At 44.6% G+C, this 144179-nt stretch overlaps 3 protein-coding genes across 7 annotated transcripts; 1 reads left to right on the top strand and 2 right to left on the bottom strand.

The window, feature by feature from the left end:
• The first annotated feature begins 45686 nt into the window (after positions 1-45686).
• Positions 45687-56145, top strand: GPR37L1 (G protein-coupled receptor 37 like 1). The gene is made up of 2 exons (XM_081010413.1): positions 45687-46862; positions 54865-56145. Exons 1-2 carry the CDS (start codon positions 46083-46085, stop codon positions 55672-55674), a joined length of 1590 nt encoding a protein of 529 aa, XP_080866539.1. The 5' UTR covers positions 45687-46082; the 3' UTR covers positions 55675-56145.
• Positions 56146-65950: 9805 nt separating this feature from the next.
• ARL8A (ARF like GTPase 8A) lies at positions 65951-104620 on the bottom strand. The gene is made up of 7 exons (XM_081010339.1): positions 103172-104620; positions 79131-79211; positions 77737-77810; positions 74549-74642; positions 73630-73697; positions 68629-68699; positions 65951-68061 (listed from the first exon to the last, which is right to left on the bottom strand). The coding sequence occupies exons 1-7, from the start codon at positions 103292-103294 to the stop codon at positions 68012-68014; spliced, it is 561 nt and encodes a 186-aa protein (XP_080866465.1). The 5' UTR covers positions 103295-104620; the 3' UTR covers positions 65951-68011.
• Positions 104621-110558: 5938 nt separating this feature from the next.
• Positions 110559-131054, bottom strand: PTPN7 (protein tyrosine phosphatase non-receptor type 7). Of its 5 annotated transcripts, none has more exons than XM_081009886.1 (10): positions 130919-131054; positions 129747-129975; positions 127046-127229; positions 125838-125922; positions 124228-124304; positions 124001-124138; positions 118059-118169; positions 113404-113561; positions 112748-112861; positions 110559-110944 (listed from the first exon to the last, which is right to left on the bottom strand). In XM_081009886.1, exons 2-10 carry the CDS (start codon positions 129863-129865, stop codon positions 110851-110853), a joined length of 1080 nt encoding a protein of 359 aa, XP_080866012.1. In that variant the 5' UTR covers positions 129866-129975; positions 130919-131054; the 3' UTR covers positions 110559-110850. The 5 variants fall into 5 exon arrangements, with proteins under 5 accessions (XP_080866012.1, XP_080866016.1, XP_080866013.1 ...); XM_081009890.1 differs by having other exon boundaries at positions 112748-112856; XM_081009887.1 differs by lacking the exon at positions 130919-131054 and adding an exon at positions 130884-130902.
• Positions 131055-144179: the final 13125 nt, after the last annotated feature.

The following is a 144179-nucleotide window of genomic DNA, read 5'->3' as shown; positions in this document are numbered from 1 at the left end:
CAGGCTGCGCCCTGACCAAAGGCCTGGTGGAACAGCTCTGTCTTGCAGGCCCTGCGGAAAGATGTCAGGTCCCGCAGGGCCCTAGTCTCTTGTGACAGAGCGTTCCACCAGATTGGAGCTGCAGCCGAGAAAGCCCTGGCTCTAGCTGAGGCCAGCCTAACCTCTCTGTGGCCTGGGACCTTCAGGATGTTTTTATTTGCAGACCGTAAGCTCCTCTGTGGGACATACCAGGAGAGGCGGTCCCGTAGGTACGAGGGTCCTAGGCCATATAGGGCTTTAAAGGTTAAAACCAGCACCTTAAACCTGATCCTGTACTCCACCGGGAGCCAGTGCAGCTGGTATAGTACCGGATGAATGTATAGACTCCATAAGGAGTCTCGCCGCGGCATTCTGCACCCGCTGGAGTTTCTGGGTCAGTCTCAAGGGCAGCCCCATGTAGAGCGAGTTACAATAATCCAGTCTGGAGGTGACCATCACATGGATCACAGTGGCTAGGTCAGGGCAAGAGAGGTAAGGAGCCAACTGCTTAGCTTGGCGGAGATGAAAAAATGCCGCCTTTGTTATAGCTGTAATCTGCGCCTCCATAGAGAGGGAGGTATCGAAGATTACACCCAAACTCTTAACAGACGGTGCTGGCACTAATTGCACCCCCGCAAGAGATGGGAGTTGCCCCCAAAACAAAATGCTCTAAACTAAACCATGCAAGCCATACATATCACCCACACAAACAAAGCACAGATGCCCTTACCCAGCAGGCAACATAGATTCTGTTATATAATTCATGCACACAATTCTGTTGTGTAATTTATCACATAGTGTACCCATAGTAAACGCAAAATACCTTGACACAGGGTGGAACTGTTTTCTTTTGCCCTCCCCATCCCTTTTTCCTTCTGTGCTGCCTGTCTTTTAGCTTGGAAGCCCCCTGTGTAAAACTGGCAGGGGTTAAAGAAGACGATGTAAACAGGTTGCCTTTTACAGTCCTGATGCTTGCTTGGTTCTGATGATTCAAAGAAGGAAACACAGAGAACATGTGTATTTGTTCACAGAGGAACTGTGATCAGTGACGCCACAATGTTAATAATGCTCTCTCTTTTGAAAGCCCTGCGCCAGATATTGACAGTTTCTCATAACAAGATTATGGCAGTGAGGAGGAAGAAATTGCTTTTCAAAAATAACGTTCTCCACCTTCCAGGCTGAGCGTGGGCCAAAAGATTCAGTTGCCTCCAGGCCAGCCAAGTTACTCTAAACAACCATCTAGGGCAGGGGCCAGCAAACTTTTTCAGCAAGGGGCTGGCCCACTGTCCCTCAGACTTTGTGCGGGGCTGGACTATATTTGGGGGGGGGGGGGATAATGAATTCCTATGCCCCACAAATAACCCAGAGATGCATTTTAAATAAAAGCACACATTCTACACATGTAAAAACACCAGGCAGCCCCCACAAATAACACAGAGATGCATTTTAAATAAAAGGACACATTCTACTCATGTAAATACATGCTGATTCCCAGACCATCTGCGGGCCAGATTTAGAAGGTGATTGGGCCGGATCTGGCCCCCGGGCCTTGGTTTGCCTGGGGCCAATTGTGGGAGGCAACTGTTTTGCTGTAGCAACTGATGAAGGCCTCCCTTCCCCTTCCCAGGTGCCCCCAGGGATGTACAAGGGAAAGCAAGATTGTTACGGCAAGCACACCTGACCTATGGAACTCAGGACCACAAGGGTGAGAAAGCTTTCTTCAGCCCGAGGGTCAGATTCCCCTCTGGGCAGCTTTCAGAGGACCACATGTCAGTGGTGGCAAGGGCCAAAGACCTAAGTGAGTGAGCCAATGAATGCAAATTTACATCTGTACAGTAGGCAAGATTTTATGTCTCTCTATCTTCCATCCAGACAAGCATTATCAGAGTTCAATGACATATTCCAGCCAGGCAAAAACAGGTGTGAACTAGAGCTAGTGAGGGTTGTGGGCTGTGGAGAGGAGGTGCGGCCCAGGGATTGTTCAAAGGACTAGAAAGAGAGAGGCTTGGAAGCCCGCTTTTGCCCCCTAAGCCTCAGGTTTCTCACCCTTGCATTGCTGTGAGAGGTGGTGGCAAGTCACTAGCTTAGACGGCTTTTCAAAAATATCAGTCAAATTCATAGAATTATCAGTCAATGGTTATTAAGTATAATAGCTAAGCAGAACCTCCAGGTACAGAAGCAGTAAGTCTTTAGATATCAACTGTTGAGGACAAACAATAGGGAATAGCCATCACTTCCATATTGATTTATTTGCCAAAGAATGCTTTTTATACTTCAGGAAACCTTTGTGCAAGCCTGTGCAAGCCTTGTTGTATGTGGATTGCACCACTTTGACTACATAAGGATCCACACTTTTAAAAAGAGCCTAACTTCAAGAGGCCTCTGCAAGCTATCAGCTCAAACTTATCCCTCTCCTTACAGCCCACCGGATGAGGAGGAAGAGAAAGAGAGGAAGCCGGGTGTCAGAAAGAGGAAAAAAAGCCTAAGCCACCCACAGCTGACTTAGGAATAACCCACTACCAACATGTGGCCCCCAAGAGATCACCCCCAAAGGAATGCAGCCCTAGAATTGATAGACAAAAGGTTGTCCGGGTCTGGTATGATGCAGTTCTGAATACACTCACAGTCCCACCACGTTATTTAGTTACAGAAACATTGCCGACCTTAATATGCAGTGGCGTAGCGTGGGTTGTCAGCACCCGGGGCAAGGCAAGTAATTTGCACCCCCTAACCCGTGGATTTGCGCCCCCTAACCCTTGGATTTGTGCCCCCTAACCCTAACCTCCAGATGTTGCGCCCGGTGCGGCCGGCCCCCCCCTGCACCCCCCACGCTACGCCACTGTTAATATGGACTAGCCTGCTGATGGTGTTGATGGGAATTACAATAAAAAAAAAAATTGGAGGGTGCCAGTTTGGGGAAAACTAAATAGACACTGCTCACTTCCGCTCTCTTCTCCAAAGCACAGGTGACCTTGCAGAAACCCTATGAGATGAGGGCAGAGAACGGAGACCTCAGATGACCTTTCATAATAGCTCTAATGAGCAGTTGCTTCCAGACTCTCCAGGATCCACTGTGCTGTGTTTGTGATCCAGCCCTTGCCAAACAAAAAGGAAGGGGCGAGTGGGTTGTTGATTCTTCTCCACTCACCATGTGCTGCAAACACTGTCCTCATGCTGGGGAGGGCAGAAGGGTCATTGCCCTATCCAACCCAACTGTAGATGCACACACTTCTCCCGGAGGTCACTGAGAGGTGAGGGAGAAATCTGGCATTCCCTGGAGCAACCTCTCACTCTCTAACCCCCTTCTCCCAACCCCCTTCAGCAATGCCTGCCTGGTTGCCATTCCCAAATGCAAGGTTACATGGAAGGCACAAATTGTTTGCTAACAGACAGATCTGCTGCTGGCTGCAAAGGGAAGCTGGGGTGTTATTCCATTCCGGTGTTTGCAATGGCAGGAGTTGCCGGAGATGGGGTGGGGTGGGGTGTATGGGTTTTCTTGTTTGTCAACTCTTGGGTAGAGCCAGGGGTCTTGAGTAAAAGTTTACACAACCAGGCAAGGATTCACAAACACTGCAGGAAGGAAGGGTCAACTCAAGTTAGCATGTGCTGCCCATGAGAGAAGAGTTTTGTTTTGTTTTGTCAACCTGGGAAGGTAGCCCATATAGAAGAAGGAAAACTCTGGTCCTAAACCTCTGCTGTCTTGTGGGATAATAAGAAAAAGCTAAGGAGGAAACCCGACACAAATCCCTCCTTCCAGCAACCTCCTTCCGGCAACTCCTGCAGCCAAGCTGGTGCCAAACTTATTGCACTGACCACATCAATGAAGCCGAGAGCAGGGTCTTGTCATCTGGGCAGCCCAGCTCCTCCATACACATTGCCCAGGCTTGCATCCTGAGGACGTCCCACTTCGGTGCTGTTAACACAGCAGTTTGACTTCACTCCTGGAGACAAAATCCATTGTCTCTCGAGGCAGAAGGATGCCAATAACTCTGAGTCGGACATAGCTGAATACAATCTTTAGCTCTCACTGAGGCAGTAAACCTGAATCTATGCCGTACCACTGCAGAATGAAGGTGGTGACTGCAAGGGGGGGGGGGGGAGATGATCAGTCCATGTAACATGTAAACTATATCTCAGGGAGAAAACTAGGTTAGATTCCTTTCCCCTGACATCTAGTTTTCTATGCAAAGGATGTGGGTGGGTATTAAAGCATTCAGTCTGTTGAGTTCCCACCTGCGGTCTGAAATGGTACAGGTGAGGCACAGGTTGTTCACCTCAGTGAGAACTCCACCTTGGCCTCCTCCTTCAGTAGAAGTGACTAGAGCTGAGCTAAAGACAGGCTGGGTTTGCTAAGCAAATGAAAGCACTTTTAGTCACTAGGTCAGTCGAGTCACTGATAAACAACTATCGATTTCTATATATATAAATCAGCAGCTGATTAAAAATAAAAAAGCCAGTCTAAGAACATTGAAGCAGTAAGGCAATGTAGAGTGAAAGCATCCTCTGGTGTCAAGGAGAAAAAGGGAGAGGTTGTGGGGCAGGGGATTTTTCTACTGTTTTTGCAAACAGGTGTATGAAAAACAAAGATGCCTTCATATCCTCCCTGTGGCTTGTTCTGCCTGTCCCCGATTTACCTGGAGTGACTACGTGCACCCAAAAAGTTTTTGCATTCTTGCCAGCAGAATTTGGCCCAACAGAAAGTGTCGCATTACCTACTTTGCCTCCCTCATTCCCCGAGATCAACGCAGAAACAATGGCCTACATAGCAAAAACATTGACAGTTACCGAGAGAAACAAGCCAAGTGTCAAGGGCTGTGAAACTCATAATTAGTCTGAAACAGAAGACTGTCTGTTTTCTACACCAGCCAACGAACACATTTGTGCAAGAGCTGGTGCTGTATTGGGGAGAAGATCAACTCTTGCATCGGGCATGAAAGCAAGAGCTACACAGGACTGCCTCTCCCCATGTGAACCAACCAAGACCCTAAAATCATCCTCTAAGGACCTTCTTCATGTGCCTCCTCCATGAGAGATCCAGAGGGTGGCAACATGAGAAAGGGCCTTTTTTGTAGTGTCTCCCCATTTGTGGAATGCTTTCCCCAGAATCAACGTCATCTAACATCCCCACATACTTAATAAACAGGTCATCTGGAAGCAGCCACAGCAACCAATAGATGGGAGGGGGATTCTCTTGCAAGGAAACCTCACCACAGCACTGTTTTCCTTGTGTGATCTTCAGGGATGTCCACACCAATAGAAATGCAAAGAAATTTCATTGTATAGGGAAATTACCACCTGAATGATCCAACAAGGACGAGATCAACAACAGAGAAGAAACATCTAACTCCTACCCAGAAGAATAAGCCTGAACACAACCTGCTTTTGTTGCTAAGATAGGCAACTCAGTAAAGGCCAGAATGCTGGTTTATCTCCTGTTTTATACTGTACACCTGCAATGTTAGCTGTTTAATCAATACTGTACTCTGTGACTGCACCCTAGCTGCTCCCCCCGTCCCTGTCACAGCATGTTCTTAATTTGCATCTTGTCCTTTTTTGCCCTCTCAACCTTGCAAGCCAAACTCAGAGCTAAATATTGAAACCTGACCTGTAAAATATATTTTTTTGTAGGTGTTTCTTTGCTATTCTCTGGTGAGAACAAGGAGGATACCCTCATTATTCACCCCTATGTCAAAAAATTTGACTGTCCCCAAAGCTGCTGGTTGATGACTTTATGAAAACTATCCTCAAGCCAACAGTTCTGTTTTAGAAGGATCTTTCTCTCTTCTGATTAGGTGTGGGTAGCCCTGCCCATCTATCAGAAATGAGCCAGATGCTGCGACAGATCAAATTCTCAACCCTGCTAGCGCTAGTGCAGGAGGGGAGGAAAGCAAGCACCACAAAGACTCTTATAAATACATTTGGTTTTTCAATTATATCGTTGATCATATCCAAGAGTAGATCTGTGGATCTTAATCCTCCTCTCCCTTACCTGCTCCCCATCCCCAAATGCAAAATTCTATTTTTTATCTTAATTTATTTAATAAAAAACTATGCACCACTTGATTGTAAAAAAACAACAACCCTCAAAGTGGCCTATGTAAATTACACAACAATAAAATTATGAGTACAAACAAGTAAAAACAACTACAGTGGTACCTCTAGTTAAGAACTTAATTAGTTCCGGAGGTCCGTTCTTAACCTGAAACTGTTCTTAACTAGAGGCGTGCTTTCGCTAATGGGGCCTCTTGCTGCTGCTGCTGCGCCGCCGGCACACGATTTCCATTCTCATCCTGGGGCAAAGTTCTCAACTCGAGGTAACTCTTCCAGGTTAGCAGAGTTAGTGACCTAATGCATTTGTAACCTGAGGCGTTTGTAACTCGAGGTACCACTGTATTTAAAACATTCAAAAAATTAAAACCAGCGAGAAACTAAAAACATATTCAAGCAGACTTCAACAATCTACTTATGTGGGTAGGCTTGTCTAAGCAAAAATGTTTTCAGTAGGTACCGAAAAGAGTACCAGCAGCAGGTGTCAACAGGAGGGGAGTTCCACAGTGGCATACTAAAAAATAATGCCTCTGCCATCCACATCAAGGGACAAACTAATATAATGTGGGAGATCTATGATCAGTTTTCCAAACAACGTTTCATTTAGCTAAAAGCAGCATGCTGGGCAGACAGGTACCTAACCCACCATAACCCTCCACAGTAAATAGTATTGGAGTGGGGTTCAGTTTGAAAAACAGCATGGAGGAAGTGGTTAAAATTTACCACTTTTAATGAAAACAAATATCTCTACTCTGGCTTTAAGGTTATGCCTATCATGAGGCCATTCACTGTGGACGCTGCCAGAAGATCTGCTTATTGGTTGCAAGGAGATTAGATGATGTTGGCCATTTCATTCTGCTTGGCTTGCAAGGAGGTTAGATGATATTGCATAAAAGAAAGTTCTGATCTACACTTTCTGGGCATTTTCCTGTCCCTTCCTTCTTGTGAAGGTAATCAGCTATAATGGTACAACTTGAATTTGTTGGTACTTGATTGAATCTGAGAGGAATTCTACATTCAGTTTCTCTGTTTTAACACCTAGCCTGTGTGTTCCTTAATTGGCTTGGGAAATCTCTCTCAGCTCCATCAACACCCTTAGAGGGGATCTGAGGGATGTCTTCCCCATCTCCATCCACATCCCACTGCCACCACAAATGCACCAACAGCCATGGGAAGGCTTCTGAAAGGTCTAGGGGCCAGCCCTAGCTATATCCCTCACAATAGGAGGCACTTGAGTCTGTGTTTTTGTCTTATTGTTTGCAGGGATCAGCTGGTCCTGGGAACATGGTTGCCATGAAGTATCTGCAAAGTCATGATAAATGCCACCGTGTCTGAGGAGCTGTTTACTGAGCACTTCTGGGAGTAGTTGGTGTTAATGAGGTACCAAAGAGGAGGCCTGCCAGGAGTTTAACAAAGTGCCAAAGAGCCTGGGTAAAGAGAGAGAGAGAGAGGAATTTCTAAATCTTTGCCTGGAAACAATGAGGCCCAATTTGCATGCTCTGCATTGAAAGAGGCCAGCAGGCAAACAGTGGGAACACCTTCCCTGCCTGGAGGGACCAAGCAATTCCTGAGAAACAGTTTCCCAAAGGACAGGGCTGACCTCCCCTCTCGCCCCCCCATCTCATCCATGCTGCAAGGAACCAGAGTGGGATGTGCTGGAAAGCAGATGCCTATCAGTTGGAATCACAGTTGCCAAAGGGTCTCTAGGACTCTGTTGCATGCTGCCAAAAGAAAGGCTGCCTGTTTATCTAGAGCCCATGTTTGAATAACTACTTGCCTTTATACTTTCGAAGGGAGAACAGTCATTGTACACTTTGGTGCAGCTAGTGAGGCTATGAACTGGGCAGGAATCAAATCTAATGTCTGCACTCTAGAGTAACCTGAATCACCCTTCAGAGACTGTAACACTGTGTCCTCCTGCAGGAATGACGTTCACTCCCTTCGTTGTTTAACGTTGGGTTGGAAGAAGAGTTCTGTGAAACTCAGAAGCTAGCTCTCTCTTTGTGGTTTTTGTTGTTGTTGTTTAGTCGTTTAGTTGTGACCGACTCTTCGTGACCCCATGGACCAGAGCACGCCAGGCACCTCTGTCCTCCACTGCCTCCCGCAGTTTGGTCAAACTCATGCTGGTAACCTTGAAAACACTATCCAACCATCTCGTCCTCTGTCGCCCCCTTCTCCTTGTGCCCTCCATCTTTCCCAACATCAGGGTCTTCTCCAGGGAGTCTTCTCTCCTCATGAGGTGGCCAAAGTATTGGAGCCTCAGCTTCAGGATCTGTCCTTCCAGTGAGCACTCAGGGCTGATTTCCTTCAGAATGGATAGGTTTGATCTTCTTGCAGTCCATGGGACTCTCAAGAGTCTCCTCCAGCACCATAATTCAAAAGCATCAATTCTTTGGCGATCAGCCTTCTTTATGGTCCAGCTCTCACTTCCATACATCACTACTGGGAAAACCATAGCTTTAACTATACGGACCTTTGTTGGCAAGGTGACATCTCTACTTCTCAAGATGCTGTCTAGGCCTGTCAATGCCCTTCTCCCAAGAAGCAGGCGTCTTTTAATTTCGTGGCTGCTGTCACCATCTGCAGTGATCATGGAGCCCAAGAAAGTAAAATCTCTCACTGCCTCCATTTCTTCCCCTTCTATTTGCCAGGAGGTGATGGGAACAGTGGCCATGATCTTCGTTTTTTTTGATGTTGAGCTTCAGACCATATTTTGCGCTCTCCTCTTTCACCCTCATTAAAAGGTTCTTTAATTCCTCCTCACTTTCTGCCATCAAGGTTGTGTCATCTGCATATCTGAGGTTGTTGATATTTCTTCCGGCAATCTTAATTCCGGCTTGGGATTCATCCAGCCCAGCCTTTCACATGATGAATTCTGCATATAAGTTAAATAAGCAGGGAGACAAAATACAGCCTTGTCGTACTCCTTTCCCAGTTTTGAACCAATCAGTTGTTCCATATCCAATTCTAACTGTAGCTTCTTGTCCCACATAGAGATTTCTCAGGAGACAGATGAGGTGATCAGGCACTCCCATTTCTTTAAGAACTTGCCATAGTTTGCTGTGGTCGACACAGTCAAAGGCTTTTGCATAGTCAATGAAGCAGAAGTAGATGTCTTTCTGGAACTCTCTAGCTTTCTCCATAATCCAGCGCATGTTTGCAATTTGGTCTCTGGTTCCTCTGCCTCTTCTAAATCCAGCTTGCACTTCTGGGAGTTCTCGGTCCACATACTGCTTGAGCCTTCCATTTAGAATTTTAAGCATAACCTTGCTAGCGTGTGAAATGAGTGCAATTGTGAGGTAGTTGGAGCATTCTTTGGCACTGCCCTTCTTTGGGATTGGGATGTAGACTGATCTTCTCCAATCCTCTGGCCACTGCTGAGTTTTCCAAACTTGCTGGCATATTGAGTGTAGCACCTTAACAGCATCATCTTTTAAAATTTTGAATAGTTCAGCTGGAATACCATCACTTCCACTGGCCTTGTTATTTGCAGTGCTTTCTAAGGCCCATTTAACTTCACTCTCCAGGATGTCTGGCTCAAGGTCAGCAACCACACTACCTGGGGTATACGAGACATCTATATCTTTCTGGTATAATTCCTCTGTGTATTCTTGCCACCTCTTCTTGATGTCTTCTGCTTCTGTTAGGTCCTTTCCACTTTTGTCCTTTATTATGGTAATCTTTGTACAAAATGTTCCTTTCATATCTCCAATTTTCTTGAACAGATCTCTGGTTCTTCCCATTCTATTGCTTTCCTCTATTTCTTTGCATTGCTCGTTTAGGAAGGCCTTCTTGTCTCTCCTTGCTATTCTTTGGAAATCTGCATTCAATTTCCTGTATCTTTCACTATCTCCCTCGCATTTTGCTTGCCTTCTCTCCCCTGCTATTTGTAAGGCCTCATCGGACAGCCACTTTGCTTTCTTGCATTTCCTTTTCATTGGGATGGTTTTCGTTGCTGCCTCCTGTATAATGTTGCGAGCCTCCATCCATAGTTCTTCAGGCACTCTGTCCAGCAAATCTAAATCCTTAAACCTGTTCATCACTTCCACTGTGTATTCATAAGGGATTTGATTTAGATTGTATCTTACCGGCCCAGTGGTTTTTCCTACTTTCTTCAGTTTAAGCTTGAATTTTGCTATAAGAAGCTGATGATCTGAGCCACAGTCAGCTCCAGGTCTTGTTTTTGCTGACTGTATAAAGCTTCTCCATCTTTGGCTGCAGAGAATATAATCAATCTGATTTCGATGCTGCCCATCTGGTGATGTCCATGTGTAGAGTCGTCTCTTGTGTTGTTGGAAAAGCGTGTTTGTGATGACCAGCTTGTTCTCTTGACAGAACTCTACAGTGGTGCCTCGCAAGACGAAATTAATTCGTTCCTCGAGTTTTGTCGTCTTGCGAATTTTTTCGTCTTGCGAAGCACGGTGTCGGGAAAGTTTTGGAAAAGCTTCAAAAATCACCAAAGTCTTTAAAAACCTCAAAAAAGGCTACCACACCGCGTTCTATGAGTTGCTCCTCGAAGTCAAGTCGCAACTGTATTAACAGTGTTAAGAAAAAGGAAACAAACTTGCAAGACGTTTCCGTCTTGCGAAGCAAGCCCATAGGGAAAATTGTCTTGCGGAGCAACTCAAAAAACAAAAAACCCTTTCGTCTAGCGAGTTTTTCGTCTTGCGAGGCATTCGTCTTGCAGGGCACCACTGTATTAGCCTTTGCCTTTTTGAGATTGCATCCCAGTACAGCTTTCGCCACTCTCTTGTTGACTATGAGGGCCACTCCATTTCTTTTACGGGTTTCTTGCCCACAGTAGTAGATATGATGGTCATCCGAACTGAATTCGCCCATTCCCGTCCATTTTAGTTCACTGATGCCCAGGATGTCAATATTTATTCTTGACATCGCATTTTTGACCACCTCCAACTTACCCAGGTTCATGGTTCTTACATTCCAGGTTCCTATGCAATATTTTTCTTTACAGCATTGGACTTTCCTTTCGCTTCCAGGCATATCCGCAACTGAGCGTCTTTGTGGTTTTAGTTGAGCCTAATATAAATGTGGTGATATTGGTTCTGTTTAGATCTTGTCGGATCTATCTATCTATCTATCTATCTGTATCCCTCCACAAATATTTTCAACAAACATGGAGCAGATTCAATAAATGTACTGAACTGCATCTTCACTTGGGAGAAGCATGTAGTTTTAGCATAGGGTCAATACCACAGTATAATAGTTTTGCATGCATAAAGTCCAGACGCCATCTCAGACTTCCCCAGTTATTGTTATTATTACTGCTGTATTTTGATCATCATCACCATCAGATGTATACCCATCCTTCAGCAGCAAGTCCTAGGGTGGGTTACAACAATTTAAAATTAAAAGTTAAAATCAGATTGCAACCACAGAAATAGGGTGGGTCCTGAAAACCCACGTTAGGTGTCAAAGGGAAGGGGTTAAGAGGTTCATCTTCAGTAGTCACTGAAAGCTGTACAGTGGTACCTCTGGTTACGAACTTAATTCATTCCAGAGGTCCGTTCTTAACCTGAAACAGTTCTAAACCTGAGGTACCACTTTAGCTAATGGGGCCTCCCACTGTTGCTGTGCCGCCACCATGTGATTTCTGTTCTCATCCTGGGGCAAAGTTCTTAACCCAAGGTACTACTTCCGGATTAGCGGAGTCTGTAACCCGAAGTATTTGTAACCCAAGGTACCACTGTATAGTGAAGGTGCCAGATGTACCTCTGTGGAAAAGAAATTCCATAACTTAGGGACTGCCACAGAGAAAGCCCTCTCCTGGGCCATCCCCACCCTGAACATCTGAGGGTGCGGGAACTGCCAAGAGGGGCCTCTGATGAACTTAAAACTCAGGAGAGTGTGTAGGGAAAGAGGCAGTATTTTGCATATTTAGAGCCTAAGTTTTTTCAGGTTTTAAACACTAAAATGAGCACCTTGAATTGGGCTCAGAAACAAACCATCAGCTAAAAGACGTTCATGCATCAGGGCTTTTAAAAAAGGCATTGGAGACTTACTGCCCCCTTGTGTAAACAATTCAGAATCCGAGGTCACTATAAGACAACTGGATATGTTCAGTGTAACTATGTAACTCCCATGGATGAGAATTTTTCAAGACAATTTTGAATTGGGAAATTTTCCAGAATATTTTCCTCTGCAAATCAGGGTTATTTGCATCAGAAAATATTCTGACTCCCTCCAGAGTAATGTTTATTTTGCTTGTATTTAGTGAACAAATCAAAACACTTTGCCAAGCTTGCCTAAAATTGTATTTGCAGTTGGCATCCATTAATTATCGATGAACTTATTAAGCAGAAGAATATCATGGACAAATAAAACACTGGGAATGTTTCTGGAAAATTTCTCACTCCCACATCACTAGTGGCAACTGTGAAAAAACAGGTGAAAATGCTTCATTCCTAAGAACAGAAGAAGAATCCCGCCAAAGGCCTAGCCCATCATTCTACTCTCGACCACCAGATGCCCCTGGGAAGCTCACAAGCCGGTCATGAGCTCAACAGCACTTTCTCGCTATTACTACTTTAGCATGTTTAAATGCAGGTATTAAGTGTGAAAGAATAATATTCCTGACCTGTCACACCAACCTTATCTTATTTGTCCAATGTAGATTGCAAACGCTCTGGACAACTGCCACCCCTCGTTGTCCTTTAGTGCTGAGTACACAGTTCAGTCACTGTTGTACCAGATTCATAACAGTTGTGCTAAGAATAGCAGCAGGGAAAAATGCCGGGTGGGGAGAAGGAATTGGGATTCCCCTTTCACAACTGTATGATGTCATTCTTCCATGTGAAAATGATGTCTCAGTGGGCACGGTGGTAGTGGCTAAACAGGACCCTAGAGGCTCAAAGGTTTGGAAATATTTATTTCAGGCACACCAGCAAAAGACCAGTGAATGCATTACTTTTCTGCCTTTCTGCCAGACATTCAGGCTTGCTTAAACCATTAGCCAGAGTCCTCTTGATCAAAGTTTGCTTTCACTCCCCAGCCTCTAGGGATGATGGCACACAGATTCGCCCCAGAAACTGAGCTCAGTAGCTCACTGTTCTTACAGTGGCCAACCAGATTCCTTGTGGGAAACCCGGAAGCAGAATCTGAGCACAACAGCACTCTGCCCATCTGCAGTTTCTAGCAACTAGTGTTCAGAGGCAAACTATAAGGAGGAGACCTCAGAGGCAAACTGTGGAGGCAAAGCCAAACCACCATGGTTAGCAGCCTTCGATAGACATGAATTTTGTTTAATCCTCTGTTAAAGCCATCTAGATTGGTGGCCATCACTAGCTCTTGTGGCAGTGAGTTCCATAGTTTAACTAAGAGAAATTGCCGAATAAGAAGAAGAAGAGGAGGAGGAGGAGGAGGAGGAGGAAAGTATTCTCTTTTATCTGCCCTGAATCTTCCAAAATTCAGCTGTACAACGCTGAAGAGATCAGCATTCCATCGCAGAGGCCTTCTGCTGCAGCCAGTGAGCTCCAAATAGCTGCTCTTGGCAAAGATGAGATATGCCTAGCAATCAAGCCATCCCTTCCCTGGGGCTCCCCACCCACGCAAACCTTTGGTAGTGCCTCATTGCCCTGCTTACACAACACCACCTGCAGTGATCAAAGACAGCCACTCTCTGTGTTCTTGCAATGCACCATGTTTCCCAGAAGGACAAGTAGGGCTGAGACCCTCAGGGGGGAGGATTTGGGCAGCCTCTCATTCTTACTCAATGTTAAAAATAGGTAACTGGCCCCAAGGGCACAAATTTCAAGTTTCTGGAGAAGAAAAAATAAAGAGAGCTGCACAACAGCAGATTTCGACATCCAGCACAGAGACTGCACTGGTTTGGAGGAGTTTAGACGGGTCCCTTACGGCACAGCTGGTTCCTTCTGAGAAATACTGAAGGGCCTGTAAGTACAATATAGAACAGGAGCAGTGGCACCCAGAGGCTGCTGGACCCAGTGGGCAGTTTGTGGCCAAGGAGGGGCATAGGAGCTCACATGACTAGGGCCAGTTTGTTCTGGTTTTCTTCCCATACTCCTCCCTGGCACAAGTGTGGACACAAAAGCATTGAGGTTGTATAAATACTTAGCCTCTGCAAAGTGTCTAGCCTTGGTTTAGGAAGGGTCCCTGATGTCACAATTTCTAGCATGGATTAATGTCACAATAACCATGCATTACTCGGAAGTAAGCCCCTTAGGGATGGCTTCCAGATAGGACTGGAGCCTGATTTGTTAGGGTTAATAATAATAATAATAATAATAATAATAATAATTTATTTATTTATTTATTTATTTATTTAAACCGCGCCCATCTGGCTGGGTTTCCCCAGCCACTCTGGGCGGCTTCCAACAAAATATTAAAATACAATAGTCTGTTAAACATTAAAAGCTTCCCTAAACAGGGCTGCCTTCGGATGTCTTCTAAAAGTTGCCATGTGTCCTCTTTTCCAAGGGTAAATTATGAAACAAAATGCATTCATTTGCTTTGAATGTCCACCATGGTGTCATAGCATCCTCTTTTTCGCTCTTCAAAATATGGCGACCCTAGATTTGGTTAGTCTGAAAGGTGCCACACAGAGCAGCTAACAAGGTTCCACCAAAACTTTCAGTCCTATGGGGCCTTTCTTTTGTTTGTCCTGAATCTTCCGATGTTCAACTTTGTTGGATGTCCACAACTTCTAGTGTTTTGAGAAAGAAAAACTGTTTGTTTTAATTCAGTCCAATGTCATTGCATATGCAAGCTTGTGAAAGAAGGACCTTATTCAATTCAGAAAAACTTCGTAATTGGAATTTCTATAGTGTAGGTAGGGTTTGGGGTGTGGGGGTGCTAGGAGAGGGGTAGTACCTCTGGTGGGGGACACATCATACAACATCTGGGGTAGTTTATCCACCTTTGGTCCCCACACTGCATTCAGCACTCACTTGTGGCTCCTAGAAGCTGGCAGCATGTGACTGCAGACACACCCTGGGAATAATAATAATAATAATAATAATAATTTATACCCCGCCCTCCCCAGTCAAGGCCGGGCTTCAACTGGCTGGCTAAACCAGGTGAGGGTAGCCGATGGGTCTCAAACCCTTGGTGACTTAAGGACTTCTTCTGTATGCAAAGACAGGTTTCAGTGGATTGAGTAGACAAGACCAATGGTGAGTCCAATGGTCAAGAAGGTGGTTTCTGCACATGTTTTAGAGAGAAGCGAGGGGCAGATGGGGCTCATCAACCTGGGAAGGAATCCCATCTAGGAGAAGGGAAACTCTGATCCTAAACCTCTGCTGCCTTGCAGGATAACTTCAGGTGAAGAAAAGGCTAAGGAGTAAATCTGGAATGCAGCCCATGAGACAGTAGGATGGAGTGTTATATATGCCTCTTTCTGGCAACTCCTACAGCCAAACTGGTGCTAACATATTGCTGTGCTTTCCTTTGGTCTTCTCCTCCAGGCAGCCCAGGGGCTCCATACATACTGCCCAGGCTTGCTCACTGTGAAAGGTCACCCCTGGAGGCGCACTCCATTGTCTCTTAAGACAAACTGATGCCAACAGCATGTCGGGTTTCCTGTCTCCCTCCAGCTCCCAGGTCCTCCCCCAGGCAGTGAATGTTGTGATACGATCACAACTGATAATCAGAGCTAGGTCAGCTAGGTACAATATGAACCCAAAGCCATTTCTCTTACAAATCTAATGGCACCAAATATGGCAAACTTACAACAATAATGCATTTGAGGAGGGAGGACGACGCAAATCAACATTTGAAATGGATGTGTTTTTGACTGGGTACTTCTAGGTTATTGAGCCTTCATTGTGATTTGTTTGCAAGGAGGTTAGATGACATTGCATCAAAACAAGTGCTATCCCACCCTGTCCCAATCACTTTTGTCATCGCAAGTGCCTTGGGGGAAAGCAAGTTTTTGCGCAAGACCTTCCAGCAAACTAGAATTGTGCAACCTGATTTTGCTGGCATGTGGCTGAATCCCACTTGGGAAAAGTGACAATATGTAAGATGCACCCTGTACACCAGAGATTTCAAAACTTTTCATGTTAGTGGCACACTTTTTAGACATGCATCATTTTGCGACTCGTGACACACCTACATGCTGCAGCTGACATACTAACATGTCGCGACACACAGTTTGGAAAGCTCTGCTGTATATCTCACATAAAACAACATGGACCTTTGCTAATTTTATGGAAGCTAATGCTCCATGTTAACTAACAATTTGTAACATCCTGGATATAAATATGTGTTAAGAGCAATGGTTGCTGCTCTGGATTAAGTACTTTCTGAACTGCACTGAAAGATTAAAAAGAATCACCCCTGGGCTTAGCTAGCTCTGGTGGCAAGCAATAGTGATTGTCAGACTGAAGAAAAGGTGATAAAATATTGATTGCTGTTTGCTAAAGGGTTGCAACAATTGCAAAATGGTAATAACCCCATGCAAAAATTATGCTGACTCAGTTATTGTTCCTACTGGAAAGAGAAACACGTTATCTAAAAGTTAAGATCGAGGAAAGTCCAGACACAACAAGCTGAATTTACTAGCAATAAGGCTGCTTTTAGCCTAGTTAATGTTTGCTGGCAGCTTTGAAGATGTGAAAGTCTTTTTAAATAAATGATTGCTACTTCTACTGTACGTACTGACTGCAACACCAGGAAACACATTTCCAAGGAAATTCACTGGCTATGGGTGAGGTCCTGATAAAGTTTTCATAGTACCTGGAATTCTGCAAGCTCTTGCAAAAACCATTTCTTGTACAGAATGGTGACAGAAGGCAATATGACTCACAAAGTGATGGAGACACAGAGGGTCCAAGTGTAAAGGTGTACAGGTCTAAAAAGAGAAGTATCTACCTATTGCTACTCTTCTGGGAGAGGAAGGGGCAGGGTATGAATGGCTCAGCAATATCACGAAATGTGGGTCAGCTTGTAAGTAATAAAGTTGGGTGAAATTATAGCATCGCCTCAGTAGTTCAATCAACACAGTGGAACAATACCAAAAAATTAAGATGCTGAGCCTCTTGTCATTTTACTCTACTTTTGGTCTTATTTTATTTGTTTATTTATTTGTCTAAAGCATTTCTACCCTTCTCTTAGGCAAAATGGCTTCCACAGGAGTGCACAAAAATCATTTGTAAGATAGTCTCTGCCTTAAAAGGCATGACGGACAAGGCAAAAGAAGTGAGGATGGAGGAGGAAGAAAAGCAAACACAGGCACCAGTTCTTAAAATTTTTGTTGTTTAGTCATTTAGTCGTGACCAACTCTTCATGACCCCATGGACCAGAGCACGCCAGGCACTCCTGTCTTCCACTGCCTCCCGCAGTTTGGTCAAACTCATGCTGGTAGCTTCGAGAACACTGTCCAACCATCTCGTCCTCTGTCGTTCCCTTCTCCTTGTGCCCTCCATCTTTTCCAACATCAGGGTCTTTTCCAGGGTGTCTTCTCTTCTCATGAGGTGGCCAAAGTATTGGAGCCTCAGCTTCACGATCTGTCCTTTCAGTGAGCACTCAGGGCTGATTTCCTTCAGAATGGATAGGTTTGATCTTCTTGCAGTCCATGGGACTCTCAAGAGTCTCCTCCAGCACCATAATTCAAAAGCATCAATTCTTAAAATTACTGTCTTTGTAATGACCTGCTGGAACTGAAACAGTTAGGCAGCCTGGTGGAGTGGCTGTCAAACAACAACAACAACAACAACAACAACAACAACAACAACACTAATAATAATTTATTATTTGTACCCCGCCCATCTGGCTGGGCTTCCCCAGCCACTCTGGGTGACTTCCAACAAAGATTAAAAATACATTAAAATATCATACATTAAAAACTTCCCTGAACAGGGCTGCCTAAATGTTTTCTAAATGTCAGGTAGCTGTTTATCTCTTTGACATCTGATGGGAGGGCGTTCCACAGGGCGGGCACCACTACTGAGAAGGCCCTCTGCCTAGTTCCCTGTAACCTCACTTGTCGCAGTGAGGGAAACACCAGAAGGCCCTTGGAGCTGGACCTCAGTGTCCGGGCAGAACGATGGAGGTGGAGACGCTCCTTCAGGTATACTGGACCGAGGCCGTTTAGGGCTTTAGATGACAGCTGGGGAAGGGCCAAAGGCAGCTGATGTCTCTGCAGGCAATGGAATTATCCAGTTTTGCTTCTCTCCAAACCACTCTGAGGAATGGTGGGAACTTTAAAGGGGGAGCTAGACCCAGCTGCCCAATACTTCTCAGGGCATTTCCAACACAGGCTGGTAAACCTGCCATGGAAGGTCATGAACAGAGGTGGAGGGGAGGACCAGTAGAGAACAGTTTGTGCAGGGCCCTCTCAAACCTAGGGTTACTACCCCATAAGTAATCATGACATTTGCCTTTTGAGATCTTCATGCTACCATGGTTGTGGAATCTAAGGCTCTCCTGGGCTCCAAGCGTTGTACACTTTACTGCTGGCTGAGCAGCTAACAGTATCCAATTATAGCTGAAATAAAAAAATTCCTTCCTGTAGCACCTTAAAGACCAACTAAGTTAGTTCTTGGTATAAGCTTTCGTGTGCATGCACACTTCTTCAGATACACTGAAACAGAAGTTGCCAGATCCTTCTATATATTGAGAAGGTGGGGAGGGGTATTACTTAGAAGGGTGGTGGGAATCGGAGATTGGCAGATAGCTGAGATGAGCCTGTTGACGACTCTTAACGACTGTAATAGGTCTTACAGGAAAAGGCAAGGGGTGAGAAGGTGAGAAATGGCTTAGTCATGTATAATGAGATAAGAATCCGATGTCTCTGTTCAGACCAGGTCTCTCCATTGTTTTAAGTTTGGTAATGAGTTGTAATTCAGCAGCTTCTCTTTCCAGTCTATTTCTGAAATTCCTTTGTAGTAAAACAGCTACTTTGAGATCTTGTATAGAATGTCCTGGGAGATTGAAGTGTTCTCCTACTGGTTTCTCTATTTTGTGATTCTTGATGTCAGATTTATGTCCGTTTATTCTTTGGCGTAAGGTTTGGCCTGTTTGTCCAATATAGAGAGCTGAAGGACACTGTTGGCATTTGATGGCATACACAATGTTAGACGATGAGCAATTAAATAGTCCCGAGATGGTATGTGTGATGTTGTTGGGGCCAGTCATGGTGTTGTCCGGGTGTATGTGGCAGCAAAGTTGGCATCTGGGTTTATTGCAGGCTCTGGTGCCAGTGTCCGTGTTAAGTCTGGTTGTAGTATTATTGTGGGTTAGGAGTTGTTTAAGATTGGGTGGCTGTCTGTAGGCAATGAAAGGTCTTCCTCCCAGAGCTTGAGAAAGAGAACTGTCATTGTCCAGGAGAGGTTGTAGATCTCTGATGATGCGTTGAACTGTTTTAACTTGGGAGCTGTATGTGATGACTAGTGGTGTTCTGTTATTTTCTTTTTTGGGTCTGTCTTGCAGCAAGTTCTCTCTGGGTATCAGTCTGGCATCCCACACAACGATGGTTTACAAGCTATAAGGAACACCATTTCAGATAAAACCACAGCGGACCTTGCCACCAAACTCTGCCAATTTGTCCTTACCCACAACAACTTCAAATTCGGTGATGACCTGTTCCTTCAGATCAGCGGCACAGCAATGGGCACCCGCATGGCCCCACAGTATGCCAACATCTTCATGGCAGATTTAGAACAACGTTTCCTAAACTCCTACCCACTCAAACCTCTCTTGTACCTGCGATACATTGACGATATTTTTATCATCTGGACACATGGTCAACAGACCCTGGACACCTTTCACCAGAAATTCAATGGTTTTCACCCCACAATCAACCTTACAATGAATCAATCTATGCAAGAAATACATTTTTTGGACACTACTATAAAAATACAGGATGGACGCATAGACACCACCTTATACCGTAAACCAACTGACCGACAAACATATCTACATGCCTCTAGCTACCATCCCAAACATACCAAACAGTCCATTGTATATAGCCAGGCACTACGTTACAGCCGCATCTGTTCCAATTCTACAGACAGAGACTCTCACCTAAGAGATCTACAGCAAACCTTCTCAGAACTAAAATACCCAGCAGATGAAGTTAGACAACAGATCAACAGAGCCAGACTGATACCCAGAGAGAACTTGCTGCAAGACAGACCCAAAAAAGAAAATAACAGAACACCACTAGTCATCACATACAGCTCCCAAGTTAAAACAGTTCAACGCATCATCAGAGATCTACAACCTCTCCTGGACAATGACAGTTCTCTTTCTCAAGCTCTGGGAGGAAGACCTTTCATTGCCTACAGACAGCCACCCAATCTTAAACAACTCCTAACCCACAATAATACTACAACCAGACTTAACACGGACACTGGCACCAGAGCCTGCAATAAACCCAGATGCCAACTTTGCTGCCACATACACCCGGACAACACCATGACTGGCCCCAACAACATCACACATACCATCTCGGGACTATTTAATTGCTCATCGTCTAACATTGTGTATGCCATCAAATGCCAACAGTGTCCTTCAGCTCTCTATATTGGACAAACAGGCCAAACCTTACGCCAAAGAATAAACGGACATAAATCTGACATCAAGAATCACAAAACAGAGAAACCAGTAGGAGAACACTTCAATCTCCCAGGACATTCTATACAAGATCTCAAAGTAGCTGTTTTACTACAAAGGAATTTCAGAAATAGACTGGAAAGAGAAGCTGCTGAATTACAACTCATTACCAAACTTAAAACAATGGAGAGACCTGGTCTGAACAGAGACATCGGATTCTTATCTCATTATACATGACTAAGCCATTTCTCACCTTCTCACCCCTTGCCTTTTCCTGTAAGACCTATTACAGTCGTTAAGAGTCGTCAACAGGCTCATCTCAGCTATCTGCCAATCTCCGATTCCCACCACCCTTCTAAGTAATACCCCTCCCCACCTTCTCAATATATAGAAGGATCTGGCAACTTCTGTTTCAGTGTATCTGAAGAAGTGTGCATGCACACGAAAGCTTATACCAAGAACTAACTTAGTTGGTCTTTAAGGTGCTACAGGAAGGAATTTTTTTATTTCGACTATGGCAGACCAACACGGCTACCCATCTGCAATTATAGCTGGGTCTCCTTCTACGTGCCAGTCTGAGCTGTGTCTCTTCAGCATTCTTTTCCCTATAGAAGTATTAGACGGTTGCCCTCAGTCTGCCCCCAGTGCTCAGCCGCAAACACACAGTCAGACGCTTCTTACAGCACATGATGCTCACATACCTGGGTGTGAACTTCTGGTCTTTGTCGCTAGGTGCCAAGGTCTAAATGGGAGGGGAAAAGGAAGTGGGGCGTTTCATTTCAAATGTTGCCACATTACCTCTCTTGAAAAGAAAGGGATGGTTTTCATTCCACCTGGAAAATGCGGTGTTTCTGGACACTAATAGGAGAAATCCACCAACGGACTAGCTTAGAAGGGGTTCTTTAGGTAGTACTCTGTTTCTGAGAGCATGCAAACTGTCTAAAGTCTCTTTTATCTTGGAAAACCCATTGCCTAATCCTAGGACAAACCTTTCCCAACCTGGTACCCTCAAGATCCTTTGGGTCACAACTCCCCTATTCCTGACCATTGACCATGCTGACTGTAGCTGATGGGAGTTGTAGTTCATGACATGTGGAGGACACCTGGTTGGAAAATGCTAGCCTAGAGAATTGCCTGTGATTACTTATGAGAACCGTGGGAATTGCTTTATATCAAGTCACACCTTTGGTCCATCTTGTTCAAGTCACACCGTTGGTCCATCTTGTTCAAGTCACACCGTTGGTCCATCTTGTATCATCTACACTCAGCAGGAACAGTTCTCCAGCCTTACCTGGAGATGCCAGGGACCTTTTGCACACACATGTGCAAAGGGTACTGCAGTTGTGTCCTGCACTGTAGACCTTGCATTGAGCAGTGGGGTTGGACTACTTGACCACGAAGGTTCCTTGCAATCCTATAATTCTACATGTTATAGCCCTTCAACTTACTCCGTGGTTAGAGACACGTACCCTGCATACACTCAACTGCAATTCCGGTTATAGGGATGGCCCTAAGTAAGATGACAGGGACAATAAATCTGCATTTGCTTGTCCTAGTCTCACAAGATGCAATTAGAGGGTTACACAAGATGTGACAGGCTCTGAAGGATCTAATATAAAAAAGGTATTGTCAAATTGTTTATTGCCATTATTATTATTATTATTATTATTATTATTATTATTAGTTCAGTGCCGGATCAAGGGCAGCAACCACTTCTAGCACGATGTAGCGATAAGACATTTCCTGAGTAATGTTTGCAAACCCACAGGAAGATTAAATTCCTTGGGTCAGAAGTTCAACCACACAGTGACCCGGTTCACACGTTACATTAAGCCACAGTTAAAAACAAACTATGCTTCAATGCAACCATGCAGCATGCTGGTGCGCATGGCTGAAGAGGCTGTAGTACAGTGGTTAGCAGTGGTTTGCATGCAGAAGGTCCCAGGTTCAACCTGATCAGATCCCGGCCTCGCAAAGCGGCACAGGGCTGGCCCAAAGAGGGTGGCGTGAGCAGCATGCCCCCCAGAAAAGTGTGCCCAGGGCAATCGCCCCAGCAGCCCTCCCCTGCTATGCCCCTGCTTAGCTCCCAGCAGTGCAGCCCGCACGTGGGAGGAGTGAAACGCCTGCAAGTTCAGCCCTGTGCACAATTCAAGTAGGATCTAAAGTGACATGATGCAGATCATGCCTATATGCATGGGAGGGGAACTCGTCTCTGGTCCCCATTTACTGACTGGCAGGCAAACAGCTTGAGGTCGTTCATACAGGCTCTGTTAAACATTGCTTTGTTTGTTGTGCAAACAAATGCCTACCACATCTTAGTCACAGCTTCACCAAACTGGTTTGGATGGAGGCAGCTGGAGGTACAGGGTAAGAGGCATAAGAGAAGCGGAAGAATAAACTTTACATCATCTTGTCAAGCACAGCTCACGTAGGCAGAAATTCCCATCGGTTCATGTAAGAGCGAGATTGTTTTGACATTTCTTTCCGGACCCTGCTTTATTATCGAGAAGGTGTGGCACTTTCTAGAAGGGACGATCCTGAAGGATAAAGCAATGCTGGAGATTTCCCATGAATTTCAGCTACAGATTGCACCTCTCTGAACTATCCTGCACCACCCACCTGTCAGCCTCTCTCCTTCACTTTGGTTTGTGCTGTTTTGTCAGAGATTAACACTGTTTTAGATCAAGGATCCTCTCAATATGCCATCTGTGGGCACCATGTTGTTAGCATCTATCTACAGGGTTGTGTTATTGCCCCAACTCTATGCATTATTTTCATTGCCATGATCCTACACTTTGTCGAAGGGGAACTCCCCACTGGAGTAGAAATCATATATCGGACAGATGGAAAGCTCTTCAATCTGAGCAGGCTGAAAGCAAAGAGTAAGGTTACCGTAACTTCCACCATAGCACTTCAGTATGCTGATGACAACGTAGTGTGTGCACACTCAGAGGATGACCTCCAAACCATCCTAAATATCTTTGCAGAAGCTTACGAAAAGCTTGGCCTATCACTCAACATCCAAAAAACCAAAGTGCTGCACCAACAAGTACAAAATAACCCCTCTGCAGCACCACAAATCCAACTCAATGGTGTAACATTGGAAAATGTTGATCACTTCTCCTACCTAGGCAGTTATCTTTCCACAAGGGGCAACATTGATGCTGAAATCCAGCATCACCTGATCTCTGCGAGTGCGGCTTTCTCCCAATTGAAGTGTAGAGTGTTTGAGGACTGGGATATCCACAGGGAAACCAAAATGCTTGTTTACAAAGCTATTGTACTACCATATGCTTGTGAAACATGGACCACTTATAAACGCCATCTCCAACTCCTCGAAAGATTCCATTAACGGTGTCTCCGAAAAATTTTACACATCACTTGGGAAGACAGGCGAACTAATATCAGTGTACTGAAAGAAGCAAAGATCACCAGTGTCGAAGCAATGATTCTTCAACATCAACTTTGTTGGACTGGTCATGTTGTGCGAATGCCTGTTGATCATCTTCCAAAGCGACTACTCTTTCCGAACTTAAAAATGGAAAGCGTAATGCTGGTGCTCAACAAAAGGCAAATCTAAAAAAATGTCTCAAGGCAAATCCAAAAAAATGTAGTATAAACACTGCCAATGGGAAACATTGGCCTGCGAATGCTCCGGTTGGAGAACAGCCTTTACCAAAGGTGTCATGGGCTTTGAAGACACTCGAACTCAGGGCGCAAGGGAGAAACATGCTAAGAGGAAGGCACGCTTGGCAAATCCACACCATGATCAGCTTCCGCCCGGAAACCAATGTCCCCACTGTGGAAGGACGTGTGGATCCAGAATTGGCGTCCACAGTCACTTATGGACTCATTGTTAAAACCATGTTAATGGAAGACAATCTTACTCGGCTACGAGTGATCGCCAAAGAAGAAGAAGAGTCTTGAGAGAGAATGGAGGGAACCATTTGCAGCCCCTAAGTGAACACTCTGGGGAGCAAGCCTGAGTGGTGTGTATGGAGGTCCTGGGCAGCCCAGACGACAAGACCTATCCCATCTCTCCTACCTTAGTTGTCTGGCCCAGGGCACTGCCTCAGGCCTAGCATTCTGTTTTTCTAGATTATCAATTTAGCACTCTCTGGCTCTCATAGAGGGGGGACGGAAACAAAATAATGCTGTGTTCTTCACTCCTAGCATACACAGTTTCCCCTGCTCCTCTTCATTTTAACTTCACAACAACCCTGAGAAGTAGGTGAGGCTGAGAGATGATGGCTCACCACCAGGTGTGCTTGATGGCTGAATGAGGATTTGAGCCCTAGCCTCTGAGGTCCCAGTTCCACACTCTAACCACTATCCTGCACTGGCAAAAACAACAGATTGCCCACTGGCACCTTAAAGACAAACAGGTTCATTCTCACACATGCTTTGTGTTAAGTTGTGGGTGAACATATCAGACGACACAGCGATTCTTCAAACAGCTCTTGTTTATTCACAGGCCAGAACAGAACTGAACTGAAGGGTTTAGTCAGCCTGCTTATATAGAGCTCCAGTACAACATAACTGTAACAATTTTCTAAAACTATCCAATCACTGAACATCACTTTCGATCCCTTATTTGCATAACTATCTACAGTATCCCCCTGCTGGCCCAGGGTGAGAACTTCAGTACATAACACTTTGTGTCACAGCTTCCAGAGGAACGTTTGTCACACTCCTTTAATTTTACTTTGCCAGAATTTGCACCTGCTACAGGGTTTAGTCCACTCAGTTGTTCTCTGAATGCCCAATAGGACAATTACTTTATTCAGTTGCAACCCCATGGGACAAGTGCAATAGCTGAGTTTTAATTCAGATATCTAACTTAAGCCAACAGAGTGGAGACAAAGTAGGAGAACAGAGTTAGGGTTGCCCAGATTTTGTTTTCCTCCAACCACTGCTCCTTTTTCCTTTAAATTATGAGCCAGTAGTGCTCATCTCCATGCTGAAAGAAGATTCGCTGACTATTTTTTCTACAATTCAAGCTGCTATGAAGCTCACCAGGTGACCTTGGGCCAGTCGTAGCTTAATCTACCTCACAGGGTTGTTGTGGGGCTCAAATGACAAGGGGGAGAACTGTGGGCCACCACCTTTAACTCCTTGGAGAAAAGGTGGGATATCTATCATCTATCTATCTATCATCTATCTATCTATCTATCTATCTATCTATCTATCTATCTATCCATCCCTGGTTCAGCAAGAAGCCTGGCCAGATTTGCTGCTCAGTTTGCAACCCCTCGTCCACAAGGATCAAGTAAACCCCTGAGCAACAATGGTCCTCAATTTGAGATGTTGGTCCATGCGGTCTGCGTCATATTTTCAGGTTAACAGCTCCCATTGGAAAAACAACAAAGAGCCTTGCGGCAGCTTAAAGATTAACAAATTTATTATGGCATAACCTTTTGTGGACCAGGGTAGGAGCAACTTTCATAACTAGTGGGAGACTTAATGCCACCAGCAACATTCAGGGACAGCTTTACAGCCCTGTACCTTGTTGGCCATGTAAATAAGACTGCTGCTTTGGCCTTAATGTTTCTAGTTATCATGCAGACGGGGAGGTCAGGGAGCAAGACTGCTCTGTCTGGAGGGAGAGTCACACATTTAACAGTTGAAATCGAGAGGGCAAGGGTTTCTTATTACTTCGGAGCAGTCAATTTGCCTGGAAAGCTGGTTAATGTTTGGCCAAAGTCCTGAAGATGAAAAGGCACCCCCGCATGCAATTAATCTTAACCATTTGTGTTTGGGGGGAGTCAAAGAAGATGAAGAGTGTCTGCAAAGGAAAGGCATTGGAGCCCTGGATTTCATAAGGCTATGCTGGAGAATTATTGTCTCTGTGAAGTTTGACTGGGCCAGCTTATATCAGGGAACAGTACACGAACAGTCTACCCACACAGAGGAGCAAGCCAATTATCTTCCCCCTGATCTCAGCCAGGGAAGGAATTGCTCCATATCTCAGGTCGCCAACCTTTTTGGAGTCAGTGGGCACACTTGGAATTTTGAGAAAGCTGTGGGTGCCAGTCACAAAATGGCTGCCGTGAGGGCCTGGCACAACACAAAATGGCTGCCTCGGGGACACAGCATGATAATGGCCACTTCTAAAAGTGCAGAAAAAGAGACAACTGCCCCATCAGTCAGGTGAAAAACACCTACATATGCCAATGTCATGTTCACTCAGAGAGAAAAGTTTTTGCATTTTTCCTCTTTTCAGAACAGAAAGGAGGGTGGTTGTCCAATTCTGGCATCCAGTGAAATGTGGGCATGTTTAAAGGTGTGTGTTCAATGTGTAGGAGAGGCCAAGCAAGTGCAAACAAGAGCAAGAAGAGCAAACAGTCTCTTGTGCAGTGTGAATTTTTCAGAGGATATTTACTGAGACCTTTCACGGGTGCCAAGGGACGTGGGTGGTGCTGTGGGTTAAACCACAGAGCCTAGGACTTGCCGATCAGAAGGTTGGCGGTTCGAATCCCCGCGACGGGATGAGCTCCCGTTGCTCAGTCCCTGCTCCTGCCAACCTAGCAGTTCGAAAGCATGAAGTGCAAGTAGATAAATAGGTACCGCTCCAGCGGGAAGGTAAATGGCATTTCCGTGCGCTGCTCTAGTTCGCCAGAAGCGGCTAAGTCATGCTGGCCACATGACCCGGAAGCTGTATGCCGGCTCCCTCAGCCAATAAAGCGAGATGAGCGCCGCAACCCCAGAGTCGGTCACGACTGGACCTAATGGTCAGGGGTTCCCTTTACCTTTACCTTCACGGGTGCCATAGGTGGTACTGGTGGGCACACGTGGGCACCACATTGGCATTCCGCATTTAGGCAATTAGACTTACCCTTTTAGAAGGGTAAGGACTTCAGAATGACTCTTCCTCTCACTCCTTGTTGTAATTTGAAGCAGGGTTTTCCAAGGGTAAACTAGCAATGGAAAGGATAAACAAGGGCTGTGTACACACAACATTTTAGTCTAGAATCATGGAGACTGATTACTACACACAATCGAAACCTACCGCATATTTTCAGCCCCTGAAAAGCGCTTCTTGAGAAAGTGGTTTCATTCCAAAGATGAACCCCATTGGAGAGTGATTCTGCATTGACCCACAGCGTGTTCACAGGACGGCAAATGTAGGCGGCCCCGGCAGTTGGGGGGGCTGTGACTCAGTGCGTGGGCGAATGCCAAGATCGCAATCACCGCTTACCTTTTCAGTCACCTTCAGAATAAACTTTTTCACATATGCTTTTTCTACAGTTGAAGCCTATTGCATATTTTTTGTCATTGAAAAGCACTTCTTGAGAAATCGGTTTCATTCTGAAAATAAACGCCTATTGCAGATTGATTCTGCTTTGTCCTGTAGTGTGTCCATTTGGAAACATCTGTAGGCCATTCCCAGCAAAGCAGTGTGTGTGTGTGTGTGTGTGTGTGTGTGTGTGTGTGTGTCTCCACATCTGCCCAATGAAACTGTGGGCGTAGACCAAGCTTGCAATTACCACTTCCTTCTTTATTCACCTGGGGCAAGTGCAAGGCAGAAAAGGCATGGATAACCCATAGAAGGAACATTTGTGGATGGCAGGATCTAGAAACAATGTAGATTGAAAGCAGCATGTTGAGGGTGATCATGAATGATTCCAGCTTGAGAAAACACTTCCATTTCAGTGCTATAGATGGGTTATAATGGTAAATTATTATTATTTGCCCTGTGGAACGCCCTCCCACCAGATGTCAAAGAGAAAAACAACTACCAGACTTTTAGAAGACAGCTGAAGGGAAGTTCACGGAAGCTTTTAATGTTTAATAGGTTTTTGTATTTTCATATTCTGTTGGAAGCCGCCCAGAGTGGCTGGGGAGACCCAGCCGACTGGGCGGGGTATAAATGGTAAATTATTACTATTATTATTACTATTATTATTATTATTATTATTATTATTAGACAGTGTGTGACTTCCAACACACAACTCTGTGCCTTCCTGGAACAGATGGCCAAGCATGCAAAAGGAAGGGAGATAGTAGTAATGGGGGACTTCAATTACCTGGATATTTGTTGGATGTCAAACTCAGCCAAGAGCATAAGGTCAAACAGATTCCTCACTGGCCTTGCAGACAACTTCATTGTCCAGAAAGTGGGAGAAGCAACAAGAGGAACAGCCATTTTAGATCTGGTCCTAACCAATGTTGATGACCTGGTTAGTGGGGTAGAAGTGGAAGGATCATTAGGCGCGAGTGATCATGCTCTTCTGAAGTTTACTATACAGCGGAAAGGAGCAGCCAAGCATACTAGGACTCAATTTCTTGACTTTAAGAAAGCCGACTTCATGGACTTCTGGGGTGGCGCAATCGGTAATGGCGGATTCCCTCTGATTCGGAGGGACAGGCTCCACGGAAAACGGGTCTTTCCCGCTACGGCGAAGCAGGGACCCTTTGGAAAATCACAGGCAGATGAAGCCTGTGACCGTGGGACTCGGCGGGCACCTTTCGCGCCCCCCCAACTCGTAAAGGAACCCAGTCACGGGCTCCGGAGCGAAGAGGGGCAAGTGGCACGGTGCTGAGAGTCAACTGCTTCTTCCGTGGAGCGAAGCCGCACAGCCGTTGCTGGAGAGCGCTGCCTTTTTCCTGGGACAATTTGGCTATTAAAACAACTACCCGTGAGTAGCTTAATTTTGGACAATTGGACTTTAAACAACGACCTGTGAGTAGAAAGGAAAATTGGACTAAGAAATTCCTTTCAATTTGGCACTGAAACGGGAAGGTCTAAACAGGAAGTCAGCCTTCCGTTTCTTGTAGATAGATTAAAGCAAAGACATGGTAAACCAGAGTTCAGAAAATCGTCTGTAAAGGATTAACTTTCATCATCTAAAATTGTTGAACCCCTCTCGGAAGCAGGAGAAGAGGGGGGATTTTTTCCGGACTGTTTAAACCTGCAGAAGAGAGTGTAAAGAAAAGTAATTTTCCACCGTCTTGATCCTGGGAGCGGGGTGTCAAGACTGACGTTTTTTGGGAAGCTCATTGACTATAGACAAACGTCTTTGACAGACAGTTAAAAGAAGAGAAACATAATGACTCCATTGTTCTCCTTCGCATTTTAAAGGAACAAATATTGATAAAATATCTGAAAAAGGAAACTTTGTTGTTAGATCTGCCTTTAAAGGAAAAGAAAAAAAAGAAAAGATGGATACAAATAGAAGTTCTTCCCCTAGAGGGAGCCGGTGAAACTGTTACTAAATCTGAAACGGGGAGCTCTGCAGCTGCAACAGATTAAGATCATGGGAATAGACTTCTGACCTTCATAACAATGTATTCAGAAACTTTGGTGCGTGCTTTCTGTAAAACAAGTGCCCTATTGGAACAGTTACATGAGAAGACAGACTTGATGACTGTTGCGATCAGAAATTTTGGACAGGTTGTGGGTAATTATATAGAATCCACCCAGGAATCAACTCAGGAGTGTGCTCTGACAGACCAGAGGAGGGAAGAGGATGTTGTTGGACCTCGGGTGGCAGAGATGGAGGGAGTTGTGGCCCAGCAGGAACATGAGTTGTTGGATTTGACAAATGAACTAGGAAAAAGCCAGATTTGGAGAGATACAGTTTTGCTTGGTTTGGAAATGGGGGGTTGGATAGACCCCCCTATGCAGGGATGTTTTGACTCTTCAAGTCTGGCAATGGGCCGTGAGATGTTTGGGGATGTGGTGGTTCTTAATTCTGGAGGGACTTTGAAATATGTTCTTAAATACCACATGGAGTTTAGTGTGGAATATGGAAAAGGGGCTGATTTGTCGAGAAGGGACAAAAATATTGTCAAGTTGGAGTTTCCACGAGTAAAAGGAGCAGGAGACAAAGCAAAGTACAGGTATAAATATGAAGAAGAGCTGCGGAAGGGACATGGAAGAGACTTAAGGGCCTCGGACATAAGATTACCAGGTTAATGAGCTAGATTGATGGGATAGAAAGGACTGACAAAACCTGGGACCAGGAGGAAGAGAAGTTGGATGAAGATTGGAAGAAAGTTTTTTAAAAAAATTTATTAGGATTGTTTTATAAAATTGATGAATGTTAGAAAAATGTTGGAACAAAATTATTTGACTTTAGCAGAAATGTTAAAAGAATTATGTAAGAATATGTTATGGTTATGAGAAATTGGTATAAATAAGATCTAAGTTTTAAGTTTTAGGGTCTTTTATAGTAAGATAAGGTTAAAATAGATTAAGGTAATTTAAGGACAGAATACTATGAAAAAGGGAAAGGATTTGCTGTGATAATTAACAATTAGAATACAAAAAAAGGGAGGAGTGAGGAGGTCGATGAAATAAGGTAATGACAGTTAAGGATTTGGGAATATTGGATTTGTTTTTAAATTTTTGTGGCTTATTTTTGCTTTTTGATTGTGTTGTGTTATGTGTTTTGTTGTTATTTTTTGATTTTGATCTTTATTAATTCGTATTGTTTAATTGTGGATTGTGGCTTGGTTTTTTTGTTTTTTGTTTTTTACTTCTTTTTCTCTTTGTCTTTTCTGTAACTTTAAAATTCTTAATAAATATAATTTTTTTAAAAAAGAAAGAAAGCCGACTTCATAAAACTTAGGGAAGTGCTGGGTGAGATCCCATGGACAGTAATACTAAAAAGAAAGGGAGTTCATGATGGCTGGGAGTTTGTTAAGAGGGAGATAGTAAAAGCACAACTTCAGGCAATACCAATGAGACGGAAACATGGAAGGTGCCTAAAGAAGCCAGGGTGGCTATCTAAAGAACTTTTAACTGAGTTAAGATTAAAAAAGGATGTGTACAAAAAATGGAAAAGGGGGGAAACCACCAAAGAGGAATTCAAACAAATAGCCAGCACGTGTAGACACAAAGTCAGAAAAGCTAAAGCACAGAATGAACTCAGGCTTGCTAGAGAGGTTAAAAGCAACAAAAAAGGCTTTTATGGGTATGTTCGTAGCAAAAGGAAGAACAAAGAAACAGTGGGGTCACTCAGAGGAGAAGACGGTGAAATGCAAACAGGGGACACAGAAAGGGCTGAACTCCTCAATGCCTTCTTTGCCTCAGTCTTCTCCGATAAAGAAAACAATGCCCGACCTGAAGAATTTGGAGCAAATGATTCAGCAGAGGAAACACAGCCCAGAATAACTAAGGAGATAGTACAAGAATACTTGGCTAGTTTAGATGTATTCAAGTCTCCAGGGCCAGATGAACTGCATCCAAGAGTATTAAAAGAACTGGCAGATGTGATCTCAGAACCACTGGCAGTCATCTTTGAGAATTCCTGGAGAACAGGCGAAGTCCCGGCAGACTGGAGGAGGGCAAATGTTGTCCCTATTTTCAAAAAGGGGAAAAGAGAGGACCCAAATAATTACCGCCCAGTCAGTCTGACATCAATACCAGGGAAGATTCTGGAGCAGATCATTAAGCAAACAGTCTGTGAGCACCTAGAAAGGAATGCTGTGATCACCAATAGTCAGCATGGATTTCTGAAAAATAAGTCATGTCAGACTAACCTGATCTCGTTTTTTGACAGAATTACAAGCCTGGTAGATGAAGGGAATGCAGTGGATGTAGCCTACCTTGATTTCAGCAAGGCATTTGACAAGGTGCCCCATGATATTCTTGTAAAGAAGCTGGTAAAATGCGGTCTTGACTATACTACCACTCAGTGGATTTGTAACTGGCTGACTGACCGAACCCAAAGGGTGCTCATCAATGGTTCCTCTTCATCCTGGAGAAGAGTGACTAGTGGGGTGCCACAGGGTTCTGTCTTGGGCCCGGTCTTATTCAACATCTTTATCAACGACTTGGATGATGGACTCAAGGGCATCCTGATCAAATTTGCAGATGACACCAAACTGGGAGGGGTGGCTAACACCCCAGAGGACAGGATCACACTTCAAAACGACCTTGACAGATTAGAGAACTGGGCCAAAACAAACAAGATGAATTTTAACAGGGAGAAATGTAAAGTATTGCACTTGGGCAAAAAAAATGAGAGGCACAAATACAAGATGGGTGACACCTGGCTTGAGAGCAGTACATGTGAAAAGGATCTAGGAGTCTTGGTTGACCACAAACTTGACATGAGCCAACAGTGTGATGCGGCAGCTAAAAAAGCCAATGCAATTCTGGGCTGCATCAATAGGAGTATAGCATCTAGATCAAGGGAAGTAATAGTGCCACTGTATTCTGCTCTGGTCAGACCTCACCTGGAGTACTGTGTCCAGTTCTGGGCACCACAGTTCAAGAAGGACACTGACAAACTGGAACGTGTCCAGAGGAGGGCAACCAAAATGGTCAAAGGCCTGGAAACGATGCCTTATGAGGAACGGCTAAGGGAGCTGGGCATGTTTAGCCTGGAGAAGAGGAGGTTAAGGGGAGATATGATAGCCATGTTCAAATATATAAAAGGATGTCACATAGAGGAGGGAGAAAGGTTGTTTTCTGCTGCTCCAGAGAAGCGGACACGGAGCAATGGATCCAAACTACAAGAAAGAAGATTCCACCTAAACATTAGGAAGAACTTCCTGACAGTAAGAGCTGTTCGACAGTGGAATTTGCTGCCAAGGAGTGTGGTGGAGTCTCCTTCTTTGGAGGTCTTTAAGCAGAGGCTTGACAACCATATGTCAGGAGTGCTCTGATGGTGTTTCCTGCTTGGCAGGGGGTTGGACTCGATGGCCCTTGTGGTCTCTTCCAACTCTATGATTCTATGATTCTACTAGCTTATAAGTCCCATGCGATGGACAGAAACTCAGAAGCTTTCAGATCCTTAATTTCTGCAGCTCTTCTAAATTTACAGAGTTCTATGTCACACTTCTTTATAGCAATGCAGAGCAGGCTCAGAGTTAAGATTTGCCCAAGCCCAACACCAGCATTTCAGAGACAAGTGCTAAATCGAGGTGCTCCAAAGTTCATCCTCTTATAAGGACACATGTTCTAGATAAGGTATGTAACACAGAGCACCTGATCAATTGCATAGTTGCTGCCATTATTATCATGCACATTTACCGTATTTTTTGCACCATAACACTCACTTTTTTCCTCCTAGAAAGTAAGGGGAAATGTCTGTGCGTGTTATGGAGGGAATGCTTACGGGTGGGGATCTCCTGCAGTCGTGAGCAGAGGATCCATGGTTCCCCTTCCTTCCCTCCTCCGTGGCTCGCTTTGAAACAGCAAAGCGGGAGAAGAGCCACTGAGTGGGGAGGAGAGAGGGACAGAGAGCCTGCTTGCTTTAAAGGAGCAAAGCGGGAGAGGAGAGGTTGGCTCCTTTAAAGCAAGCAGGCTCTCTGTCCCTCTCTCCTCCCCACTCAGCTCGCTACATAGCAGCAAAGTTTTTCAGTTTGCTAAGCCGGGGATGAGCGGGGAGGAGGGAGAAAAGCAGAGCCTGCTTGCTTTAAAGGAGCAAAGTGGGAGAGGAGAGGAGCCTTCTCCCCTTAAACCCCTCTTCTGTATTATTAGCAGCATCCTTCTCCACCCACCCCATGCGTGTTCCTTCTCCCCTTAAACCCCTCTTCTGCATTATTAGCAGCATCCTTCTCCACACACCCCACGTGTGCTTCTTCTCCCCTTAAACCCCTCTTCTGCATTATTAGCAGCATCCTTCTCCACACACCCCACACGTGCTCCTTGAGTGCTTTTCCTTCCCTCCCCACTTAAAACGTGGTTACAAAGCACGGATCCACATGGATCCTCAGGATTTTTGCATTGGGCTACTCCAAACTCACTGTCAGATCACATGTCTGTGGCCACAGCATGAACCACAAAAATCATACATCCACTGTTTCGTTTAGAATTTTCCGGTTTTTTCTTGTTTTCCTCCTCTAAAAACTACGTGCGTGTTATGGTTGGGTGCATGTTATAGAGCAAAAAATACGGTACTTTAGGAGGAAGGCAGACCTTTTGTGTAGCTAGGATGAAGCTCTGGGGGCTCACTGCAGTCTCCAGGAAGGACCATCTCTGTGGAGCATGTTCTGCAGATGGAACCTATCTCTCTGCTCCCACCTAGTGGGGGCAAATGCTATTGCAAAAGCAATGTACAATGCAGATTCTCCATGACAAAGTTCAAACCCAGCTCAGTCTACAGGAACCTCATTGTATACACCCTTTGGGGATTTTGTGGTTGACCTTTAGCATTGCAACCTATGAATTTGGGTCTTTCCTACTGAAGTATTATTTTAGTGGTGGGGTATCGAATTTGCTTACAGGCAGAAGATCCCTGGTTCCCACCTCCAGCATCTCTAGGTAGGACTGGGAAGATCCCTGTCTGAAACCCTGCCTGAAACCCCGGAGAGCCTCTTCCAAACCACATAGACAGTGCTGATCAAGGTCGGCCAATGGTCTCATTCAGTACAGTGCAGTTTTCTATGTTCCAGTTAGAAGCATTTAAAAAAATTGGCTTTGCCTGAGTTGCTGGAATATGATGTACGGAAGACCATACTCCAAGTTCACAATCTGGGTAGGGAGTTTGAAAGCCTACACAAACACTTTTTTAAAAAAACAACTTTTATTATAACTGAGGGAAGGAATAACTTTTCTCCAGCATACACTAACCTTGCAAGGCTCTGTTCCTATTCCTGGTAAAATGAGCCTACCTTTTAGTCAGTTGATGTAGAATGCTATGGTGTTGCCCGGGTGTTCCTGTGAGGCAACACTCTCATGCAGCTCCTTGGCCTTGACTTCCCTCAAACAAATTCTCTCCCCATTATCTCCTTTTTAAAAACAAACAATCACAAAAACAAGATTCCTGTACAGTGGTACCTCGGGTTACAGACGCTTCAGGTTACAGACACTCCGGGTTACAGACTCCGCTAACCCAGAAATAGTACCTCAGGTTAAGAACTTTGCTTCAGGATGAGAACAGAAATCGCGCTCCGGTGGCACGGCGGCAGCAAGAGCCCCCATTAGCTAAAGTGGTACGTCAGGTTAAGAACAGTTTCAGGTTAAGAACGGACCTCCAGAACAAATTAAGTTCTTAACCTGAGGTACCACTGTAGATTTCTTTCTATTAGCTTTTTCAAAAAGGCAAAGTGATTTCAGAAGTAAACAATAAATCTGTGTAAATTTACAGCAGGATCACCTATGACTTTTAGACCTGAATTACAGACAGGATTTCCGTAGCTAAAACTTTCCCCATCTTGATACCAGGGGGAAAAAACCAACTGCAGCTAATGCAATTCCCAGCTGTAATGCAACTATGAGAGACACAAGAGCCCTGCCTGGAAAAAAGTTGGCAATTCTAAACTTTACTCCACCTTATTTTTTCTCCTGCTCCCTTCATCCTCATTTGTCATTTTATTGTTATAAAAAGCAGCCCTCTTTAGGGAAGCTTTTAATGTTTGATGTATCATAGTATTTTAATATTCTTTTGGAAGCCGCCCAGAGTGGCTGGGGAAACCCAGCCAGATGGGCGGGGTATAAATAATAAATTATTATTATTATTATTATTATTATAAAGTGTCCCTCTATAAATGAACTCACATCTCAATCTGCCAAGCAAACGGAGCCAGCAGTATTTGCTCATGTAAAGACCTCTACAGGCAAAATGTTAGTAACCTTATTACAATTATTTGCCTTGTTCAAGTTGAAACCTGTAAGAGGTGCTACAGAATCAGCTACATTGAAGCTAGATCATGGGCACACTGGAGTCCTCCACTGAACATGACAATTGCCACCTGCTTACAGGCAGGGAGAAGACGCAAAGGAAGCCAAGCGGAGGGAGGGGAGGATGAGGACACCAAGGAACCAAAGAGAGAAAGGTAGATAAAGTAACAGCAAGACTAGAGAAGATGTATAAAATGTGGGAGAATGTAGCCAAGCCTAACAATGCTAGTTAGTATGTGAAGGGGTTAAGTACCACAGAGTTCTAAATGACTAGACTCTGCGATGTCACATCCCCTCTTCTCCAAGGAGGGAGGAAGTAACACTTGTTTCCTGTTCCTCTCTTTCTGCTCAGGATAGAGGCAGACATGCCTTAACTGAGCTCTCTGCATCAGATATGTCTCTGAGGCTGCTTTGCTGTATTTTTACAACTAAGAACATTTACCGGCATTTTATCATTGCTGCTAAGGCAAATGCAAATATGAGACCTAGAAACTGTAAGTAAAGCATTTAAACTTACCTTGCAGTCTGTGGTCTGTTTTATTGAAAAAGTGGGGAAAGGGGCCAGCTGCCTTAAGGAGCTTTATTCAGGCTCTGCACTCCTAGTAGGGGTGAGGGCCACAAACAGACAGGTCTCCATCCACAATAAGACCCAAGTCGTGCAGTTGCCTCTTTGGTCCCTCCCCTTCAGCAGAACTGCCTGCATCTACTCCTATGCACATTCCACCTTTTCTCCATGACTGTGGTACGGTGGCAACACTGTGGCAAGGAAACAGGCAGGCTGTGTGCTCATAAGAGCCTGTGAAGGTACTGTGAAGGAATGAACTTTTTATGCCAAGAGAAATCAACAGAGCCTTATAGTACATCTTTTGAAAGATCCTAATTCTATCTCATGGGATAGCAATCCCCAAATTTGTCTGGAATCTGACTTACTGTACTGGAAATTAAGTGCTGCACCCCAGCGATCTAGTACATGCTCAGTATAGCTGGCTCTTTTGGAGAGACAAAAGAGGTTGTTATGCAACGGATTTCGATGATGGACATGTCAATTTGGAAGGGATCCAGCATAGCCTCCTTGGGTGCCCAAGTAGGGAGTGCTGCCTTCTTGCAAAGCAGCTAGTCAGCCTGCAGTACACAAGAATTGGGCACACTGGGAGAGTCATTGGCACATGGAATCCAGTGCCAATAAAGTGCATGGTCATGTTGTGCTAAGGCATTCAACTTCCTGTTGGGAATGCATGCCCCCGGGTTTACTTTTGATGATGGGAGATGAAAAGCATAACTAAGCCCTAGAACCAGCTTTTCTTCCAGATCCTGTTGCTAAGGTCTTGGATGATGTCACCTCTCAAAGGTCTCGTGGTGCTGGGTGTGTTTTCTTAAGCACATATTACAGGCAAATCACGAGACACTTGCTTTAAAGAGGTCATTCAAAGGGGGTCAAATCAGAAGTGATAAGCTTGCAACCAGAACCTCATATCTTACAATCAGACATTGTAAACATGGATGCCTGGATCCAATGGGAAAGAAATTGGTACACAAAGAGGCATTCCATGTGCATGTCCCTCAGATGCAATGCCTGAACCCAGGAGCAATGCACTGCCCCAGTCTGCCTGCCTTTAAAAGTATTAATCATTTGCAGGGAAGCAGAGAATGGGCTGGATTCAGGCCTCTGCTAGCCCTCCATGCTCCCCTTGAGCAGATGATCAGCACTCCTGAAGGCAATTTGAGTGTGGTTGCAGGCATGTGTGTTTCTTCTGAGTGCACAGCTCCTGTTTGCACGAGTTTTTCCTCCTATTGATTCAGGATAAAATCTGAAAGCAGGCGATTTGCTTTTCCCATGCGAAGGAAGGAGCTGCAGGTGCCCCCTTCCATTGTGAAAGGGTCACACACCCAAACACCCAAACACATGTACTGCGAGAAATGTCATTATTCTTCAAAGGAGTGAGTTTAATTGAGCTTCATTACTTTACTGCCCCTCACTTCCCTCTACAGCACGTGAAAAAAACTGCCTTCTTGAGTGTTGGGTCAACCATTGGTCTCATCCGCTCAATCTATGGGAGCCTGTCTTTGCATGCAGGGGAAGTCCCTAACTCACCAAGGGTTTGAGTCCTGTTTGGTACCGTCACCTGGTTTAGGTGCCCGTTGAAGCCATTTCCCAGAGAGTGGCTGCTGTTGCATACTGGCAGCTTCTAGGAGCCGCAGGTGAGAACTGAATGTGGACCAAAGGTGGACAAACCACCCCAGAAGGAGCCCGACGTGTCCCCCACCAGAGGTTGTTGTTGTTTAGTCGTGTCCGACTCTTCGTGACCCCATGGACCAAGGCACGCCAGGCACCAGAGGTACTACCCCCCAACACCCACCAGAGGTACTACCCCCCAACACCCCATATACCCCTTAAATAAAGCAGTAGCAAACAATCTGCTCCTTCTTTCCATGGAGGGAGTGACTGTGCACTGTTCCTCCATGTGTTCTATCTCTGATGTTGGAAAAAAAAGAACAGAGAAATAATCTGAGGCATGGACGTTTCATCAGCAGACCAATGCGTAGAAGAGGTGCCCTGGTGTTCACCTACAGAGAGGGTGGGATTTCCCCCCAGAGAATCCTGGGAATCCTGGGTAGTTTGTTAAAGATCTGGGGATTGTATCTCAGTTCCCAGGATGCTTTGGGGGAACCAATGTGTTTTAAATGTATGGTGTGTGTGCAGCCACAGCCTTCCTGGGTGGGATTTATGAACCAGTGATGGCGTACCGTGACTGGGTGTGGATGGGGTGATCATAACTGGGAGTGGGGAGCTGCTTTTTAATTGACTCCCCCCACATTGAACTCACTATGGAGACAGATGTGGTTTAACATTGTGCCATCACTGTGGGTGTGGCCAGTGCTTGAGGGAGAAACTAATCTTCAGATAAAACCTTGGAATCAAGGTTTGCCTGTGGTAGAGTTTCTAGATTGACTTCTTCCCCCTCCCCTCCTTGTTACCGTACCAGAAATGTCAATCAGCAGCCCTGCAATCTCTCCTTTGTACAATAGGCTGTTGTTGTCACTACAGAAATTCCATGACACATCAGCTTGTTGTGCAACCTCTCAGAAGCAGAGCTTTAAAAAGCTCCCTTGATTATAGGAAATTGCCCACGTGAAATTGCCCAACATCTTTGTCCTTATCAAAGGACTACGTCCCATAAAGAGGCCAAATGCCAATAAGAGGAGTTGAGAGTGCTACTTAAGCTTCCTTGCAACTTCAGCAGCCTCCATGGCAAGCAAATAAGAAGGCTTGGCAGGTATATTATGCTTTGGGAATTTTCCAAATGCTTTGAGGGGAGGGGCTGTGCCTCAGTGGCGGAGCATGTGATCTGGAACAGAAGGTCTCTCGTGCAATCCCTGGCATCGCCGTGAAAAAAGAATCGGGCAGCAGGTGCTCAGAAAGACTTTTACCCGAGACCCTGGAGAGCTGCTGCCAGCCAGAGTAGGTAACACTAAGCCAGAAGAACAAAGAGTATGACCTACATTGCAGCTTCCAGCTACAGCAGGGGTGGAACAGAGGAAGCTGCTTTATACTGAGTCAGACAGTTGGTCCATCTACCTCAGTATAGTTTATGCTGAGCGAAAACAGCTCTCCAGGATTCCAGACAGGAAGTGAAATATACTCGGAGTCAAGTGTGAATTTCATGCTCTTTATTCAGCTCATAGTAGCAATGAATGAAGCTTTCCCCAAAACGTCTAGCTATCTATTTACACAATGAGCCCTGCATGATTGGCTAATTCCGGGCTGCTCCTGTAGGCCAATCAGGTCACTGATTCACTTCCACCTGGAGCTGGATTGGGTGGCTCCTGCGGACCAATCAGACCGCTGCATTCTGGATCCTATTGTTCTAGGATTCAGCTCAGTACATAACAGGAAGCATTCCCAGCCTTACCTGGGGATGCCAGGGATTGAACATGGGGGCTTCTGCATGCACAGGGAGTGCTCTCCTACTAAGCTGTAGCCCTTCCCTCAACTGCAACTCCCATCCTCCCTGACCACTGAGCATGCTAGCTGGGCGTAAAGCAACAACACTTGCAATAAGCTACTTGAACTGGGGGCGGGGGGGACACAATACATTGGCACCTCAGGTTAAGAACTTAATTTGTTCCGGAGGTCCGTTCTTAACCTGAAACTGTTCTTAACCTGAAGCACCACTTTAGCTAATCGGGCCTCCTGCTGCTGCCGCACCGCCGCTGCACGCTTTCTGTTCTCATCCTGAAGCAAAGTTCTTAACCCAAGGTACTATTTCTGGGTTAGTGGAGTCTGTAACCTGAAGCGTATGTAACCTGAAGTGTATGTAACTCGAGGTACCACTGTAGATGTAAATGCAACTTCTTCACTGATTCTTTCCCTTTCAGAAACTACTTGTTGGTAAAGCAGATCATTACCTTTCAAGCTTTACTTCATGTTCAGTCAGTATCAGTATGAGTTAGCACATGCTAGTGCTAAATGTTTTGGCTTCCTCTCTTGGCTACATGGAAAACCCATAAGCATTGTACAGCCTTTATTATTATTTACCCATATGAAGATATGTTCATGTTAGGGACTTAAACATGAGCTATTTTGCCTCAAGTCTTTACCCCAGGTGACATAAGGAGTGGGCCTCTGGCTCATCCCTGCAGGTGGACAGCAGTGAGTGAAGTGGGACACCCTGTGCTAAAATAAAGATGGGACAGTTGGTTCATCCACGAACCTCCGCCTGCGATAAGGACAACAGGAAAGAGATCAAGGCCTGCTTCTGCCTCACTCAGGTGGAATGCCAGGGCAAAGTAACATCTAAACTCAGCATTACTGACATTCCAAAGATTTCTTTTTTTCTAATCCGCATGACTTTGTATCATTCGTCTGCATTAAAGCTTTCGTTTCCATCTCTGGCGTTTGCTTAGAGTAGGGTGTGTTTGTGGCTTTGGCTGAGAGAATATCAAGGTTTTTAATCATCTGAAAATTGAGCAACGGCAGAGATCGGCCTATATCTGTTCCTGTCCCAGGGTACAGTCTGTTCTGTCCCAAGGCACAAGAGGCGGCACCTTTGCTGAAGCAAAGCAGGTCTGGGTCTGGTCAGTATATGGGTGGATGAACCTTGGGAGCAGCATGTATATGTCCTTGGGATCCATGAAAGAAGAAAGGAGGTATATAGAAATTTAGGGAAATAAATATATTATATGGCTGTCATTGCCACAATCAAGAAGGGACAGTGTCTGAAAAACTTTCATAAACAGTTTGGATTACACCGCCTAACATTTTTGCTGCTTGTTTCTTCTGAAGGTTTATTTTAATGATTAAATGACCCAGAGAGTTTTATAACGAAAGCTTAAGAGTTAAGCCAAAATTTCATGATATGTTTATTATGATGTCTGCATTTATCTATTCCATAGTTTCAATCCACAAACGGAACAAAGCCATTTGGATTTGTGCGTGCATACGTGTCTTTGTGTGTGCGCATGAAGGCCCTTCCTGATTTTTTTATGGCGAGCACAGGAATGGGAGATATGTTATGACTTGGGTTGTTTACAGAGCTTAAAGCAAAACCTCCGCCTGGTTCTCCGTTTGGTTCTCAAACTTAATCTGTTCCAGAAGTCCATTCCAAAACATTAGACTAATCATATCACATGTTTTACTGTAGCATTGCTTTGAGAACTCATGAGCAAATTGCTGTTTAGTACAGTGGTACCTCTAGATACGAACGGGATCCGTTCCGGAGTCCCGTTCGCATCTAGAGGTAAACGTATCTAGCAATGGCATGTCTGCGCACGCATGCGTCGCGTTTCACCGCTTCTGCGCATGCGTGTGACATCGTTTTGCACGTCTGCGCATGCGCAAGCAGCGAAACCCGGAAGTAACGCGCTCCGTTACTTCTGGGTTGCCACGGAGCGCAACTCGAACGTGCTCAACTCGAAGCGTATTTAACCCGAGGTATGACTGTAAATGGCCAATCACTTAAATCATGCCTGAGCTTTCATTTCGCTGTAGAGAAATGCATTTTTAATGCAACCCCTTTATGAAATAGATACTGTCTACAACAGCATAATTTCATTTTCCTTTTGTTTATCAGCCAGCATTTTTTATGTGTGTCCATCAATGTCAGACTTCAAGACAGGTCGGCTGCTGGGTACTGAGACTGTCTGTCTCCCCTTGGACTTCTTGCTTTCTGCTGATTTCCAGCAGAGGCTAGTAACTCATTCCAAAGGGTATTTAGGGGCACAAGGCACTGGGACATTCTGTTGTCTTAACATCTACAGAGCTGTGATCTTTGCACATCACCCAGCCCTGGGCTTTTCTGAAGGGCAGGGGAATGATGGGTGCATAAAATGCCTGTTACTGGCATATTGACGTTATGAAATGAAGTTCATTAACATTTATCAGCTGCATGGTTAATTTCCAGGAAAGTAGATTTATGGTAATAAAACTATTAAAATACACGAGATAACATTGTTATGAGTGCTGTTAACATGCTCCCTTTCTCAGTCTAAAAAGTTAATGAGCAGCCTTATTGAGACAGACTGGAAGGTCTTCACTTCCACCGTGACTCCTGTTCCTGTACAGTGGTACCTTGGTTCTTAAACTTAATCTGTTCTGGAAGTCCATTCCAAAACTAAAGCGTTCCAAAACCAAGGCAAGCTTTCCCATAGAAAAGAATGCAAAATGGATTAATCTGTTCCAGAACTTTAAAACAACCCCTACAATAGAATTCAACATGATTTTTACTATCTAATGAGACCATTTATCTATAAAATGAAAGCAATAATCAATGTACTGTACTATAAAATAAATAAGACAATATTGTAGATGATAAAAATTAAATTATTTTTTTTCTTACCTGCACCATTGTTTTGATGGGGGGGCTTTTATCCATTTCTGCAGTCGCGCAATCAATCAATCAATCAATCAATCAGTAGCTGAACTGGGTTCCACACAGTCACAAAAACAAATAAACCGAAAAAGCCTCAAAAACACAAAATAAATAGTAAAAACAAAAGTGCCAAATATAGTGGTACCTTGGTTCTCAAACTTAATCCATTCCGGAAGTCCGTTTGACTTCCAAAATGTTCAAAAACCAAGGCGCGGCTTCTGATTGGTGCAGGCCCCCTGGAAACAATAGCCGACAGCCACATCAGATGTTCGGCTTTTGAAAAATGTCCGAAAGCCGAAACACTTACTTCCGGGTTTCCGGCATTTGGGAACCAAGGTGTTTGAGTACCAAGGTGTTTGAGAACCAAGGCAACACTGTATTGCCTTGGTTTGGTTAGATCGGGGCACATAAGTTGTGCCTCTCTGACTCTGTGCTACACTATTACTATTGTGTTTTAAGAACAGGTAAAACCATTTGAGGCACTCTGGTGTGTTTTTTTACAAGACTCTCTGGATTTGGAAAACACAGGGCAAAATGTCAGACTGGTGAAATCAAATGCCCAAACGTTTATTTTGTCTAAGCTTGGATTTGGGGGCTTTGCTCAGCCTTGAGATAATAAAGCAGCAGGTTCCTACAGCTTGGGCAGATCCTTAGCATACATCAGGGATGTCCAACTCCCAAGAGACTCCGATCTACTCACAGTATAAAAAAACTGGTCATGAGCTACCCATTGTCGTTGGATGGATCAAAGTTGTTGAGCTGTTTTTTAGGGAGCCAATGAATGAATGAGACTGAATGAGCATTATACACAGAACATAATCAAAAGTCGATTATATAAAACACAGCTTAGGGCCTTGAGTTCACAGTCCGATAGTGGAACTTAATCTGATGGCCCACTTTTTTACTAGGAAGCAAAAGTTGCAGAGCTTTTTTAGGAAACCAAAGTTGTTCAACTTTTCTTAGGAAGCCAGAGTGGTTGAGCACTTTTTTTTTTAGGATGCAGTAGTTGTTGAGCTTTTTTTATTCTATTTTTTAATTTTTTATTTTGGGGAAGGAGATCCCTGAGGGACCAGAGATCAACCAGGATCTACCAGGAACACCCCGTGATCTACCAGTGGATTGTGATCTACCTGTTGGACGTGCCTGGCATACATTTAAAGTGTGTTCAATGGACTTTTGAAGGAAATGACTTCACCCAAAGAATCCCAAGAATTGTATTTTTCTCCTGCAGACCTACAATTTCCCATACCCTTAACAAACGATAGCTCCAAGAATTCTTTGGGGGAAGTCAGTGCTGGTCAGAGATCCAACCAGAGGGGAGTCAACCCAGAACGTAACCTTGAATGGTGCTCTGTTCCTGGTGGGAGATGCAAGTGTTGAGTCAATTGGGGGCACCACTCAAGGTTATGTTCTGGGTTGACTCCCCTCTGGTTGGGTCTATGACCAGGCATTTACAGTACTGTATCTAGGAATTTTACCTCTTTGCCATGACTGGAACTTGTAGGTAGCCAGTCTACGCCAATGTAGTTAAAGTCACCCATTACTATGACATTTTCTCTTTGGGGTGCTTGCTTGATTTCATTCCTTCAAATATACTCAGAGTCCTGCAGTGAGTTCATGCTCTTTATTGCAGCTTGTAAAGCAGTGATTGCATTCCCCCCCCCCCAAACCTCAGGCCTTTATATACATTATTTGCACAATGAGTCCCGTCTGATTGGCTGATTCTGCTTCCCTCCTGGAGCCTGATTGGTCTTCTCCTGCAGGCCAATCAGTTGTTGCATCCTACGATCCTACCAGTCTAATATGCTGATTAACTTCCTCCTTGAGCCTCATTGGTCTTCTCCTGCAAGCCAATCAGTTGTTGCATTCTAGGATCCTACCTACTTATTGTTCTAGGATCCAAACTTAGTACATAACACCCCTCATCTCAAGATCTTCCTGAGCATTATGATGAGGAGGACAACAGCGCATCCCCAGCTCTAAATTACTCTAAGGGCCCGGTATCACCATCCACCATGATTTCTGAAGGAATCTTCCCCCTTGAAGTTTTCCGGTTTGCTGGACTGACATACAGACAACGCCATCTACAGTACGTCCTTCCTGTATAATTTACAGTGGTATCTCGGTTTACATATGCTTCAGGTTACATATGCTTCAGGTTACAGACTCTACTGTAAGCTAGCATTAGCTTATAAACACTTGTATGCTGTCTGTCTCTTCAAGTGTCTTGCTCTTGCCTTTTGACTTGTGCTGCTTTGGCCTTTCTGAATTGCTTTCCTGTGCCCTGTACTCACAATGCCTAGTTCTATGCTTTCCCCATTTAATATTTCACCAGTTTTTTCATCTTCAACGCAGAGGATTCATTCTGAATTGGACCCTCCCCAGCTCTTGTCGGCTTCCCTCCCTCCCCACAATCAGCTTAAAAGCTGCTCTGCCACCTTTTTCAAGTGCCAACAGAATCCTCTTTTAACATATACTAATGAATACATAGCCCTCTGAATTGTACTGTGACCTTTCTAGTTTGGCTCAAGGGGATTCACTCAGCAAGAGGTTTCTTATTTCTGATGTAAATCACCCTTGCTTCCCACAAGGCTCTACCACACAAACCCTCCAAGGTCTCTTACTGAGGCAGGTGGTTTCTTTCTGCTATTCTCCTCTCGCTGCCTCAAGCAATGCTGGGCTCTTTTCACAGCAGCCTTTAGCCATTGTGGTTTGGCCACCAGGGGGCCTACAGTTCAATAAAGGATGATTGGAGCGAATTACTGGGGGAAACGGTTTTTATTCTGGCCCAAGATCTGAGGGAATGCAGAACGGCAGTGAGGCTGGTCGAGGCAGACTGAAGACTTTCTCCGTCTTGGCTCAATCCGGGCTGAAGCACCAGGGTCGCCTCCCCCTGCTCCCTGCCCTCTTAATACCTCGAGTCAAAGCGTGGGAATTTTCTCCCTCATTTCCTCCTAGTTTGCTGTGCCATCTCTGCTGGCTCTTTTTGTAAGTTGCCTTCTGTGTGCATCATCCTCCCCATCTGTGCAGAAGGAAGGATGCCTTTGCCTTGGACAATGATGCTTTTGCTTCCTTTCCTGCAGCCTCTGGAGACCAGGGGGAAGGAAGGTGCTGCCCCGCTTCTTCAAGAGTCTTCTATATCCTCCAGGAGGGAGCAGAGGGCTGGAGAGGGTCATTTAACAAGGCACTTTGTCTCTCCAGAGGCGCTGCTGGAGATGCCTGGAAGACCGGGCAGGCTGAGATGGCCAGGATCCCTTGGCAATCAGAGGGGGTGGCAGCTGTCGGAAGAGCAACTGAGATGGAGAAGGACTCGCCGGGGAACTGAGGATGAAGAGCCCAAGCCAGTTCAGCAGTACGTTCCGGGAGTAAAAGTGGAGTTTCCTCGGCCCGTGCTCCCTGGCAGCTTACGGCCCACCAAGGCCCTGGTGCCGTCCAGCACATATCCCTCTGAGCAGCGCCAGCGGAGTCCGGCGGTCCACGGGGCCACAGAACTCCAGGACAATACGACTGTGGCATCAGGGAAGCGCCCTCAGATCCAAAACCCTCTGTACCCAGTGACCGAGAGCTCTTACAGCGCCTACGCTGTCATGTTCCTGTCCCTCATTGTCTTTGCCGTGGGCATCATTGGGAACCTCTCCGTGATGTGCATCGTCTGGCACAACTACTACATGAAAAGTGCCTGGAACTCCATCTTGGCCAGCCTTGCCTTCTGGGACTTCCTCATCCTCTTCTTCTGCCTGCCAGTGGTTATCTTCAATGAGATTACCAAGAAGAGGCTGCTGGGGAGCATCTCCTGCCGCGTGGTGCCTTTCATGGAGGTAAGAGATTCCACTGCAGTCCTCCCTGGTTTCTCATCAGCAATTTTGTGCGTCTTCTTTGGGGGGTAATGTTTGAGCATGTGCCCGGCTACATATTGCAAGCTTGGACATACCCCTCTCCAATGTAACTCAGTGCCTTCTATGCTATATATTCTAACCTCATATGAAAGGCTGGAGCAGGCATAGGCAACCTCAGCCCTCCAGATGTTTTGGGACTACAATTCCCATCATCCCTGACCACTGGTCCTGTTAGCTAGGGATCATGGGAGTTGTAGTCCCAAAACATCGGGAGGGCTGAGGTTGCCCATGCCTTGGCTGGAGGCTACACCAGCCTTCTTCCCAACCAGGCAACAGGTGTGTCCCAGATCACTGAGATGCCTTTCAGAAAGTGGAGATAAGTATGCTTGTTGGATGAGGAAAGTATTGCCACAGATGGTATTTTTAAAGCCTGATTACCATGGACATTCATCTGAACTGTGCTTAGGCCATTTGAAAACTGCTGAGGGTCTTGGTGGACCACTTCATGGTTTTTCTGCCTCTTGTAGCAATTGCCACTGTGCTAGATGCTCTCTGGTTTCTATTTGTATTTTATTGCTTCTTTTATTTCTTATAGTTATTTCATTGTATTACACTTTGAATTCCATAGAAGCGATAGCAATGCAATTAAAAATCAGTATGGCTATTTAACATGGGCATGCCATGGACCACCTGAATGAAGCTAGCCGACCACTGGTGGTCCGTGGAGCATAGTTTGGGAACTCCTTGCATAATGATTTGTTGCTTCATTGACTCCAGATACTCTGAGCTACAGAACAAACATGGGGAAGTTGTGCATTATTTGTCTAGGAGAAAACAATATAGGATGGAAATACAGCTAATTTACGGAGCAAGGTTATAAATGCAAATACTTTTAAGTCCCCTCAGGAAGATAACGCCCCAATTAAAAATAATAAACATATCAAACAGTTGCACTGACTCCATTAACCAGCAGGGCTTCAGGCTGCTATAACAATCTAAGCCAATTCAAAGAGCTGTATTCATACCATTGCAAAGTTTTATTCACAACTTTTAAAGGTTCGGAGCAGGTTTCTTGCAAGACAAGCACAGAGAAGGCAGAGCTGAAGTGGCCATTCTTGGAAAAATTCTCTCCCATTGGGGACCAAAGAGCATTCTTCTTTAGGGTACCACTGCCTTTAACAGTCATGTGACAGGGATACTACATCATGCTGGGAAAGGCTCTACCTGTTGAATTTCTACCTGTTGTGCCTGCTTTTAAAAGAACAGAAAGAGACAGTAGTTGCAGCCCTAACTTTAAGACTTCATCCAGGTACTTATCACTTAGAGATATATGCAGCTGTGTCGTAAGAACGTAAGAATAACCTCTTGGATCAGGCCAATGGCCCATCTAGTTCAACATCCTATTCTCACAGTGGCAGGAAACCCATTAGAAGTGTGCCACATTTCTAAACTGCATAGAAGTTCCCCTCTACTTGGGTTGTGTACGCTTGTGCATGTGATGGCACATGTTGATAATACTTCTGGTGTGTCTTAAGCTTTCGTACCTGGGGATAACCTTATCTTTTTTTATAGACTGGGCAGTTAGTCTGACGTACACAAAGGCTAAGTACCTCACTTCAGGTCCCAGGGGAAATCTGTGGCAAAGGAAGGAACTGAACCAGGGATTCAGCTAGTATTTGAGGAGAGCCTGTACTTACCATTATGGGCATGTGGATCCTCTTTTGAAATAACTAGCAGAAGAAGGAAGAGCAACCAAGTGACAAATCCCTCTTCTACACAACTGTTGAAGGCGCAATAATTCTGCCCTCTTTTTCATCTGCTCATGCTATCAATATATTTGCTTTTGCACATGAACCTCAAGCATCCCTGTGTGCAGGCAACTGCATCGGTCCTGATAATGTATTTGTTTAGTGTTTCGGCATATCCAAAATACATTTTATTTTCAACTGCATTGGTTTCTAAGGCAGTGGGGTGAGGGCAGATCCTGCACTCCTGTGAGTGCTCAAAACGTTGCACCTTTGAAAACAGGGAGGCTTACTTTTGAGTAAACATGGATAAGATTGCACTGCACACGCAACATTTGTGCAGAGTACCCTGCCCCCTTCCATGCCTTGCCAGAGTGTGCCTAAAAGACAAGTCTGAATAATCAACCACTGTCAATGAAGATGGTTGACAAATGCTCAGTATGGTGGATCTCTGTGAAACTCACTCTGCACTTAAAGACATGAAAACTAGGCTGTCAGGTGGAAGGATGGCAAAGACATGGTGGACCTGTACATTTGCCATGTAATTCTGCCATTAGAATATCGTTCCATCTTCTGCCCCAAGGCACTTGGGCTTCAGAGGGTTCCTATCCAAGGAAAGCATCCTGGTGTGAGGCCAGATTCACACAATCCTTTATCTCCAGTCAGATGTGGGAAAATAAATTAACATGGCCATGTGGTGGAGCAGTTGTCTGGTTGTCCAGGATTCTTTGGGAGAAACCATTATGTTTGAACTGGCACAAAACGGATGTGAGTTAGAGCCAACCAACGATCAGGATCTAAACTACTAGCTCATGCCAGCTTCATTCCAGTTTGACCATAATGGCTTCTCCAAAGAACATTGGGGATTATGGGGCCAAACTAGACATTAATTACATGCTTGGGATTGGCTACATCTTTCTTTTTGCCCCAATTTTCAAATATTATGTAGAATTTTAAAAATCAAGGCAAATAGCAGCTGGTGTAAAACTCAATTTCCAGTGGGAAGACAGTGCAAGGAAAATGATTTTCCAATTTTAAAAATCTCGCATTCCAGATCAGGATATGGGGCTTTGAAGCTGCTTTTTGTAAATGAAGAGACATTGCTGGTCCCAAATGCAGGATGCAAAAACATGGTTAAAGTCATGTCTAGTTTGGCTGCTAAATTTGGTAAAGGTGCTAAGAATTCTCTGTTACTGATCCCTTGTCTCCCCATCAAATTACATTTCCCTGAGGCCCAACCCTCACCCCCAAGAAAACAGGTGATCAATGACTGCTAGCCATGACGGCTATATGCTACCTTCAAGATCAAAGGCAAAATGCCTCTGAATGCCAGTTGCTGGGGAACAAGAGTGGGAAATAAGAATGCTATTGTGCTCACGACCTGCATGTCAGCTTCCCATAGGCATCTGGTTGGCCCCCGTGGGAAGCAGGACATTGGATTGGATCAGCCTTTGGTCTGATCCAGCAGGGCTTTTCTTACAACAGAACCATCAAGACCATTGTGTCAGCTCATGGCCAAGGCTGCATTAGAGTTCATTCGACCCACAATTGGCCCTGCGAATTTGTGTGGCTGGCTTTGTCTCATATAGGGCAAAGCACATAGGAAAGCTCCATAGAACGTAGGCACCTTTCCTCTCAAATAGCTCTGACTGAAGCTGGAGTGTTCTCATTTGCAGTGAATTGGAACTGCCCAGGTTTATGGTAGTGCTCTTGCACACATCTCAATCATTTCAACAGGGTTTGTACCGGGGAATATCCCAGTAGTTTATGCCTAGGACTGAGAAGACAGGTGATTTATTGAAAGGACAAACGCCGGCTCCCTCGGCCTATAGAGCGAGATGAGCACGCAACCCCAGAGTCATCCACAACATGTTTAAATTCCAATTAAATGATGCATGTTTAAATTCCAACTGGAACGGAAATGAAATTTTGTGCAGATTAAAGTCTTTGCGATTTCTTACAACCCAATTGTTTACTTTCTGAATGATGAATGTTTACAAATGTGGGGCTAGGCTGGTAAGTGGGGGAGACCAATGGGACCATGTGTCGGTGGTCCTAAAAGTGCTACACCATCTGCCAATGAGCTACTGGGCCAATTCAAGGGGTTAGTATTAGCATGGGACCCAAGTACCTAAAAGAGTGCCTTCCCCAATATCAGTCATCTTGGTCTTTATGATCAGCAGGTGAGGACTTGCTGGTGATGCTGCCGCTGGAGGCTGTCCAGTTCGCATTGACCCATAACAGGGTCTTTACAGTAGTGGTTCCCCATTTGTGGAACCATCTTCCCTAGAGAAGTGAACCTGTCTCTTGTCCTGCATTATTGACTTTTCAGGATAAATTCAGACACATTTCTGTTTACCAAGGCATTTGGTAGCTGAAAGACAATGTTTCTGGCAACCCTGAGATCACTGGTTGAGAAAATGTTTTAAAATTGCTTTTGGAATGTTCTGAACTATTTAGTCCCCACCCCACCCCAAAAAATAATGTTTTAACATTGCTGTGTCTACCACCCTGGGCTCCTTCTGGAGTAAGGACGGGATATAAACCAAATGAATAAATAAAAAATGATGACGATGATATTCAGACTTGACCCTTGGCATGTAGGTTAGTTTTTATATAATATATACAAGTTCCTTCTTCTCTCCTGTCCTTCCTTGCGAGAGAACGTGCCACGCAGGCTGCTTACTCTGTAGCTTCTCTGGTCGGTTCCTAACTCGAAGCAAGATGAGAGCGATGCAGGTGGTGGAACATCTGTGAATGATTCAGTGCTTCGCTATGGGAACAGCTCCATGCATGGGTGAGGCAGGGAAGACAATGCAGCCTTGGTATTGTTTGGCAGGATCACAGGCAGTAAGGAAAATAGGGAAATGCAGTCACGGGTCAAGGACTTATTCATGCAGTCCACACATCCCAACACTGTCAGAGGCCGCTTCTGCTTGCTCTGGAGAAATATTTGCCAACATCTGAAAGTCCAAAACAGGCTGATGGTGCTTGCAGACATTTACTACCCTCCATCCTAGAAGCTGCATACCCAGTGCCACTCTGAAAGGAAAGCAACTGAAACCAGGACAGGAATCTTAGTATCTGCAGTCTTTCGGGGGGGAAATCCTGTTAAATGCTAGAATGTTAACATGCTTGAAACTGCTGACTATGAAAGCAGCATAGTACATATTCTTTATTCCGCTCCGTTTGTCAGACTTAAGTAGTTTGCAAATTGCCCTTTAATAAAACTTGCAGAGCAGCTGTGCCTTTGGAAGACATTCTGGTTTAACCCAGCAGCTCAGCTTTTGCAAAAGTTACCCTGTGCCTTTGAGTTTCCCTTTCAGAACAAATGTCAAGCACACGGCAGCTAGCATTTGTCTGGCTGCCTCTTCTCTACCTCAAAGCATCTCAGAGAGCAGAAGAGTTGTGGCAGGAAAGACGATGCTGAACCCATCCTTCACCTTCCACTTTCTCCCAAAACTCCCCATGCAAGCTACTCCTCCCCTCCCAAGTTTTCTACCTTAAAAGCCCTTTTAAGGCTTTGCTTATACAGTAGTACCTCGGGTTACATATGCTTCAGGTTACATACGCTTCAGGTTACATACGCTTCAGGTTACATACGCTTCAGGTTACAGACTCCGCTAACCCAGAAATATTACCTTGGGTTAAGAACTTTGCTTCAGGATGAGAACAGAAATTGTGCTCCAGCGGCACGGCAGCAGCAGGAGGCCCCATTAGCTAAAGTGGGCATCAGGTTAAGAACAGTTTCAGGTTAAGGACAGACCTCCAGAACGAATTAAGTTCTTAACCCGAGGTACCACTGTAACTGTTTTTCCTGGGACTGTAGTACCACTCCATACTGCAGATGGAGGGTGGCATGTTTGAATGATTCTTCAGTTTTTTTAAAAAAAACTATGTCAAGAAAAAGATAATGCGCTGTGGTTTGGTGAGGTGCAGAGATCTGCGATGAGGCTTCACCTGTGACTGTAAGGCCCAAGATGGGCCTTATTGGGGAGGCATTCTTTTAGGTACATGGGTTCCAAGCCATTTAAGGATTTGTTTTCTAGTACTAACACCATGAATTTGGCCCGGTAACTCACCGGCAGGCTATACAGTGTGTTTAGGCCCGGTGACACATGGTCCCATTGAAGGCATCACATGCGTACAGAGCAACTGCTTGGAGAAGCAAAATGAAACACTTGGGCTGGGCCTACAGTGTTCAAGGCAGCCCCTTGCTCCAGTCTCCCACCAGTTTCTTGGAGAGAAACAAGGGCATTGTCAGCATCGTGGGGTGTGTGTGTGTGTGTATCTTTAGATTAAGAGGGAACCTGTGGGTACCCATTCTCATGTCTTTAAAAAGCACTGTGAGAAGCAGCCCTCAGAAGCGCAGGCTGTGGCCTGGAAGCGTTCTGTTGTGTACCGGTTTGGCTGCACTTAAAAGGAGACGGAGGGTTTCTGAGGATTTCTTCCCAATTTCCAATGCTTCCTGCACTCAATGAATGTCCCTTGTTCCCCTCAGAAGTGAGCGGGTGCCTGCAATTAGGGCCCTGGAACTCTCGCGCAGTCTATGGACAACTGTTCAAATGGGGCGTTGTGTTTCCTGAGCCCAAGGAAAGCACAGTGTTTGTAATGGAGAGGGCAGCGTGAGGGGGAGGGCAGCCCTGGCTGCTATTTATTCATGCTCTTCATTGTCTTTCAAACCCACCCAGAGTTTGGCATTTTCTCCTCCACGCTTTGCCCTCTTCCCTTTTGGCAGAGGGGGATGTTTTCCTGGGCTTCTGAATGCAGCGGAAATTAGCTGGGACTGGCTGGGGACACCAACAAACTTATTTGAACTCGCTTATCCCTCTGAGAGCGGATGTGTTTAGGTAGTAAGAACCAGAAGGGAAGCAGGGTTGGGAGGGGATTTCAATGACCAGCGCTGATTTTGTCAAGAGCTTGCTAGTGGCCTGGGAAGGATTCACAAGGAGGTCTCTCCCACCCAAGCCGGACGCTCTTGCTTTTAGTTGCTAATTGCAATCTGTAAATATATGAAAAGGTGCAGCAAAATAAGAGTCCCAAGGAGGTAGAATGGATTGTACCGCTTCTGGGTGTTCCCCAACACAATAATTTCCTTGCAGTTAGAAGTGTAGTGCATCACAGAGAAAAGGTTCTGGTCCCAACCCTTCGCCTGCCCTGCTGGCTTTCTGTTTGCATGAAATGATTAAGATGGGGAGCATTTGTGACTGGGATCTCTCCACCTGTAGGCTGATGTGATACAGTCCATGTAGCCCCTGTCTTCTGTTGAATGAGTAGAGCCTGCCCAAGTCTGGTTTCCTGGGGAGGGATAGCTAGTAAATAAGAAGTGCAGCTATAGGAAAGTTTCTAGCCATACCACAGATGCATGTTTCGAATGATATATATATACACAAACCACAATGAGCCCCCTGACTTCCTACTGTGCATCCCTATGCTGTCACCAACTGATATAAAAATATAGGCAAAAATGGTAAAGGTATAAAATACAAACACTGAGGTATAAGGAACCAAAAAAGAGTGGTAAGGGGGAAGAATGAATAAGAGAATGCTGCTTAGCTGAGCCTTTGAGCATTTTTATTTCAGATACAGCTTTTGGAGAGTCCACCAGATTGCTTTACCAGTATTGACCGTACAAACTTACACTAGTGTTAAAGCAAAATAGCAGCCAAGGGGGGAGTATGAGTAGGCTGTGAGCCTTTCTTCCAGAGCTGATCCCCTCAGTTGCCTTGATATATCTGCCTCAAGTTTTCAAAGCAATGGGGGGTCATTCTGGTAATAGGGCTCATTTAGCACTCTGGATTTGCCTCATTTTTAATCCTTCGGGCTTCCAAAGGTTACTGTCTCTCTTTGCTTAGGCCTACATTGGAGGAACCTTTTCCAAAGCATCTTTCACCTATAATCCATTATGTCTTTTCACAAACTTTTGGCCTTAACCAACAACAGTGCTCTTGGGAACATATAAAAAAGCTGTTGGGGATTTGGGTGACCTTACCTGGTTTTACAAAAGGCATGTATATAAAAATAGCAAGGTATAAATTGGGGTCTGCATCTATCCTTATACAGTAGGCCCATTTCTTGTACTCAGAAAGAGGCTTTTTGCACTCAAAAGAAATAGAGAAACTTATTTTGCAGCTCATCCATTGAGGTCAACATCCCCTTCTCTCTTTAAAGCAAACTGCCCCTTTTGGTCAGTTCACTTACCCTGAACAACAGTCTGTCTCTGTTCTTTGTGATCCTAGGTGTCTTCATTGGGCGTAACCACCTTCAGTCTCTGCGCTCTGGGCATTGACAGATTCCATGCGGCCACCAGTCCGCAAGCCAAGCTGCGACCCATTGAGCACTGCCATTCCATCATTGCCAAGCTGGCTGTCATCTGGGTGGGTTCCATGACTCTTTCCGTCCCAGAGATCCTCCTCTGGCAGCTGGCACAAGACACCTCACCAGTCTCTGGCATCGTGACTGACTACTGCACCATGAAGCCTTCCCAGGACCTGCCAGAATCTATTTACTCTCTGGTTCTTACTTACCAGAACGCCAGGATGTGGTGGTACTTCGGATGCTACTTCTGCCTGCCCATCCTCTTCACTGTCAGCTGCCAACTGGTCACTAGAAGAGTCAGCAGCCCAGACAAGACTGACTGCCGTGGCAGTAAGCACGGGCAGTGCGAGAGCCAACTCAACTGCACCGTGATCGGCCTGACAGTGATCTATGGTCTCTGCACAATTCCAGAGAACGTCAGCAATATCGTTGTGGCTTACCTATCTCCTGACATGGCCAAGCAGACCCTGGACTTGCTAAGTCTTGTCAACCAGTTCTTCTTGTTCTTCAAGTGCTCAGTGACTCCGGTGCTGCTGCTGTGCCTCTGCAAGCCGCTGGGCCAGGCTTTCATGGACTGCTGCTGCTGCTGCTGCGACGAGTGTGGTCAGGAAGCTGCCTCCAGCGACGGCGGCTCCGACGGCAAGCTGAAAACCGAGATGTCTTCTTCCATCTTCTTTGACAAGCCCCGGGAATCGCCTACCCCTGTGGGGGCGGTTGGCACTCCATGCTAAGCTCAACCAGCTAAGCGGGGAGCATTAGCAGTTCTTCCACCAGCTTCTTCCCAAGACCAAAAGTTGTTTTTCTCTTTAGTTACCAGCTGGTGAAGTGGCTGGATGGTGGAAATGGAGCAGGGCTTGTTCCAACACCAGCTCCGATCAGAGTGACTTAGTTATGAGGCCTCAACAGGCAGCTCTCTCTCCTCTGCTGAACTATTACCTAGGGTGTGAGCGCCCCCAAATCGCAGGCACGAGCAGAGAAGGCTGCTGCCATGAAGGAGGGGGGTGCTGAGGAAAGCTCCGCCTGCAGCCCCTCAAGGACTGAAGAGACCCCAAGTGTCTTAGAGAGGACATAGTACAAATTAACCCATCTTGCAGTCGTGCAGGATCTCACTGTCCCCTTCTCTGCTCCAGGCCCAGAGACAGCCTCCTATACAAAATAAGCACTACCCTAGCCTCAATAAACCAATACTCTAGATAGTGAAACATGTTTCCTGAGATGACATTTTTAAAAACAAAAGATGTGCTGTAGAGCTGCTAATTGTTGTGTGTCTTCTAAAGTGAATCTACCTATATAGTGCCTTACCAGATTTCCTCCCTGACCAAGAAAGCACATAAATTTTCTCAAGGAACAGCATAGTTTTCCAGGAAGGTATATATACTTTTTTTTAATGTGATAAGGGAAAGCACGGGAAAGGTATTCTGATTTATCACAAGTCTCCAGGTGAGTACTACTCACTGAACTTTGATGCTCCTAACTAAGTTTATATTTGCACTCATGGTGGTGCCTGCGTGGTTTTTGTCAGCACAGCCTCCCAGGAGGAAAGAGTTCAAGTCTTTCCCTGCACACCATGGCCCAGATCATAACCAGGATGCCAACAGGTGCTGTTAATGGTTTTATAAGTATTCAGATAACTACATGTGACACATAAGGTGTGATTCACTCCGTGTATTTCCTATTTGTGAGCCAAACGTCACAAGTTCGCCTCCTTCGGTGAGGTCAAGCAGAGAACATAAGGGCTCACCAAACCCATCCTGAAGATCAGGAATCCTGCTACTTAATCCCCCCTGAGTTTATTTAACCCGAGTTTAAGGATATTTAATGTCTCCCTTGTGGAAACATACTTCTGTATTTAGGCATCCCTCCAGTATCTAAAGTATTTTGCTGCCATGGACTTTGCAATGCCCTCCAAAAGGAAGCAAGTCTCTCGCATTAACACACACAGACAGGCTCAGAGTCCTGTGCGCATGCTGGCGACGACCTCCCTTGGCAACAACGTTCATCGGGGCACAATGAGCTCTCTCTGCTGGGTTCAAGCAGCACCTGTGGCTGCATACTTTGAAGAGGGGGAAGCAATGGCTTGCCCACAAAGCCAGAATGCAGCGCTTCATGAAACCCGCATATAGCACAGTCATAGATGGAGAAAAGTCAAATAGGCATCTATGCAGACCTTGAGCCAGGAAAACCCATCTGTTTATCCCAGGGCTCTGGGTCTCCCTTTAAATCCTGAGTAAGGAAGTCTCCACCTTCATGCCACCAATGAAAAGCGAGTGACTTGAGGAAACACTAACTGCAAGGACCTTCTTTCAGGCTAGACATCCCTTTGGGAATTTGTAGGTCACTAAATCCTCAAGGGACGCAGGTGGCGCTGTGGGTTAAACACAGAGCCTAGGACTTGCTGATCAGAAGGTCGGCGGTTCGAATCCCCGCAATGGGGTGAGCTCCCGTTGCTCAGTCCCTGCTCCTGCCCACCTAGCAGTTCGAAAGCACGTCAAAGTGCATGTAGATAAATAGGTACTGTTACAGTGGAAAGGTAAATGGCGTTTCCGTGCGCCAGAAGCTGCTTAGTCATGCTGGCCACGTGACCCGGAAGCTGTACACCGGCTCCCTCAGCCAATAAAGCGAGATGAGCGCCACAACCCCAGAGTCATCCGTGACTGGACCTAACAGTCAGGGGTTCCTTTACCTTTAAATCCTCAAGGGGCTCTTACATTCCCTGCCAATGTGGTGGTCGAGCTGTATATGTCGCCACAGGATATGTTGCACTCTTTTTCCTCCCCAATTGTACATTAGGCAAATTCATGTAGAAAACATTTAGTTTTAGCTAATAACAGTGATAGCCTGAAGCAGAAGCTCCTTGTTCAGTGGAAGTAAAACCCTGCTTTCTGGATGAGTATCTCCAAATGCTCTGTGCCCCTAGTCTGTATTAGGGACATCTGGAATTCTATTCAGGTGTTACACAGGTATGGGGAGGTGGGCATGCTTGCATACTGCCTCTGCTCCCAGTGTCTCTGTATGCACTGACCTACCCACCCACCCTGTGCTCCATCTCAACCTTTGTGAATTGGATGGGAAGGTCTGAAGAGAGCATCTAAGCACATTTGACTGACCGTGCTTAAAAGCCTCTGCCTGATCAGAAACCCTGCCTTATCAGGGTCCCAGCTGTGCAGAGGCCTCTAAACCCATTCAGCAAGATGCACTTTTCAGACCTGCATGTATGTTGCATACACTCCTTACTTGTGGTTACATTCCCTATTCAGGCAGAACACTTCAATACAGCTGGCCACTGGAACAGGCATAATAAACATGAGCCATGCTTGGTTGAGGCTCTCAGGAATGCACTTGTAGCTTCAGCACAGCGGCATGCAAGGGACAAACAGAAGCTCATGTTTCCCTTTTCATGTGAAGTCACTGCCAGAAAAATGCTTCTGTAGCTCCAGGTAGCACTGCACTAGCATTTCCTGTGTGACTCCCAAGATAGAAGGAATCCATTCAAACATTCACTACCACAGCGATTCCTCCACATCTCTCTTCCCTTTCCTTCTCTCACCGCACCAGCAAAGCTTCCGAGGTGAATGACGTTAGGCCCATGAGAATCTCATTGTGCTTCTTCGCTCTTGCAGAGAATAGCTTGGGAGTACGGCCCGCGTGTGACCTGCTTCAAATCCACAAGACGACAGAAGGAACCAACCGTTTATTGATTTGGCCTTCTTTAAAGGTTAGACTTAGTAGTTTGGTTGATGCAAAGGCTCCTTAGGTATGAGCCTGCTGTGAATAGATTCACTCAGCAAGACTGAAAGTTCTAAAAAAACCTCCCAGGCCTAAGATTCTTTGCATCCTTCAGGACGCTGGCAGACTTTGGGCTTTAAAGTTTCAGGGGCACACACCTTCCATTGCTCACTGTTGCGGCAGCACCCCCTGCGACACTCAGTGCTGGCGAACTGGTCACACTCCCCTAAATCTGCCTCTGCTCAGTAGATTCAAGGGCATAGGTCTTCAAAAGCTGCTGGATCACCAGAGAGAGAAAGAGACCAATGGTGTGATCTCAAATGGAAAAGATCCTAAAGTAGTTCTGAGGCAATGATGATGTTGGTGGGCTATTCCTGTCAACCAAGGTGGGGTGGACACCTACAGCAGTGTTTGCCCTCAGGCATATTCAACCACACCCTACTGGTAATCAGGAAAACCCACACTATGGACCCAGCTCCTGTCAATGGTCAGGGGCAATGGGAGTTGTAGTCAACTTCTGGAGGACAAATGGCTCTCACCTCTGTGCAAGAGACACACTGGCAGTCTGGCACAGCAGAAAAAGGCCTCTTCACCTATCGTCCACCCGTACCCATTCTAGCAGTTTGCAGCAGCCCCTGCATTCAGGCCTCTCCCGCATTTCCCTGTTAGTGAGGCTCCCAGCTCTGTTTGTGCAGAACTGTTAAAGGGCCTTGTTCTCTGCTGTCTTTGGATTGCACCCTCAGGAACAGTAATCGCCACTGCGAGAGGGAGGCAGTTGCTAGGGGATGGGCTGCAACGCAGGGGATCAGTGAGGGCTTTGTATAGGGAATGACACCCACAGTTCCTTCTTGGGACTGCTGCCATGGAGACAAAGCTCCTGTCTTTGTACAAAGAAAGTGATGTTTGGATTGCTGCCCCCATTAGCAAACAAGAGCAGTCTTGGGGTAGGCACACTTGGTATGTATCCCAAGGGCTGCTCTCTCTCGTCAGCAGACTAGGCCGCAGCTCATGTCTGTGTGCACAGGCATGGGGGAAGCCCTTTTGCTCTGAAACTGTTTACCATTTTGCCGGAGACAGGATTAATCTCGGGGGGGGGGGGGGGGGAGGGAGAGCAGGGAGCTGTAGGCTCAGCACCACCAGAGCCAGCCAAAGTCCTCACCCACAATCCCTGGCTCATATGCAGGAAACGGCAAGGCCAAAGAGGGTGAGAAGATCACAGAGGAGGAAACTGCAGTGGTGACCGGGGTAGAAAAGGAATGCAAAGAGACCACTTTCTCAGAGTGCATTTCTGTTTGCTACGAAACAATGGTTTTCTAGCATCACAGTCCTTTCGACATGAACGTCTGCCGCAGAATGTCACCCAGTGCCTACAGACCCTCCCACCCGCTGCAGCAAATTCTGGGAAGCATTCGAGGGTTCACACTCCACTCACAAAGGACACTTGCCAGACCTACTGAGATTCACATTCACTGTGAGCACAACCTAGAGCACACTCACAACTCTGTTTGGACACTACGGAGGAAAAGTCGCAATGGTATGGGATCACAAGGTTCTGCCCAACTATACAAAAGCCAAGATGACCGTAGGGGTTTTCTTTTTTTAATATAGTAATTTTATTAAATTTTCAAATTTTACATTTCAAATTAAAACATCTATTATAACCATACGTTCATTGACTTCCCTCCCTCCCCTTCCAAGGTTCATTTAACTTACTCACCATTCCTGCATATTTTGATATATCCATCGAATTCAATTTTCCTATCTTACAACACTTCAAAATTTATTATACTGTTGAATTACTTTAATACTATCAGCATTTTAAACTGTGCAATCATTTTCAATATACTCAACAACAAAATTCCACTCCTCTTTAAATACCTGCTCTTCTTGTTCTCTTATTCTGCTTGTTAGACCTGCTAACTCTGCATATTCTATCATCTTAAGTTGCCAATCCTCCTTGCTAGGGACCTCTCTCACTTTCCATTTTTGGGCTAAAAAACCCCTAAGCCGCTGTTGTTGCATACATATTTTTTTCTGACTCCTGGGAACCTCTGTCTGAACAATTCCTAGCAGAAATGCCTCAGGTTTTTGGGGGGAAGTTGTTATAAACACTTTTTTATCTCATTATATATCATTTCCCAATATTCTTTAACTTTTTTGCATGCCCATCATATATGAAAAATGGTTCCTTCTACTTCTTTACATTTCCAACACAGATCCAATTCCATATTATACATCTTAGCCTATCTACTTGGAGTTAAATACCATCTACGAATCATTTTCCTATATTTCTCTTTCTGTGTGTAGCATGCAGTAAATTTCAGCTTGTTCTCCCAAAGTTTCAAATCAATAAAGACTACCATAGGGATTTCAGTGTCCTTACTTTCAGGTTTTATCAACAAAGGAAAACTAAATAGCTGCAGGAATTTGTCTTCCTTTATGGTGAACATTTATTTTGGCGGCTGATCTCATTTGAGCCCCATTCTGGAGTGACATCTATTAGGGACACGTTCTAGCACTTATGGTCTTCCCTGTCTGAAATACCTATGTAAGTTCCTTTCCTCGGTTTGCTGTGGTTTCTGGAGCGAGATGACACACTGCCATTTGTGGCTATTGGCGGATCTTCTGCCTTTACCTGCTATTGTCTTTTATGGCTGCTGAGGACGCACTCCTTGCTTCTTTCAGCTTCGTTAGTTCCTTCATTCGCCAAAAACATTTGATTTGATTTGCTCAAACTGCTGCTTTCTACCATCACACTCTTGCTTACAAATTTACACTAGTGTTAAAGCAGACACACTCATCTCTCTCGAGGTTTCACTGCTCACAGCAAAATCTGCTTGCAATCTCAAGGGCTGCAGTGTGGCACTTCCACTCAACTCCCACCCCCCAGAATTGATCGAAAGGACAGAATATGAGAAAATCTTTGGACTAAACAGTCTACCTTTGGGTCAGTTTGCATAGAAGGCAAAAGACTATCTATTCTGAAGATAGCCTCTGCCTTTTGCTAGCAGGGGGTCCTGTCCTATTAAGAGGATTAGAAATAGTCCCAACAAAGTGAAGCAACCTAGAGCAATTATGAGACAGAGAGTAAGAGGAGGCCACTGTCTTGATCCTCGCCCTGCCAGGGAGGGTGAGGGGGTTTGTGCATAGCCTAAGTGGTGATGTGACCTGAATATGTAACAAGACAGCAGAGAATGGATGGGAGCTGCTATTCATGCAGTGCTTTCCCTGCTGGCTTACCCTGAGCAAGGGCCAAGTGAGAACAATGATGGGCTTGTTGCAAAGGGTTCTGGTTGGTCAGGGAGCTGGGGGTGGGGAAGGGAGAAGAGAAAACGAGAAAGAAAAGAGATCGAGCCTGGCTAGAATGCAGTTTGGGGGGAGGAAAGGAGCATGTCTAACATTTCAAAGATGCTGGGGCCATAAAGGGTTGCCCCCTTCAGTCAAGTGTTCAAGACACAGCATCAAGCGCATTATGATGCCATTTCCAATAGGGACTAGAGCCCAGGCAGCTGCTGCTGGAGCAGAGATGATCTGGGGCAATCCCAGTAGGCAGGGGCCAGATGGCCGAATCAGCATCATGCAGCCTAAGAATGGACAGTGAATGAAAGAATGACAAGACAGGGATGTTTGGGTATGGTGGCTGCGTACACACCAGTTTTAATACACATGAGGGTTGCACAGCCCTGATTTTTCCATGCGTACTTTTGATGCACATTTGCCCACATGAATGCTTTCAATTGAACTCTCTGCGTTTCCCATTCATACTAGCGAGAGCTGCTTCATGCTATGATTTGCACTGTGCGTTGAGCCATCCTCTCATTCAGTACTTCCCCACTTTTGCAGAGTTCCCTGAGGTCCATTGTAGGCATGCATACAGGTAATTGTTTACCTGTGAATGCAGTCATTTTCAATTTATCTTTGATAGTTTTCTGATATACCAGACCTGTACAAAACAGGTCCTAACAACAACAAAATGTTGTGTGGTGCCCAGCAGCCCACCAAGGACTACCTCACCAATGGAAATAGTGGGTGTGGTGATAGAAGGGACCCAGCAAAAGGTCACCACCTGCATAAAATAAATATGCCCACACAGTAAATATTAGCATGCAATTTCATTTTGTTGTTTTCCTTACTGCATGCTATGCAGATCCGAAAAATCCAAATCAAATGGAGGGAAAGTATAGACTGCCACGAGGATGAAGACATCACAGGGACATGAAATCCAATTTAAACTGTTCTGTGTATGCAGCTGGTGCACACCTTATGCGGTTTACATAAGGACAAAGAGAAGGCAGCTGAATTGTGTTTGGAGTTTTGTACTTTACAGGAGCAACCCAGCCAGATGGGTGGGGTATCAATAATAAAATTATTATTTACAATACCAAACCAAAATGGGCTTTGAAAACCACCAGCCCAATCACCCTCAAATTACCGTATTTTTCGCTCTATAAGACGCACCAGACCACAAGACGCACCTAGTTTTTGGAGGAGGAAAACAAGAAAAATAATATTCTGAATCTCAGAAGCCAGAACAGCAAGAGGGATCGCTGCGCAGTGAAAGCAGCAATCCCTCTTGCTGTTCTGGCTTCTGGGATAGCTGCGCAGCCTGCATTCGCTCCATAAGACGCACACACATTTCCCCTTACTTTTTAGGAGGGAAAAAGTGAGTCTTATAGAGCAAAAAATACGGTACTTATGAAACTTCGCCACACAAGACCAAGATTCCTTTGCCCATCACTGCACTCCACAACCACTGGGGAGCACTGGACATTTTTATAAGCATATAGACTCAAGGGATACAAGAGTCCTGGCCACTGCTCACACATATGACCAAGAAAGTGTGTCATAATTTTAAGCAGCAAGCAGAGCTACCATTGTGAATGGTTCCCCAGCATACAAACAATGTGGAAACAATTTCTGAGTATCAAAAGCCTGAAAACCACTGGATAAAGAAAACAGGATGGAAAATAGGTCTGTCATTAGACGATCACCTGCACACGAGAGGCCATATACCTGTAAACTGCCAACAAAGGGATGGATGGTTGAGTTTCCCAGGGACATCAGGCAGGCCACCGTTAGAGACAGTGTTAGGTTATGGGGATCTTTGGCCTGGTGCAGAACAGTAATTCTTATATTTCATTCTGAAGTTACCATGGACCGAAAACTGAACTCAAATAAAAGGCACACAAGTTAAATGTCAAATGATTGGTCCTCACTAGAATTTTCAAGTCTGCTTGGTATACAAGAAAGAAGTTACTGAGATAATCAAAATTCCAGAAAGGCAGCAGTATTAGCCTGCAGCAACATGAACATGTTTTTGGCAAAGTGCAATGCACCTTAGAGACTAATACAATTGCACTGTCTTCACTTCCAGAAAAATGCCATCAGCTCATTCACTCCAGAGTTCTCTTGTTGTCCCTGCTGAATGACACTCACCCCTTCTTGGCCATAACTTCATCTCCAGTATTAATGATACTGGCCGGCTACTCTGCCTGCAGCAATAGTGGGCACAAGGTTGACAAGGCACACCAGGCACATGTGTGATGCTACTTGCAGATGTTTTTCTCCATTCGGTCTAGCAGACAGGCCTGCCTACTCCTTTACTACTAGGACAAAAGTGGTTGTGTCAAAATGATATGCTTGTACCGAGAAATGTAAGCAAGAAAAAAAGCTGGACAGAAACTGCTGATGCATGTAATCCTGAATTCATAGTTTGTGATGTGTAGGTGGTACATATTTCTCCACCTCCCCTTCAGGCCATATTGGCACATTGCATTTAAAGAGAGGCAGTTATGTTCACATGCTATTCCTGTTCCATCAAGCCACTCTCTCCCCTAGATTTACTGTAGCTTGGATAGGTTTAACTGCAAGGAAATACTGTCACAGCACTGGTATTCCCAAAAGATGGAAAGTAAAGACGTAAGTGCTGTGAAAACAAGCCTGTCTTATGTTCCCTTAAGGAATATAAAAGCCACTTGCCGTCTTCCCCATGTGAAAAAGCTACACAATTAAGTCTGCAAGTGGGGAAATTGCAACAGCAATTAGGAGATACACAGAGATATGAAATAGCAGACTGAGGTCCCAGCTAGTTCAGGATTATGCTTCCAAGTACAAATACATCCACAAAAGTCACAAGGGAGGTTCTACTGCACTATCATGAAAAACTGTTGATAGACCTACTCTTGTATTAATTTGTGTACAGCTTTAAGCTACTGGCCAGACAGCTGTTGGCAGTGAATTCCACAAGTTAAACTAAGGCATTATATGAAATACTGCCTCCTTTGGTCTAGTCTGTTCCTAGCTACTGCTAGCCAATTTCATTGAGTGAGCCCATGTTCTAACTCAGGCATCCCCAACCTGCGGCCTTCCAGATGTTTTGGCCTACAACTCCCACGATCCCTAGCTAACAGGACCAGTGGTCAGGGATGCTGGGAATTGTAGTCCAAAACATCTGGAGGGCTGAAGGTTGGGGATGCCTGGTCTAACTCCCTATATCAGGGTTAGTTAGCATGGTGTCCTCAAGACACCTGCTGGACTTCAAGTCCCATTACTGCTGACCATTGGTCACACTGGCAGGGGCTGAAGGGTGCCAGAGGGCATACTGGCCACCCCTGCTCCACATCATTTATAAAGCTCCCTTGTGGACTTGTTTAGTTACTATATTTTAAAAAACCAAAAACCAAGGTGCCTTACATTAGCTTTTGTTCCCAAGCAGCATAACGCAGCCCCAATAGTTATGCTTGTTCTTTTCTGGTGCTGCAATGTCCTTCTTAAGATGCGGTGACAATAATTGTTCGCAATACTCTAAATGCAACTACACCACAGATTTATCTAATCTAGCTAAAGATTTCTGTTAGCGACGGCTTTGTTTCCATTTCCTTGCCTAGTAATTCTCAACTACGCTTGTCTTTTTCATTGCTGTTACACAATGTACTGACTTCTCCTGTAAGGTGTCCGCTGTCACCCCAAGATGGGCAAGCCCTAGCCAGTTCAGTCCCCATCAGCGGGTGTACACGTGGGTGTGGCAGGCAATTTGCCAAACATGAATCCTGGCAGGTGAACACATCTAAACATACAAGAATTACATTTGCAAGCCTCCAAAGATAAACTCCCGATTTCCTTGGTTTGCTGCCGTCATCCTGTAGAAGCTGTGCCCCAAGGCCATGAAGGTGCCGCTGGGAAAAGAAGGCTGATCAGCTGAGTTTGAAGCAGAGCAGGCTCCAATAAAGTGAGTGAGACGATGAACCAGTTAAGAGGAAATAAGTTCACAATGCAACCACCACCAACACAAAATTGTTAATTTATTGTTATTTAGGAGGCAAAAATGTACTGTTACAAGATTCATTTCCCAACAGAGAAGGTCAAAAAATGAGCCAAAAATATATTTTAAAAAAGGAATAATGACACTTTACAATTCATTAAATTAAAAAAAAGTAAAATATCTCCTTGTGCAATTCTGTGAAAATGAGAAAAGAGGAGGGGGAAAGATGCAGTTAGAAAGCCCCCCTCCCGCCCTGAAGGGAGCAGCTCCGTGCAGGATAGGGCCAGGCAAGGGCAGGAAGGGCCCTGCAGTCTCACACCTGTCCAAAGCTTAAGTGGGACGGGGAAGACACGGCCACATGCAGCCTGCTGCCCTTCACAGGGAGACAAGGGGGCTGGCATACAAAGCCTTTTAATGATCCTCCCCATGACCCCCTTCCTGGACCCTGTTGAGGCTGCTGTAGATTCCAGGGTGAGCAAACACCAACACAGGACAATTGCCAACTCTGCTAGGCTGGATTAATACCCCTGACCAGGAATAGCTCCTCCTTGCTACCACAGCCCTTTACCTATAAACTCAAGCACCCTATTGCCCAGTAGGGTGTGAAGCAAAGCGTCTCCCACACAGCCTCGTGTGCGCTTGAGAGAACAAGAACGCCCTCCTCCTACTCCACTGGTTTAACCCACGACCAAAGCCTCACACCCTAACTTGAGGGACAGGCAAGTGTGCACGCTCAAGCCCTGGGCTCAAGGAGGGGGACACGCTCAAGCTTAGGAAACTGAGGGACAGCCCTTGCTCCTAAGGACTAGGCTGCGGCCTGCAGAAACACCTCCAAACTGGGCAGAGCACAATTCCTACCCGCTATGTCCTCCACTGTGAAATTTGCAGCAGTGGGATATAGGATTTGAGGGAAGCGCCTTATGCCTTGTCCAAAGGGCTTTGAAGGGAACTCTTGCATAGATGTCTCCTCCCACTGTCCCTCACGAGCTGAACAGGCCGCAAGCGTTTGGCGTGAGTGGGAGGCCCAGGAACAGGGTCATGAGAAACCCAGACCACTCCAGATCTGTTATCTTGCTGTGGCAGCGCACAGAAGCCTGGGCCCTTATTCTGCCTTCACACAGTCAAGGGATGTGCATCATCCACTGCCTACTTCTGTTCAGGTGCTGACTGAGAGAAAGACACCAGACCGAGAAGGAAGGTGAGCACAAAGGCTGCAAAGCGTGAGTGCCCAGCATCCACCAGGCATGCAAGTTCATCAGGCAGGGCGCAGAGGGAGATGATACTGGGGGGGTTTGGGGAGCAAGCTGAGTAGGAGCCAAAGCTCATGTAGAGGATTCAACATTTGGCCACTGGGAAGCATTTGCTCCCCAGGGCTCAGTGGACACTGGGCAGGAGGAAGAGATGGCACCAACTCTCCTCTATAATCTCAGACCATGAACAATACTGCTCTATGAACCTTTCCCAGAGGCTCATCCCCTAACCATAGTGCTGAGCAGCTTGGGGCAGCAGAGAGGGGAGAGACCTCTGGATCCTGTTGCAGAAGGAGAAGGGAGGGGCTTGAGGTGGAAAAGAAGGAGGTCTCTAGGGGGAAGATACTGCCCAAAGCCAGGGTCCCCTTCAGCAAGATTCCTACTGCCCCCGACTGCTCGTAACATTCCCAATACTGCGTTTGGTACTTTCCCTACCCCATCCATTTGCTGCTGCCCCACCCGCACCACCCCCTGCGACAGCTCACAGGCCCCATTTAATAACAGCAAAATTGCTTAAATTAAAAAATTAAAATATATATACATATATATATATATACTGTACACACACCGACGACAACAGAACAGTGCCAAAACCAGAGTAAGGAGCAAGGGGGAGGGGGAGGGGGAGGAGGCAGACAGTTTCTTTACAATAAAAACAGGAGTTCAATCTCAGCAGAAGAGGAATCTGGGGTCCCCTAAAAATACCCATCTAGGGAGAGGGAGGTGGGCGAGAGGGTTGGAAAGAGCAGGAGATGGGGGAAGAGAAAGGAGGAGGTGCGTTTGGGCTTTTACAATGGCATCTTCCCGATCCAAGACCTGGCCAAAGGGCTCTCAGCTTCGCCGGGATTTTGAGTGCTGAATAAGCCACTGTAGGGTGATGTCTGTCAAACACAAGATACGGTTAATGACCATCACGAAAAATAGAAGTTGTAGTGAGCTGCTTAGCTAGAAGTAAGGGAAACACACAGGGGCCTGTACGAGCCGAGCTCATGATACACTTCTGTAACCCTACTGCCAGCAGCCCAACATGCTGTCCTGAAGGGAATGACCTTTGCATGTGAGTGAACTTTTTCTCAACCATGGCTTTCAACAGGGGTGGGGAACCTGTGGTCCTCCAGGTGTTACTGGACTCCAATCCCAACCAGCCTGAGCCAGCATGGCCAATGGGCAGCTGCAATTCACCAATAGACAGAGGGCCACAGCTTCTCCATGCCTGGGCCTACACAAACCTTTCTTGCCCCCCTGATTATGTATGGAGGGGGCCAGACCCCAGGGGCATTCAATGTCATCACAGAATCAGTCCCACAGTGCTCACAACACAGAAGAGCATAAGGAGAGATCTCCCCATGGGCAGTCTAGGTGTCACTGTGCATTCAAGCCCCAACCGTTCCCCTTAAAATTGTCAGGCACTCTGACCCTGCAACCTCCACCTTCCCTTCTACACTCACCAATGTTGTCCTTTTCTTTGCAAGAGATTGAATAGCAACAGATCTCACGGTCCTGGATGGCAGACAGGTTCCTGCAGGAAAAACAGAAGCACAAGAATATCAGGCTTCCTTGGGGAAAGCACTGCATACAGAGAAAGGTATCCACAATGAAATGGGCAAAACATGCCTCCCTCCCTGCAGCAGTGACTCCTGTACCTTCTCCTGCCAGTCCCATGTATAATATCCCACTTACAATCCAACGGGGGCCAATACATGTGGATTCCATGCATACAACATCCAGTCATGGATATCTGGAGGGTCTGGAAGGCATTACTTTATTCTCTCAGAAGACAGTCTGAGCTCGCCCAAATAGACAGCTACCATCAACCTATTATTTCTAGGTTATCCAACATTTCCACAAGATGTCAGGGAAATCTATTCCTCACAAAACCAACATTTCCTGTCACCTGTATTGATTCCCCTTTAATTCCTTCGTGAACTCCAGTGCTATTGCATTGCAATTTTCTTTATTTAGTTACAGTAGTAAAGGTAAAAGCTGGCCCTTTTCTATAAAACTAAACAAAATCCACACTTCCTCTGCATATCTCTATCCTATTTAGCCATCCACTTGGGTTTCTATTCAGAGTTTCTTTAGCAATATATTTCAGACAGTCAGATGCTTTCCTTTCCCCTCCAATAATAGCTGAAATTCAGTTTTTTCATTTTTTATTCTCCCCACTCCAATGCCGCCCCAGGGCATTGGGTAACAGCGCCCACTCCTCGGGAAAGGTGCTGCTGTGCAAAAGCACCCAACAGCATGTGACAATGTGTATACATTGTCAGGAAAGACAATGGAAAGGGGCTTGACAGGAGGGGAGCTGGTGACTCCAGTTTTTGGTTTAGCCAGCAAAGCTAGCCCCAAACAGCAGCCCCATGTGGACAAAGCACCTCAGCTCGATCTCCTCAGTGATGAACAGGGGGGTTATTACTGCTGGATGCAAGTTATCAAAATGTTAACCCTGGTAGACAAATAGCATGGGAGAAGGATAGCACAACTCCTGTCTAGGTCTTATACACATAACACATTTGAGAATTTTCTTTTTCCTCTCTCCAGTTCCCTTCTAATCTTCCAAGATGCTCGCCTTGAACCAAGCTTTGTTTTCTTGAATTGCGCCATTTTAGCACGTGACAATCATGAAATTCCTGGACCTCCGTTCAATCACATTATCCAGCCAGTACCATAAAAAGGAAAGATGAAAACACTGGCCTGCCTTTGGCGCCACCCTGTGGTACATCACAAGGCTCCAAGGTATTTTTTATTTTTTTAAAAAGAAAAACAACAACAACCTGATATCAAGTCCAAGATTTCCTCGGCTCTTTGCATTTCCACTAAAACTTAAACAAATTCTGAAGCTCCATATCAATCATCGATCCAACAGAAATGGTAATATGTCCTATGGCACCTAAGAGACAGGCAAATCACTAGGCATGGCTTAAGCTTTCACAGCTTAAGCCTGTCAGACACATAAGTTCTTCCTTGCAGTGCACCCTATGTACAGAGGAAAAAGCACTATAAACCACAAGGCATATTGTACACCTCTGACATTCCTATGTAAAATGCACAGTACTGAAGTTTGTGGCCAGACCTGCTGTGTTGCCAAGAGGGGAAATATTCCTGAAGGCTTGTACACTTCTATACCACTTGGGCACATTCTGCATCCATGATTGCCAGGATGTTCACTGGTGGATTTGTCATGGGCTGTAATTAACTCAAGAAGCAATAGGGCTGGGCAATATGGAGATATATTGTCCAAAACTGGTTTGTAGTCAACATCGTGATAACCGTTTCATAGTATCTGATCTGGCAATATATCACAAATCATGAAAAACTGTGAAGCTGGTCATCGCTTTTCTCATGATTCCTGTCACCCCGTTGTAACAATATGTTAAAAAGGTAAAGGTACCCCTGCCCGTATGGGACAGTCGTGTCCGACTCTAGGGTTGTGCGCCCATCTCACTCTAGAGGCCGGGGGCCAGCGCTGTCCGCAGACACTTCCGGGTCACGTGGCCAGCGTGACGAAGCTGCTCTGGCGAACCGGCACCAGAGCAGCACACGGAAACGCCGTTTACCTTCCTGCTAGTAAGCGGTCCCTATTTATCTACTTGCACCCGGGGGTGCTTTCGAACTGCTGGGTTGGCAGGCGCTGGGACCGAGCAATGGGAGCGCACCCCGCTGCGGTGATTCGAACCGCCAACCTGACGATTGGCAAGTCCTAGGCGTTGAGGTTTTACCCACAGCGCCACCCGCGTCCCTAACAATATGTTAAAGGGAAGTAAAAATGTACTTAAGTACTCCTAAGTAGTAGCAGTTGCCAAGACATCACTCGGTTCGCCTCTACATAGTTTCATCCTTATGTCAGGCATCATGATATTTCGGTATATCGTGATGTTTAGCTGGTGATATATTGCAATGTTGAAAACCAGATATTGCCCAGCCCTAGAAGGAAATAACACTCCCCAAATAACATAATATGGAGCCCAAGAATGAGACACAGCCAGACAACTTGCCAGTGCCAAGACAACAGGGTGCCAAGCACATCCAGTCACCAGGGTTTGCTACTTTGTGCTCACCCACAATTATTTTAGATTTTTAGACTTCCTGGCCCTTCAGGTCAGTGGCAATGCTGTGAGTACACACATAATTCCATATTATGCCAACACATTCATGGCCCACTTTGAGCAATGCTATCTCTTGTGCCCAAATGCCTCACCTCTCCCTGAGAAACAATGGCACCATTATCATCTGGACCCATGAGAAAAAAGGCCCACTAAAGAAAGCGACAGAACATCAACTGCTGCACCTACAACTACAAGTGAGACCCTCTCCAACACGTTTTATCAATGAACTATAGGACATCATGGGCAACTGTATTCCTTGTGTGGTAGTTATGTCATCATTAGAAGACATCACCCCAATCTTAAATACCTATCCGCCAGAAAGAAAGAAAAAATGGGACTATGCCTTACGACAAACACAGGTGCCAAGTGCACTCAAGCAACACTATTACCAAACCTAATATTATCAACCATACTGTTGGATGTTTATTCAACTGCTCAACTTCCAGTGCAACATATACCCACAGTCCAGAAATAAGGTGCCTTCTAGATAATGTTGGAATCCACCTCCTATCAGCCCCAGACAGCATGGTCAATGGTTGGGGTGATGGGACTTGTAGGCTAGCAATATCTGGAGGGTACCACATTGGCTATCATTGCTATGACCTCTTGATAATGCCCTTCTGCTGCCCACATAAGATAAACAGATCTGGCTCTATATTTTTTTAAAAAATATTTTATTAAGGATTTTCTTGTTTTACAGAAGTAAATGTAATGCCTCGTATTTTTTCCCCCCATGTAACATTTTTACAAATCCGTTTCATTTGTTGAGGCATTAGGGGGAGAAGAAAAAAAAGAAAAAAGAAAGGGGGGTGGAGAGAGGGAAGATGGATGGGGGTGGGGTCGGGTGGCGGTGTTTCTATTATGTTTAATGTATGTAGAGTTTGGTGTCAGCGTTGATCTGGCTCTATATATGAAAATGCACAGACATAATTCGGACACAGAAATGATTAGCACTCGGAAACCTAAGGGAGAACTCTCTCAGAACACACTGAGAGAAAGTCAATATGTCTACAAAGCTACTTCAAAGTGCTCTAATATGAAACACCAGGACTAGAATTTGGTAAGTGAGTTTGATTATATTGCATCTGTGGAGCTGTGGATTTCTTTTCTCCAAAACAAGAGTTGAATTGGCATAGCTAGAAAGGTAGGTGATAATACTATGACAACCGGTGTGTGTGTGTTATTTCTACACACTCTCTACTGACAAAAACATTTCATGCAGTTGGCAAAGCTGGCTCTAGTCCACAAAAGCTCGTGCCACAATAAATATGAAAGGCTTTAAAGGGGCAACACAAGACTCCATGCTGTTTTTCCTGAAGCAGACTGTAACAGCTACCCTTCTGGAATTTATGCCATAACCTTGTGAAAGGAATTAAGGATCTGCATAGCCCAGCCGTGGGGGTGGGGGGGGACCAGACCTATGAGTTCAAAGCAGCCTTAAAAAACAAGCAGATGTCTCCCCATTGTCGTAACAGCAAATTTCCCCTTTAAGGAATGCAGCAAGAGATCCAAATTACTGAAGATTTTTACAGCTGGAGAAATAGATGCCTTGGCCTAGTTCTTTTTCAGTCACTTGGTAGCAGCCTCTCATCTGTTGGAAACATGTGCATGTCTGAGGGAAATAAGTGAGCAGTCAAAAATGCAGCAGCACTGAAGCAATCCTACAGCAGCCTTGCCAGTGTTGACAGAGCATGAGGTCATACCTGCCCCTTAAGAGAGCTGCATACAAGCACTAGCTCTCTTCCAGTAATTTATGTTATTGGTTATTTGCAGATTTATAAACCACTTCTGATTCTGATATGGCAAAAGATGGAGATGGGGGCAGTGATGCAGGTTTTCTGGAAAATTTTTGAATTCAAAGTAGGGTGATTTGCACTGGAATTTTTTCTGAAGCCCAAGACATCTAATACAGCATGCTTCTTTTACCTGCATTCAGCAAATAAAACTAGAAACTTGCTTGCCTAATATCACATTTGCAATTGCCATGCATTCATTGTTATTAATGAACTTATGGAACAATTTTCTGCAGAAAAGCAGTGCAGAAAATTTCACTTTCCACACCACTGAGGGAGACACGTGCAGATTCGGCAATGGGCGACAAAATGTACAGGACTTCTGATTCATTCAAGAATGCTGCTGTGATCTAGGATTATGATCTTTCAACCACACCAAACATAACCAGATCCAATTTCCCAAACTCTTAAACCGACTTGTGTGTATGAAAACCAATTAATCAGTGCAATGTGAATGCCTCAGTCAAGCTCAACAATGGTTCATTTTGAGATGCAAAAGCCCACAGTAGGCAAATACCTGTAACTCCAAGTCCTAATAGCAAATACTTACATCTTCTCAATGAGCTCCTTCTCATCCAAGGCACCAGGCAGATCTCGCTTGTTCCCAAGAACAAGGACCTGAGAAAGAGAAGAGGGCAGATCTCTCAGTCCACGACTCACATAGGCAGCTCGCATCTACCACTGGATCAGCCAAGGGTGGCTCCATTGGTTATGATAAATAAACCCTATATAGCCATGTTTTTAATAGAACTGACACCCTTGAAGCAAAGAATTTCTTTATAATCCAGGGGAACTTCTTCTAAGCATGGAATCAGAAAAGCCAGGTCTACATCACAGTGACAACAGACGTAACACAAGAGCTTCAAACTACACGGCCAGTTCCTGAATACAAGGAAAACACTGGTGAAATTAAGATCAGCAGGGTTTCAAAAAACAATAACCTAGCCAAATATGTCAATTACATATTTTCCTATTCTCTAATAAGCTTTTTTTGTTGAGCTCAGATGCAACGTATGCTGAAAAGGACTTCAGATTCTCTGGTGGCAGACGGACTTTGCAGAACAAGGGTATTTTCCCATTTCATGGATGGAATATTAATACAATAGCAAGCACCACTCATTTGGCTCATCCTAGACTTTCTCACCTCAAACTCACATACATTGTACCCTCAAGGACTCACAGCATTAAGGTAACAGCGGCAAGTGGTGTGTCCTTTATCTCTTCCAAATGGTGCAGTAATAAATTCTAAACAGTTTCCCTGTTCTAACCAAACCTTTTCTATCTTGGAAAAGAGACATCCCAACGACACAGTCCAGCAGAGCAAAGCATGCAAATAGAGAGGAAGGATTTAATCCAGAGTCTGATCTGGAAGCCTTGCCACTAATCATCCACTGCTAGTTATGATCCACCACACACTCATACGGATCTGTTTGCTTACTTAGCCTCTCTCCAGAACTGGAGCAACTTACAGGGATGCCCTGGAGCTGTGGCTTATCAAGCAGGTTGTGAAGTTCGTTCTTTGAGGCTTCAATCTTCTCCTGGTCTGCAGCATCTACCATGTATCTGGAATGAAATCAACTACATTAGCTCTGAGGACAAGAAGCAACAGGTGCTATTGCATGGAGTAGCCAAACCAGAGGAAGAGAGCAATCTCCAGAAAGCAAGATGGGTTATACTGAATCTTCATTTGAGTCCCAGCCACTGAATATAGGGTCCTAACAAACCACTACCTTGCATTAGATTCAGTTACTCTCCCGATCCCATAAGTAGGGGGAATTGCAATTCTGAGACCACATACTTTCAGTGTGGCCACCATAATGCTACATATCAGTCCAAATTTGTAGAAATCCTTTTGGTTTGCAATCTTCATATAAACTGGTGAGAGGGCTAGTTTTGAGTTTTGTTTTATAATTTATGTTGATATTTTTTGCTTGGGGATGGGGATAGACTGATTTTTACTGAAGAGTGCAAAGAACAAAGAGCAGATCCATACAGGTGGGATTAAGTTGAAGATTTTTATCAGCCATCTGCCAACATATGTTTAAATTCAAGAGAGCTAAAAGTTGGGGCAGGGCGGTTGGAGTCTGCTGAAAATATTTTGTTCAAGATACTTGATTTTGTGTTAGAGGGACATTCAGCATAACGAAGGGTTCAGATCCTTAGACCCACTGACCATCTATTACCAAATTCCTAAGCCGCCATAGAAATAAGGCCCTTGCCACTGCCAGTTCTGATTTCTTGTGGCACACAAATTGCTGCTTGTGCCACTACCTTAATGGGCAATCCTTATCCCTGCCCTTTTCCAGAGTGCCTCCAATGCTCAACACAAGAAGCTGCGAGGTGCTCTTGTGCAATGCAACAATTCAGCTGCTCTAACTGCTGGTTGCACAGCAGGAGCTTGGCAAACCGCATCTATGTTAAATTATTCATCGGGCAAAATGTGCTAGGCTGGCTCACCTAGAAAGCCAGCAGGCAGGGAATATGGGACGCAGTGTGCAGATTTCCTACATGGAGTTTTTATGTTATAGTAGATATCGAACAAGCACAGAACATCTGAGAAGCATTCGATAATGTGGAAATCTACAAGGAAATACTTCTGCAACTGAAACAGCATACACAGTACTGGATTTCTAACTGAGCCCAGCTTGTATTGCCTCTGGTCATTGGCAGTGGCCATCAAGGTAAGCCCAGCTGAGAAGTGCCAAGAATTTGGTATGAAGCACGCAGAAGCCCTGATCTAAGGAAATTAAAGAGCCTCTATTCTGTACATGCTGGTTTCTGCCATTCCCCAGTTTCTGCTGAATTATGTAAGCTACCCCTTAAGTGCCATGTACAAGCTATCTGGAAGAAGCATCTATATTTTCTGCTTTTGTTATTTTGCAAAGTGCCATGTATATTGAAGACACTATATACCCCTTTTAACAGTTCTGAAGGGATAAAGGCTTCCCTTCACCCTACATTTGTGTATATATAGCTTCTGAGGTACACATAATATAGCTTTTAATGCACACATTTCATGTTTAGAAGACCAAACCCTGCAATCTGGTAAGGTAATTAAATATTCTTACGAATGGGGGCCTCAGAGAGAGATGATGCTTCTGAAAAATGGAGATCATAAAAGCATCCATCTCTGAAGGAAAGTAACTGCTTCTTGGAGCAGACTTCTTCCTTTTCAAAAATCACCTGTCTATGAATACTAGTATCCAACATCTTCTCCAAAAAAATGGCATAGAAACCAGCTTATAGTCAAGGCTGTGTAGTCTGCGCATGAACTTTGAGGAGGAATCACAGGTCAGTGGTAGAGCCCATGCTTTGCATGCAGAAGATCCTGGGTTCAAATCTGCGGCATCTCAGCTTAAAGAAAGTTGCTACTAGTGAGAACAAACAATTCTAGGCTAAATGCACGAACAGCCTGACCTGGTATATGGCAGCTTTCTAAGGAATCCCAAGGGTGTTTTTTTTGCTAAAAATAAATATATATTAAAATCTATGGCTTGAATAAATGTTAGAATTAATGAATTTGGTTGTTTTTTCCAACCTCTCTCTACCTCTAGTAGACACAGGGAAAGGAAGAAACAATACAAGGCACTGAAGCCACATTCCCTGACCACTGGAAATTCAATCCTCTCCAGTCACTCACCAGGCAATCTCCAGATCAGAGTCTTGTGCCAGTTTCCTACCAAAAAATGCCCTCCACCTGGCTGCTCTTCACTCCCTGAAGGTGCTATTCTTCAAAACAGAATTGGCTCGTTTTTAAAAGGTGTACTTATAATCTGGTGTAGCCCGGCCCTCTGGCAGAGGCGCTACAGAAATACTTTGTCTTGCTCTATTTCAGCCCAAGAGAGGAGAGCAACAGAATGGCTGAAGGTTATTCCGTCCACCCGTACCAGGTACTCAAAGGAATAAAGAGGGTTTCACAAAAAGCAGCACCAGCAGGAACTGAAGAGTCAGCCAAGGACACTGAGATCTTTCAGAGACAGCACAGAAGTCTGTAGCTGTCAATAAAAGGCCCTGCCCTGCCCCACAGCCTACTGACAGTGAGGGTTTGAACTGAACGGCTGCCTGAAGAACCTTCCTCCTCCTCCTGCCTTCCATGCAGTTAATCAGATTCCACAAGCAACTCTTTGTGTGTCAAAAGTGGCCTGATGCAGAAGCGGTGCTTTATTTGCAACTTTATTTGGTACAGTGTAGCTTAAGTGCAGCCATCCAGTGGTTATTTGTGTGTGCAGCAACCCTCAGAGGAGGGGCACTCACTTATGGTTCAAAGGCAGGTAGGATCCAATGGAGTCATTGTGACATTCTATAAGAAATAAAGAATGGATTTATGGAGTTGTAGTTCAACAACATCTGGAGAGCCACAGGTTCTCGGGCCTGATATAAAGGATCCCAGCCTGTGCTTAGAAGTGAAGCCACACCTGTAAGGTAGGTAAGAATCTCTTTACAGTTCCAAATGTGATCCAAGAGACAGTGGATATGTCCTGTGGAACAAAGAAGCCTCAGGGTTTATCATCTTTGCCTGAGTTTATTGGACTGATTTGATCCCACCACCACAACACGGCTCCAGTGTTCAGAGGAAGCCTAGGACTTGTCTTGAGAGTAGTGCACAGCAATCTCAGAGCTTGGTGACAGACTGAGAATCGAGGCATGGAATACTTACACTATGGCACTGACTCCGCGGCAGTACCGCTCCCACATGCTACGAAAACGAGGCTGGCCCCCAATATCCCAGAGCTGTGGGGAAAGAAGCAGCAAGTTAAAATATGGGTGAGGACTACGATGTGAGAATTTGCAAGCCCAAGCATTCTCTTTGACTCGCACATACTTGGCCCCACTGCCTGCTCTCTGCCTGCTCTACACTTTCCCATGTCTTCATTTTATGCATGGTCATCCAGTCTCTCCACAGCCCACACTCTTTATTATTAAGGAAGCCATCTGAAGCACTACCAGAAGATTTCAGAGAGCCTTGGGTTTCTGAGCCACAGTGGTACAACAATGGCCACTTCACAAAAGCATTCTCACACTTGCAAATACTGTAAAGAACCCAAGTATTCAAATTACAGTATTATGATGAATTAAAATTTACTAGGATTAGCTCCACAAAACTCTTGAGTGATGGAACTGATATCCAAACTAATTAAATATTATTTGCAATGTTTTCCCGGTCAAAACACATAAATGGAACTGAAGGAGGCGAACAGTCTACTGAAATCCTGCATTTAACCAGACACTCTACTGCCACTACTCTGCTTAGGCAATTCCTTTTAGGATTCCCACCAAACACCTACTCCTCTCTCTAACAGGAGCAGAGCTAATCATTCAAATAATACACAAAAACAATAGGGTATCTAGCAATAGTGAGAGAAAGACCACCCAGAAATTCACATCCACAGTTTTGACTAGAAGACACCCCAGAATAACCTTAACTTATATTGTAAACCACCCTGTGATATATTGTATACTGCCTTGCTACCCTCAGATGAAGAGTAGTATACAAATTAAACAAACAAACAAACACTTCTATATTTTGTCCTCATATGTATCTATAAGCAATCTTTTGATTTAAGAGTGATTTATAAAGAGTTATAAAAATTAAAAAATTAAACACATCATATAAAAACTGAATAAAATATTACAACCAGAAGCAGTAATCAATTTAGTGCTCAAATTGTGTTGGAAAACAGGGCACCATCAATAAAATAAATTCATAAACTCCATTCCAGCACCATTCAGTCTGAGTTAAACTTTTAGTCTAAAAACTGCAGGTGAGGGAGGTGGGCCTTCTCTCTCCGCAAACTAAATTCCCCAATAATTTGAACATTGAACCAATTTTAAGAAAAACTTATCAGAGCATCCCTAGAGTCCTCTAGAAAAGGGTTGGCTCAGCTTGGCACCCAGAAACCAGTTTGGTGTTATGGAACAGCAGATAGTTTTAAAAAGCTGGTGTTAATTCAACCCTGTCGATCTGCCAGTGCTTCCTTAAACCCCCAAGCTTGCCTGCAGCACTATGTTGCAAATCTAGGAGCACACTTGCCCAAGAATACTGCATCTTACCTTTATAGTAACATTTCCCTTGGTGATCTTCCTCATATTGAAGCCCACTGTTGGGATCATATCTTCATTGAACTGCCCCGACTAGAACGAAATAAAAATAGATCAGTCTTTCATATGGAAGGCTTGGCTGTTTCTGTCTACCGCGTTCCACCTTGGCTAATCAAGCTCCCCTGACAGAAGAAAAAGCGATGAGATGTGTTCATTCCTAGAGCGAAAGAAATACCTATTTAGCATCACACATTTTGAGCACTTTGAATAATATACCAGAAGTAACCCTCAAGTATTGAGGGTTAATATCAGAAAATATTGCAATATTTCTAAACTGCCTTTCATCGTGTAAGATTCCAAATATTTTGGAGGTGGTGGGGAGGGAAAGAAACCAGAGGCAAAGCCTCTTAAGTAACACCCTCCTGGCTACCACTGAATAAACCATTGTTGGTTCTACACAACCATATGCTTCACTGGTAGTAATCAGCTGTTATATATCAGGTATTCACTGGAATACCCATTCACCAAGTGCCTACTTTGTTTACATTTAGGCACCAGGTAAACACTATTCTTTTTGCTTGAGCATTTGGGGTTGACACTTGCCAGATAGATTACAGTTTGCCTTTATGGGGCTTTAGTGCTGCCTTGGGGGCAATATTTGGAAGAGAGCGCAGGATTTTTTTCAATTTTTATTTTTAAAAACAGCTTTGTTGTTAATAGGCAGTGTTTCAACATGTCTGTAATTAAACTGTTTCTCTGCTGATGAAGGTTGAGAGAATTTATGAGGAGGCAGATAACCTTTCGATGGCAAGCACTGGAAACAAAATGTGCAGGAGACACAGACACATCAGTCCTGTTGACTGCACGGACCAGGACAACATGAAGCATCTTATAGATTGGAAGTGCTGAAACAAATCAAGGATGTGTGGGTGCAGAGAACGTATAATTTCTCTATTTTGTGCAAGGTTTTCTTCCTCTCCTTCATTGTATAAAGATAAGTGACAGGGAAGGTGAGATGTATTTCAGGAGAAATAACCTTATTAACAGACAGAGCCAATACTCAGGTTATACTATGAAAGGACATGGGAAATGAGAGTGCTGCTGGCAATGTTTTTTAAAATAAAAAATAAAAAGAATGATACTCAAGGGTTGGATAAAGTTACTTTAATGAGAGGTGTTCTTTATGCTAAGAACGCAAGTAGCAATAATGGAAGCTTGCCACCTTGGCCGTACAGTTATCTGCATGTCAATTAATTTGGTCCCCACGGCCCATTCCATATTTGGCTTCTGCTGAGACACAGCCTGTAAGACAACTTAATGCAACGTCTGACAAGCTCCCTGGGAACACAACTTGCATGAACTGGAACACAGGACATGAATTAAGAGCCAACGAGGAACAAGAACTTTCATTTGTGACAGACTTGCTTTGTTCAGAGAGCAGAAACCCTGAGCCAGCATATTTTTACCCTTTTTTCCTCAATTTTGTTCTGTTGGCTTACATTTCTATAATAACTGCAGTATAGTACTCTGTGCTTTGCTCCAGCCAAAGTGCCTGCAGGGAATTAACTTTCACATACCCATTGAGCAATTCTTCAGCACTTGCTGAGTCAAAAAGGTCTATTATATATATTCTGGTCTGTTCATTTTTAACACCCAAATTTCAAATTTTACCTGTTTATTAAAAGAAAGCTTTCTAAACAAACAGCAAGTGTGCTCACAGTATGTTGCAAATAAATACAAAACTAAACACTTGCAATTCCTATAGGAAGCACATAAATATGTACAGGAAGTGTGTGAACCTCAATGAAACATTAAGGGACAAAATGGCAATGAAGGCGTCCAGTTCAGACATAACCCACCCCCGCTCCCAGCAAGAACACTTTATTTAAGGTTGACAAACTTAGAGCAGAGGAAGCAGAAAAGGGAATGGCAACATCTGCCCTGTGGAAAGGAATTATCTGTCCTACGTACAATGAGTTGCAACATTAGATTTCTCAATGTCACAAGACCTTAGAAATTAATATGTCTGTCAGCAGAGTTCAGCCCACTGCTGCTTTCTTTCAGTGATTTACGGTTTTAAGATTACCAACATTCTTAAACTTCTCTTGCTTTTAATCTGGCCTCCAAAGTTTTACGAGGCTGCGAGTCTCCAGCTCAAATCTAACTGTCAGCAATGAATTTATGTTAACTCTCTGATTAGAAAAACTGAGTGCTTTTAGCCATCAGCTTCTCAAGATATGACACATCAGCAAATCTGCCAAGGTTCCGAGACTCTTCACAAAGATTTTGTGCTTATTCTCCCAGCGTTCCATTTCAAAAGGCATAACCTGATACTTGTCGAGAAAATAACAGACTGCTCGAAAACAACAAGCTTCAAAAAAAAGGCCAACCAGTACAAATTTCACCTGGGTTTTAACAAACCATGCTACTCCAGTCCTTGGGCCAAAAGGTCATTGGTGGGATGAGCTCAAGCATTCTGTTTCCCTGGTCTATAGCACTTGTGAAATAGGCTATCAAAATTACCTGGAAAATTGCGGGTGGAGTCCAATTTCAATATGCACACAGTGTATGTTGAGATTCCAGAACAAAGAGTTGAACAAGTCATTTAGAGTTATGGGTAACACAAGAGGCCTTGCAGATACTGAGGTGAACGTTTGGTTTTAAAGCCTCAAAGAAGTGTGACTCCACAGGTAAACAGAAACCTTGGCCTGCCCACTGCTTCAGACCAAAGGCCCATCTAGTCCAAAACCATGTTTTCACAATAGCCAACCAGATGCCTATGGTAAGCCCACAAATAGGACATCAGCACAACAGCAGTCTCCTGTTCACAATTCCTAGCAACTGGAATTCATAAGAAAACCAACCCATTTATTATTTGAAGCATCCTATTCTACTCACTGGGCACTCAGAATGGCTTCACAGAACACAGATGAAGGACCTATTGGATCAGAGGATGGACAGTGACCAAGTCACATTTTCACAGAGCTGTTAAATGAGTGACAACCACGCTCTAGTAAACTCCATTTGGGGCTAACGTATGTGGAGCTATCCTTGAAGACAGTTTGGAGACTGCAGCTGGTTCAAATAATAATAACAATAATAATAATAATAATAATAATAAATTTATTTATACCCCGCCCTCCCCAGCCAGAGCTGGGCTCAGGGCGGCTAACACCAATAAAATTCCAGTAAAAACATAATAAGAAAAAAAGAAAAAGAAAAAAAAAACAATTTAAAATACAGGTTAAAATGCAATTTAAAATGCAAAAGGCTCAGCTGCCAGAGTTCTGCCAGATTTTCTGTATGGGACCACATTACACCCATACTTAAAGATCTGCAGTGGCTACCTTTTCACCACTGAGCCCAATTCAAGGTGCTGGTTTTGATGTATAAGGCTCTAAACCCAATTCCCTGAAGAAGTTCCTCTCCCCATACTGTCCACCCTGTTGGTTACACCATCTCTGAATGAGGTCAGTGAACCTGTGACATGCCAGAGGGTAACCTCAGCACTTACCTCCTGGTTTTGGAATAACATTTTCCCAAGGCTTGGCTGGCACCAATATTATCCATTTTCCAGAGTTTCTAGTATGATCCTACAGGGCCTGCATTGGGACAGATGGGTGATGTACTGCTTTGTAATCTCCCTGTTTTCATTTACCATACTGTGTTTTGTTGGTTTTTATTTTGTTTTAAAAATTGCTATTACCCACCCTGAGATCACACTCAACAGTAGGGTAATGAATAAACTGCATAAATGAAAAACAAAAGCCACACTTTTATCAATACAACTTTCGGGGTATTTTTCCTCCCTCAATTTATTGTGACACACAAGGCTTAGAGCCAGAGGTCATGGTGCTCTCATATGACTAAAGAGCAAAAAAGACCCAAGCATTTGTTTTGAAACGACTCATACATGCACAGAGCAACTTTACTGTTTTGCCAAGAAGCGCCTGTTGAAATCTGGAGCAATTTGTTCTGCATGCAGACTATCATACAGATAGCAGAAACGCTGCTTGATAGCAGAAACTCTGCACAACAACTTCTTTTAGCTTGCCGATTAAGCAGTCTTTGTTTTCAGCTACAAATGTAGCAAGAGTACTGGAAACCAGTTCATGCCGTGATAGATACGGAGTACAACTGGGTATCCAGATTTGCTGCTCCTCTTTATCTTCATCCCCTTGAAGTTATTTTGAGTGCCAGTTAGTCTATTGAATTATTGTTCAGAATTCAATTACCGGTATTACTGCTGTTAGACAATCTGTCAAATCAGTGAATTTTGTGATGGATTTTAGTAGTTGTAAACCACTTTGGGAGCCAATGTTGGCTGAAAGGTGAGATAGAAATATAATTTATCTAACAAATTATCTAAGTTGACCCCTTTGCTCAATAACTTCTTCATATTTTTCATTTGGGAAAACAGGTCTTTGTTTACAAAAACCCACTTGTAGACTTCTGAAACTCTCCCATATTTGGATATGTACATATATATTTAAAAAAAGATTGACAACCTGCTTATTAATAGAACCTGTGAGACCAGCAACACAATGCTGTTGTGCCCCTCTATCCCCTAAGACTGCTCCATTCGCGGCTCCAGCCAGTCTGGAAAAGGATCCTTTGAGTGCTTTTCAGATCTCCCAGGGGAGGGTTCCTGAAAACCTGTCACCTCCTATTTAGTTAAGAAAGGGGCAATATTTTCAGATAACTAATATGGGAACCAAATCTTTCTGATACAATAGTGTCCATCTGGTCTCAAATCTTTATAATATTTATATAGTATTTTGTGAAACTGACACTGACTCAATACTTGAAATAGTAAGGTTCAGTTCTTAAACTTTCCAGTGGCTTCCTGGGGTGGGGGTGGGTGTACATTTGTGTAAAAGTATTATGTCCATCAACTTCCCTATCTTAAGGATTGTTCAGGATTGTTTCTGCACCCTAAGCAAGAGTTTGAACTTCAGCTGACACACAAGATAGTAAATATTAATAATGATGCCTGGATCACAAAAAAACCCTGTCCACCTTTTGAATATCAATGCAGAATAATTCACAGTTCAAATGACAAATGGTAACTATGTTTAAGAGCATGGCAACTAATTTCTAAGTAAAGTGCAGTGTCAGGGATAAGGGAAAAACACAGGGCATTTTTTCTTTACATGGTTAATATGCATTACCCAACAGAGATGTGCTCAGTTTGAGTGCATGCGCTCATAATTGGTCATCCTTATTGGATAAATGAGATCAGGCCAATCTCGTTTGACAAATTCACCGCAACCTGCTGAGTCACACTCAGTTCAAGCACACCACTGAGCATCTGGCACCCCTGAAAATATAAAAGGTATTTCCTACGAAAATGGAAAGCACAAAAGATGAAAAAAGCCCACTGTGGTGCACAGCTTCATACTGCACACAAGTAACTGAAACAAGAGAAGCAAAACTATGCTAAGGAAAGATTATACGTCTTTGAAGAAACACTTGCCAATATGTTTTCATAAGCCAAGGCTTTTAAAAAAGCAATAAAGAAAGGCCTACAAATACTGGACAGCCCAATTCAAAATAGCAAGTGTGATTTGAAGGGAGCGCACACTGTGTGAAAGGGTGGCTGTTTTTGAAAAACAAGGCCTTTTGGACTCCAACAAAGATATCCCCTTCTAGAATTTTAATCTGGAAGAAATCCCAGCCTCAAGAGACACTACCTGCTTAGACTATTCTCAGCTGTTAGTGGTTCCCCAATCCCACCCCAAGGATTCTGGAGAAGGTAGTCTGTGATAATTCTTAAATCCTTATCTTCCCTCACAAAACTAGGGTTCCCAGGAGTCCCTGAGGCACAGGAATGATGCCTAAGTCACTCTCAGTCTCTGGTGTAGATTTATGTTCTATAGGTTTAATGCTAAACAGTGCAGAACTAAGTTAGCCCCATTCTCCAAATGCTTTAACAAATATGACCTCTTATCCCCACTGCATAGGCAGGTCAGTTCATTTGGAAGGAGATGCACAACATTAAACAAACTCACACTAAAACAGGCCTTAAGCTGGTGCCTGAAAGTGGCAATTTATTTTGTGAAGAATGCACAAGTTTCAACCACAGGTGCTGCTGTGGTCTAAACCACAGAGCCTAGGGCTTGCCGATCAGAAGGTCGGTGGTTCAAATCCCTGCGACAATGGGGTGAGCTCTATCACCTAGCAGTTCGAAAGCACGTCAAAATGCAAGTAGATAAATAGGTACCGCTCCGGCAGGAAGGTAAATAGCGCTTCTGTGTGCTGCTCTGGTTCGCCAAAAGCAGCTTAGTCATGCTGGCCACATGACCTGGAAAAACTGCGGACAAATGCAGGCTCCCTCGGCCTATAGATCGAGATGAGCGCCGCAACCCCAGAGTCGTCTGCGACTGGACCTAACCATCAGGGGTACCTTTACCTTTTATATTCTTTAGAGATGCTTTTGGTATATTCTACCGAAAGGTTTGGGACAATAAGCATCTTCATATCATGGTCAAAACATGTTGGCCATCATCTACAAAATAGACCACTACTTTGGGTGTACTTTTATGATGTGTTTAATAGGTTTCCCTCAAACTTTACAATGTTACATCTATTTCTGAAAATAATACAGGTGAAGAGCTCGGATTCTGTATGAGTGTAGCTACTGGTCCCAATATTTCCATCTTTCCCAATAGTCCCTCTTTATTTTTGCTTAAACATAGTGTTGTTGTTTTAAAATATGATTTTCTGAAGCTAGAAATATTTTACATACATGAACCAAAGCTGAGAAAGTTAAGCGTTTAGAACTACAGTATATAGCATAAAAAGGGAGTGTGAATGTGCATGCTGAAATCAGTGAAGCAAACTGGGTTCCTAGCATTTTGTGCACACTAGGGCTGGATGATACATCAATATAATCATCCAAAACAGGTTTGAAGTCCGTATCATGATACTAATGACCTGGCAATATATCATGAAATCAGGGTCGGTGGGTGGGTGTTGTGCAAAAACAACGAAGTAGGAAAATTGTGAAACCAGCCAATGTTTTTACATAGCTCCATCCTTATTTCAGACATGGTGATATATCAGTATATTGCAATGTTTAGCTGCTGATATATCACAATGCTGAAAACCAGCCCAGCACTAGTGCACACAAGAGCACCATTCCACCAAAATTTTGAAGAACCACATTTAGAATAGGATGCAAACACATGGAAAAGAAAAAGTTTTACAAGGGGAAAGATAGGCTTTTAACTTGAATGCAACAGACCGTGTTTACTTTGCAGTGCTCTTAAACCACAAGGGGTATGCATGGAAAGAATTAAGTGCCACGAACACATATAAATTTGAATATGTCTTAACAGAGCACAACAGACTTACTTTTAAAAAAACATCACAAAGGAGCTTTAAAGCAAGCATGTAGACATGCCCTGAGGGGTAATCATGCAGTACTGAGTTCTCATGTGTTGAAGAAAACAAGAGAAAGTGATGACTGATCACAACAGCAAAAATAGTCGCATGCAAATAGTAAGCAAACTCATGCTAAAAACATATGAAGCAGCCCCAAGATATTTTAGCTGAACTAATGTGCTTATGTGCAATGTAGAGTGCCTCTCTTCCTGTGCCTACGGAGCAAACACACAGCCTATCTTCTTACATTCTTAAGAAGAAAACGTTAGGCTTTTCTGGGCAGCTGTTAACTCTCTTTTTAGAAATTAAGCAATAGGCCTGTCTATGCAAAGCATGCACTATCACTGAACTACAGTCACAGACCCTTATCATCTCCCTGCTGCTTCAACTTAGAAGCTCTGAAGTTCGCATAAACCAAAACGCCCCAGCAAAGTTCATCAGCTGCCACCAAAACACTTGCCCTTTTTCTATTGTAATCAGATTTTCACAAAACTCACACATTAATACAAGACTGATTTTCTATATGAGATACATATTTTACACATTTATTCCATGAAGTTTGCAAATCTTTTTACCCTGAGGAAAATGGTTTTATCTAAGCCAGGGGTGGCCAACTCCCAAGAGACTGTGATCTACTCACAGAGTTAAAAACTGGGTTCAGGTCAAAGTTGTTGAGCTTTTTAAAGAGGAGCCAAAGTTTTTGAGCTTCTTTGGGGGGTGCCAGTGATCTGCCAGTGATCTACCGGTAGATCATGATCTACCTGTTGGATGTGCCTGATCTAAGCAATCATCCCCCCTCCCACAAGCCCTCTAAACTTAGCCGTGTTGCATTCATATTGCTCTAATAGGTAGAGATATTGTTGTCTGCAGGAAATATCAAGCAGACAACTGTATCTAGTTTATTCAAGGATAGTAGTGATCTATCATGACAACTTCAATGTGCACTAATTAAAGAGAGTTCACAAATTAAGAGAAGATGGAGCTTTGATTTCAAATAAAATAGGAGGCATTAAAGTTGTGACAGTTTTGACCTCATATGGCCTGTAATGTGTCAGTCAGAATGAAACTGGGACTACAGTCTGATTTCAAGAGCATCCAAAGCTCATTATTAAAGTGGCTACCCTAACTACGTTAGAACCCTCCTGCTGGTTCAGACTGAAGACCCATCTACGTCCTGTTTTTGCAGTTTGCAAGCAATGGGAACCCTACAAGCAGGGCATGAGAACGGCAGCACGTCCCTATATACTATCTCTGATATTGGAGACAATATATAGCAAACATTGCTAGCCTTACTATTCCAGTTTAACTATGAACTGTGTGAAGGAGTAATCCATCTCATCTGTCCTGAATCTCCCACCATTCAACTTTCTTGGATGACCACAGGTACTAATATTACAAGAGAGAGGGAGAGAAATTGCACGTAACTTTGGGGTAACAGTACACACACACAAAATCCTACAGCATAGTATAACCTAAAGTTGCAACATTCAACATATCAGAACAGCATTCCAAGAGAGATACAAGCAGTTGTTGAGATTATTTCAGCCTTTGCCAGCACACACAACCTGATTTTGAGGGATCAAGATCGGAAAGGTGGCCAAAAGTCAATAGTAGTTGGTGCTTCTTGCATCAAGTAATTAAATTGGAACCAGTATTTTACCTGTTTTTCCATCTCCCTCATAAAACTCCTTTTAATGTTGCCTCCAGATGTGGAGATAAGTGCACATTTAAATTTGCCCCCAGGTAAGTGCAGTTGAACTGTCTCCTCTTCCTTCAACTTACAGAGACCCATTAGAACAAGATTCAAGCCACTACCATAGGGTATTTCTTGGCTAAACAGTCCTAGGCAGCACATGAAGTACCTTCTCAAAGTCACGCAAAATTTGGAAAGCTGCAATTAATGAGGTGCCACTGACATGCTAAAATTGTGTGCCTTTAGATTTACAGCCCATGGTGCCTGCCACAACCATAATGCAATGATCTCGTCCCTCTGCCTTTTCTCATTTATTCTGACAACAATCCTGTAAGGCAAGTCAGTATCATCTTCAATTTATAGGCAAGAAGCACAGTTCAGAGGTAGACCTGCCTCTCTGCAGGTCCATTTATAATCACCGAGTTGAATCCAAGCTTTCCAATCCAATATGTTAGCCCAGCGATTCTTAAATGGGAGTCTATAGCATGCACTTTAGGCAATTCCCAAGACAACTACAAAAGCAGAGGGAATTGCTGGAAATCTTTCCCGAGTAATGAAAATGCTCTCTCATCTGGATAAAGTTGCACTGCATATGAAGAGAATGCAACAGTGGCGCTAGGTAGCAAATAAGCATTGTTAAGTTTGCAAAAACCTGGTGTCATTGAGACAACTCTAGCTTTTGTGCTTTGTATGAATGTGAATGCCACAGTAAAGAACATACACGCCATTTGTCATGTCTGCAGGGCACATGCATTTCCAGCATGCTACGTGTCCATTTAAAATACGCACTCTAGAACAGAACCTAATAACCTTTTCTCCAAGTCCCAAAATGAAGAGCAAGAATAAGCTCTAGGGTGTTTGTCTATCAAGCTGCCTTATTCCAAGTATTCCAACATGGAGCCTGTTAGTTGCAGTGTTTGAAACTCCCATTGTTATAGGGGCATTTTGTGACAGTTTGCCAGCAGTTTCTGAGCTCTGGGCATAGTACTGATCTTACGATTTCAGATTAAATCTGCCACTGCTAGAAGAAAAGGAGGAGCTTTTTCTGCCTCCCCACTTCCAGCCACTCTTTGAAGACTGGAGAAGGGAACCTCATAAGAATATTCAGAGGGGTGGGCAGGGGAAGTATGGCTTTGTTTTTTGAAGTCTTCAGATGAGGACTAGACCATGTGAAAAATGAACAGAAGATTCTAGCTGCAGAACTAACTAAAATGGTTACTGCAAAATATGCAGGAATGAAAGATAAATAAAATGAACCAAGGAGAGAGGAGAGAAGTTGTGGGATATCTAACGGTATGTAAAATGTTTATTGTAAGATGGAAAACTGAAAATTGAATTAATTTTTTTTAAAAAAAGATAAAAAGTATTCAGTACACTTGGGCTCCTATTCACGCACTGTTGTCAGGTAGGGTACACACATTTTTAATTTATTTTTTTTTGCAAATTTAATGAAGAAAAAAAGAATAAAATAAAATAAAATAAAATAAAAATGTATATAAATAATAGTGACAAAAAACCCACCATTGGTTTGCAGTCTGAATACAGTAGCCATCAGTACATTCATATTAAGTTAAACATGAAAGTTAATATAAAGCTCTCCAAATGTCCACACAAAATTGATGTCTATATGAAATACGTTCAGTTGTAGTTATATGTATGATTTAGTTGAGATTCCTGCATCACAGGGGGTTGGACTGGATGATCCTCAGGGTTCCTTCCCATTCTACAAGTCTATTATTCTAGACAGGACCACGCCGTCCTCAGAACATTGTGTAATGATTGAGGGTATTCATCCTTCTAGGCTCTAGTATCAGTCTCTTTTGTTGCCCTCACTACATCTCAATGATTTTGTCAACATAAAATGCAAACACATTTTGAAGCAGTAGAGCTCTGCTTGCTCCTCCCTGATATCTTACGCTTAGGGTAGTTCCACTCCAATACCCACAAGCTGAGGTTGCAAGGGAAGCCCCTATGCATGGGCTCATGCCCCAGTTCTGCAAATATCTGTTGCCCCCAGTACACAGCTCTCCAAGGGAGTTTACGCTTTGGACTGGCTAGCCAGCCAGGTTTAGAGTCTCCCGGGAAATGCAGTCTAGACAGAGCACATGGTTGTAGCTGAAAATTGAAGCAGTGCAGCAAGGAAAAAGTGGCTGACACCAAATAGCTACTGTCTAATGAGACACAGATTTTCACCAAAGGGCCAATAAATGGTCTCCTATAAAATCTATTCCGTGTATTTTCAGGACCCTGCTTGTGTTCAAGCACCTACTATTGCCATCTGCAAGGACAGTGATTATGACTGCATCCTATTACGGCAACAGGAAAGCATGCACATAAACAAGGGCAGCCTTCAAGGGCTCGGCAGGTGACAGGAACCTCTAGTATTCGCTACATTTGTAATAGGGCAGGAACATGCCAGATGTTTCAGGTTTATCCTTGAAAGTGAATTGTTTATGTATTTTTAGGCCTATATAATCCGTCTACACCAGCCTTCCCCAATCTGGTGCCCTCACGATGTTTTGGCTTACAACTCTGATCACTTGCCTCGATAGCTGGGAGTTCCAATAGTCTGGAGAAATGTGGACCTACGCTATTATTATTTATTTAATTTATGAATTGCTTCCCATGAAGCACTCAGAAGTGATTCACAATATGGTGACATACATAAACCAGGTACATATAGAAAAACAGTTAAAACAATGGCCTAGATAAGAACAATAAAAAACAACTATAAGTATAAAAACAATTTAACACAACAGGACATGCATCAAATCAAATCAATTTCAAGACAGATACTAGTTGGGATAAAGATTAGAAGGCTTGTTGAATGAGACCACTTTCCCTCATCAGGACTGTCAAATGAAGGCTTTGATGGGTTGCAGTAAATTCTCATCTAGAGATTTCTCGTTTTACGCATATTCAGTTCCCAGGAGCTTTATCCAGCCTTGGTAGGCTAGAGGTTTACAGTGCTGGAAAAATACTTGTACAGGAGGCAACCATTTCGCATGGGGGTTCCGTTACCGCCCCCCAAGTACATCCTGCCCCGTTCCACCCAGCCCTGGTTCTGCCCTAATTTTGCCTTCTTTCTGTGTCCAAAAGGACCTGTTTGTCGGTAATTGCACGTCCATTGGATGCACCTAAAATGGTCACTACTTGTAACAGTATGACACTTGGGGGGGGGGAAGAGGGGATTAGCAGGCAATACTAGATTTTAGGTGCAATTCATGCCCAAGTCTGAATCAAATTCTTTGGCAGCAATGATTTCTGAGTCCTGTATGTTAAGGGATTTGCATTTTTTTTATGTTTGCAAATGTGGACACCACCCCCCCATCTGACTTGTGTCATGCCTGCTGTCAATAACCTTCTGCTAATATTACAAATATATTTTGCTGGAAGTATCCAGTATTTTGGACACATGTCAAAGGTGACAGGATCCTTCAAATGCTGTTATTAGGAGAACCTTGATACCGAAATCTCAGGTCACAGCAGACTTGCAGCAGACAGCTTTATGATGGACATAAGCAGTTAGCATCCTAAACAGATCGCCTTCTGATAGTTGATAACGTAAATCACAAGAAACAAATATGATTTTCCTTGAGAGAAGATGAAAATAACACTGAAATGTAACAGAACCAACAATGAGACCTAATCTGCTATGGTAACGCAGCTGCTTTGATCTATCATAACTGCAGAAAACTGTGAGCCAAGGACAAGCTTGAGAGAGAGGGCCTTACGCAGAAAGCGCTGCTCTGTAACTCACTGCAGGATGAGGAGGGAGGAAGGACTGCAGAGAATTGAAAGTGTCTTCTGCATCTACTCAAATGCAAAAAAAAAAAAAAAAGGGAAAAGACCAAATCTTCAGATATAACTCTATCAAAACTTATGGGAATAGGAACAAGTGATTATATGAAGTCATACTGCTGCCAGCATTAAAGCAGATGTGCTGCTAAACACACACACACACACTGACTGTACTCACTTACTTGACCTACATTTTAAGATATCTACACACTGGTGCATGGAGTGAGCTAGAAACTGTTATGTGTGAGTTGCTGATTTCTTTGATGTTTATCTCTATGTTTCATGACTGTACAGAAGCACAGATTTGTTTGTTAATAAGCAAGGATTACAACAGCAGAGTAGGTAAAAAAAAAAGGGGTGTGGGTTCTATAGCTCATAATTAGGAAATGGTTCAACAGCATGATTTGATATTTAACAGTGTATGGGAAAAATCGGTTTGAGGGCAGCCCATGCTGAATTTGGAGTAGAAATGGTAAGAAATTGCTTATTCGAAGTGAGTTCATTTAGTAAGAGACTTTGGCAAGCTGGTAAGTGGTGTGTGTTTTCCTTCCATAGACTTTGATGGGGAGGGTTTCTTTGTTTGAACTGTGTCTTTTGGGAAACTGTTTGTTGTGTTAGGTCAAGGCAAGGGTCTACTTGGTATCTGCCATTATTCATGAGTTGTGTAACATGTTTGCAGTTTTTATTAAAAAGGGCATTTTGGTGGCCAATATTACTCAATGCAGTTTCGTAAGTGTGCGATCCCCACCCACCCCCAGTATGAACCTGATATGGATAAGGTTCCGAGTGTGGGGGCTGTTGAATGGCGTACCGGGTGAAATGAGAGAGGGAGAGAGAGAGTCAGAAACGCTTTGAAAATGACAGTGTGTGGTTGTGTGAAACAGAAAAGAATGGGGGTGGAGGGAAGAGATCAAAGTACTCACAAACCAGGCTTCAGCCTTGAAGTGCTTAAAGTTCAGTTACCGTATTTTTCGCACTATAGGACGCACTTTTTCCCCTCCAAAAATGAAGGGGAAATGTGTGTGCGTCCTATGGTGCGAATGCAGGCTTTCGCTGAAGCCTGGAGAGCGAGAGGGGTCGGTGCGCACCGACCCCTCTCGCTCTCCAGGCTTCAGGAGAGCCCCACCGCCAGCCCCACAAGCTCGGGGGACAGCGGGAGAGGCGCAGCGCGCCCTTCCCGCTGTCCCCCGACTTGGCTAGAAGGCTGGCGGGGGGAGAAGCCTGCTCCTCCCCGTCGCCAGCCCCGCAAACTCGGGAGAAAGCGGGAGAGGCGCAGCGCGCCCTTCCCGCTGTCCCCCGACTTGGCTAGAAGGCTGGCGGGGGGAGAAGCCTGCTCCTCCCCGTCGCCAGCCCCACAAACTCGGGAGACAGCGGCAGGGGTGCAGCGCGCCCTTCCCGCTGTCCCCCGACTTGGCTAGAAGGCTGGCGGGGGGGGAAGCCTGCTCCTCCCCGTCGCCAGCCCCGCAAACTCGGGAGACAGCGGGAGAGGCGCAGCGCGCCCTTCCCGCTGTCCCCCGACTTGGCTAGAAGGCTGGCGGGGGGAGAAGCCTGCTCCTCCTCGTCGCCAGCCCCGCAAACTCGGGAGACAGCGGCAGGGGCGCAGCGCGCCCTTCCCGCTGTCCCCCGACTTGGCTAGAAGGCTGGCGGGGGGAGAAGCCTGCTCCTCCCCGTCGCCAGCCCCGCAAACTCGGGAGACAGCGGCAGGGGCGCAGCGCGCCCTTCCCGCTGTCCCCCGACTTGGCTAGAAGGCTGGCGGGGGGGGAAGCCTGCTCCTCCCCGTCGCCAGCCCCGCAAACTCGGGAGAAAGCGGGAGAGGCGCAGCGCGCCCTTCCCGCTGTCCCCCGACTTGGCTAGAAGGCTGGCGGGGGGAGAAGCCTGCTCCTCCCCGTCGCCAGCCCCGCAAACTCGGGAGACAGCGGCAGGGGCGCAGCGCGCCCTTCCCGCTGTCCCCCGACTTGGCTAGAAGGCTGGCGGGGGGAGAAGCCTGCTCCTCCCCGTCGCCAGCCCCGCAAACTCGGGAGACAGCGGGAGAGGCGCAGCGCGCCCTTCCCGCTGTCCCCCGACTTGGTTAGAAGGCTGGCCCAGCCCCGCAAACTCGGGGGACAGCGGGAGAGGCGCAGCGCGCCATCCCGCTGTCTCCCGACATGGTTTGGAGGCTGGCGGAGGGCTTCCTCCTCCCCCAGCCCCGCAAGCTCCCAGAGCGATGCCAAAGCTGCGCGCAGCTTCGGCATGGCTCTGGGTCCCGTTCTGGGGGAGGGGGAAGCTCGGGCTTCCCCCGCCCCAGCCCCGCGCCTGGCGGGGGGGGGAATAAATTTTTTTGCCTTTATTTCCCCCCCCAAATCTAGGTGCGTCCTATGGACCGGTGCGTCCAATAGTGCGAAAAATACGGTAAGTGGTTAGGTGTGAAAAGAGATGGGCAGAAGAGACCACAGGAAATGTATAAAAACTGAGAGGCATTGAGGGAAGGGGAAAACATTTCTGGGGTGCACAATGACTGGATTACTGATAGACAACTTTGAAAGGCATAGGACATCTTCAGAATAAAGGGGCAGGAGATTTAGGGACATCTTCAGAATAAAGGGGCAGGAGATTTAGGGGCCACCTGTGTGGTTCTATATGTGCTTTACCTGCTGAATTTCCACTTTTTATATTAAACCTTTAAAAGCTAGGCTTGGCGACTTACTGGAAAATTCATGGCAGGGATTCTAACAATGAACCAATGCATAAAAATAAGCCTGGGTAATTGTAGGCCACGAGAACCACAAATCCCCCTGCTAATGTCACCCAATGAGCTGGCTGTTACTGGTTGAGAAGAAGCAGCCAGTAAAAGTTGGCAACCCCATGAGACACACAGCAGCCTCATCAGGGGGGAAAAACTGGTAATCCTTATTTCTAATCTCTTAATCCTTTTAAAATATGAACTAGTTGTTACAGGTAAATTTTAGAAGGACCTGTAGCCACCAAAAGTTGGCAATCCCATTGAAGATAGGAGCCACAGGAGAACCTTCAGAAAAAAGGGGAGAGATTTAGGGGCCAACTTTACAGCTCTGTGTGTGCTTTATGTACCAAGTTTCCTCCTTTCTTATTTCAGGTTTTAAAGGCTATGCATGTGAATATGGCCATTTTCTGTTGAGGGATACATTCAACATTCTCCCTTCCCCAAAAGACGGCACATGTTCTCTGAAATAATGTGATGCTTCTCTGGGAATCATTCTCCCTCTGATGGATAGAAACACTCTGGGGAAAACCAGGCAACTCCACTCCCACAGCAGTTTCATGAGGTTGTGCATGTGCGAAAGCTATGATGAGGTTTGTTTTGTTTGGGTACAGCAGGCTCTAAAATCTCTGCTGGTTTTGTCAACAATTCTTTGCTATTAAGTTTAAGGCATATTTTGCAATATAACATAAGAGCGTTGCAAGCAACTAAGAGCAGCTAAACTGTCCACTACTTCTCCTCCCACTGCCACCTGCTCCCTATGGTCTCTTACCCTGCTTTTTATTTTTCCTTGCTGGATTATCGTCACAAGTCTTCAGACTCCAAGACAGTGTAGGCAGCCCAGAAAGGCATGTGGCATGATTTTTTTTAACACTGAGAATATCTGTACCACTCTTTTCTAGGATACAAAGGGCAAACCCACACAGCTTACCCACATGGCTTCCCCCCCTTACACAAGAAAATATAATTATGATACTGCTCTCCCTGCACAGCACTCTCCCTCTGGGGTGGAATCTCTAGTAATAGAAGGAGGGGCACATTTTCTGCCATTCACCTGAAGGCACCAGCAAGAATCTGTGGCAAGATAGTTCAGGCAAGGAAACAGTCATGGCTTGCATAATAATGTCAAAATCATTCCGTACTACATAACTGGGAAGGTTTACAAAGTAAAGCACACTAGAGTCACTTCCAATTTTCTTCAAAACTGTGACCACATCTAAGTGACCCTGATACAGAATATTTCCCCTTCAACTCTCTGCAAAAAAACAACAACTATCCGGTTCCTTCTTTCAGGATACTATATCCAAGTTGCACATATGGAATTTCATGCTCTATCATGGAAGGAATTTCCGGAAGTCCATTTCATTTTTTAAAACCCCAATTTTCTAATCTTCTAACATTTTACAATTTGCTGAGCAGCATGCCTTAATGACAACCCTGTGTGTGTTTACCCCTCTCCCTTTAGATGAGATCTTGCACTATATATTCCTACTTTCCAAGCGACACATTCTAGCCTTAATATGAGTTCTAGAACATAATTGTGTTAAGAAGTTCCACAGATTAACTGCAAGCTTCCAACAACAGGCAAATGTTTTATCTAGCACAATCATATTTGAGAGATACAGTTTCCTCAAATGTTTTTTGGAGCGTTACTATTATTATTATTATTATTTAAAACTTTTAAAACTGGTAACATGTTAACGAAGGAAATAAAACTAACAATAAAAAGTCAAAAACATTTCCCATGAAATTTGGCATTTGCCTGTAGGGCAATCACTCTCCATCTGGCCAACTGTCCCTTTCAGAGGGTGCAGACAAGGAGGTTGAAGTTGTCCTTAAGACAGAGCTGTGTTGTCTATTAACACGGTGTAGGGCAGTTGCGCTGCCACCCCCACATTGTGAATCCAGAACACAGGCTAATGGATAGCCCAGCAGACAGCAGCAGCGAGAGGACGGACATGTAGCAAAAGGTGAGAGGCACAGCTGGTGGGTAGTCGGCCACCGCCTCAACAGTTATTTGAAAAGATTGTTTTGGGTCTTTCCATCAAACGACAGAAGAACAGATGGGATGCGTGTCTCTTTCCACTGCAGATTTTGCTCCCCATGGTTCCAAATACAAGAATGGAATCAGACTGTTCTCCCAGTGAACTCAGAATAGCATACATGGCACAAGGGGGAGGGTGGAATTATCCCACTTTAGCTTCACCCCCCGCAATTGTGTGAGGTACATTAGGATGAAGGAATAGGATTGGACCATCAACTGAGCAGGAATCTGAAACCAATTTTCAGATTTCCCCCACTTCAAAGGCCAACACATTTTATAGCAGGAATAGGAAACCAGTGGCCATCCAGATGTTGTTGGGCTAACTTCAATCATGCCTACTAGCTTACTAGCTGGAGGGTCATGGATACCAGTTCTGGGTTACAGCCTGCCTACCATATACTAACGCCAACCTCTTAAAACTGCTTTTCAACAGGGCAAATATGTACCCTTATTCCTCTTTGCTTCACTCTGGCTCCAGGTCTACCAGAATGAATCCTGCAATAACGATGAAGTCTGCTAAGAACTGCCAGATTTGGAAGTCATGGAACTCAAAACAAAGGTAGGCCACCAAGCTAGGCTGCACCAATCCACTTCTTTCTGTTGTCCTTTGACCCCCCCTTGCATATATTGAAAGTTGCACATCAGTCATGCTCTGTTATTCCCCAAGTCCATTGCCATGCAGTACACAAGCAAGTTAGATGACCCCGCTAACCCTTCCAACAAGGTGCCCTCCTCTATTTCATCTGTCATATGTTGTCCTCTAACATGACCCCTAACTCCTTGTCTCTTCTACTTCCTCTTATTTACTATGCAACATCCCTTTATCATTCTTTGGGTTTTTTGCCAGTGTGAGAGCCAGTATAGCATACTAGGTTAGAGGGCTAGAGAAAGAAGACTCAAGACCTTTGGCTCTCAGTTTAACTTACCTCACAGGGTTGTTATGAAGCTGAAAAGCAAATCTATGCTGCCTTGAGCTCCCAGGAGGAAAGCGACTATATAAATGTGATTTAAAAAATTAAATAAATGCTGTAATCCTACACACATTATACAGAAACAACCTGATGACAGTCATCACTGCCCACCTTTCCCCAGCAAACTCCACACATCTTGAATGAAACCATTAACAATATATCGGGTGAAGCTTCTGACAAGGCCTATGTGGCGGCTTCACTTTCAGGGTGTTAGGTTCCTGCCCAGCCCCAGGTCAAAAGGAGGAGGGATTTCTTTTCCTTTTTTTTACATTTGTACAATCAGGTGTGTTTTTGTGCAGTGTTTTACACAAAAGATTAGGCTAAAATGTTACCTTTTTTCACCCTCCGAAAATAGTTATTTATTAGACATTTGCCCAGCCTGCTTTCCTGGAAGACTCTGGACAAGTAAGGAACAAACAGAATGACTTCAGACACTAAAACAGCAAAACCTGACTTACTGAGAAGAGAAGCTTTCATCTGTTGTCTATCTCAGAACTGGTTTGTTTACATATTTTTAAAGAGACAGGGTAACCTTATCATACCTGTCTAAAGTACCATCTAGCTATATTACAAGAAGCACCTAATAAATCCTTTTATTGAAGTGCACAAAATATTCTACTGCACATTTTTTAAAAATTCAACAACACTCTGTAATGACTGTTTCAGGCATGGCATTACACCACAGAAAATATTATCCTCAGCAAGTAATGTGCTCTCAATTACGTTGCCATATAATACAATACATTCTCACAAGTGACCTCCCTCCTTCCAAAAGTGCTTATGTGGATGATCTGATGCAGCCTTATTTTCCACTTCACACAAGCACTTGCAGAGCAACTATGTATATTTAAAGGAGCTTTATGTAGCCATAAGACATTCCTAAAGCCATACAGAACCACAGTTAACACACTGATAAAGTCTTTTAGGAAGGACATAACGTGTCCAAGGACACTGTCTCTTTCTCAAGATGGTAGCTTTACTTGAGATGGCTGTTAACAAGAATGAATGCTGCAACAGGATATAAGTGTACCACTGCTAACATGACCAGTCCATTCAGTCTACTATCATCAACTACTGAGTGTCATTGTTTCTGTCAAATACAATGAAATAAACCACTCATCTTCTAGAATTGTTGGCTGCATGCACCCCATACATTTAAAGCACATGATTTCACCCCAAAAATCCTAGGAATTGTACCATGTTGAGGGTGCTGAGAACTGTAGCTTTGTCGGCAGTACACTAGTTCCTAGGATTCTTGGAGGATGGTCATTAGCTCTAAATGTATGGTGTGTCTGCAGCCACTATGTAACGAGGAAATTCATTCATAAATGACCTCTAATATTGATTCCCAACTGAGGAAGGGCAAGCAAAAAAGAAAAATAACTTCATATGTGCAATCCATAAGAGCTATGTCAGTAAACCCTACAACAATCCTGTAAGGAAGACCAGTTTTATTCACATATTACAGGAGGGGGTGGGGAGACCGAGGCAGAAAGCTGGAGACATGTCTAAGGCAACCTACTTAGCACATTCCTTGCTTGATGAGTGGCTTAAGACTCACAGTCTTCAGCACAGCATTGGTGCATCCCTCCAAGGGCATGAGATTTCACAACATGTGAACAGAGCAATCATCAAGCAATCCCTGTTCTGCAGTGCTTACTACGCATCAGTTGTCAATAAACATCTTGAAACAGGATCTTTTTATTGCTGCTAATCATTTATTTAGCCATGCTGAACAGTATATGCTAGGTGCTGTATGGGACACAAAAAGAAAGGCCCTGCATTAGCCAGATAAAAATGGGGGAAAGAGTTGGGAAAGAAAGATACTGTATAGAGGTTTCTACAGGCAAAAGAAACAGCATGGTAAAAGACTGGAGTGGGAGAGAGAGACAAAGGCAGCTGAGAATAAATGAGCTTGTATACTCCAGGACGACTCTTTAAGTCTGACACAAAAGTAGGGCTGAAGAGAGTGGTAGGCCTCTCACTGTGCTGGCTGGCTGCTTACTCATCTCTCTCCCACCTTCAACTTAAAAAGGCTCCAGCTGTAACCAGAGACTGGTGAAGATTTCCTCAGCATATGCTCTGTTGTGTCTTAGCAGTGAGCAGAAGGTAGGTTGGGATCTACTGACAGATCTATGAATGATTTGGGGTAGATCAGCAAGGAATCTGACTCTCCAGTTGTTTAGCAACACAGAGACCTTTTTTCTTCTAAATTAGAGTGAAAAGATGAAGAAAGCTGGCGCGAGGTGGAGAAACAGGAGTGGACCCTTGTGTGATAGGCCCGTAAACTCAGTAAGTTCTGCTACTGAAAACAAAAATTCCAAGAGTATGTTTCCACCCACCCACTATTATGTACCTGGCTCTAGTCAGTAGATCTGAGAGTTCTGCTTAAACAGAGAAGATCTCACAAGCCTGAGGTCTACCTGCCCCTGCTCTATATCATCCCAAACACTGAAATTAGCAGTCACTGCAAAACAATTTTGCACAACAAGGTGATTCACCCACTGTATTGTAACACAACGGTTATGCTATGGCAGTATGCTGGCAGCTTGGGATATAGGAGGACCAGGATCAACCTAGTGATGTAGGAGATCTTAAATTTTTTTGGGGGGGGGAGATAAAATGTCCTTATTTTTGACACCTCCCCACCCATCCCATCTACCTTTTTTAACCTTTTGAGGCCAGCTGACACCATGGGGAAATGTAGTTTCCATGGTTCCTGTAATCCAGGAGTGAGGAACCTTTTTCAGTCAAAGGGCCCCATTCCCTTCTAGACAACTTTCCAGGGGACACATGCCAGTGGTGGTCTGGGTCAAAGGGTAGAGCAATGAATGTAACCTTTACCTTACTATGTTGGGTAGTTTCTACACATGCCCTCAGAGCCTTTTTCTATCTTTTAGCCAGGCAATCAAGAGGCATTATCAGAATTCAAGAACACTTTCCAGCCAGGCAAAAAACACTCAAGGAGGGGGTGAAGCAGCAGAAAAAGGGGTGTTATTTGGGCTGAGTCCCAAGGGCATGAGAAATCAGAAGCAGCCTGCTGGCTCACTCTAGTGGCCCATCTAGTCCAGCATCCTGTTCTCACAGCGCCCAACCAGATGCCTATGGGAACCCCTAAAACAGAACCTGAGCACAACAGCACTCTACCGGCTTGTGAGTCTCAGTAACTGGCATTCAGAGTCGACACAAGAGAGGCTTGCAGGGCTGCATTCGATTCCCTCCTGTAATCCCTAGACAATGCTGGAAGGACATAAGGAACTGCATTTTAATAGTTCTTCATGCCCCTGAAACCTGACACAGCATGTTGCAGCAGCTACATCCTAATTGGGGGTTTCCATGCACATCCTCCCAGCTGCAGGACTGGGAGGCCTCTGGGCATCATCAGGAGTGACCATCTGTTATGAAAATAAGTTACCTTTCTCAAATCAAAACAATTTGGCTTGGAGAAGGCATATCCATTTCTGGTTCAATTCACAATTCATTGTTGTTGGGATAAAACAATGTAACGATCTGTTTATCTATCCTAAGGTCTGGGCACAGAATACTTTTTTAAAAAGAATATGAGTATACTAAAAAAAATAAAGGCGAAAGGTCCAGATTTCAAATCAAGGATCAGTTTAAACCTTGAGAAATCACATGCCAATTCCATGGCTCTGTCCAGAAAACACTGCTGAATCAGTGGTCAATGATAATGCATCTCTTCTGGAGCAAAAACATCAGACAGGACTCACTATTTAGCATATTATCCAGTTTGCACTGTCATGTCTTCACCATTCAAAATTCAGGAGTACATAAATGAGAGGCCAGGAATCCACATCTGCAGACCCTCCACAAGGGTTACAAAAGATTATGAATGCAAGAGACAGACATATAAAAAGTGCAGATTATATTCAAACTCATATTGAACCACAATGTTTAATTTATATGCACTGAAGCCAAATGTCTCTTGATGTGCTTGGGTTCCAGAACTACCTACAAGAAATCACCTACAGTAAGGCAAACACATTCTTTTTAAGAGCACATATGGAGTGGGGGAGAATGGTGAAACATTTGGGATTTCTTCTGAGAAATGAAAGCTAGCAGGCAATAAACTCAAACATGCCCCCCATTACTGTATTATAAAGCTGGAATGAAGTGGAAGAGAGACTCAAACATGACAAAAGGATTCCAGGGTTTGTGACAGACTGATGGAAAGAAGGGAGAGGCAGTAGGCTATGGTAACCTTCATCACTGCCATCCACTTCCTTGTACAGGCAAAAATGCTTAGTATTCAGAGATGGTGTCGCGTGATTCTGAGCAGAACCATGCTGCAATCCTCTTTCCAGGAAGAGCAAAAGATGGAAGAACTCCAGTTCCGCAAACTCACCTAGAACAATGCCCCTCACTAAATCCAACAGCACAGACCTCACAGTTCTGCCAATTCTATTCAAGGCCCTGGGACAGAAGGCTCAAGATAGCTTATCAATATTCCCCGCAGCTAATACTCCCCATCCCATGTGCTATCTAATGTCTTTCCTCTACCCCCCCCCCTTTCATTAAATGCACACTTTGAAGCCATTACTGCAGAATGCATGTGGGAGGGGGAGAGAAAGTCGTGGCTTTCCATTTGGGAAATTCTCCACAAACTGAAATCTTGCTGCTTTCCTAAGATGGTTTCTTAAGACTGTGCAATGAGACGCTCTAACAGAAAACCCTATCGCAATTTTAAATTTCCTTTCTAAATTAAACAAAACAAAACAAAACAAAACAAAAAAACCACGCAGAGAAACCCTGCTAATTGCCATATTGATCAGGAAAGATGGAGATGAAATTACCATCCATCACAGGAGATGCAACGGCGTCCCTTCGTCTCACCAGGGACCCAGCCTGTTCATAGCCATCTCGAGCGTAGATTCTCCGCTCAGAAAACCCCCCCGCCAGGCTCCCACCACCGCCCCGAAAGGGATTCAAAAGCCGCACGAGACAGACGCTCCAATTCGAATGCACACTGGTGCATAAATCCGGATCGATTATTATTATTATTATTGGATCCAAGACGACCTGCCTCTTCCTCCTCATCGCCAGCAGCAAGTAACGGAGCCAAGAGGACACGCACTGCGAACGGCGAGAGGGGCGCGGGGGGGGGGGAGTGTAATCTGAGAGGCATTGCCCGCATTGCATACACCGTCGCTCCCTCTCCCCGCCCCATTAAACCGGGGAGAAAAGGAGGACAGGAGGAAAAGCCCTTTCTGCGCAAAGGGTAGCTGACAAACGGAGGCTGCTAATAATCTCCCCCCACCCCACCCCGCCCGGGGCCACCCTTCCCAATGCACATGATCTGGGGAGGGGCGTCCTCCTGCCTCGGGAAGGGAGGCCTCCATCCTGCCCGGGCGGCCCTACTAGGAAGCGGGGACGGGGAGAGGCCCTTGCCGGGAGCGCCCCCGCCCTGGCAGGCCCCCTTACCGCGATCACGTTGACGAAGGTGGTCTTGCCCGAGTACTGCAGCCCCACCAAGGTGAGCTCCATCTCCTCCTTCCAGAAGAGCGCCCGGAACCAGTCCAGCAGCTTGGTGAAGAGCGCCAGCATCCTGCTCCTTTCTCTGCTCTCCGACCTCGCAGCAGCGCAGCCAGGCCCGGAGCCTCTTTATTGTCCCCCGGAACGAGCCGGCCTTGCCGCTGCCGCCGCCGCCGCGCTCTGTCTCGGGGCTCCGCTCGGCTCGCAGACCCGCACACGCTCGGCTCCGGCCGCTCAGCTGCTCCTGGGTGGGGTCACGCAGCGACTGAGCCGGGCGGAGAGGCGGCTCTCGACGGCCTCCGCCTCGGGACCCGGCAGCGGCCTCTGCAGGCCGGGAGGACTCGGCGCAGGCGAGGCCTAGCAGGGGACGCTTGAGGCTGCGATCCTATTTACTCCGTTTCCTGCGAGTAAGCCCCACTGAACGCAACGAGGCGGACTTCGTCGTGTTCTCTCCTCCTGAGGCGGGGTTCCCAGGTTTCCATTAAAGCGGGGCTTTCCAGCTGCCTGGGGGGCGGGGGACCCCGAGGCCCCTACCGGATAAAAAGTCAGAAATGCAGAACAGGTTTTCTGAAAGACAAGCTTGCCGCCACCTGCTCAGTCTTCTTTTTGTTCCTGGAAAGATAAGACGCTGTCAAGGCCTGCAGGCCTTCCCTCCTAATGCGCACTCTGGCCTCGCCATCGCTCGGTGTGAGCTTGCTTCAAGGGGCAACAAACACTGCGTCAGAATCTTTCCCAGAATCCTTTCTGATTCCTTTGGAGGCAGGGGTGAGGCCAGGATTGGACAGGTGGGATGTAAATGGAGGGGTTTCAGTGGGTTTGCTCCCAAGTGTGACTTAAGTTTGGATCCAATCTATAAGAAGTCTAAAGATGGATGGCAGCTTTGGCTCCAGTTGTTGTTGTTGTTGTTGTTGTTGTTGTTGTTGTTGTTGTTTTGACATGTGCCTTTGGAAAAAAACTGCATCAGTTGGCATGATCCAGATCTTATACTTGTAGATGGAGCTGGGCTGAGAAGATGTGTCTGGGGAAAGCAGGTCAGGGGAAGGAAGAGTGGACAATAGAAGCAAAGAAATGCCTTCCATCTTACTGAGTACGATTAGGTCAAATTTACGGATCAGTAGCAAACTGGAGGTGGGAATTTCCTGAACTAGAAATCCTTTTTATTTTTATTTTTTTGTATTCCTCTAATAGTTCCTAATTTCCCATCCATTATGCATAGACTCTGTGCCCCGCCTTCCCACTCTTATGTGGGAAGGTGGAAAATGCAGGTGGTGCCTTTCCATTTTTTATATTCACTGGGCCCATCACCTCCTGGCATAGAGAAGGGGAAGAAATGGAGGCAGTGAGAGATTTTACTTTCTTGGGCTCCATGATCACTGCAGATGGTGACAGCAGCCACGAAATTAAAAGACGCCTGCTCCTTGGGAGAAAAGCAATGACAAACCTAGACAGCATCTTAAAAAGTAGAGACATCACCTTGCCGACAAAGGTCCGTATAGTTAAAGCTATGGTTTTCCTACTAGTGATGTATGGAAGTGAGAGCTGGACCATAAAGAAGGCTGATCGCCGAAGAATTGATGCTTTTGAATTATGGTGCTGGACTCTCGAGAGTCCCATGGACTGCAAGAAGATCAAACCTATCCATTCTGAAGGAAATCAGCTCTGAGTGCTCACTGGAAGGACAGATCGTGAAGCTGAGGCTCCAATACTTTGGAGAAAACTCATGAGAAGAGAAAACTCCCTGGAAAAGACCCTGATGCTGGGAAAGATGGAGGGCACAAGGAGAAGGGGACGACAGAGGACGAGATGGTTGGATAGTGTTCTCGAAGCTACCAACATGAGTTTGACCAAATCACAGGAGGCAGTGGAAGACAGAAGTGCTTGGCGTGCTCTGGTCCAGGGGGTCACGAAGAGTCGGACACGACTAAACGACTAAACAACAACACTGTTTATTTTAAATAGAAAAGAAACAGATGCCATGTTATAAAGTTTTGTGCAGTGCTTTGTAATATTTTCATTTGAATACAAATTTTTGTTCAAATATATGTATTCAAATATATGAATACATATATTTGCTACGAAGCCGCATTGAGTAACTGGTATCTAATGTACCATAGAAGTCATACAGGTTAATTTTTACGTTGCACTGAAGCTCTGTTTTTCCTACAATATAATGAAGACAATTGTCCAGATATGGAGAATACTCAGAACTCTGTATTGCAGTTACTAGCCAGCAATGACACACACTTTACAACCCCACAAAGAGTTACTTTGGTAAAGAGTTACTTCCACATTTTTCAAACAGTAGCTTCCTCCTGCTGTTTCCACATGAATTTTCCGTTGTGTGCCTGTCATGCATTTCCCCCCTCTTTCTATTTTTCCCCCAGAAGGCAAAGTCAGAGTACAGCCACTACTACAACCCAATTTTTCCAGTTTCCTCGCCACCAAGAGATGACAAGTACTGTGGGATCAAGGCTTCAGAGTCAAATTCTGAAGTGGAGGCATTCTTAGAGGGCAGATCGCCTTTGGGGAGGAACAATGAAGGCAGGACTGGGAGAGCCTAATTATGGTCTTTTGTCCAGAAAGCCTCTGAAGCTTAGATGGCTTTAAGGGATTTATGCAGGATACATCTGTCAACAGCTATTAGACATTATAGCTAAATGGAACCTCCAAGTTCAGAGGCAGAATATCCGAATATAAAGAGCTGGGGATAGGAGAAGTCAGTTGCCTTCCTGCTCTGCTTTCAAGCTTGGAGAAGCAACTGGCTGGCTACTGTTACTAACATAATGCTTGACTAGATGAACCTTTGGTCTAGTCAAGCAGGGTGTTCTGATGTTCTTAATTAGGAGAAGGGAGTAGATTGGGTGTTTATGTCCTCTCCTCCACCATCCTCTGCTGCCACTTGACTCATTTGGGACTCAAGCTGATATAATTCATCTTCCTTCCTTCCACTGACCACAGATCTACACTTGTAGACAACAGCATGATCATGTTTTGAGTGATGCTGTGCATTGTGAGTCCAAGGAGGCTAGGCAGGGAAGAGAAACCACTATTCTCACTCACTCATGGGTTCAGACAAAACACTAAGCAAAACTTGGACTTAGTTGGACTTAGTTGGCATTGACTTAAAACCCTCGGCCAAGTTGATGCAGGATGCTCTCTGGGAGCCAGCACATTCATACTGTCATGGTAATCCATACTTTGGCTTACTGTGATATGCAAAGCAAGCTGCTATCTCTCCTGCTCAGAGATAGGCACTCCTTTCTTCTCCTCAATAACCCACTCCATCCTCATATCTGCCCACTGGAAACATGCCTAGTCCAGCACCAAATACAAAACCCATTCTGCTACTAATTTATTTTTTAACATCCCAATCTTCCTTTGAAGTTGGCATTGTGAATTTTGTTGGATTTTATTTTGCAAAGCAGTGGAATATTTAGTATTGTAGTCTAAATCTTCTCACAATTAGACACATGAGAACTATATCCATTGGGATGTTCTCCTGCACCCATTGAAAAAGAAAGAGGGAGTGGATAGGATTGGTAGCACATAAGATTAGCTTTGCCCCTCCTTTCATTCAGGTTCTACTTTGAGGAACTGAAGAGCTCTTGTCCTGTGACTTAAAGCTTATGGCATGGATAACGGGAGTGGAAGTTGCTGTTGCCAGTGACACCTAATTTAAGTGTTTTTCTGAGAATACAGTGTCTTCCCCATCCCCTTGTTTTTGCCCTTTGTGTAGACTCAGCCCACCAGAACCAAAGAGGAGAGAGGCTGTTGCTGTTGGAGCTGTCTTGGTGGCAGTTTGCTTGTTCAACCACTGCAGCCTGCTAGGAGAGGAAATGGGAAAGAAGGAAGACAGATAGCAGATGCTGCCAAATGAAGTTGAATCAATCAGTTTAAATTATGTGGTTGGTTTGGTATCAGAAAGACTGTGCTTTAATCCTGTTATAACCTCTAGCCCTGAGGTGGAATTGCACCCCTTCCTTACACCACTATATTTTAAAAAAAACCCACACACCATAGCTTTAACTATTGCTCTGATCTAAACAGGGCCAGCCCTACTATGTGGCAGAGTGAGGCAACTGCCTCAGGAGGCTAATTCTGAGGGGAGGACAGTGGCTAGAAAGGTGTGCCATGTGGCTTGCCCTGCAGCCCCTAAGCTATCTTGCTGCCCTAGCATGGCTGGCACACACCAATGAGGTGACCTGCCTCAGGAGGCATGCTTGACGGGGTGGGAGATCCTGATCTGGCCTTGGCAATGGTGGCTTCCGACGCTGCTTCCGACGCAGCCCAAAGCTAAAGCTGAGGAGAGCAGCAGCGCCTCATGGAATACCCTCTTTTCACCAAGAGTCTCAACCACAGAGCAGCTGCACAGGCATAGATCTGTGTGGTGGGTGGGGATGTCAGAGCCACATCTTGCTTCAGGGTATTGAGCCCTGAATATAAAGATTAAAAAAAAAAATCCCTTTATTTTCTTCTTCCTATAGAAAGGAGACACTTCAGCTGGATTCCAAAGCATGGAAGAAAGCCTATGCAGTGTAATTTAACTGACCTTCTTGGAAGGTTTCAAGAACACACTAGTCAGGAAATTAAATAACAACCTTAGAACAGCAACAGGAATCTCCTGGTTCCACTCAGATACAACTGAGTTCAGTGCCACCTAGTGATTTAAAATATTTAATGACACTATCCACATAGCCATGAGTGCAAATTCTCCTGAATGCCCTTTCAGATCTATAGCCCATGAAAAGCAATGGCTCATGATGATTACAGTACCTCTGCAAATTTCCCTGCAGCAACAATGCTAGTTATATTTACTGGGACAAAACAACACCATTACCTTCCCTTTTGCTTTTTACAGTAAAACATGCATTTGATGTGAAATATTTTTCTCCTTCCAGCTAGAGACTGTAAGAGGAGGAGGATCCCGTTAACTGTAAAGGTGAAATTTATTGATTCGAGCAGGTACTATCTAGTCAATGTGCACATTAGCTGAGAGCCAGATCCCATAACACAATAATTTGCTGCTCATCCATCACATCTTCAGACAAGCACCCAGAATGTTTTAAAGGGTGAACTATGTCTGTAAACCTGCAGTGGACATACACTTGGAAGCTAAATCCCAAAACAGGTGTCTGGCACATGTCCTTGTATATAGAGGTTTCCCCTTAAAATACGTTTAGTATTTGAAACACACACAGAACAAGCGATAAATTTGTCTTTCACATAAAGTGTGAATCAGATCTTATTACTTCTGCTTTACTGTTTGTTTTTAATTTAGTTTCAAGTTCACAAATAATATGGCTGTGATATTAAATGCATAGTGTGGGAGCTTAATGGTAGAAGGTGGGAATCCCTTCTGGGTACCAGTGGTGTAGGACTGCAGCAGTGAATGTAGATGAACCTAGAGACTTGCTTCACATTGGGTTGTATTCAGCTGAGTCATACTCCGAATGGACCACTGAGCTCTGGCTTCTCAATATAGTGCAAGGAGTTTGGTATGCAAATATTTCACTTTTGTTCCTGGAAAGCCTGTGAAATAAGGCAAAATCATTATGGATGTCAGATACCTCTGGCAGAATGGGATCCTGCAATGAAATGACATCACAATGTATTAATTCATGCTAAAAGTCTCTGTAACACTTCATCTCTGGGATGTGGGTGTTTCTCCTGGGTTATCTGCAAAATTCTGTGTGCATACAAGTCCCACCTGCAATATGCAGCTGGTGCTGCTAGCTGGAAGGGAAATATTCCAGTAGTACCTTGTCCCTATGGCACTGTTGTTCCTGGGCAGAGCACCAGAGATTTGAGGTGTACACTTGCATTACAGATTCTCTGTGTAGGTGGTTGCTGCCTCTTCTGGATGATGCTCCTCTTTCAGACTCAAATAGGTGGAAATTATCAACTTTCTTGATTATGTTAGCTCCTGGCGGAAGAAAAAGGAGTGGAAAACTAGAAACAATGTTCTAGTCTCCCTTGCAGCCACTACACCAGCAGAGGCTTTGGCGAGCACATTTGAGAACAGTTAATACAAAATGACAGGGTTCAGTGATACATAATAATTTCTGTAGTACTGGCTATTTTTACTTCTCCAGTGCTCTGAGAGGTGTCCCTGCAGCTCCACTGACTTTGCTTCATAAAAGTGGTAAAATAAGATTGAAATGAACTGAACCCCAGAAAAAAACTGCAAAGTGATTTTTGAGGGCAGGGGTTCAGAGGAGGGACACAGTTGCCATGATTAAGATTCTAGTGTGTGCCTCCAGACCCTTCCAATAGCTTGAGTGTAAGGCTCAAGGAAGTTTCCGGATTCCATGCAGAGTCACACAGAAGTCTCTGACAGGGTTTCAAGGCCCCTGCCCTTGTTCTTTCAACCTTTTCTTATCTGGAGAGGTTAGGCAGGTTTCATGCTACTGATCCCAATGACCAACCAACTTGCAGGCTCAGGATGAGAACCTCATTTTAAATTGCTCACTCCTGACCTCCCCTTCCTTTTCAGAGCTCTGTGCTCCTCCAGCTAGCCTTGCATTGACTCAGTTCACACATTACACATAGCCAAACCATGGTTTACCACGAACAAGAAAATATATGGTTCCGAATATCATGGCCACAGCACTGCTCCCCATTGTCCTGCTGCTGTGCTCCCTGAAGGTAAGCCATGATTTGTTTCAGTTCAAGCACACATGCTCAGTCTTTGCACATGTGCACATAAATAAACTGAATTAATCACTGTGGCAGGTATTTGTTCTTAAGGAGGAACTTTTGGCCTTTTGTGGATGGACTGTGGGGGCACATTTGACCCCAGTGCTTGTATATTTACCAAATCTACAGAGTGCTTATTTCCATTTAAGTCCTGAACTGCTCATGCAATCCCACTGAGTGATTTAACACAGCATCCATGCATGCCCATATAAATTTGTGACTCGTATATAGGTAATGGATTTCTCTGACGAGTTTCAGTATTGAAACATTTGCTTCTTATGCATGATCAGCATAATAAAAGCATTTCAAAGGAAATGATTTCTGGATTCCAAGGAGGAAATAAACATGCTTAAAACCACATGGAGGCTGCAGCTGTTGGCCGGAGAAATACAAATATCAAACTGAGTTTCAAGAGACTGGAGAACATTGGTAGAATGAGTGGGGAGAAAATTATTGTTTCGCAATTAATGAAGTCCCTCTTCCTGATGACATTTTGGATGCAAGGCCATGGGGTGGGGTGGGAAGGAGAGCATTCTCCAAAGGAGTGTAACAGGAATGAGGAGAAGAAGCTAGATTAGTGACCATATCTGATATCAACAGTCATGTATCCTGAATAGTAAACAATAAACAGAACAAACTATTTTCAAGGAACCTGAAATCTGGTTTAAGTTTGCACACATCATTCAGGGAGTTCAAAACAAGCACAAGAAACACAACATTAAAATTTGAAGTCTGCTTTGTGATAGAAGACATTCCTATGGTATGCAACCGGCGACCAGGTACTTCTTGGGCAGAGATTACACTCCAGGCAGTTGAAACACAATTAGTTTTCTCTATATTGCTACTGATTGGAGAGTCAGAAAAAGGCTCCGTCAAGCCATGTGTCAAGGAGGAGAGGAGCCAATTCCACATGCCAACACAAGAAAATGACACTAGCAGTCTGTGATCTTAGGAAGCTGTGATGCATACATGGCCAGTGTGTGATGGAGGAACTGGTATTGTTCACTGGTTTGTATCATTCCACCCCTGCAATACAAAGAAAAACTATTGAGTTGTGCACTCACTGGGAGCTACAATGATTCAATTCTGTGAAACAGCTAGCATCTTGGGAGAGCCCAACACGGCTTGCAAACAATTCAGGTGAAGCTGCCTATTGTTCAAGAATGTGAAGCAAACCTTCTAGTGCATCTTCTGTATGTACTAAAGATAACAAAAGGAGTGGTGATAAAAACAATGCTCCTAGGGGCCTCACTGCAGGTGTTGTCCGGGGATAGTGGCCCAGGCTAGGGGAAGGAGGAGGGAGGACACAGTGAAGCAAGGAAGCAGCCACAGTGGGACCATGGAGGAATGCTGGGGGGAAACTAAACACTAGCAGCTGCTACTGAAAAATTGTTGAGGGGTGGGTTAAAGAAGGAAACATAGGAAACTGACTCAGACTGGTCCATCTAACTCAGTACTGTATTGTCTACACTCACTGGCAGTAGCCCTCAAGGGTCTTAGATGTGTCTTTTCCAAATGGAGATTCTGGGGATTGAATTTGGGAGCTTCTGCAAGCAAAGCAGATGCTCTTCTTCGTGGTGGAACTGAAAAGTGCTGTTGCAGAGAGAGGGCCCTCTAGATCTTTGTCATTTTTCCTGATAGCACACGTGCTACATTTTGGTCAAATCTGCTACTGTGCAGTCGCCTTATACATACATGGTAAAACATTGAAGAAGTGGGTCCAATGATGTATATTTGACCTAACAGTGTGTCCCAAGCCTACAATGGTTGAAGGCTATTGTACAAGGGCACACTGTTTCCCTGGAGTGCTGGCTGGCCAGGCCAGGTCTACTGGACTCCACACACACATCTCTGCATGGACTGAGATATACACTCTAGAGCACATCAACAATTCCCCGGTGTCAGCATGCTGTGTAGGCCATGGATGGAGGGAACCTGTGATCCTCCAGATGCTGCTGAACTACAACTCTCATCAACCCTGAACAACAGCCATGCTGTCTGGGGCTGTTGAGAACTGGAGTCTAACAACACCTGGAGGACTACATATTCCCCAACCTGTTGTAAAAGAGATCAGTAGCACTGAGCAAGTATTTCAGGGGAAAATTCCCTCCATTACTGGAAGTTGGTGAAGACAATCGTGTTTATAAAGTCGTTTGCTTCACTCGATGACTGCCAACAGTATTTTATTGGTGTGATTTCCTACTGCTTTTGAAAGTTTTTGTTAACGTTTCTATGCTGTTTTAGATCATTATTGTAATTAAATTTTATGATTAACTCTCTTAAGAGTCTGCTGGTTGGGGCAGGATAATATGAAACAAAATATTGATGTTCTCAACAGGCAACTTTTATAAGCTTTCAGGGAACTCCAGAGTTCCCTAAAACAGAGTTTGAAAACCACCCAGCTAATCAAAAGGCAGCTCAACTAAGCAGAGAGAGAGAGAAAGTTTCTTTTTATGCTGTATCCCAGAATGCTCAGGAGTAGCGCCTCAGGAGTAGGACTTTGGGGCAAAAGATGAGCAAGAGAGCCCTGCAATGTTTACCACATTTTGAGGCAATGCACATTACCATCTGAAGCGGCCTTCGACCTGGTACCCTCCAGATCCACTGGATTGCCACTCTCACTTTAGACTGAGCCAGTGGGGTGGAAAAAGCACACGTGTGTAATAGGGTCAAACTCCTCAGTCCCAGTTAATAAGCTTGTTCTCAGACCAACGGCAGTTTCCTAACTGCTTTACAGCACATACAATGCATTGTGCTAGGGTTTTTTTTTCTACCATGTACAGGAATTTTACACATAATGAGAAAGCTCAGAAGATCGTCAGCACACACCTGTCTATGCGCAGCTGGCAGACTATCCCCAAAATATCCACCTCTCCTTTATTCTTCAGTTGCTGGCATCCAATCTGCGTAGCAATAAAACAGCCAGTCCGACCAATTCCTGCACTGAACAAAACACCAAGATAATGTCAGATTGCAGTGGCCCCTGAGGCTTTGAGGGGGATGAGGAAGGTTCTGGATGTCAGGAGAAAGGGGCAGACGCATTCACACACACAAGCAGTGAATGTGAATGTTTTCTGTCTTTCACAATCACAGATCAAGTAGCCTGAGGACCATACATTTTACTTGTTTTACCAGCACCTGCAAATACATGACAGGAGAAAAGTATGGTGTAGTGGTTAGAGCGTTGGACTAGGATTTGGGAGACTAGGAGTCTAGTCCCCAGTCAGCCATGAAGCTCACTGGGTGACCTTGGGCCAGTCACTGTCTCTCAGCCTAACCTACCTCACAGGGTTGTTGAGAGGATAAAATGGGGAGAGGAGGACCAGATACACCACCTTGAGCTCCTTGGAGGGAAAGGTGGTATATAAATGTAAATAAAACAGGAGGTCCATAGGTACTGAGGTTTCAGTCTGGGGAGGTCTTTGTTCAGGCCAAGGCCGCTGAACTCCTTAAACTGCTGCAGGGTTATGAGGAAAGTTTCTCACCTGCAGTGCACAACAACAGGTCCTCTGCTCTCTGTGGCCTGTAGAATTTTCTCCACCTCCAAAACCAAGTGCAAGAAGGTCTTGGCTGATTCTGGGGTCTTCTGGTCTGGCCAGGATGAGAAAACAATATGCTTCACCGTGCGACATTCATCGTTGAGCTGAGAATCATCATGAAACAGAAAGCATATAATTATTCCCTCTATTTCTGATGTTCAGATTGTGAGTGCCATTGCTGCTATTATTATTATTATTATTATTATTATTTTGATGTCTTTAAAAAAATTATTTATGCTTTTATACATTTCACTAATTTTACAATCATTTTAACATTTCAAAACTTGACTCCCTTCCCCCTCTTTCTGTGGTTCCTTGAATTTATTTTTAATGTCTTCTGTATATCCAAATTAACTTAATTTCCTCATTTTTTCATCTGTTTTAAATATATACTCTTATGAAACTGCAGGTTATTACAGTAATCCTGCCAATGTTCTTATCTGTTTACATTTTTTACCCACTCTTCATACAAGGTCCCAGGGAGAGTTAAAAGCAATCTTAAATGCAATATTAATAACAATTTAAAACAAATATAAGGGTGGGTCCTAATATATGGCTGCATACATACTACACATATAAAGCACACACAGACCTCAAATCCTGGGAAATATAGTTTACCTGCCATGCAGTTACAATTCCCACCACCCTTAACAAACTGTAGTTTCCTGGATTCTTTTCTGGGTGCATGGGGAAGATGTGCTTCAAATGTATAGCGTGTATGTTATGCAGCCCCAAATCTTGGGCGACAAAGGCCAGGGGTCCAAAAGCTCTGTCCTCACACAAGGAGGAGGTATCAGGAGAGCAGAAGTACAGTGGTACCTCGGGTTAAGTACTTAATTCGTTCCGGAGGTCCGTTCTTAACCTGAAACTGTTCTTAACGCACCACTTTAGCTAATGGGGCCTCCTGCTGCCGCTGCGCCACCGGAGCCCAATTTCTGTTCTCATCCTGAAGCAACATTCTTAACCTGAAGCACTATTTCTGGGTTAGCAGAGTCTGTAACCTGAACTGTATGTAACCCGAGGTACCACTGTACAAAAAATATTTTTTGGGGGGGAAGCATAAGGTGGGATGGGACCCAAAAACAGTCCAGTAAGGCCTAGACTTGTTCAGTAGCCACAGACTGCAGACTGCAGACTGACTCGTGGGTTTCTAGAAAAACAGGTGGGAAATGAAACGGAACGGAGTATCATTGAAGGTGGTGTGTGTGCAAAAGGGTGCTTCCGCACTGCAGTTTATTATATTATGCTGCTGCTCTCGCTCAGAAGTTTTTCACCCTCAAAATGCCAACCTACACTTTTATTTATTTTTATTTGTAAAATTGCCTGCATACAGCTGTGGCAACTGCTGGCGTGTGAGGCCTTTAGCACATTTTTGAGCAGGGGAAAGGCAGTTTGTCACATGTGTGATGGCATTTCCATGAGTGGCCTCTATTGCCACACTCCTACTCCCGCTCGCTTCTCACATGAACAGGTTTGAGCAATAATAAAAATAAATGTTTGAAGCTGCTTAGTGCCCTACATGAGGCTTGGGAGCATGCCTATCTTTCTGTAAATTAAGATAATCCCTCCCTCCTCACTTCGGTCACATTCCCACCATACATTTCAAACACTCTTATGCCACCTTAATTTTCCTCGCTTCCTCTCAAAGAATCCTGGGAGCTGCAGTTTGTTAAGGGTGGTGGGAACTGTATCTTCATGAGAGGAAAACTACAGTTCCCAGGATTCTCTAGGGGGAGCCATGACTGTTAAAGCAGTACAGATTTGCTTTCAGATGTGTTGGGGGGGGGTGGACCAGGGACTCAACTACATTAGTAAAGAAACAATTTGAATGTGCTATAAACATGCAACCAGAGATGGTGCCAGAGAGCAGGAAATTTTTATACATGTTTTTCCATAGGGTTTTTTTCTGTTACAATGATGTAATTTCTGACTTGTTTATAGCATTTTTTCCTGTGTGTAGATCCACTCCAGCTTAAAGTACCCATTTGATCATGTTGTTGTGACAACAGAGGGAAATCAAATCAATCTGTTGTTTCTTCTATGCTGTTTCCTATAGCAGAAGGAAGCCCCGCTGCGTATGGGTGGGTGAATGGAACACATGAGGAAGAGGGAAATGTATCTGTGCAGCAGGAAAAACCCCTTGGCACCTCTTGTTGCTTTTTCCAAACCTCTCCAATAAAGCAAATAAGCTTTCTTCTGCTTGGAGAAGTTTGCATAAAGAAAAAACAGTGAGAAAAGCTACAGGAGACTGGTTTGATTCCCTTTTCCTCTGCCAGCAACACTCTTGAATCTCAGGGTGGATATGAAGTTTCGCTATCAGTTGGAGAAGGCTAAGAGAGAGGAATCATATTAACTTGCCGAAACACTGGCACATGCACACACCCACTCAGAGCACTAAATATGTTTTCAGTATCATGGATGTTACGCAATTCTGTTCTGTCAAAAAATTTGGGGAAAACCTTTTTTTAAGGACAAGGAAACTGCAGTTTAATTGTAAATTAACTAGAGACGGAGGGAGGAGTGACTGAGGGTGGGGCAAAAAAAAACGCCACCCCCCCCATACCCAGGCTAAAAGGTAAAGGTAAAGGGACCCCTGACCATTAGGTCCAGTCGTGGCCGACTCTGGGGTTGCAACGCTCATCTCACTTTATTGGCTGAGGGAGCCGGCGTACAGCTTCCGGGTCATGTGGCCAGCATGACTAAGCCACTTCTGGCGAACCAGAGCAGCGCACGGAAATGCCATTTACCTTCCTGCCAGAGCGGTACCTATTTATCTACTTGCACTTTGATGTGCTTTCGAACAGCTAGGTTGGCAGGAGCAGGGACCAAGCAATGGGAGCTCACCCCGTCGCGGGGATTCGAACCGCCGACCTTCTGATCGGCAAGTCCTAGGCTCTGTGGTTTAACCCACAGCGCCACCCGCGTCCCAAACTCCACCTGCTGGTGTGGTTGGTGAATAGAAGAACAGGAGTGTGTTCATGAGCTACTTGGATACACACAAACATCAGTTCTGAATGAACTGTTTGCAAACTAACATTCCCTTCTGGACCTTAACTCAGGTGGGAAAGCGCCCACTTGCAAGCAAACCTCTTGGATTGCCGGACGGTCCACTTTGGCCTGTGAGGCTATTCCCCCCCCCCAAACCATGCCTATTTGTCAATCAGCTGGTGTCATGGGCTGACATCAGCTGATGAGCGTGGGCAGGGTTCAATCCTTCTGGGTGCATTCCCTGCAAGATTTCAAAGGTCAGGGGAAAGAGGTGTATCTTCAGCATGCAACAGGCACTACGTAATGAAGGTGCCAGATCCACCTCAGTGGGGAGCTACCGTATTTTTCCATGTATAACATGCCCCCGTGTATAAGACGCCCCCTATTTTGGGGGACTCCAAATTAAGAAAATGGGGGGAGATTGCCCAGAGTTGCTGAGCTTTTTGGGGGGAGGATTGCCCACAGTTGTTGAGCTTTTTCTAGGGGGGATTGCCAAAAACCGTTCACCTGCCTGACCTACGCTGCCAGTCGCACACATAATTGCCACAAATAACACGTCCAATAGGGACACGGGTGGCGCTGTGGTCTAAACCACAGAGCCTAGGGCTTGCCGATCGGAAGGTTGGCAGTTCGAATTCCCACGACGGGGTGAGCTCCCATTGCTTGGTCCCTGCTCCTGCCAACCTAGCAGTTCGAAAGCACATCAAAGTGCAAGTAGATAAATAAGTACTGCTCCGGCAATAAGGTAAACGGTGTTCCTGTGCGCTGCTCTGGTTCACCAGAAGTGGCTTAGTCATGCTGGCCACATGACCCGGAAGCTGTCTGCGGACAAATGCCAACTCCCTCGGCCAGTAAAGCGAGATGAGCGCCGCAACCCCAGAGTCGGCCTCGACTAGACCTAACGGTCAGGGGTAAAAGGTAAAGGTAAAGGTACCCCTGCCTGTGTGGGCCAGTCGTGACCGACTCTGGGGTTGCGTGCTCATCTCGCTTAAGAGGCCGGGAGCCAGCGCTGTCCAAAGACACTTCCGGGTCACATGGCCAGCGTGACGAAGCTGCTCTGGCGAGCCAGTACCAGCGCAGTGCACGGAAACGCCGTTTACCTTCCCGCTATAAAGCGGTACCTATTTATCTACTTGCACTTAGGGGTGCTTTCGAACTGCTAGGTGAGCAGGAGCTGGGACCGAAAGACGGGAGCTCACCCCGCCGTGGGGATTCGAACCGCCGACCATACGATCGGCAAGTACTAGGCACTGAGGTTTTACCCACAGCGCCACCTTTAATGGTCAGGGGTACCTTTACCTTTACCTTAACATGCCCAATAGCTGCTGACCATCTCCAGCTCATGGCAGAAACCAATCCCACGTCCCCCCCCCCATGCACTATCCATATATAAGACATCCCCCAATTTTTAACATAATTTTTAAATAAAAACACTTCATCTTTTACACGGAAAAGTATGATAATTCCACAACTGAAGGGCTGCCACAGAGAAGGCCCTCTCCCAGGCCACCCCTCCAAACTTCTCACTTCACATGAGCAGCAATGACTGCACAGTAAACCTTTGGCAGGAAGCACCACTGTCCCTGCTTGTGTCCCAAGCCCTCCTGGCCTACCTGTAGGCCAAAGTCGCGGATGGTGTATTCTTCACACTCACAAATGCCTTGCATGCGAATGGTGAAGGGCCCATAGGTTGCCTCCGTTTCAGGCCAGTAACAGACACATTTCTGAAACCAGAAGGACGAGGATCCCCATGAGGAGAAGTGGCAGCGTAAGTCAACATAAGCGAGTGACTCAGAATAGTAGCACAATATAAAAAAGCAGAACCATTCAACCACCAGCTCCAGTCACACCAGATCCACCTACGCAATCCAGACCACAGTACACCAGGATCAAAGAGTTGTGTACAGCGGCAAGGGGCCTACAGACCAAACAGGTACTCAGAAAGCCCTGACATTCTTTATAGGCTGCTCCAGAAGCTACCTTATGGGAGAAAATGAACTGAGAGGGATATCAGAGTTTAGATGAGGTATCTTAGCCATTTACACTGTCTCCCCACTGTACTGAAGGTATTTGTGCCAGCCAACGGAGCCAGATATAATAATGCTGCAAACCTGACCCGATTTTTTAGCCAGAACTCGCTGGAACTCAGTTCTGGGACCGCTCAGGTGGGGGCCATAGCCGTTATAAGAGAACAAGTGAGTTCCGGCACCTCTTTCCCTAGAAAAATAGCACTGCTGCAATCCTATACACACTTACAGGGAAGCAAAAGACCCACTGAATACAGTACTGTGGTTCTTACTTCTGAGTAAACACTTCCCCCCTCTTTGAATGAGCATGCATAACATTGCACAGCTGAGATCTTTTAAGGAATGGGGTGTAAACAACTCATCAGCACAGTCCTGCTATGATGCACTGAAGTCTTGGGATGCATTTTAGAAGAGTGAGTGTCACTGGGGGCCAAATTAATCCCCTTCCCCCTGAAGCAGAGAGCTGGCCCATGGTTGGAAATGTCAGCATTCTGGTTGCCCAATTTCCCCCTGCATTTATGACCCAAAATACACAGTTATAGAAGCTTGGGTGAGCATTCTTTGTTAAACTGATGGTTTGCTAATCGTCTCTAGGAGGTTCTGTTGTTCTTTCCTCAGTGAAAACCAAATTCTGCTCCTGAAAGCGGGAAGCACGTACCAATGCTGTGGGTTTTTTACCACTAATGCTAAAGGATGTGCTCTCAGCAGGAATAAAAGTATCAGTTGTCCATCCCTGTTGGATGAAATGTTTACAAATTTAAGCTTGCTCACTGTTCTTCTGTTAGTATCTGGAAAGTCCCCTCACCTCCAGGGAATTTGTTTATGCTCACTCAGAGCAGTCTACAGGCCCAATACAATTTGCTGCCTGAGGTAAAGACAGTGCTTAAAAAAAGAAAAGAAATAAAAACTGCCGGTACTCACCATGAAGTTGTTACAGTAAGTGCCACACTTTTAACTTATTTTATTTTATTTTAAGTTGCTGGTACTGGGTACCCTGGGAAAAAAAGCACTGGGTAAAGGACGCAATGGTGTTCTCTCCATTACATACAGTGGTGCCCCGCAAGACGAATGCCTCGCAAGACGGAAAACTCGCTAGACGAAAGGGTTTTCCGTTTTTCGATGCGCTTCACAAGACGAATTTCCCTATGGGCTTGCTTCGCAAGACGAAAACGTCTTGCAAGTTTGTTTCCTTTTTCATAAAACCGTTAATACCCAGGGTGCATTGCTTGAAGAGGTGCAGTTGCGACTTGACTTCGAGGTGCAACACATTGCACGCGGTGTGGTAGCCTTTTCTGAGGTTTTTGAGGACTTTGCTGATTTTTGAAGCTTTTCCAAAACTTCTTTTGCAGCCGTTTGGTAAGTTAAACTTTTAAAACTTTTTTTGGGGGTTTTGGATTTTGGGTTGGGGTGTTTGGAATTCAAGAACTTGGTGTTGGGGAGAGGTTTGCAAGAATCTGGGAGCTTGTGTGGGTTTTTCCTGCATTTTTATGATTTTTTGTGACCATTGGGCCACTCTGCTGTTTTTTTTTAAAAAAAAATTCTGGGTTTGAATTTCTGTGTGGTGGGTGGCTGGGGGAACAGTTGAGGAGGGGTTTGCAAGAATCTGGGAGCTTGTGTGGTGTTTTTTTTTTGAATTTTTATGATTTTCTGTGACCATTGGGGCACTCTGCTGTTTTTTTTAAAAAAAATTCTGGGTTTGAATTTCTGTGTGGTGGGTGGCTGGGGGAACAGTTGAGGAGGGGTTTGCAAGAATCTGGGAGCTTGTGTGGTTTTTTTCTGCATTTTTATGATTTTCTGTGACCATTGGGCCACTCTGCTGTTTTTTTTTAAAAAAAAATTCTGGGTTTGAATTTCTGTGTGGTGGGTGGCTGGGGGAACAGTTGCGGAGGGGTTTGCAAGAATCTGGGAGCTTGTGTGGTTTTTTCCTGCATTTTTATGATTTTCTTTTTTTTTTTTAATAATTTTTATTAAAGTTTCAATCAAAAATTAAACAACAAAGAAAGAAAAGAAAAACATCAAAAAAGATACACAAATACACAATACAAATCTCAAAGAAAAAATAAAAAAAACACAAAAAACAAGAATCAACAATAAAGAAAAAAAAGAAAAAAACCATAACAATTAAAAACAATATCTCTTTTCCATTTCCGTTTTTAAATTTACTTATTTTCTGGACTTCCTCATACCTCCCTCTTTTGTATTCCAATCCAAATTGTTTGTCCAGCAATTTCTTTTCCACTTTTTTTTAATCCCAATCTTTAATTTTAATATAATATTGAAATATATAACTTCAACTTCTTTAAACCTAATCTTTAGTCTTAATGTAATGTAATATATCATTAAAATTTTACCTCTTAATTGTCAAATTTCCATTTCATTAAACGTCTTTAATCCTAATCTTTAGTCTTAGTCTGTTATTAACCTTAACCTGTACAGCTGGAAACCGCTTATTTTCAGTCCAACATCACTCTAACATTCTTTAATTTTGCAATGTTTCTGAAGATAGTCTTTGTATTTCTCATTTTTATGATTTTCTGTGACCATTGGGCCATGTTTGTTTTTTTCAAAAAAAATTTCTGAGTTTGAATTTCTGTGTGGTGGGTGGCTGGGGGAACAGTTGAGGAGGGGTTTGCAAGAATCTGGGAGCTTGTGTGGTTTTTTTCTGCATTTTTATGATTTTCTGTGACCATTGGGCCATGTTGTTTTTTTTCAAAAAAAAATTCTGGGTTTGAATTTCTGTGTGGTGGGTGGCTGGGGGAACAGTTGGGGAGGGGTTTGCAAGAATCTGGGAGCTTGTGTGGGTTTTTTTGAATTTTTTTGATTTTCTGTGACCATTGGGCCATGTTGTTTTTTTTCAAAAAAAAAATTCTGAGTTTGAATTTCTGTTTGGTGGGTGGCTGGGGGAGCAGTTGGGGAGGGGTTTGCAACAGTTGGGGAAGGGTTTGCAACAGTTGGGGAGGGGTTTGCAATTTCTGTGTGGTGGGTGGGTGGCTGGGGGAACAGTTGAGGTTTTTGAAGACTTTGGTGATTTTTAAAGCTTTTCCAAAACTTCTTTTGCAGCCATTTGAGGATTTTGAAGACTTTGGTGATTTGCAGCCATTTCGTAAGTTAAACTTTTAAAACTTTTTGGGGGGTTTTTGGATTTTGGGTTGGGTGTTTGGAATTCAAGGACTTGGTTCTGGGTTTGAATTCCTGTGTGGTGGGTGGCTGGGTGCTTTTGAATTTTTTGGGTGTGAAGCACTGATTTTTTTTCTTTTCTGAGTTTACGAAGCTAGGAGCTGTGCTGCCATGGGACCCAAGAAGACTGCTGCTGCAGAGGCCGGAGAGAGGAAGAAGGAGAAGGTGACGCTGGAAATGAAGAAGGAGATCATCCGGAAGCACGACGGTGGAATGCGTGTGACAGACCTCGCCAGGGAGTACGGCAGGAACCCATCGACCATCGGCACCATCCTGAAGATGAGGGAGAAGATCCTTGCGACTGATGCAGCCAAGGGAGTCACCAGGATCGTGAAGAACCGCCCAGCTGTTCTGGAGGAGGTTGAGAAGTTGCTGCTCATCTGGTTAGAAGAGAAGCAGCGTGCAGGGGACACAGTGACTGAGGCCGTGATTTGTGAGAAGGCCAAGGCCTTGCACGCAGACCTCGTCCGGGAACAGCCAGGAACCTCAGGCGAGCCAGAAGTCTTCAAGGCAAGCAGAGGCTGGTTTGACCAATTCAAGACGAGATCTGGAATCCACAGCTTGGTCAGGCATGGAGAGGCTGCCAGTTCTGATGTTCCTGCGGCTGAAGACTTTGCCTTGGAGTTCCTGGAGGCTGTGAAGACGGAGGGCTACGTTCCACAGCAGGTCTTCAACTGCGATGAGACTGGGCTGTTTTGGAAGAGGATGCCCAAAAGGACTTTCATCACTCAGAAGGAGGCCAAGTTGCCTGGCCACAAGCCCATGAAGGACCGCCTGACCCTGCTCTTCTGTGCCAACGCAAGCGGCGACCTGAAGATCAAGCCCCTGCTGGTGTACCACTCGGAGAACCCACGGGCCTTCAAGAAACACAAGGTCGACAAGGAGCAGCTGAGTGTTATGTGGCGATCCAACAGTAAGGCTTGGGTCACATGTGTGCTGTTTGTGGACTGGGTCAATCTTGCTTTTGGCCCTGCTGTCAAACAGTACCTGCTGGACAACGACCTGCCGCTGAAGGCTTTGCTTCTGATGGACAATGCTCCTGCTCATCCTAAAGGCCTTGAGCAGGACTTGTTGGAGGAGTTCAGCTTCATCAACATCATGTTCCTGCCGCCTAACACCATGCCACTGCTCCAGCCGAGGGATCAGCAGGTCATCGCCAATTTCAAAAAACTCTACACCAAGGAGCTTTTCAGGCGATGCTTCAAGGTGACTGATTGCACCACCATCACCCTGCGGGAATTCTGGAAGGACCACTTCGACATTGTCACCTGCTTGAAGATGATCACCACGGCCTGGAAAGGGATCAGCCAGAGAAATTTGAATTGTGCTTGGCGCAGCCTGTGGCCGGACTGTGTGGCACCAAGTGACTCTGATGCACCAGAGTCAACAGTGGTGCAGGACATTGTTGCCTTGGGGAGGACCATGGGCCTTGAGGTCACAGAGGAGGACGTCTGCGAGCTGGTGGAGGAGCACGACCACGAGCTGACCACCCAGGAGCTGGGCGAACTGCAGGCAGAGGCTGCGCAGGAGCAGGCCTCGCTGGAAGAGGAGGAAGCAACTGAGGAACGGCTGTCCTCCAAAGAACTGAGGGACATTTGCATGAAGTGGAAGGATGTGCAGGCTTTTGCAGAGCGGAACCACCCTAACAAGCACGTGGCACATGACCTTGTGAACACTTTTGATACGACGGTCATGTCGCCTTTCAGGGAGGTGCTGAAAAGGCGGATGAAGCAGCAGACCATGGACAGGTTCTTCAGCAAGAAGCAAAGAGTGGAAGAGGAACCTTCTTCGAGTGGTCCCCCAGAGTCTTAGAAAATGTAATGTACACTTTGTTGATTTTTAAATGTTTTTCCTGTCATGTTTAGAAACTTAATTTATTGTTCCTTCACTTTTTGAAATGCTCTTTACAGTATGTGTGACTTTAAAGAGCACTTAATAAACTCTTGTTGTACCAAATTTGGCTTTGTTTGGACTTTTTTTTACCATAGGAACGCATTAATTGGATTTCAATGCATTCCTATGGGATTTCGTGCTTCGCAAGACGAAAAATTCGCTAGACGAAAAAACTCGCGGAACGAATTAATTTCGTCTTGCGAGGCACCACTGTATATAAAAGCCAGCCAGACTGGCACTTGAATCACCAATGCATTCACCAATGAATCGTACTTCGGTATTGGCAATGGAGTAGCATTCTCCACTACACTTGAGGGCAGCAGACTAGCTTAGTGGTTTCAGGACACACTCTGTCTGCTCCTCACACAAACACACACCCAGCATCTGTCACGTGAGGCAGCCATCTCACTCTGCCTAATGGTAGGGCCGGCGCTGCTCAAGGCCCACACCAATCATACCTCTTTCGCTTCCTTGAGTTTGGTGAGCATAACGATGAGAGGAGCTCCTTCCTGCCACACCATTGTCCAGAAGTCATTGACTGTATTAAGCATGGGCCCCTGGGTGGCAATATAGGCCTTCTCCTGCCCAGCATAACCCTAGAAGGTGAGACAGAAATATCAACAAGTAAGACACATCCCAACAGTCATCTTCAGATTTCTCACACCTCAATGACCCTCTGGCTCACCCGGATGTAGTTTGCATTAATGTAGCTCTCATCTTCTTGGCTCAGCGCTCTCTTGAGGCACACACGACTCTGGGGATCTAAAGGGACAGTTTGGTTACAGTGGACATGATGCCTGAACACAAAGACCATGCACAGAGCATCATCTAATTATAATATCCTAACCCATGGGTGGAAAACCTGTTGGCCTCCAAATGTTGTTGGATTTCAACTCCCATCAGCCCCAGTCTGCACAGCCAACAGTCAGGGATGATGGGAGCCATAGTCCAAGAGGAGGAGGAGTTTGGATTTGATATCCTGCCTTTCACTCCCCTTCAGGAGTCTCAAAGCGGCTAACATTCTCCTTTCCCTTCCTCCCCCACAACAAACACTCTGTGAGGTGAGTGAGGCTGAGAGACTTCACTGAAGTGTGATTAGCCCAAGGTCACCCAGCAGCTGCATGTGGAGGAGCGGGGATGCGAACCCAGTTCACCAGATTACGAGTCCACCACTCTTAACCACTACACCATACTGGCTCTCGAGCTTATGGATTCCCCACCCTTGTCACAAGAAGTCAGAAAGCTGGCCAGATCCTCCTTCAAAGAGATGCTCCCCCCACCTTCCAGCACATTTGACTCAGTCGTTGCTACCTCATCGTTCTTCTGTCCTTGCTCAGACTCATTATTTACAATGAATTTGCCTTTTCAACAGTCATGTCAGAAGTGATGTATGTCACTACAGCAGCTGGAACACAGAGCAGTCATTTTATTTCTGCTCACACAGGTGGAGTTTTCATCCCACCACAATGGCAAGTCTATCTGGGATATAAAATGGCCTTGAGTTGTTTTCCACTCAAACACCCGTCACCATCTTACGCAAACAAGGTGGCATCTACAAGAGGTTCCCCTATGTCTCTGGCCTTTAGAAACTTTTCCACTCCAACTCATCACAACTTCTAAAGCCACAAGGTATTGTTATGATTATGTAAGGCATCCTGCACATCTCAGCAGGGATTGAAATTATGTCTGCTAAAGCCAAAGGGTGGAACTTGTACAGAAGAGGCAGGGAAGCTTTTCATTTCTTTTCTGTTGAGGACTGCATTCCCACGTGGTAGTGGAGAGCTACCTTCCCAACACAAGTATCCCCACAGCTTATCTGGGCAGGGCTGGGGTGGTGCAGCAAGCAAGGACATAGGACACGCCATGTGGCACACAGCTCCATCATCCAGCAAAGAGGAATGAACAGAGCTCTCTGGAGGAACAGCCAGGAGTGCTGCAGCTGTGACTGAGCTGGTATTTTCAGAAGCTAAGGAGCCTGATCATGAAAAACAAAATCCAACCATTTGCTCTGTAGGTGCACAACAGAGTTATGTGTGCCTCTTTTATACTCACCGATACAGTCACAACTGACCTAGAGTCATGCCACCTCTCAGTGTTTGTGTAAGAGGGGACAGCTACACATAGGCCTCAAGGGCCGGTGGCGGGGACACACAATGCGCTTTAAATGTGCTTTAGCTATAGGGTGCGAATGTGACCTGACACTGGCCAAAGAATACAAATAAGAATAGATGGGTCCATTGGTCTGCCTTCCTTTGCCACCTTTCCACTTTCCTTGTTCACAAGAGGCAAACATACTTGGTAGGATGGATTTATATCTGTCTTTTGCTGCTCGTCTGGGGATGTCCAGCTCTTCTGCGCTGGCAAAGTTGGAGGGGATTTTCTGTAAAGGAGGAAAGAAGGAATTGCTGAAATATTCCCCTCTCTGAAACATAAAGCACCCAAAGTGTTGGAAAGAGAGAGTATAAATACAGATATGTTTTTGCTTCCCAACACATACTCTGAATTGTTCCCCTTTTAACCTGCTATCAGCCCAAAGGGACTGTTATGGAGATCTCTCACCTGCCTAAAGAAGCCCAGCTCTTTATAAAGGGTAGTGGTGTTATTATTCATCTTATAAAACCCAGGAAAAAAGGGAGGGACTTCCTGCTCTGTTAAGATGCTAGGCACAAAATGTTCACTGCCAATGCATGAAAATGGTTCTTGGAGATGTTCTTGGACTACAACTCCCATCATCCATCACCATTGGCCATACTGGGTGGGGGACATGGGAGTTGGGAGTCTACCAGCATCTGCAGAAACACAGGTTCCCCTTTCTTGCAGTAGGACAGTTTTCTAATGGGAACACATAAGAAGAAGGAGCTGGATCAGACCAGTGACCCATCTTGTCCAGCATCCTGTTCCCACCACCTAGGAGAAGCCCAACATCAGGACCTGAGCCCTCTCCCCAGCACTCTCAACGGGCATTCAGAGGCATACTGCCTCCCACATTGGGTAGAACATAGGAATCATGGCTAGTTGCCATTGAGAGCCTTATTCATCATGAATTTGTTTAATCTTTTAAAGCCATCAAAGTTGGTGGTCACCATTGCCTCCTGTGGGAGCTAACTCTATCGTGCTGTGTGAAGAAGTACTTTATTTTGTCTGTCTTGAATCTTACAACATTCAGCTTCATTGGATGCCCATGAGATCTAGTGTTAAGAGAGTGAGATCCTCATAATCTAATACTATAACTAAGAGAGGAAGAGAGGAAGAAAAAAATACTTTATCAACTTTCACCAAACCATGCATAATTTTATGCAATTTTATCATGCTGCCTCTCACACCTTTCCTCTAAACTAAAAAAAAAACCCCAATTCTGGAACCTTCCCTTGAGCACTCTGGCTGCTCTCCTCTGAATCTCTCCCAATTCTACAATATGCAGTACTCTAGATTGCAGGATGGTGTGCAATTGGAGGAGCTTAGCTTGGAATGAAATCAGGACGAGGCAGTTCTGAGTGTCTCACCGCAAACTCCTCTTGAAGCTCCTCTAGGCTCCAGTTCTGCTGCTGGAGCATCCTCTGAGTAAGAACATGGCTGGTGGTGTTCAGGAGCTTCACTGTGACATCCCTTGGGGTGGAGACGGATGAAATGGGTTCTGTGTTGCTCAGGGAACTCATGTCCAGCACCAGCGACACGTTGGAGCCCCTTCTGAAAGGGAGAGAAACCCAAATGTGCAAATTATAAGCCTAGAGAAAGCCATCTATAGAATAGGGTGGAAGGGTTGTGTGAAAGGGGTAAAATGTGCTAGTGAAAAGCTAGTGAAAAGATGCACAATAGTAACTGGGATCAAAGGCAATTTTAACCCTGCATAAATCTTATAAAACAATGCAAGTAAATTGCCAAGTGTATATTGACAATGCTTCCCTCTCCATCTTCTGATTATAAATTGTTTTAAATTCTAATGTTATATTTTTACATTTTTGTAACCTACCCAAGGACCTTATGCCCAAGGGAGGACAACAAATCTACATAATAAATAAATACCCTAGCCTCTAGCTGCAGCATCACACAGCCACTCCAGACTGAGAGAAACTAGAAGGGAAGCCTGAGATTGAGGATTTAACTATTATACACTGAATATGTAGCATACAGTATCAAAGCAATATTGTCACTACACAGTTATTGGGACCCCAGCTCAAGAGTGTCACACATTAATGAGCCAGAGAGTTCCTATGTTGGCCCAGTTTCAGACTTATATTGCAATCATATATTTAAAAAATCCTCAAATTGGTTCTAATAATTATGGGAGTCCATTCCTTCTTCCAGAACAGAAATGTTCCAGACTAAGCACAAACAGGGCAAGAGGAATTCTGCAAATGATTGTGTGAAAAGAATTCTAAAACACCCATACTGATGTTATGCCCTTCTCTGTGTGTCCCCTCTAAGGGAGGTCTGGCAGGACAAAAAAAGGCCTTTTCTGTGGTGGCTCCCTGCTTATAAAATGCTCTCCTAAAGGAAACACACCTGACGTGATCATTCTGTATTTAGGCATCAGGCAAAAACATTTTTATTTACCCAGGCCTTCAGCCCTTAATTTGATGGAAATCATGTATGTTTGTGGCCTCTTTTGGTGTTCAATGAGGTGGGTTAGAATTGCTTTCTTTACTATATAATAAAAATGTAAGAATGTCATCATCCTGCAGTTCACTTGTCCACAGACAGGTGGTGCTGTGAAATACAGTGTAATAAGAAGCAATGAATGGGTGGTCTAGGCAAGCTGCAAAGGGTCAGCTGGAACAAGCTTTAGCAGCCCCCCAGCAGCTCCACTGGCTCCTTCGCCTACCTGCCCTGGGACCTCTGCTCCTGGATCTAAACCCCCAGACTGACTGGTGCCACTGATGGCCACCTTGGGGATCTGCTGCTTTTGTGCCGCTGCCAATTAGGGTGCAAAAATAGCCCAATGCAAGAAGAAGGAAGGTGGTCAGAAGCCAGGGTCTGCCAGGCTGGTAATCTGCTTCTGCCAATGCCACCATTTATGATAAAGGGCCAGCCTGACTAGGAGGGGCAGTGGCAGATCCCCAGACCAGCCACCACTTCTGGCCTCTTTCCTGTAGTGCTCATCTGGCCGAGCCATCTCTTCATCCAACCTGGCTGCAGCAGCAACACGAGGTAGAAAGCGAAAGGTCTAGGGGGCGGGATGCAGTGTCAGATGAGGGGTCGGGAGGCGTGTGCGTTTGGAAAAGGGTGGGTTAGTGGGAAGAGTGGTAGGTTGACATGTCGCTGAGTAAAATGAGTAGAGGTGCAGCCGCTAATTTAGGGTGTTTGTTTCAAGTCACAGGTCCGAGAGATGTCCCTTCACCCCACCCGTCCTTCCGCTTCCCCCCAGGAAAACCCACTGGAACAAAATTGGAACAAACATCAATCAGGTTTTTGTGCGGATTGACCTTTGTTCTGATTCAGTAGTAAACAGCAGGTTTTCCTAGGGGGGTTGGGGGGAAAGCTACCCTCTGAGACTCAAGACTTGAAATCACAGGACAAATGGATAGGCCCTTATATATATTTATGGATGAGCCTTTTGGGGTTTTCCTTGCAGTCTTATAATAGGCTTTAATATGTCTTGGTAGTCCTGTTCTTCCATTGCAAGTCACTTTGAGACACCTTCTTGTAAAAAGTGGCAAATAACTATAATAAACAATAATTATAATACTAAGCATAGTCAGAGTCTTATTTCTAAAAGTTCCAGGCACCGGTCCTGAGTACAGCTGCATGCCGCTGGAAGCAGCCTGGTTCATATAAAGCTGTCCATGGAAGTATCTTGCTCCTCACTAGGATGCTGTGAGTCCCCTTTTCTCCCAAAGCACCCCTTTTCATCTGTTAAGTAGCTTTCTAGAACAGGGGTCACCAAACCTTTTCAGCAGGGGGCCAGTCCACTGTCCCTCAGACCTTGTGGGGAGCCGGACTATATTTCGGGGGGGAAATATGAACAAATTCCTATGTCCCACAAATAACCCAGAGATGCATTTTAAATAAAAGGACACATTCTACTCATGTAAAAACACGCCGATTCCCGGACCGTCCACGGGCCAAATTTAGAAGGCGATTGGGCCGGATCCAGCCCCCAGGCCTTAGTTTGCCTACCCATGTTCTAGAACAACGACTTGTACATAAACTCTCAGCCCCTGGTATCTGCACATTGAGCCAAAACGCAGAGCACTCTCAACTCACCTATCCTGCAGACGCACATGTTTCTTGACTTCCTGACACTTCTCCATTCCTGCCCTCTTTCGCTCACGTAGCAGGCTGAAACTATCGACTTTAGGGCATGCTGAACAGGAGAGGACCATGCTGTGCCAGCAAAGGATTCTCTGGACTGAGGTATGAGAGGCCAGCCACCCGAGGAACCCTGAGAGCAGGTGCCATGCGGGTCAGCCAGCCCATTGGGCTGGAGGAACACCTAGAAACCACAAAAAGCAAGCGGTTCATTGAAGAGAGCTCCGTCAACTTCCTGTATGTCACTCATGCCCCTGTTAGGAAGGAAGAAGCTGCAACGAAAAGCCCCATGTACACCTAACAGAGCCTCACTCAAAGAATGTCTAGACCAGGGTTTCCCAAACTTGGGTCTTCGGCTATTTTTGGACTACAACTCCCATCATCCTTAGCTAGTAGGACCAGTGGTCAGAAATGATGGGAACTGTAGTCCGAAAAATAGCCAGAGACCCGAGTTTGGGAAACCCTCATGTAGAACATGGCTGTCTTTGGAACATGCCACTTCCTGCAGATGGGGGTACAAAATCCCAGTCTAGAAGGAATCTCTGTCTGTAAGGTCTGGAACAGGACTGGAACAAGGTCTGGAACAAGACTAAAATTTATTATTATTATTCCTCACAGAACTTCTAGCCCAAATGGTTGCCATTAATTTGATTGGAATTAATTTTATAATGAAATGATTTTAGAATGTTTTACCCTTTTACTGTTGTTAACCACTCTGAGCCCGGCTTCGGCTGGGGAGGGCGGGATATACCGTAAATAAAATTTATTATTATTATTATTACCGCTTACATCAACACACATGCACATTCACCAAATTAGAACCTGTGGACAGTGAACCCATTCCTGCAGAGCCAGAGGAGGGGCATGTTTTTCCTACGGTAGTCCAGCTTAGGCAAGAGAAAGGCACAAACAGCAGAGCTATGGGCAACCAAGTTCACACAAACCAATTGGGAAGTCACAGGCCCCTTAAATCAAACGGGCATTCTTGAGCATGGCCCTCCTGTTCAGCCCCAGCATCTGGGCTTTATTTCCTCTCCCTTCAGTCACCACAACACACGCTTAGCAGACACAGAGGTTTTCTCCCATGCCCACCCTGTTCCGACACTCCCGGTTGGATAGTCACTCACCCACTGCTGTCGGCAAACCCATCTCTCCTGCTGTTTATAACCAGCCACCCGGTGAAATAAATAAATAAAAAGCGAGCGCAGGAAATTCCTTATCACTATGCTGGTGGTTGCTTTGGCACTTCCCCCTCTTGCTCCACCCTTGCAGCCACCCACACACATGTGCCGGCCACAAACCTCACAGCTCCATCCGCTGCACAACCCCCCCAGGGAGCTCTCACAAGGCAGTGCAGAGGCTCAGATCCTTTCTGAGCATTCTGCCCCAAGGATTACTATATTTTAGCTACCCAACAGAAAACAGCAGATCTCTGGTTGCAGATAACACAGATGCAGAATGTCTCCTTGAATCAAGGGTGGGAATTTGGCCCTCAGATGGGGCAATCTTCTGAAGGCCACAGTCCAGTGATAGGCAAAAGCTAGCAAAGCAACAGTTCCACCGATTGCGCCACACTGATGGCAAATCTAGATTTTAGCAATCCATTTCAGAGGAGCAATTTGTAAAGGGCTTGCCCACATTTGAGCATTATTTAGCTGTACATCCACTCCACCACCACCCCATTCAAATTAGACAAGAGTAATCCATACCCAGACATATTTCAATATGTATAGGAGAAGCAACTTTGGCCTTTCCTGTGCATCCCAGTAGGCATGGCCTTTGTCTTCTAATTGGTCAGTTCAGCTATGCCAATTAGGTACTGACAGGGCATGTGTGCAGGTAGCTGTACACACCTCAGATTGTTTGTTTGTTTAATGTCCCTACCCAAGAAGTGTTCAAATGCACACAGTCAAGCAATTGTAAATTACTGCTACTAATTTACAATTAGTAGAAATGTTAAAAAGAATTATCTAAGAATATGTAATGGTTAAGAGAATTTGGTATAAATAAGATTTATGTTTTAAGTTTTAGGGTTTTTTATGGTAAGATAAGGTTAAAATAGATTAAGGTAATTTAATGACAGAATATTGTGAAAAATGGAAGGGATTTGCTGAGATAATTAATAACTAGAATACAAAAAAGGGAGGTGTGAGGAGGTCGATGAAATAAGGTAATGACAGTTAAGGATCTGGGAATATTGGATTTGTTTTTAATTTTTTTGTTTATTTTTGCTTTTTGATTTTGATGTACTGTGTGTTTTGTTTTTTTCTTTTTGACTTTGGTTTTTACTGATTTGTATTGTTTAATTGTTACTTTTATCTACTTTTTTCTTTCTTTTTCTCTTTCTCTTGTTTTTTCCTTCTTATTTCTTTGTAACCTTAAAGTTCTCAATAAATATCATTAAAAAAAAAAAAGCAATTGTAAATTAGCTCGTGCAATTTTTGATTTTGTGCAAATCTGAGGGAATCAAAAGGAATGTTAGACTGAGCTCCTGATTACTATTAGCATGTGCCCTTATTAGCATGTGCACAAGTACATAAATATTTGTGTGCAGACCTAGAACAGGGAAAGGTAGTGGAGGGCAGGGAAGTTGTGTTTGAGGTGAGGGTCCAGCAGACACACTCCATCAGTCATCCATTGATATGGACAGGAAATACTGAAATGCCTGTGAAAAATGTGTGGGCACTTGCATGTCTGTTTTGCACACAGAAAAAACAGAGCTGAATACAGTGGTGCCTCGCAAGACGAAATTAATCCGTTCCACGAGTGTCTTCGTCTAGCGGTTTTTTCGTCTTGCGAAGCAACCCTATTAGCGGCTTAGCGGATTAGTGCTATTAGCGGTTTAGCGGCTATTAAAGGCTTATCGGCTTATCGGCTTAGCTGCTAAAAGGCTATTAGCGGCTTAGCGGCTTAGAAAAAGGGGGGGGAGCGGAAAAAAAATCTCAAGACTCGCAAGACATTTTCGTCTTGCGAAGCAAGCCCATAGGGAAATTCGTCCTGCGAAGCAACTCAAAAACGGAAAACCCTTTCGTCTAGCGGGTTTTCCGTCTTGCGAGGCATTCGTCTTGCGGGGCACCACTGTAATCTGTAATATTAAACCCCCACCTGGAAGCATCCTTAATCTGCTACAGCAGGGTTCCTGAAAACAATAGGACACTGAAGCAAAATAAAAAGATTCTTGTTGAAATAAATCACCTAGTCCAGCATCCTGTTCAGGCTACTACTTCCTTTTTACCAATCCCCTCATTTTGAGGAAGTTTTCTTTTTTGAAGTCAATTTTGACCATGTTGGATTTCCTTGGCAATTAGACATTCACATACATATTTAATTCAATAGCGCTAGACTTACTGTTCCCAGTTGTGTCAACAACATTTACAGATCGCACCAGGTCCTGGGCACCACTCGTAATATTAAGTCCTGGTTCGCCACTCCTCTGGCTGCTTCCATGACCAACTGTTCTAGGGCACGGTCATTTAGAATATCTGGAAATTTCATGTCTTTGTTGTGACTGGACCAATCTTTGTGAAGAACCCATTACAGTGATACCTCGGGTTACATACGCTTCAGGTTACATACTCCACTAACCCAGAAATAGTACCTCGGGTTAAGAACTTTGCTTCAGGATGAGAACAGAAATTGTGCTCTGGCGGCGCGGCAGCAGCAGGAGGCCCCATTAGCTAAAGTGGTGCTTTAGGTTAAGAACAGTTTCAGGTTAGGAATGGACCTCCGGAACGAATTAAGTACTTAACCCGAGGTACCACTGTACTGTACTGCAACATTTTCTCTTATGAGTGCTTCTTTGCTCTCATCCTTCATCTCAAAATCTCCTTGAATGTTTTGATCTGGGGGACGATAGCATGTCCTCCATATTATTCTTGGGGCTTGGTATCACCAACCCACAATGATTTTGTGGAGGATTCTGCCCCTTTTGCGATTTCTTGCTTGCTGGACTCAATGCCCTCTTTGACATTCCACCACACTAATGGAACTGTAGGGTTATCCTGGCAAATTTATTCATCCTGAGTACAGTAAAAAAACAAACAAAAAGCCAGAAAGGAGTAGATCAATCCATCTCTCTGCATGTTAGATACATTGTTGGCCTGAGATACTTATGACTAACTGCCCAGCATGTTTACTTATTCCACTGAGGTCTGTAGTACTTATTCTCAGGTAAGTATGTGTACCCACTCCTATATACTCTGCATGCAGTGCACTCCCACCACTGAGTACATATGATGTTAGCCAAAACATCAATCCTGCTGTTTTTCACGGAATACTACATTTTGATGTAGTTTGGGGGAAAACACTTTTGATCTGTATTGAGATTTTTTTTGACCTGGCTGTGTTTTAAACCAGCCATGTGTACGCAGCTTGCGTTGGGAATTCTTCTTGAATGCTGTTGATACATTGGGCAATAAAGCTTTATTTAAGAACTTAAATAATAAGGAATGGGGGGGGGGGTAGCAATAATAAACAGACAAAAACTGTGCATTGAAACAGAAGTATTTAAGCTGGTGAAGACAATGGAAGTTTGCACAGCATTACACAGCAACACGATTGGGCAACACAATGTCAGTTGAAACACACTGCAGTTGAGATCTCATACAGATAACCAAAATGAGGAGGACTCTTTCCATTGTAGCCAGAAAATTGCTGAGTTCTGAACAAGCTGCAGGCAAGAAAATGGAAAGGATGTGGGCAGCAGTGTGGACAAAATATGTTCAGCTGACAAACACTGCAGAAAAGTAATCAGAGTTACTATTAGGGTATCGAAGAAGAAACCCAAATTCATATCTGCTGGATGATTCTACAAAGAACCTTATTTCACATCCAATATTAATGTTGGTTACTGTTTCAGAAGGTATAAGAAAAGCAGACTAGAGTCTGTAAGCAGAACAGGGTCTGTCATGTGTGGACCCAGGTTTGCAGTTTGTTTCCCCCAAAGAAACCAAGAGCGGTGAGCCAAGAACAAATCTTGGTTACAGCTCCCAGTTTGTCTGGAGTGAAACAAACCAGAGTTTGGACCTAATGCTACCATTCCCATCATCCTGAGCAAACTACAGTTCCCAGGATTCTTTCGGGAAAGTCATATGCATTGAATGTGCTTTACATTTATGGCACAGATCTACCCACAGATTGAAAGCGGCAGGGATAACCCAGAACAGGGAAGGAAGAGCTTGAGATTAGACATGCAGCTTTCAAGGCCTCCAGCCCAAACTCACCCACCACAACAGCAAGGGAAGAAAGGTTTCGAACTCTTCCATTTTATACTGTGGCTTCAGAGTGGCTCCCACCAACCCACCACAGCAGGGGTGGCGTGGTGGGGCAGAGCAACACTCCTAAGTCCTGACACTGGCATCACTACAGCTTACCTAGAAGGCACCTAGAGTAAGGTTAGGCAGCTCCTGAAGCCAGGCAGAGCCAACTGCACTACCAGGCTGGCTCTGGGCTGCTGAGGCTGCCGCTGCCACTGCCAAAGGGGAACCGGGGACGTCCGGCGGTACAGATCTCCTGCCCCCTTGGGAGTCGAGGCCGGCAGTTGCCCAGTTTTTTTAAAAAACTGCGCATTTATGTTTCACAGGGTGCGAAAGAAGGGCTTTGCACCTTGCCTGGCAGAGAAACTGCTGCCCTGCGCCCCTCCTGAGCAACAGCTGCCCGTCCGTGATGCCCGAGCCTCCCCCAAACAAAGGGGGAAGGGGGCAGGAGATTGGGGAAGGCTCGGGAGTCATGGGCAGGCAGCGCGCTGTTGCCCAGGGTTTTTTTTAAAAAACTCTGCACATTTATGTTTCACAGGGTGCAAAAGAATGGCTATACAATATGCATGTGTGCTTGGGCTCAAGGTCTTTTGCCTCACCATCCCCACTATTGACTCCCTGTTGCTACTCAGCTTCAAAAATAAAAAACAGTGTCCCCAGGTTCATTGAAAAAAATCTGGTAACCATGACTTAGAGGGGGCAGGGGGAAGATAAGATGCCAGTAACATGGGAGCTGCATAGACACACTGGTGGGAGGGCCAGATTGGCTCTGCCTGGCACCTGCACAGACCTCGCCAACACCCTATCCAACATGGGCCATCTAGGTAAACCGCAGTAATGATGGTGGATTACTACTCCTGCCATCCTTGCCCATTGACCATGCCAGCAGGGGCTAATGGAAGCCTCATCCAAACAGAGAGAGGAGGTTCAGTACTGAACTGCCTGGAGTCGTAACTTACAATTTCCAACCTTTTTTTTTTTTTTAATAGGGCAGGGGAGAAGATATATGACTGAATTTATTACAAGTACCCTAACAACCCCCCAGTTGTAGCTTCTTTCATGCTCGAGTCTCATATTTAGTATAAAAGTAAAGAGCCACACTCAGGCAGCATGCATATATATATATATATATATATATACACAGTATACACACACACACCGTTTAAAAACAACTCTCTTCTGCAAATGCAAATGCAGAAATCCATCGGAATATTTGCATTTAGCTAATAACCGTCAGCAGAATTACCAAATAAGTAATGCATAGATTTTCGTTAACACGTGCAGACATAGAATTCATTGCATTATTATTTTTTTTAAAAAAAGACCTGTCTGACCTTCCTTTGAGTTTGGGGTGAAATCATCAATAACAGGAAGCGAAATTGACAGGGTGGTTTGACAGAAAGAGGCAAAGAGAGCGGAGGAGGTGGAAGAGGAAGTGGTTAAAAAACGGCTCAGTTCTTTCTTAGATGCTGGGACCCTCTGCAAAATGAAACCGCCAGTAGGCTCTCATCTGCCTTGGGATCATTTCAGAGTTTAATCAGCTAGATTACCAGCTTGCTATTCAGGCTTTATTAGGAAGAGAAGATGCACACCACAAATCAAAGAAAATGTGAAAATCCTTTCCACTTCCAGTCTGCCTTCAGCCTTCACCCAACCCTAATATCAAGTCCTACAACCGAACTGCCTATTTATCTTTATTGACTTATTAAATGCATAGGTCACTTTCTTTGTCAAGCCAAAGTGACTTACAATATTTTAAGCAAACAGACAAACACATACATACATTAAAACCAGCATGAAAAAAGAAACCCTAAAGGCTCACAACATCCCACCCAGGCAAAAAGGCCATAACTAATCAAAAGTCAAAGTTCTGATGAAAAAAATGTTTTCCCCTGGCAATCTAAGCTTTATGTCTAGTTTGGCCTTCAGATCTTCTGCATTTGGAAGCAGATGGGGTGGAAACGGGAGACTAGAGTTCCTGAAAATATCCCCACAGATCCAAGATTAACTGCCCTGGATTTGCAACTGAGCCACATCGTCCTCCCTCTGGAGACTGTGGCAAGATGTAGCAAGCAGCCCCACTGTTTTCCCTCTGTGGCTGCTGACTGTTAGAATTACTCAGCTGCCCCCTCTCATCCAATGCCTTCTGCTGCTGCAAGTTCCTCCTCTGCACCCCCCCGGCTGCCAGCTAACAGCATAATTGCCAGAGGCCCTGGCCCAGCCTGAGCAGAATTCTAATGAAGTGCAATGCATACAATCAGGCCGTCATTAGACATTAATCATGTGATGATCTCTCCCTTGCTTTTTTATTATTAATAGAAACAGCAGCCATGGTGAGGGGGGTGGGGGAGAACAATCCAAACTGGTGCCACGGGACACAGGGAGGGACGGCATCTTTTGCCCTGCACCCTTTTCTGGCTGAAAACCACCCTTCTGAAGCTGCTATTTGTCTCCAAAGGTCTCATTAGAGCAACTTGTACCTTTTGGGATGGCAAATGGGAAACAGCACCTTGGGGAGGTGGGGATTTTCAGCTGAGAAGTGGTGTGGAGAGAAAGGCTCAAATCTTGCCCGCCCGCCCCCTTCCACCCCACAGTCCCAGGTTTTCCTCTGCACAGCTACTTCCAAAATCTGTAAGGAATATGGAGAGCAATACAAGAAGGCATGCACTTTCTTTTTTAAAAATTTCCTTCTATTCTTTTTTTTTTTTACAAATCTTTTTAATTAAGTTTTACATTGCATATTTAAATTCAAACATTAATCATTACCATCATTTAAGATTCCCTGAATCCTTTGACTCCCCTCTACCCTTCCATGGTTACCATTTTCAATCTTTTTTCAACCGCTTCACTTATTTCCTCAATTTTTCTTAAATAATCCATTTTTACCTTAGTTTTTTAGAACATTACAAGCGTTACTCAAATCCTGCCAAACTTTTTAGTTGTTTAGGTAAAAGGTAAAGGTAAAGGACCCCTGGATGGTTAAGTCCAGTCAAAGGTGACTATGGGGTTGTGATGTTCATCTCGCTTTCAGGCCGAGGGAGCCAGCATTTGTCCACAGACAGCTTTCCAGGTCATGTGGCTAGCATGACTAAACCACTTCTGGCGCAACGGGACACTGTGACAGAAGCTAGAGTGCACGGAAACGCTGTTTACCTTCCTGCCGCAGCAGTACCTATTTATCTACTTGCACTGGCGTGCTTTCAAACTGCTGGGTTGGCAGGAGCAGGGACAGAGCAACGGGAGCCCACCCTGTCATGCAGATTTAAACCGCCAACCTTCTGATCAGCAAGCCCAAGAGGCTCCGTGGTTTAGACCACAGAGCCACCCACATTATTTACAGTGTTCTCTCAGGTACATGATAAATTTCCCCCATTCCTTCTTGTTGCTGTTTAGTCGTTTAGTCGTGTCCGACTCTTCGTGACCCCATGGACCAGAGCACGCCAGGCACTCCTGTCTTCCATTCCTTCTTAAAGTTCCTCTATTCCTGGTTTCTGATTTTCCCGGTCAGTTTCACCATCTCTGCATATCTATCATCTTCATCAGCCATTCATCAACGGTCAGGACTTTATCTTCTTTCCACCTCTGGCCCAGTAATATCCCCGCTGGTATTTTAGATTCATTGAATCATTTATTTGTTTGAACCACAAGTGTTTTGTTGTTGTTGTTTTAAAAAAATCATTTGTTTTGTTACTTTACCCCTTTACTTTTTTTCTTTTCTGTTTCCTTTTTCTCCTGGCAGCAGTGGCAGAAATGGAGCTAATTTTGACAGCCATCTCCTGGCAGCTGCCATTCCCCCCCTTCCCAGAATGCCCTGGGCTGAGCACTGTGTTGTTCTGGGGCATCCAGGGAAGAGGGGACAGCAGCTTCACTGGCAGACTCATCTGTGTGGGTGTCAGACACTAAAATCAGCTGATGTCTTAGAGAAAGGTAACACACATTCTCACATGACTGATGAGGATGAAGGTGTCGTACCTCAGTGGCAGAACATATGTTTTGAATGCAACAGATCCCAGGTGCAATCTCTGGTTGGCAACATCTGTCTAAATCGCTGAACCAGTGGTCTGACTCAACAAAAGGCAGCTTCCTGTGAATGCAGATAGGAAAGCAAACATGAACCCAATTGTCCCCAGTAGTTACTCACGATGGCATTCATTTTGTAATGAAGAAAGGTTGAACCAAACAGACCCCTTTGGTTCAGTTTTTCATTTGTTTTGTGACAACTGCCTGTTAAGTTGTGGGTGAACATATCAGACGACACAGCGATTCTTCAAACAGCTCTTGCTCATTCACAGGCCAGAACAGAACTGAACTGAAGGGTTCAGCCAGCCTGTAATATAGAGCTCCACTAGAACGCAACAGTAACCATTTTCTGTAACTATCCAATCACTGAACGTCACTTTCAATCCCTTATTTGCATATGTGGACCTGAGTGAAAACTATCTACAGTATCCCCCTGCTGGCCCAGGATGAGAACTTCAGTACATAACACTGCCTATACCCCTAGGCAATGAAAAAGTGCATTTGAGTGTGATGAAGGCTGTGTGCGCGCCCTTACAACTTGGGAGTGTAGAAACCTGGGTTCAAAGTTCAGGATCCTGAGAACCTTTGCTTTTCTTTAAAGAGAGAGAAAGAATGGAAGTTTCCCATCCTTGTGGCTGGAAAGTTTTTCTTGAAAGAGTGGGCAATTCCTGCCAAGCAACATTTCCCCTGGCTGAGAGTGAAACTTCAGTGCCTTTATGTTGCGTTCGCAAAGTAAAGGAAGGATTGAACTCTGATTAATAAGAATACACACAGAGGCTTGAACCAGCAAGACTCTGGGAAGGGTGCATATAATCGTGTCTCTCTGTGCTTGTCCGTGTCTGCAGCCCCCTGGCCCAGGCCGTTTTTTAGTCACAAAAGAACTTTTTACAGAGTGTTCGTAAGAACCAATTAGATTTCTTCTGAGCATTTCCACAAACCCACGTGGGGAGAAAGTTAAACCACTAAAACTAATTAAGCACAAATATTTCTGGGGTAAATAAGTTGAGAACTACAAAGAATAGCATCTGGCAACCCCGGAGGTAATAGACAAGCAATACACATGATAAGGGGGATGGCCAGGAGGACAATGACCATTATCCCCTTAATGTGAGATCTGCTTCCTGGCCCTAAGATTAAGATCCTACATCAAATAAACTTGCCCACTGTCTTTGATGACCCAGGATGCCTGCCTGTCTAAGTGTGTACGTGATTCGTGAAGAGCAAGGAGAAATGGGCAGCAGAGGCAAAAGGGCATCAAAAGGGCATGAATGTAGAATCTTATGGGATTTAGTCAGAAATTATTGTCAATATATCAAACCCAGTCAACACAATGTCTTCATCGTGGGCACGATGGCTTGATGTATATTCTATAATTCCTCATGGTAATCCCATCTGACCCCTACACCTTGTAGCGTTTATTTAAAAACCTTGCCCTCACCCATTATTAGCAAAACGAGAATAAAAGATGGAAAATGGCAAAAACTGCAGAAAGCACGATTCAAAATAAGAGAACTTGCGCTAATGCACTCCGCTTGCATGATTTATACAGGCTGCAGAATTCAGTTGTTGAATTTGTGAGGAGCATGTGAGTTGTCCAGATGGAGTAGATTGCACACAGAGCAAAGAGGGTGCAAACAGAACCCAGAGTATCCCCCCTTTTTTTAGAGCTGTGAGTGTGCACACAGTCTTGCGTGACTAATCTTTTAGTAAGCCTTTTAAAAAGGAAATCAACAGTTCACTGGAAGATGAGGCTTCTGAGGGATAGGAACAGAAAAGGGGAAGAAAAGTATCTGTCAAGGGGAACGCTCACTCTCACTTAAGCTTCTTGAATATTTTCAGGTCGCCTCTCCAGACAAAGTCGTTACATAATGGTACCTCGGTTTACGAACTTAATCTGTTCCGGAAGTCTGTTCTTAAACTGAAACCGTTCTTAAACCGAGGCACACTTTCCTTAATGAGCCCTCCCGCTGCCGGTGCCCTTCCACCATTCGGATTCCATTCTTAGACCAAGGTAAAGTTTGCAAACCAGGACACTACTTCTGGTTTTGCAGAGATTGGAAACTGAATAGTTTGTACTATTCAGGGCAGTTCTTAAACCGAGGTACCATTGTAGTGTAAAAAACCACAATCATTTCTCAGTCTAAAGGCTTTAGAGCAGGCATAGACAAACTCGGCCTTCCAGATGTTTTGGGACTACAATTCCCATCGCCCCTGACCACTGGTCCTGTTTGTTTTGTTTTTTTTATAAATAATTTTTATTAAAGTTTTAAACAACAAAAAAGAAAAGAAAAACATACACAATACATATCTCCAAAAAAGATAACAAAAACACACACACAAAAAACACAATTCATCAATAAAAAACGAAACATAACAAAACAAAACAAAATCTCTTTTCCATTTCCGTTTTTTTAGTTTACTTATTTTCTGGACTTCCTCATACCTCCTTCTTTTGTATTCCAATTCAAATTGTTTGTCCAGCAATTTCTTTTCAACTTTTTTAATCCCAATCTTTAACTTTAATATAATATTGTAATATATAACTTCAACTTCTTTAAACCTAATCTTTAATCTTAGTATAATATAACATTAAAATTTTCCCTCTTAATTGTCAAATTTCCATTTCTTTAAACATCATTAATCCTAATCTTAATCTTAGTCTATCATTTACTTTAACCTGTACAGCTGGAAACCGCTTATTTTCAGTCCAACATCACTCTAACATTCTTTAATTTTGCAATGTTTCTGAAGATAGTCTTTGAATTTCTTCCAATCTTCCTCCACCGACTCTTCTCCCTGGTCACAGATTCTACCAGTCATTTCCGCCAGTTCCATATAGTCCATAAGTTTCATCTGCCATTCCTCCAGCGTGGGAAGTTCTTGTGCCTTCCAATACTTTGCGATGAGTATTCTTGCTGCTGTTGTTGCATACATAAAGAAAGTTCTATCCTTTTTTAACACCATTTGGCCGACTATGCCCAGGAGAAAGGCCTCTGGTTTCTTAGGGAAGGTATACTTAAATACCTTTTTTAATTCATTATATATCATTTCCCAGAAAGCCTTAATCTTTGGGCACGTCCACCAAAGGTGAAAAAATGTACCTTCAGTTTCTTTACATTTCCAACATTTGTTATCGGGCAAGTGATAATTTTTTGCAAGCTTGACTGGGGTTATGTACCACCTGTATATCATTTTCATAATATTCTCTCTTAAGGCATTACATGCCGTAAATTTCATACCTGTGGTCCACAACTGTTCCCAGTCAGCAAACATAATGTTATGTCCAATGTCCTGTGCCCATTTAATCATAGCCGATTTTACCGTTTCATCCTGGGTATTCCATTTCAGCAGCAAGTTATACATTCTTGACAAATTCTTAGTTTTGGGTTCTAACAGTTCTGTTTCTAATTTAGATCTTTCCACCTGGAAGCCAATTTTCTTGTCCAATTTAAATGCCTCCATTATCTGATAATAATGAAGCCAGTCTCGCACTTTGTTTTTTAATTTTTCAAAGCTCTGCAATTTCAGTCTATCTCCGTCTTGTTCTAAAATTTCCCAATATTTCGGCCATTTGACCTCCATATTAGCCTTTCTCAAGGCTTTCGCTTCCATTGGTGACAGCCACCTTGGGGTTTTGTTTTCTAGCAAATCCTTATATCTTATCCAAACATTAAATAGCGCTTTCCTGACAATGTGGTTTCTAAATGCTTTATGTGCTTTGACCTTATCATACCACAAATATGCATGCCATCCAAATACATTATTAAAGCCTTCCAAGTCCAAAATGTCAGTGTTTTCAAGAAGTAGCCATTCTTCCAACCAGCAAAAGGCTGCTGATTCATAGTAAAGTTTAAGGTCTGGCAGGGCAAATCCACCTCTTTCCTTTACATCCGTTAGTATTTTAAATTTTATTCTGGGCTTCTTGCCCTGCCAGACAAATTTAGAAATATCTTTCTGCCACCTCTTGAAACAATCCATTTTGTCCACAATCTGCAAAGTTTGGAACAAAAACAACATTCTAGGCAGTACATTCATTTTTATCGCAGCAATACGGCCTAGCAGTGAAAGCTTCAAATTTGACCAAATTTCTAAATCTTTTTTCACTTCGGACCAACATTTTTCATAGTTATCTTTAAATAAGTTCCCATTTTTTGCTGTCATGTTAATCCCCAGGTATTTAACTTTCTTAACCACTGTTAAACCTGTCTCATTCTGAAACCTCTCTCTTTCAAACGGTGTTAAATTTTTCTCTAAAACCTTGGTTTTTGACTTGTTCAATTTAAATCCTGCCACTTGACCAAATTCCTGAATCAGTTCTAAAACTCTTTTAGTACTAGATTCTGGCTCCTGTAACGTCAATACTAAGTCATCTGCAAACGCTCTCAATTTGTACTGTTTAGTTCCGACCTGTATACCTTTGACCAACTGGTCCCTTCTAATCATATTCAGCAAAACCTCCAGGACCGAAATAAAAAGAAGTGGGGAAATAGGGCAACCTTGTCGTGTCCCTTTTTCAATTTTTAGTTCTTCCGTCACAACATTATTTACAATTAGTTTAGCTTTTTGTTCTGAATAAATTGCACCTATACCATTCTCAAAACCTTGGCCTACCCCCATCCCCTGGAGATTCTTCTTCATAAAATTCCAAGAAATATTGTCAAAGGCTTTCTCCGCATCTACATGACCACTGGTCCTGTTAGCTAGGGATCATGGGAGTTGTAGTCCCAAAACATCTGGAGGGCTGAGTTTAGAGATCACTTTTTGCTCTGCTGCAGCTACCTGTGAAATCCATTTAAATGGAGATGCTGCTGAATAGAGATTGAACCTGGCTGGGAGGGGCATTGGCAAGGTTGTATTTTACTACTGGACTATGGGTCCTTTCCCCTTGGTATGTTTGTTTTAAGTACAGTCATACCTCATGTTACGTTTGCTTCATGTTACATTCTTTCAGGTTACATCCTGCGGCAACCTGGAAGTACTGGAAAGGGTTACTTCCGAGTTTCGCCGCTCACGCATGCGCAGAAGCGCTAAATCGCACTTTGTGCACACGCACAAGCGCCAGATCACACCGCGCACCTGCACAGATACTGCGCTTCAGGTTGCACTCTTTTCA

This window comes from Podarcis pityusensis, assembly GCF_964106645.2.
Source record: "Podarcis pityusensis genome assembly, chromosome: 6".
Lineage (NCBI taxonomy): Eukaryota > Metazoa > Chordata > Lepidosauria > Squamata > Lacertidae > Podarcis > Podarcis pityusensis.
Note: the sequence above shows the minus strand (reverse complement) of the source record. Positions and strands in the feature narration are given on the sequence as shown.

What these genes read in the sequence shown, in the direction of transcription:
- GPR37L1 (XM_081010413.1), top strand. Translation starts at nt 46,083, where the DNA reads ATGCCTTTGCCTTGGACAATGATGCTTTTGCTTCCTTTCCTGCAGCCT. An exon ending in GCGTGGTGCCTTTCATGGAG is followed by an intron (nt 46,863 to 54,864) that starts GTAAGAGATTCC and finishes TTGTGATCCTAG; the next exon opens with GTGTCTTCATTGGGCGTAAC.
- ARL8A (XM_081010339.1), bottom strand. Translation starts at nt 103,294, where the DNA reads ATGCTGGCGCTCTTCACCAAGCTGCTGGACTGGTTCCGGGCGCTCTTC. An exon ending in CCTTCGTCAACGTGATCGCG is followed by an intron (nt 79,212 to 103,171) that starts GTAAGGGGGCCT and finishes ATTTCGTTCTAG; the next exon opens with TCGGGGCAGTTCAATGAAGA. An exon ending in CGCGGAGTCAGTGCCATAGT is followed by an intron (nt 74,643 to 77,736) that starts GTAAGTATTCCA and finishes ATTTCATTCCAG; the next exon opens with ATACATGGTAGATGCTGCAG.
- PTPN7 (XM_081009886.1), bottom strand. Translation starts at nt 129,865, where the DNA reads ATGGTCCTCTCCTGTTCAGCATGCCCTAAAGTCGATAGTTTCAGCCTG. An exon ending in TTAATGCAAACTACATCCGG is followed by an intron (nt 124,139 to 124,227) that starts GTGAGCCAGAGG and finishes CTCACCTTCTAG; the next exon opens with GGTTATGCTGGGCAGGAGAA. An exon ending in AACTCAAGGAAGCGAAAGAG is followed by an intron (nt 118,170 to 124,000) that starts GTATGATTGGTG and finishes TTCTGGTTTCAG; the next exon opens with AAATGTGTCTGTTACTGGCC.